General features: G+C 42.0%; 4 protein-coding genes across 5 annotated transcripts; 2 read left to right on the top strand and 2 right to left on the bottom strand.

Moving 5' to 3' along the window:
- The first annotated feature begins 55755 nt into the window (after nucleotides 1-55755).
- Nucleotides 55756-66213, top strand: zgc:174877 (uncharacterized protein LOC570025 homolog). The gene is made up of 8 exons (XM_039015662.1): nucleotides 55756-55870; nucleotides 56669-56880; nucleotides 56986-57151; nucleotides 59233-60339; nucleotides 60529-60594; nucleotides 61987-62079; nucleotides 62732-63627; nucleotides 63769-66213. The coding sequence occupies exons 2-8, from the start codon at nucleotides 56686-56688 to the stop codon at nucleotides 63853-63855; spliced, it is 2610 nt and encodes an 869-aa protein (XP_038871590.1). The 5' UTR covers nucleotides 55756-55870; nucleotides 56669-56685; the 3' UTR covers nucleotides 63856-66213.
- Nucleotides 66214-78298: 12085 nt separating this feature from the next.
- Nucleotides 78299-123293, top strand: LOC120065002 (apoptosis-stimulating of p53 protein 2-like). 2 transcript variants are annotated; one of them, XM_039015650.1, is made up of 18 exons: nucleotides 78299-78810; nucleotides 97550-97697; nucleotides 98241-98354; nucleotides 103917-103993; nucleotides 104094-104195; nucleotides 105134-105305; nucleotides 105892-106073; nucleotides 107572-107736; nucleotides 108372-108585; nucleotides 108819-108944; nucleotides 109341-109456; nucleotides 110125-110479; nucleotides 110744-111507; nucleotides 118015-118152; nucleotides 118660-118793; nucleotides 119190-119356; nucleotides 119585-119784; nucleotides 122686-123293. In XM_039015650.1, exons 1-18 carry the CDS (start codon nucleotides 78784-78786, stop codon nucleotides 122725-122727), a joined length of 3243 nt encoding a protein of 1080 aa, XP_038871578.1. In that variant the 5' UTR covers nucleotides 78299-78783; the 3' UTR covers nucleotides 122728-123293. The 2 variants fall into 2 exon arrangements, with proteins under 2 accessions (XP_038871578.1, XP_038871569.1); XM_039015641.1 differs by having other exon boundaries at nucleotides 108351-108585.
- A 1416-nt stretch (nucleotides 123294-124709) lies between these two features.
- On the bottom strand, nucleotides 124710-134225 carry gtpbp2b (GTP binding protein 2b). Its single transcript, XM_039015629.1, has 12 exons — nucleotides 133504-134225; nucleotides 132971-132997; nucleotides 132614-132798; nucleotides 132292-132403; nucleotides 131699-131896; nucleotides 131259-131433; nucleotides 130661-130880; nucleotides 129650-129785; nucleotides 129231-129289; nucleotides 128591-128762; nucleotides 127849-128013; nucleotides 124710-127054 (listed from the first exon to the last, which is right to left on the bottom strand). The coding sequence occupies exons 1-12, from the start codon at nucleotides 133717-133719 to the stop codon at nucleotides 126860-126862; spliced, it is 1860 nt and encodes a 619-aa protein (XP_038871557.1). The 5' UTR covers nucleotides 133720-134225; the 3' UTR covers nucleotides 124710-126859.
- A 6499-nt stretch (nucleotides 134226-140724) lies between these two features.
- Nucleotides 140725-142811, bottom strand: zgc:194981 (uncharacterized protein LOC561073 homolog). The gene is made up of 4 exons (XM_039015617.1): nucleotides 142463-142811; nucleotides 141688-141884; nucleotides 141343-141462; nucleotides 140725-141069 (listed from the first exon to the last, which is right to left on the bottom strand). Exons 2-4 carry the CDS (start codon nucleotides 141865-141867, stop codon nucleotides 140983-140985), a joined length of 387 nt encoding a protein of 128 aa, XP_038871545.1. The 5' UTR covers nucleotides 141868-141884; nucleotides 142463-142811; the 3' UTR covers nucleotides 140725-140982.
- Between the last annotated feature and the right edge of the window lie 1368 nt (nucleotides 142812-144179).

The raw sequence follows: 144179 nt of genomic DNA, 5'->3' as shown, positions 1-144179 counted from the left end.
CTGCCACACCCCCTTTGAATCAACTGTTTACTTGGGAGGAGAAAAGGAGGCACATATTTAAAAACGATATGCAACTTATCCCTTTATCTATAAAATGTCTAGGACAACTAGCTACATGTACTTTTTACTACTTTACACATTTCATTTGGGATTCCACCCCTGTAAACATAATTTGCATGATGACGTGCGAATGAAGAAGGATGGTCTCATTTCATACAAGTGCATTTGTTTCTACATTTCCTCTCCTCCCATCCTCTCCTCGGTTACTTTTTACTTTTTTCAAAAGGAGGCGAGGAGAGGATGGAGGAGTTGAGCAAACCAATAGAGAATCTCCCATAGTCTCCAAAAGGGGCTCCTGATACTGCCCCGGCTCGAGTCACAATGATATTTGCGTGAGGTACACATGATGTGTAAGTGGTCTTCATCCACCCCATGATTGACATGTCTATTTTTCACAAAAATTATTGCAGTGGTATAGTGTATATAACTCTTAGTTATGATAAGACAGATAGATGGCTGCATTGGGATCCATGTTATAGAATGATCTGCATTATTTTGTGTTTTTCACTCCGAACGAGAGGATGTATGAGCAGACGGACTGCAGAACCTCTCCAGGTCAATGTGAGAAACCATAAGACATCACAGTTGCCTGCAGAGATTACCCAGTCTATCCATGGAGCCCCGTGTTATACACACAATCAGCTACAATGCCCTTGTCTTTCTCAGGAGATCGTTCCCTTCGATCCAATGAATCCCAATCTGTCCCAAAAGTGCCCACACATGGGTCATGTTCATTAGAACACACAATTTTGAAACAAAATGTGTTTAGTCCAGGTAGTCCCTCCCTGTTTTAGTTCTTTCCGCTTGGTGCCTAATGAACACGAACCTGGCCATCTCACCAGATGTGGCCACTGATCGGATCACATGACGCATTTAAAAATACCTGGGTCGTGTTCAGTAGGAACACACTCCAAAGCGTAGTGAAACGTAAAGGTATTATCTGTACATGTCCAATAAAAACACTCATTTTAATTTACTGTCGTGAAACGTCTTAAAGCAGTGTGCCCCAATGAACACAACCCAGAATCTTATTAAAGGGTTACCCAAACCACATGTAGATCCCTCCAGTAACCACGAGCACAACCGTTCCTTGATTTTAACTGGCGGCTTTATTCTGTAGATTTAGTCAGAATTATCACCTTCCGTGAGAACTATAAAGTAAATGAAAAATACAGTTAAGCATACTCTTACAACCTTATCTTACGAGTGACTTATTAGCTTGGTATAACTCTGAAGTGCTTAGCCGGCGCTATAACAGTATTAGATTAAACACATGAATAAAGGAAAAATACCTCATTGGCTGCTTATTACAGAAGGGAGGAAATCAAACTTCACACTTATTATTCCTGGCATGAATTCACGCTTCATCCTTAATTATTATAACGTTACCATCCTAACATATACGCTTCAAACTTTATGAACTACACCCGATGACATGAAAACTTAGCTAACACAGCGCGGGATTGCCTTCCCTCCAAAAGTGTGTTGCTACAATAAGAATCCCCGTTACAACAGTTATTAGCTACGTAGTTCCGCTTGTCTTATCATTTCCCTGCACAGCGGACACGTAAACAATTCAAACACAAAACAACGACATAACCTGTAAGTCTAACTGTCAGTTACACAATTCAAACACAAAACAACGACATAACCTGTAAGTCTAACTGTCAGTTACACTCCCACCAATCACCGGTGATTTCTGTGAAAGGGGTCTGCAGGTTTCTTGATCGGCTTCCAGGACTGTCTTATGGATGGGCCTCTCCAGATAGGTGGGTTTGGTGATGCGTTTACCTCTCTCATCCAGGAGTCGCTGATCAGTAACTTGAATCTTCTCACCCGGCCATCCTGTCTCGGGTACACTTCTGTAACTTTTGCCAATTTCCACTGGTTGCGTGGTGCAGTATCATCTTGCAAGATGACAATGTCATTAATCCTTGCGTTTCTTCTGTCTTTATTCCATTTCTGTCTGTGTTGATTGTTCTGAGGTATGAGCACTCTCCATAACCTGAGGTACTAGCGTCGGAGAAGTGATGGAGCTCATAACTCTGCACCTCCTTGAAACTTGATGGCAAGTAGGCTCGTTGAATCCTTACTTCAGACAAGATTTGTAGACATTGGAGCCAGAATTCCCACTGGGAACGTAGGTCATCTGGAAGGGGGTCATCCCAGTCGATCTTGTCACGACACATCTGCTGCACGATCTGCTTCCCTGCCAGGACAAAGGGTGCCACAAACCCAAGCGGATCATATACAGAGGCTACTGTAGACAATACTCCTCTTCTTGTGAGTGGGCGTTCCTTGACAACTACTCTAAACTGGATCTCGTCTGATGCGACACACCACAGTACACCAAGCGCTCTCTCCATGTGTGGTTCACCCAGAGCCATATCCAGGTCTTTGGCACCCTCGGCACGTTCTTCCTTGGGAATTGTGGCTATAACTTCCTTGCTGTTAGAGATAAACTTGTGCAACCGGAGTTTGCCGATGCTGCAAAGCTCTCTTGCTTCTTTCACCAGCTGGGCCGCTTCAGCTTCAGACGATACGCTCGTCAACCCATCATCAACATAAAAGTTCCTTTCTATGAACTGGATATACTTCTCGCTGAAGCTTCCTCGTTCTTCGGCAGCAAGATGTTTGAGACCATGGTTGGCGCAACCAGGAGATGAAGCTGCGCCGAACAAATGGACCTTCATACGATACACTGAGGGTTGAGACTCTAGATCTCCGTTCTCCCACCAAAGGAACCGTAGATAATCTTGGTCTTCTGCTTTCACATGAAACTGGTGGAACATGCGCTCTACATCACACATGATTGCAACTGGACCCTTACGAAAACGACAAAGGACCCCCAGCAATGTGTTTGTCAACTCTGGACCGGTAAGGAGATGGTCATTCAAGGACGTCTCTCGAAACTTAGCTGAGCAGTCAAAGATGACTCGTATCTTCCCAGGCTTTTGTGGGTGATAAACCCCATGGTGCGGGATGTACCATGCTGGATGCTTGTTAATTTCCTCTTTGGAGACCTTCTCAGCATCTCCACAAGCTATGGTCTCTTCCATGAATGCTGTGTAGTCCTTGTAGTACTGCTTGTCTCTCCTTAGCCTCCTTTCCAGGCACTTGAGACGGTGAACTGCACATGTTTTATTGTTCGGCAGGTTGGGTCTTTCTTCCTTAAACGGCAGCGGCATCTCATAATGTCCATTGTCCTTGCGTCTGATTCCCGCTTTCATTTTTGTCAGGAACCGGATATCCTCTTGAGATATGAAGTCCTCTTCTGCAGTTCTCTCGTTGAAGTCGGATTCAAGCGTCTTGATAATGTCCAGTGCTTTGATTACCTCTCTTACGCGTGTTCTACTAACATAGTGTACTTGATTTGTGACGTTGGAAGAAGATTGAAGGCTTGGCATCACCTGTCTAACGATAACCCGATGACTCACTCCAATAGCATCGCCATGGTCGATACATGGGTTTCCATAGCCGACTATGCTCCAGCCAAGGTCTGTTCTCTGAGCAAAAGGCTGATTTTCCTTACCAGACACAATTTCTCTTGGAAGGAGAGCCTGGGAGCAGTTGTAGCCAATTAAGAGACCGACATCACAGCTCTGTTGAGGAGCAATCTCCTCTGCAATGTGTTCAAGATGAGACCATGCTCTTGCAGTCTCTGGAGTAGGAATATGATCTCTGTTTGCAGGAATAAACTCTCTCGAGTAAGTCGTTGGCAGAGGGATTTTCTTCTCCAAGTAAAACCCTCTAACCTGCAAACCAGACAGCTTCTGGCAGGGCACAATGGTATTCCTTGAAGCCATTGTAGAGAGTTTCAGTTGGACTGGCTCCTTCCTTGTATTGAGAGCGTTTGTTGTCTCTTCAAGGATAAAGGAGGTGTCGCTCTGGGTGTCAAGAAGTGCATACACAAGAACTTCACGATCTGGCTCGCTTGTGGTTGACACCCATACTGGAATGATTGTGGAGGTGTGAGTGTTGTTAATGTCCCTTACGACTCTGTTGGATATGGCCTCACTTGACGCTCTTGTCCCCTTATCTTGTGGGGGCTCTGTCTTCCTATCCCTTAACCTTTCTTTAGTACGATCTTCGTGCAGGCAGGATGGATGCCTCCTCTGACACGTGTCGCAGGTGTTCCTGTTATCACAATCTTTCGAGTGATGCCCAGGCCTTAAACAGCCAAAGCACAATTTATTCTCTTGAACAAACTTTTGTCGCTCTGTGGTGGGCTTATCCATGAACTTACAGCATTTGTGGAGACTGTGACCTGACTTCTCACAGAAGACACAACTAGTAACAGTATCTTTCTCATCAGAGTTAGTTGCTAACACCCTTGCTCCGGGGCTTTGAATCCTTGGTGTCTTAGGTTTTCCATCTTCGCTTGATTGCAAAGCATGAAGGGATGTTACAGGATTGCAAGCGATCTTTGCTTCTCTCGTGAGAAACTTCACAAACTGACTGAAGCTTGGAAAGGTCTCAGTTTCTTCTAAGATGTCTACGACCTTTCTATTCCATCTTGAAGTTAGCCAATCTGGAAGTTTAGCGAGGATCTTTTGGTTTTCATTACAGTCATTAAGCACCTCCAGGCCCTTATTCTGAGACATAGCAGCCTCACAGCTGCGAAGAAAGTCTACAAGGTCTCTAAGTTCAAGACTGTCCTTGGATCCTATCTTAGGCCATGCATTGAGCTTATCTCTGAAGGACTTGGCGATGAGGAATTTGTTTCCGTACCTTTCTTCAAGAATGGTCCACGCAGCATGGTAGGCTGACTCTGTTCCTAACATAAAGTAACTTTCGATGGCTTTCTTGGCAGGCCCACCGACATATTTTCTTAAGTAATATATCTTCTCAGTTGCTGGTATGTTCTTCCTGTCTATCAGAGTCTGAAAAGAGACCTTCCAGTCAGTGAACGAGAGTGGTTCTCCATTGAATGTTACTGGTTCTGGTATGGGGAGGCGGCTTTCACTGATTGATTCCGCTAGTAACCTGAACATGGTCTTGGTGCCATCTTCTTGTTGTGTGCTTGTCACAACATGTTGTGGTGAGAGACTGTGAAATGACCCACTTCTGTGCATGACTTCTTTCACAGATTTGCAGTTAGAGAGTAGTTCTCTCTTCTCGTCCTCTGAGTTTTCATCTTGCTCATACACTTGCATCCGCGCCTTGGCAGCATTTAGTTTCTTGAGCACTTCTAGGCGCTCTAACTCTCTACGCTTGTCTTCTAGCGTCCTTCGTCTGGCAGCATTTTCTACCTCTAACTTGACTCGCAGCCTAGCTTCTTCTAAGATGCGTTTCACAGCCTCAGCTTCTTGCTCCGCTGTCCTCTTCTTATCTTCATCTTCGAGTCTCTGAAGCTCTTCTAGTTGGCGTTCTTGCTTAACCATTACTTCTAAAGCTGCTTGGTTAGCAGCAACTTCCGCCGCAGCCTCTTGTCTCTTGACAGATGACACGCTTGAGCGTCTGGAGTTGAGCTTTGAGTTGCTTTGAGACTGGGAGGAAGCACTTGAGGGCTGATAGTTGAGACTTGACTTATGTGAGAGTTCGGACACGCACAAGGAATTGCTGTCCTTCCAGTTCAGTTCTATCTGGTTACTTTGACCTTCTTCCCTGCCTTTTAAATGACACCTTACAGTCTTGATAATAGACATTGTAACTGCTTCACAAGTATCAACTCTGCGTCTTATATCGTTGTCGGGAATGTCAATTTGACGCAAATTTACATAGACAAGGTTTAGTTCTGTAGAGGTATGACTGATCTTGTTTAAGAGGTCTTCTAGTAGGTCTTCAGAGCAACAGCCTGTCAGTAACAGTTTTGCTTCCTTTACCAGAGCCTTCCACTTCTCATAGCTGACCCTGAAACGATGTTCGAGCTGTCTCCACCTTTCGTCGCGCAGTTCTCTGCCCTTTTCAGTTAACCTGCGGACCCTCTCACCTTTTCGTGGCTCTTGTTGTGATATCTAATTAGCAGCCTCTGTATCGTCATTCGCTGGCAGAAGTGACTCCACACCAGTCTGGGCCTCTTCCTGCTGCTCTGTTTGTTCTGATGAAGGCTTGAAGTTTGCGAGGTGTTGCTGCAGCTGCTCAACTTGACCTACCCCATCTCTATCACCTTTAGTGAAACTACCTCTTTCTGACATTCTAAATCAAATCAATTCTAGGTAAGGTTTGGATAAGTGAGTAGGTAATTTATACTCTAATTCACTGTAATTTAAACCTTAGTACGTGGTATAAACATGTATAATGCTTGTAACAAAGGCTTGAACAAACACCTTACCAAACAATTACACTATTAACTTACAGGTGAAAATAGAATTAATAGGTGTACGCTGACCCTTAATGTTTTGTAACTATATATATATATATATATCCCTTTTTTTTAATATATATTTTTTTTAGTAAGTATCAAATAATATTTTTCCAGTAATACACATACCAGCGATACATTAATAAGATAGAAAGAACAAATGCATAATACCAGCCTCTTGAAATACACAACTATCTCCAGTCCTTACGAATTGTAATCTTAAAGTCTCTTATTAGCTGTTCACAAGGCTAGGACCACCTTCAAACACCTTGACTTGTACTTGCGTGTCTGACTTTCCTGTTAGTCTTGACCTTATGTTGCCTCACGATGCTTCCTTATGTGGAGATTTTCTTCTTAGGTTGCAGGTAGGTGCAAAACTCTTATCAGATGACAGGGCCTACCAGGATTTGGGAATCTTGTAGACGTTTTACAGCTGGGTAAGATTCTTCTTTCTCTCTTGCTCGTGAAGAGCATTGAGTTCTCACTGTAGATCCCTCCAGTAACCACGAGCACAACCGTTCCTTGATTTTAACTGGCGGCTTTATTCTGTAGATTTAGTCAGAATTATCACCTTCCGTGAGAACTATAAAGTAAATGAAAAATACAGTTAAGCATACTCTTACAACCTTATCTTACGAGTGACTTATTAGCTTGGTATAACTCTGAAGTGCTTACATACATAAACAGTTTAGCCGGCGCTATAACAGTATTAGATTAAACACATGAATAAAGGAAAAATACCTCATTGGCTGCTTATTACAGAAGGGAGGAAATCAAACTTCACACTTATTATTCCTGGCATGAATTCACGCTTCATCCTTAATTATTATAACGTTACCATCCTAACATATACGCTTCAAACTTTATGAACTACACCCGATGACATGAAAACTTAGCTAACACAGCGCGGGATTGCCTTCCCTCCAAAAGTGTGTTGCTACAATAAGAATCCCCGTTACAACAGTTATTAGCTACGTAGTTCCGCTTGTCTTATCATTTCCCTGCACAGCGGACACGTAAACAATTCAAACACAAAACAACGACATAACCTGTAAGTCTAACTGTCAGTTACACAATTCAAACACAAAACAACGACATAACCTGTAAGTCTAACTGTCAGTTACACCACAATACACAGTAACACCGAGCATGGAGATTCTATTGGCAGCGGTGATACTCTCTCTTTTGAAGCCAAGCAGGACTTAAAAGCCAATGATGGGCTGGCAGCTGAGTTGGAGGAGGACTACTATGGGCAGGTCTGTCCCTCGGGCGGGCATCAAACATATACATATGTAAACGGCCATAACAATAGAAGTGTGCCGTAAACAAACAGCAGTGAACCTAATCCGCTCACCCCTCAAACCATGAAGGATGGGGTCGGATGGAGGGGGGGGGGCGTTAAATCCTGCTTCCAGCTGGTGTGCAAAAAGGCGTCTCCCCACCGGTGCCAGCTGGCGCGTGCCCCCTGTACTTAGAAAGACCCCTCCAGGAGACCACTAACCCCCCCCAAAAAAACAGCCCTCACCTCCAGCCCTCACCCCAATCCATCCAGAAGGTTCATCCACCACCACTCGTTACCATAGCAAATGGGGGTCCCTCATTGTCAGAGAGCTCCGGGTCACCTTAAAAGTCACGGTCCCTGGCCTTTTGACACCTCCGGACCACTGCAACAAATTGAGAGGGATAGGGCAAAGGAAAGAGGGGGAATAGAGGAGTTGGGAAGAGAGAGAGACACACTTTCAGAGAATACATTCAACAGTAGCACATGGCAGTGTTCCTAAACCAGATCAGACTATTTGTCCTGGATCAGATGTTTGGTGATTTAGAACAAAATGTCAACCTAGAGCAGTACATTTGTTTGGAGATACTGAAAGATATTTCAGTTTGGTTTTAACTGTTGAATTGATTCATTTCCAACACCTAAAATGTGCCTCTACTGAAGTTAACTAAAATGATTCCAGTTTAACGTCAATTCAATAGCATTAAACTTTTCTCCTTTCTGGTTCATTGTTAATTGAACACTTTGTCCACTAAGTTTGTGGATGTCAGATACAACTAAAAAGATACAGTATAAGTACATAATTCCAGGAAGTTAAGGGGAAGGGATACTTGTTGAACTTTCTATAGGCACACATACTTTAATGAGTACAATATCTGTATATGCAGACATGACTAAAAATAGGAATCAGGCCAAATTGTCTAAAAAGTTTATAGAATAATTACTGTCTATTCACAACATGCTATCTGCATACTGTATAAAGTGTAATCAAACATGGTCTATTCTTTAAAATATAACTTACACACAATACAAGGCTATTCATTTTGGGAGTGATGACAGAGAATTGGGTCTTCTCAAGTAATAAAAGCATTGTTATTCACTCAATCGACTGAGTCTTTTTGACAGTCCTACCCTCGTAAGCTACAAGCCCCGCAGAGCACAGTAGGACTCACACGCTCGCCACCATCTGTCAGAACCATAGAGTTTGCCATAACAGTACCCCCCCCCCCCGCACACGCTTTAGTTCAAACAGTAAACATTACAACAAAAAGCATATGCACTCTTTAATGGCCTCGCTTGAACAGGATTGACTTTTCAAAACATTGACTATGACAGGTTTCAAAATCGATGGCAAATGTTTTCATCCCTATGTTTTTTGGTCATTGGAGACAAGATATAAATGTATTGAATGGATATGCATACATATTACATTTTGTAAAAAAAGGGGGAAAATAAGCTTTCAAGCGAGATAGATGCCTTACTTGAAGGGCACGTGTTTTGGTGTGTGCAGGGTATGAGGCGGATGTACATGCAAACGTTGAGCTACTGTTTGAGGAACATTTTGTTTATTAAAGTGAAGTTTCCCAGATGTGGTAGTTATCACAGTATACAGTAGTGGGTAATGTTACCATTTGTCACGTTGTATAACTGATTGGAGACAGGCGCAGCGATACATAATAGGCCGTTTTAATACTCCACCCAAAAATACAACATGCCATGAAAGGCACGGGGACGAAGCCTTAAACAAAGACATATACAAAAATACAGGATGTAACCCAAACAACAGAGCGAGGTTAAACCTCTAATAAATACATAGGACGAGACCCGTTATAACAAGACACAGGACCCGTAATAACAATATACGGGATGAGACCCGTAATAACAATACACTGGACGAGACCCGTAATAACAATACACTGGATGAGACCCGTAATAATAATACATGGGACGAGACCCGTAATAACAATACACTGGATGAGACCCGTAATAACAATACACTGGACGAGAACCGTTATAACAATACACGGGACGAGACCCGTTATAACAATACACTGGACGAGACCCGTAATAACAATACACTGGATGAGACCCGTAATGACAATACACGGGACGAGACCTGTAATAACAAGTGCACCACAATATATGGGACGAGACCCGTAATAATGAGTACTCAATACACGCAGCACGAAAGCCGAAACAAAGCACGGGTACTCACAAGACCAACGGACAGGGGAACAATAACCAACAATATATACAGTTGAAGTCGGAAGTTTACATATACCTTAGCCAAATACATTTAAACTCAGTTTCACAATTCCTGACATTTAATCCAAGTAAAAATTCCCTGTTTTAGGTCAGTTAGGATCACCACTTCATTTTAAGAATGTGAAATGTCAGAATAATAGTAGAGAGAATTATTTATTTCAGCTTTTATTTCTTTCATCACATTCCCAGTGGGTCAGAAGTTTACATACACTCAATTAGTATTTGGTAGCATTGCCTTTAAATTGGTTAACTTTCGGGTAGCCTTCCACAAGCTTTCCACAAAAGTAGGTTGAAATTTGGCCCATTCCTCCTGACAGAGCTGGTGTTATTGAGTCAGGTTTGTAGGCCTCCTTGCTCGTACACACTTTTTCTATGGGATTGAGGTCAGGGCTTTGTGATGGCCACTCCAATAACTTGACTTTGTTGTCCTTAAGCCATTTTGCCACAACTTTGGAAGTATGCTTGGGGTCATTGTCCATTTGGAAGACCCATTTGCGACCAAGCTTTAACTTCCTGACTGATGTCTTGAGATGTTGCTTCAATATATCCACATAATTTTCCATTCCTCATGATGCCATCTATTTTATGAAGTGCACCAGTCCCTCCTGCAGCAAAGCACCCCCAAAACATGATGCTGCCACCCCCGTGCTTCATGGTTGGGATGGTGTTCTTCAGCTTGCAAGCCTCCCCCTTTATCCTCCGAACATAACCATGGTCATTACAGCCAAAGAGTTCTATTTTGTTTCATCAGACCAGAGGACATTTCTCCAAAAATTACAATCTTTGTCCCCATGTGCAGTTGCAAACCCTAGTCTGGCTTTTTTTTATGGCGGTTTTGGAGTAGTGGCTTCTTCCTTGCTGAGCGGCCTTTCAGCTTATGCCAATATAGGACTTGTTTTACTGTGGATATAGATACTTTTGTACCTGTTTCCTCCAGCATCTTCACAAGGTCCTTTACGGTTGTTCTGAGATTGATTTGCACTTTTCTCACCAAAGTACGTTCATCTCTAGGAGACAGAACGCGTCTCCTTCCTGAGCGGTATGATGGCTGCGTGGTCCCATGGTGTTTATACTTGCGTACTATTGTTTGTACAGATGAACGTGGTACCTTCAGTCGTTTGGAAATTGCTCCCAAGGATGAACCAGACTTGTGAAGGTCTACAATTGGCTGATTTATTTTTATTTTCCCATGATGTCAAGCAAAGAGGCAATGAGTTTGAAGGTAGGCCTTGAAATACATCCACAGGTACACCTACAATTGACTCAAATGATGTCAATTAGCCTATCAGAAGCTTCTAAAGCCATGACATAATTTTCTGGAATTTTCCAAGCTGTTTAAAGGTAACTTAGTGAATGTAAACTTCTGACCCACTGGAATTGTGATACAGTGAATTATAAGTGAAATAATATGTCTGTAAACAATTGTTGGAAAAATTACTTGTGTCATGCACAAAGTAGATGTTCTAACCGACTTACCAAAACTATAGTTTGTTAACAAGAAATTTGTGGAGTGGTTGAAAAGCGAGTTTTAATGACTCCAACCTAAGTGTATGTAAACTTCCGACTTGAACTGTATACAATTACTAATCAGGGGAATTGGAATCAGGTGTGCGTAATGAGACAGTTCAGTGATGCCTAGAGGCCGGTGACGTAGACCTCCGGAACTGGTGCATGGAATGAGCAGCAGTACTGGGGGAATCCGTGACAGCCCCCCCCCACCCCGACGCGGTGCGGGTCGGTCAGGGCCAGTTGCAGCAGCCAAAGTTGCGTCAGCGTCGGACGGGCCAGTTACAGTTGCCGAATTTGCAGCAGCGTCGAACGGGCCAGTTGCAGTTGCCGAAGTTGCGGCGGCTTTGGACAGGCCAGTTGCAGCAGCATCGGACGGGCCAGTTGCAGCTGCCGAAGTTGCGGAAGCGACAGACGGACCAGATGCAGTGGCGTCGGGCGGGCCAGTTGCAGCTGCCGAAGTTGCGGCGGCGTCAAACGGGCCATTCCCGCTGTCTCCCTTTAGGTTGTCGATTATTCTGTCACGTTGTATAAATGATTGGAGACAGCCGCAGGAATACGTAATAGGGGGATTTTAATTCTCCACCCAAAAATACAACATGCCATGAAAGGCACGGGGACGAATCCCAAAACAAACAAGTATACAAAAACACAGGGATGTAAACCCAAACAAAAGAGGGAGGTTAAACCTCTAATTAAAACACGGAACGAGACCAGTAATAACAATACACGGGACGAGACCCGTAATAACAAGTGCACCACAATACACGGGACGAGACCTGTAATAATGAGTACACAATACACGCAGCATGAAAGCTGAAACAACAAAGCACAGGTACTCACAAGACCAACAGACAGGGGAACAATGACCAACAAGACAATGGTGAACAGAGGGCACATATATATAATTACTAATCAGGGGAATTGGAATCAGGTGTGTGTAATGATACAGTTCAGTGACGTCTAGAGGCCGGTGACGTAGACCTCCGGAATTGGTGCACGGAATGAGCAGCAGTACCAGGGGAAATCCGTGACACCATTGACATTTACTGATAAACTTTATTATGACATTAAAGAGGCTATACGAAACCTTTGCTCTAGGGGCTCTGTTTTAGCAAACGTAACACAATGGTAAATCTAGGTTCAGGGGTGTGTCAGAAATATTTGTGCTATTTTCACTATTACAATTATCTGCACACTTGCTGGTGTTGCCGGGATGGGTTTTTGATGAATAAACAAGTTGTGGGTGTGTCGAGGCTTGGCCCCTCACTGGCCAATCAGAAGGTGCTCCATGGCGAAATATGTGGTTGCTACAAGTTGTGTATTTACGGTCTTTTATGTATTGCCTTGGAATCAACTCCAATACCAAAGTTCGTCCGTTATAGTTTGTTAAATGACTTACAGAAATAAAATGACAAAATGTAGACCTATCTTTGCTAAATACATTAACTTCATTTGTAGTCCACATTGTTCTAAGTAATTGCATGGCTTCAATAGCATTTCCACTGATATAGGGGCTAGGCCTACTGTAAATTGCATTATGGCTGAGCATGGGCATGCCAAACATTGTCAATAAGCAGGATTAAATTCATTATTGATAATGCCTAAAAAGAGAACAAATAATTATAATCAAATTCTGAACAAAACGAAAACAACAACTTGTTTTAAAATAGGCTATGTCACACTTACAGGCACCATCATTTCTCCCCGTGGGCATACTATTAAAACAACGCAGACTACGGAGGGTTTTACTCACATCCAAACTTTTCACAGTAGCCGGATCCAATATAAAGAGAAAGGGAGAATGTCCACTCACTGTTATACTGCTCCCAAATATGTTTTATGAACATATTCAGAACCATCTTACAGATCAGATCATATTCACACATCTCCAGGAGTTGCATTGAATACTTGCCACAGTGTTGTCACCATAAAACCAGGAAGTTGAATCATTCTAATAAGTTTGGTTGTAATAAAATTAAACAATAAACAAAAATAAATAAATGTAAAATGTAATGATATCATAGAATCGCCGGGATAAAAAATACATACATTGCTGTTGAACCAGCCTTTCGTTATAGTAGGCCTAGGGTAAGGGAGGGCTTGGGTTTTAAACATATGAAACGGAAAACAAGCAATTGTCACAGGAAAATTACTTTTAAATACAAGGTTCACTGGTACCCATGTTCTCATCTCTCATTTCATGATGGGCATGGACACGTAGCCTAACGCTAAAACCAGATTTTGGTTTATCTGAAATATTCCTATCAGCTCTGTCTAAAATTAGCACTTTGGATCACGTTTTTAAGGACACACCTCAAATACTTCCACCCCGCCTATCTGAGTGCAAGGAACTCATATAAGACAGGTAAATTGCGAACCTGGTTTTAGGGCTGTAAAATGCCAGTGCGACAGTTTTTACATGACGAAATTGCTGACTAACGTGCGTTTAAGACTAGTGCCGCCTTAACGGCAGCCGAAAAAAGAGACCAACGCGTGCTATTGAAACAAAAAGGGGTCCACCAAATGGACAGTCAGAAATATTTTATGTGTATGAACCATACAGCCTCATTCAAGCCAAAACGTGTCGTAATTAACTAAACTTCCATAATAAATAAACTTTCATAGTGTATCTTTAACAAACATCTGCATAATGCATAATGCAGCAGCAAGAAACCCTTAGACAACGTATTGTCATCATTAATAAACACCTCAAATAATCCATTACATTTGCATTCAGTGGACTATGAAGACTTTGACGGCCAACCTTACTGGCACTTTCCATAATCGAACGGGGTAGTGCGATTGTTACAAGAAGAAAAGGAACTCTACCCATGCACTGTTTTGTGCCTCTGTATTTTCCCATACATTTTTTCAGTCACCCCCACTTTTCCCCCGTAAGAATAAGTTGTGTCGGTTGGTGGTCATTCTCAAAGGGCTACTGTACAATTGACCCTTCCATGTGAATTATGAGGCGATTCGGCGATGGACTTGCCTCCTGGAGAGGCTATTGTATCGTTCGGTTGGGGCCGTCGGTGGGGTAAGGAACTGAACTGGACCGGAGAGGTGTTGGAAGGGGACGGATACACACCCCTGGAGCACACCCCTTGCCCTCCTTACGCTCTTCAGGTCCCAAGACCTCGGGGCTGCGGGTTGCCCACAAACAATTGCAATCTGCATGAGCAGAGATGACATTCGTGATTTGTTCCAGGCCTGAGGTTCTGAGTCCTTTCTTGCCGTTAACAAGGGAAGACGATGGGAAGACAAAGCTAAATTGGAGCGGCTGGATTAGCAATGGATACCGAACTTGGCCCCCCTATGGTTCTGCATTGTCTTGTCACAAGAACTGAAAATAAAGACAATATGATTTGATTCTGCTACCGTGCACTCGAAAGGCCCTGAGACGTGACAATGAGGTCCCCCAAGAGTAAGGCGGTGCTCTAATCTTTTGAGAGCTTATTGTGTTCAACAGTATGCACTGTTCTGTCGTTGTATTACTTCTCATGGCGCATTTGGAACACATACTGTTAAAGACCAGTCATATTTCTTAGGAACACATATGGTCTTTCCAGTGAGTTTGCGCACTTACACGTAAAAGCTACAATTGACTTTCAAAACAAAGCAGGCTACTATTAAGGCTACAAATAGGCTACTATGCAAGACAAAATGTGTCTTCAGTTTGCATTCATGATCATTTTGTGTCCGCACAGACCCTAATATTTGACGGGATTTCTGTTAACATCGGACGTGGGTCAAATACATACGTGTCAAATACATTCAAATACTTATTGCACAATTGTTTTAAATGTTTATTCCATATTTTCGAATGGAAGTCATCAATTCACGTAAAGCCCTTTACAGGGAGTACATTGGCTCTTGTCCAAATGGAATGTGAACAGAAATATGTAATTTCTTTCAGCCTTTTCAACTATACACACAAATTAGAAAGACGATAGTAAAAATAGTAGGGTAAAGGATAAATCAGCTTGAGGTCCCAATTCATTATTTCTTTCAATACTGGATCGCAAGAACAAACACCAAATGCCATATTGAGCAAGACAGAGACGTATGTATAAGCATCAAATAGTTATAAATGAATAATGCTTAATACTGTAGATAGAGTACACTGCTGATACGCACCCAATTTACACTCCCATTACAATTTGAGTGTAATCTCTATGATCATGAAATCCAACCAAGTCTTCATTCATACCAAATAAACAGAATAGCCCTCAAATTGGAATTCAATATAATCTTTGCCGGGGAAAAAAATATTTTCTTACCTTAGCCCTTGCTACGAAAACACAGGTCTGTGATACCTTCACAGGAGCGGGCTTGCTCTGGCCCTGTTTCCCTCACACCTACTATGCTCAGTCTGGGAGTGCTTTTACCCCACGCTGCTCTTACTAGACCATGAGCCCACGAGTTCCCTCCCCGTTCCATCCACTCCAAGGCTGAACCCTCCCGTCAAGCCAAGCACTCCTCTTCCAATGGCCCCGCTGTATTGATCCAACACACACACACACTCGGTGCCTGATCTGAGCCATTTTCTCTTATTTAAAAACTGAAGTTTACTGGTTGTCTCGTACCAATGTAATAACACGTCTTTATGGGCCATTAAGCAGACTCTTTTGTCCAAAGTGACGTACAGTAGTGCATACACTTTGATATGCATACGCACATTGCTCTACAGAGGAGAAAGATTAATAGTAAGAGCTGTTTGCTTTTTTGCCTTTTGAGTGGGTTTGGAGGAATATCGTGTTTTTGTGTTAAGGGGGGAAAAGTCTAAAGGCCTATGGCCAGTTCAGGTGCACACAGCTCGTACCAAACATTTATGTAATATTTCGGAAGGGCCCATGTGTGATCTGTGCTTGATCAGTGCAACTTCTGTACCTGTGATCTCTGTTCAACACTATTCCAAGTCAGAATTGCCCCCATTATTATGCCACAGTGCTGCGATATATTACATTTCCTCCCCAAAAAATCTCTAAATGTGATATTTAGATCATGCTGGCTACTGAAAACATGCATTTTGTGTCTAGAGACAATATATAAATTTATATATATTAAAAATTTAAACTGAAATATCACATTTACATAAGTATTCAGACCCTTTACTCAGTACTTTGTTGAAGCACCTTTGGCAGCGATTACAGCATTGAGTCTTCTTGGGCATGACGCTACAAACTTGGTACACCTGTATTTGGGGAGTTTCTCCCATTCTTCTCTACATATCCTCTCAAGCTCTGTCAGGTTGGATGGGGAGCGTTGCACAGCTATTTTCAGGTCTTTCCAGAGATGTTCGATCGGGTTCAAATCCGGGCTCTGGCTGGGCCACTCAAGGACATTCAGAGACATGTCCCGAAACCACTCCTGCATCGTCTTGGCTGTGTGCTTAGGGTCGTTGTCCTGTTGGAAGGTGAACCTTTGGCACAGTCTGAGGTCTTGAGTGCTCTGGAGCAGGTTTTCATCAAGGATCTCTCTGTACTTTGCTCTGTTCATCTTTCCCTCAAACCTGATTAGTCTCACAGTCCCTGCCTCTGAAAAACATCCCCACTTCATGATGCTGCCACCACCATGCTTCACCATAAATCATGCTTTACCGTAAATCCGCAGGTGTTCTATAATTACAATATTAGTTTGTGTTTCTTAATTCTCCAAACAGCTAGTTTGTATTTTCTTAGCAAGTTAAGCTAAATCGTGTTAGCCACTAATGCTAATTGCTAGTTAGCTAATAAAAGTACTGAGTCAGAGCAAAAGTAGCTAGCTAATACAGCCTGATACCAGTACTGGTGGAGGCTTAAATCAGCATGTTGTTTGTGCCACAGTATCTTCTAAATCAAAGAAGAATAGGCGAAGCATGAATATGTTGGCTATATGAATAAAGATTTAATGTAGCCAAAGATTATAGGGTCCCCTAGGAAACACTGAACATCACTTTGGTTCCTACCCTGTCACATCTCGTCCATGGCATTTTCATCTGTTGTCATGTCAAACAACACTGTATTCAAAGTACCCACTATTATTTATATTCTAACTATAGAATTATAATAAACATTATATTTCCATTATTCCAAAAGTTCACCTAACTGTTTTGATCTAAATCGCAATTGCAACATTTGGTTAAAAATAAGGCCTAGTATTTTTGCCCATATCGTGGCAGAGGGGAAAGGATCTCAAATGAGGGTAGGAAATGCAGAAATTGATGGAAATGCAGGAAATTATTTTAGGTTGAAGTTGAATTGAACAATATAAAACAGTGGTCACCAACCTTTTCTGAGTCAAGATCACTTTCTGAGTCAAAATGCATGCCGAGATCTACCGCTCTGATTTTTTATTAACATGACTTAAAAAATGTAAGCCTATGCAACAATAACCAATTAAAAACAGTGCTATAGCAATGAGGTTTGTGCAGGAAGCTATAGGCCCAAATACATTATCACCGCATACTGGCTTTGCTTGAATTTACCTGCCAATGCATTGTTGATCGGATTTGTATTTATTTATTATATTTCAAAATTTGAGGTAGGCTATATGATCACACCGATAATCGATCCATTTGTTGTATTACTTGTGAGGCACAGCTGAGTGAGCATACATTTAAATTATTGTATTTTTTATTTTACTGGGCTGATGGTGCCTTCATCTGATTGTCAGTCTCAGCGGAGGGTGACAGCAGCAGACTGAGTGTCCGTCTCTCAACATCCGGCCGCTCGCCCTTTCCTCCACTGACACTGACCAAAAAGGGACACCGTCTTCCAGCTGATGGCAAAACTCGAGTCGCACCGCATTATTTCTGCCTCCTGCACAAATTCATGTTGTTACTTCTATGAACAGAGAAAGTGAAATATTCCTTGATATTAAAAGACTCAAGCCGCTAATAATAACAACAACGCAAACCTATAGATACACTTTCCTACTCATTCATTACTGCTGCACTGCTTGTTGTCGCGCTCAGTCGAAATAGGAAGAACGCGCATTTTATGGGTTATAAAAGTGTTGAATACAAAGTGTTGACATTGCTGAGTAAGAAAACAGGACCTCATAAAAACAGCAGCTCTTTGCTGTATTCGTTGACAGTCTCTCTCTAGTTAAGGTTTTAAACGTTTTGAAATCTCACAGTATCAATTTTGCGTAGCTTTCTTTTATGCCTGCTACGTTACTGCAGACTCGGTCATCTGAGCAATCTGATTGGCCAGCAGTGGCATAGTGCACTTGATTTCCTTTCCAGGCCCACCGGGAATGCAGAGTTTGTACCTTCAGACACATGAAATGGCAACAGTTTGCCTACCCGGCGCGCAGGACAGCTGAATTGGCTGCACCTACCACCAACAGCCCGAGACTAATAAAAAAAATAGGAACACATGTCATATGTCGTTGTTTTTTTTTTACAGAAATGTTTGGCGATTGACTAGAAATGCCTTTTATCGGGATCGACTGGTTGGTGACCACTGGTATAAAACAATCCGAATGGAGATAGACCCATTGAAATAATTTAGAATATATGTGTTGCCATCCTAGGGTCACGCACTACTCATAAAGCAAATTTTAGAACTTTTATTAATCAAAAACATAAAATACAGTCAAAAATTTGATATTATATTTTAGCCATATCGCCCAGCCCTACTGTCATGTGCCTTTTACTGAGGAGTGGCTTCCGTCTTGCCACTCTGCCATAAAGGCCTGATTGGCGGAGGAAGAGTATTGGGGGTGCTAAACTTCTTCCATTTGATGGAGGCCACTGTGTTCTTGGGGACCTTCAATGCTGCAGACATTTTTTTGTACCCTTCCCCAGATCTGTGCCTCGACACAATCCTGTCTCGGAGCTCTACGTACAATTCCTTCGACCTCATGGCTTGGTTTTTGCCCTGACATGCACTGTCAACTGTGGGACCTTATATAAAGAGGTGTGCCTTTGAATACTTTTGTAAATAAGGTATTTCTGTTTTTTATTTCTTAATACATTTGCAAACATTTAAAAAAAAATCTGTTTTCGCTTTGTCATTATGGGGTATTGTGTGTAGATTGCTGAGGATTTATTTTTTATTTAATCCCTTTTAGAATAAGGCTGTAATGTAACAAAATGTGGAAGAAGTGAACTAGTCTGAAAACTTTCTGAAGGCGGTTGGTGCCAATTAAGATGAGGGAGGACGATTCTTTTTTTTTTTTTTATAAGCATGGCCTTATTTCTATTACACCATATTGGATGACTGTCATTCATATTCCATTCACCCAGTTAAATGTAACATCGATAGGTTTAGGCTATTACATGATACTTGCATTTTCCTTATACCTATCATGAGGTTGCTACAACCCAGCCTATGAATGAAAGTTTACAACGTAGGTGCACACAGGTCAAGATAAAGATTTGAGGCGACAGACAGTGACACATTCAATACCACCTTGCGCACTCTTGCCTGAATCTAGCTGATCTTGGGTGTAATCATTAGTCCAACAGTTGCAAATGAGAGCTTCTATTGGACAAATTCAGGTATGTTTATCCCCCTTTCGCTCCGTTTGCTTCTGTTTAAGAAATGTTTGTTCAACAGAATAGGCCCGAATGAATGCACACCTGATCACATGCAAACAGTTCACTTTCACAGCAACATACAAACAAGTTGTTGTATTCCTTCCCGCATCTACGCTTTCTCTTACTCTCACCTTTTTCCTCTGCTTTTGAACTTCAATGCACAACACATCAGCTGTCTGTGACCAGGTGAAAAAACCTTTCCAAGCCGAACCTTCATATCATAACCGCTACACACAGCCTACATTGTTATCACCATATGAGCTAAAGTAACGTCATAGTCAACATAGAACTAACGCGTTAGTAAACCTGCTACAATCATGCAGTACAGTCAGTAAGCAGTTTAGCAGTTACACCAGCCTCCCTATGTTTTAGCCGGGTGTTTGAGTAGGCTAAACAAGCTAACTGGAATTGCCAGCTAAGTGAGTGAAAGTGAAAGTAAAAAAATAAAAATTATAAAAAAATTACAACAAAAAAAATAAAAATAAAAAATAAAAAAACAGGCCTCCCGGGTGGCGCAGTGGTCTAGGGCACTAACTACGCCACCAGAGTCTCTGGGTTCGCGCCCAGGCTCTGTCGCAGCCGGCCGCGACCGGGAGGTCCGTGGGGCGACGCACAATTGGCATAGCGTAGTCCGGGTTAGGGAGGGTTTGGCCGGTAGGGATATCCTTGTCTCATCGCGCTCCAGCGACTCCTGTGGCGGGCCGGGCGCAGTGCGCGCTAACCAAGGGGGCCAGGTACACGGTGTTTCCTCCGACACATTGGTGCGGCTGGCTTCCGGGTTGGAGGCGCGCTGTGTTAAGAAGCAGTGCGGCTTGGTTGGGTTGTGCTTCGGAGGACGCATGGCTTTCGACCTTCGTCTCTCCCGAGCCCGTACGGGAGTTGTAGCGATGAGACAAGATAGTAATTACTAGCGATTGGATACCACGAAAATTGGGGAGAAAATGGGATAAAAAATAATAATAATAATAAATAACAACAAAAAAAAGGACAAAATATTATTTGCTCTCTCTCTTGCGCCTCCATTTTTTAAGAAATACATTTGTTCAAAACTGTTCAACTATTGGCTTTCTCTCTCTTTGAGTCAGCTACTGACCACATTTGATGCACTGCAGTGCTAGCTAGCTACAGCTTATGCTTTCAGTACTAGATTCATTCTCTGATCCTTTGATTATTGGGTGGACAACATGTCAGTTCATGCTGCAAGAGCTCTGATAGGTTGAGGGATGTCCTCCGGAAGTTGTCATAATTATTCTGTAAGTCTATGGAACGGGCTGAAAACCATTAAGTTAATGTACCCAGAGGAGGACGGAAGCTAGCTGTCCTCCGGCTACATCATGGTGCTACCCTACAGAGTGCTGTTAAGGCTACTGGAGACCTTCATTGCAATCAATTATGTCGTGACGTAAATATATTTAGTATAGTTTTATCTAAAAAAGTACAACTTTTTAAATGTTTCACCTATTTTTATTATTATGAAATTCACTGAGGAGTATGGTCCTCTCTTTCCTCCTCTGAGGAGCCTCCACTGAGATAGATATATATACACTACATGACCAAAAGTATGTGGACACCTGCTCGTCGAACATCTCATTCCAAAATCTTGGGCATTAATATGGAGTTGGTCCCCCCTTTGCTGTTATAACATCCTCCACTCATCTGGGAAGGCTTTCCACTAAATGTTGGAACATTGCTGCGGAGACTTGCTTTCATTCAGCCACATGAGCATTAGTGAGGTCGGGCACTGATGTTGGGCGATTAGGTCTGGCTTGCAGTCGACGTTCCAAAGGTGTTTGATGGGGTTGAGGTCAGAGCTCTGTGCAGGCCAGTCAAGTTCTTCCACATCGATCTCAACAAACCATTTATGTATGGACCTCGCTTTGTGCACAGGGGCATTGTCATGCTGGAACAGGAAAAGGCCTTCCTGGAACGGTTGCCACAAAGTTGGAAGCACAGAATCATCTAGAATGTCATTGTATGCTGTAGCATTAAGATTTCCCTTCATTGGAACTAAGGAGCCTGAACTATTATTCCTCCTCCACCAAACTTTACAGTTGGCACTACGCATCTGGGCAGGTAGCATTCTCCTGGCATTCGCTAAATCCAGATTAGTAAATCAGACTGCCAGATGGTAGAGTGTGATTCATCACTCCAGAGAACGCATTTCCACTGCTCCAGAGTCCAATGGCGGCGAGCTTTACACCACTCCAGCCAATGCTTGGCATTGCGCATAGTGAACTTAGGCTTGTGTGCGGCTGCTCGGACATAAAAACCCATTTCATGAAGCTCCTAACGAACAGTTCTTGTGCGGACGTTGCTTCCAGATGCAGTTTGGAACTTAGTGAGAGAGTTGCAACCGAGGTCAGACGATTTTTAAGCGCTTCAGCACTCAGCGGCCCCGTTCTGTGAGCTTGTGTGGCTTACCACTTTGCGGACAAGCTGATGTTGCTCCTAGATGTTTCCACTTCACAATAACAGCCCTTACTGTTGACCGGGCAGCTCTAGCAGAGCAGAAATTTGACGAACTGACTTGTTGGAAGTTGGCATCCTATGATGATGCCACATTGAAAGTCACTGAGCTCTTCAGAACGGGCCAATCTACTGCCAATGGTTGTCTATGCCGATTGCATGGCTGTGTGCTCGATTTTATACCTCTGTCAGCAACGGGTGTTGCTGAAATAGCCGATTCCACTAACTTGAAGGGGTGTCCACCTACTTTTGGCCATGTAGAGTATATATAAAATGTATAGTTTGTCCCATACAACTGACTGAATGGCACTACGGCGCTGCATTGTAACAATGTAGTGTTCAAAAATAGTATCAAAAGGCTGGTCCACACACAGCATTATCACTGTAAGGATATGTTGTCAATCAAAATAACTAATTTGCTTCTGTATATGTGACGGAGTGGAAATACCGCCCCATCCAGGTCGTTAACTCACAGCCCTATGCACCGTAACAAAACATACTCAAGAAGCACCATCAATACCACTGATTCAAAGAAAGCAAAGTAATTTCTGGATCCAGGGCTACAGTACCTCAAGGTCTCAGTAAGGCAGGGCAATATACTTAGCCATCCGCTTCATATAGACCATGTATGGTAGACTGTGATGTCATTTTTGCCTCATTCCTGTAGACCAGTGCTCATTTATAGATGTAAATCTATCTATCTCAATTGTTATGCATATAAAGGCATATAAACCCATTTAATGTATGTAGTTCTGTCCTTGAGCTGTTCTTGTCTATTAATGTTCTGTATTATGTCATTCTGTATTATGTTTCATGTTTTGTGTGGACCCCAGGAAGAGTAGCTGCTGCTTTTACAACAGCTAATGGGGATCCTAATAAAATACCTAAAATACCAGATAAGATGTACGCCTGCAAAATAACTGAGTAAGGCAGGTAGCCTAGAGGTTAAGCGCTTTGGTCCAATAACCGAAAGGTGTCTGGTTTGAATCGCCGACCAGGTTAAAAAACTGTCGATGTGTCCTTGAGCAAGGCACTTAATCCTAATTGCTCCAGGGTCGCTGTCAATAATGGCTTATCCCTGGCCGTGACACCACTCTCAGGGGGAGAGTGGGATATGCAAAAAAACTATTTCTAATTCACATGCGTATAATACACCCTTGTACATGTGTGAAATAGGACAAATGTAAGCACTCACCTACTATAATGAAAAAAAGAAAAAACATACATGGATAGGATTTTTGTCAAACACCATTTATTTCCTTCGTCACTGATTAACGTTGGTTTGATCAAAGGGCGACAGAGTGTCTTGCTTTCTAAGTACAAACCCTTATCAGTGATGGCCATACAGCCGGCGACCTTCCCACACCTCGGCCTTTCAACTCAAACGGTTTGTCTCGTGTCTATCAGATACTGAGTTCTGTCCCCAAGTTCTGTCCCCTCCTCAAACACCTGGCATTATTCACGAGGCCCTACGTAGCACAACTCTGCTGAGATACAACTTACAACCCTTTCTATTCGCCATCTATCACATGCATATGGCAAATACGATACATAGGCAATTTTTGGGGCAATATTGTCAATCAATGACGTGAAAATAAATCTTCCATTGAAAATGAGAAACTTTAGATATCCATCTCCCAATGAAAATTGCTGTCACATGGCCCTCCTGCTTTATGCAATGGCTTGGTACTAATGTGAAGGGATGTACTAAATCGGTACATCCAGGTATCAGATACAAGCACAAGCAAGTTTGCACTTACATCATCCGATGTGCCACCTAGTCTACCGATCAGGAGTGCATTATTATAGGTGTCTAGTATTATCTGAGAGGCCACCGACTATTGCTGATCTTGTTTACTTTCTAGTATGAAAAACAGGCCACATCACAGCAAACTGCAGTAAGGAAGGAAGACAAGCCGCCATTTTTATGATTATGTTGACTAACACCACGCCTCCATGGCCTATTATTGGTGCTCAGAATAAAGAAACAAACAGTTTTTAACCTATGAGGTAAACGATTGTGTGGATGTTCAATATTTGTATTAATAAGCTTCCATTTAGTCTCAGGACCATTTGAATTAAAGCCGGCAATCGGCAGTAGAAACAATAAAGTGTACTCCCCGCCCCGGTAAAAAGCTGAGGGATGGGGCTAGAGAAATATAACCACTCAAATTCATAGATTCATAGACAGAGCTATGGATGACCATCCATGATATAAAAATTATAGTTTAACCATGTTTTGAGGCTATATAGTGTTTGTTTACATTTACTTTGTTAACAAACATTGGAGTAAATCAAGCTTATATTTTGGGTCCTGGTGGGTTACGACAGTTGAACTTAGCTCATGAGGCATTTATATGTTATATTCTTCAAGAATCCATGGGTACATATCATTAATTTAAGTTAAAACAATTGATGTAGCCGCTTTCACTTTTAAGGATACAAGATACCTGAGGTCATCCTATGGCAAAAGTGGCCATATGACAGAAAGCACAATGAGAACCGCATCGCACTTTCACGAACACTCAGTATGAAAGTATCATTTCATTGAGTAAGAAATGTTATCATAACGCTACAGAAACACAATCGCATCACCAATTAGGAATCGGTGGCAGCAGCACACGCGGGTTGTGTGATAAGGATTGATGGAGAAATGGAGGGCTGGATAGAATGATTGATTGAGGGACCCCCGCTCCAATCCTATTTTGGGTGACCTTGCCCTCTTGGGGGTTAAACTAATTAGCCTCTGCCTCTCCGTGACCCCTGGTGACCTTTGGCTTGAAAGGCAGTAGAATTGAAAGATGACCACAGGCCTGGTATCAGTGGCCTTCTGTTGACCAAACACACACACACACACACACACACACACACACACACACACACACACACACACACACACACACACACACACACACACACACACACACACACACACACACACACACACACACACTCCACAGCTATTAACTGGTCAATACAAGGAACTGGAGATAGGCGGACGACACCCAGGTGTTAGGGCACGATGTTTGAGCTGTTTGCTCTCCCTTTAATTGGTTGGTGAAGAAGTGTGCCGTGTAGTTTTTTTAATGTATGTTGAGATCGAGACTGTCAAGATCTCTTATAGAATATTGCTCTAAAACATTAACCTAAAATGAGTACTAGCACCTTTTTCATTTCACTTTAAGCACTGAATTCGACCATCACCTTCAGCCTGCTGAGTAGGGCCTGGGTTTTTCCTTTCCACTCTAGGTCATTGCAGGCACTGTCTCTTCCCACAAAACAAAGGCTTAAGCCATACTGATCAACACATTCCCGTCAGGTTAAAATAAAACATTGTGTGCCAAGAGATTGACTGCAATCCTATCCTCCGGTCCTGTTTGTGCCTCTGTATGCTTCACTGCACTGTAACTCACTTTAAATCAGTCTGTAACGCACTGTAACTCACTGTAAATCAGCCTGTAACTCACTGTAAATCAGCCTGTAACTGCCATAGCTCCTAGTGGAGCAAATGGCCCCTTAAACAACACAGCCGAACTACAAACCCTGGGCCAGATCTTGAAAAGCTGGTCCATTCTGTTGCTGTATTTCCTCCGAAATGGCTTCTGTGGTGCCAGTCATGGTAATTAGAAAGAGAAAGAGGCCTGCCTATATCACTATTTGAGGCACCAGGCATTAACCATAATAGATTCACTATCACTTCCAATTGAAACTATCAATTAAATTTTTTCAGTCGGCATTTCGAATTTTAAGTTTTACTCTGGTGCCCTCAATCTCAATGAGCTTGTATCCCCTCAATAGTCAACTTGTCTGCTCTGCTCAAGCAGGCAAGGTTTCTTGTGCCCAAGATACTGCATTTACTATGTGGTCCTGTGTGGCTCAGTTGGTAGAGCATGGCACTTTCAAAAACAGGACTGTTGGTTTGATTTCCACCAAGGCCTCCCATACTTAAACGTATGCACTACTGTAAGTCGCTTTGGATAAAAGCATCTGCATATATGTTATAATACTTTGATGAATGGCAGACAATAGGCATTTCCATCCTTTAGCACTCTATAACTGGAACAGCATCCATTTCTCTTACCTCAGTTCAAACTGGAATGGTAGGTTGGTGAAAAGAATTTCAAGTATTCCATTCTATCTGAACCTTTGTACTCTCTACTCTCGAAATAGGAACACTATAGCTTTAAAATTGGGGTGTGACGCCTGGCTTTTGTGATAGCTCTAGTTTAGACATTTTTTTTTTTACCCCACTGACACAATTAATACTTTTTTCATCAATGCTAATTTGGTAAATGTATGTTTATGCTGGTTGGAAAAGATAATAATTGACTTGTTCCATCTTTTTGAAGGACTACATCCATAACACCTCTCTCGTGCATTGTGCATATAATCATCCAATAATTTCAAAGCATATTAAACCAACCCATTGATTTATGTGAAATGAGGTACTGTAGCGAATTCAGGGGGTAGCCTGAACATCTTGACCACGTTGTAAATTGTTGTGCTAAGGTCGCTACAGTACCATCTGGCATACTTGTGCCAATTTAGCAGGAATGAGGTAGATACCACATTTATCAGTAAATAATGTATTGTATGACAAAGTCTGCTGTCAAATAAAATGCTATCTAGAAATGTCCTAAACATTTTACAGTGTCACATTTGAGACGGACCACTTTATGTTATATCAACGGGTTAATATTTTGTAAGTTGTTCGCTACTTTGATTTCGTATAGTATTACATCAGCAAGATTCAGTACATTTTCATTTGACCTAGTATTACAGTATATATTACATCCAATAGAAAACTGGAATTATCTTCACAGGTCAAATAATTGTAATATCAAGGCATGACTGCAATCAAGATTCAAATACGTGTCATTTTACAATTGTAACTAGCTGCAATTAGAAGTATTCATATTGATTTGAAAAAGAACCCATGCAAACCTAAAAAAAATACACAAATCAAATTGACACACTGATGAACTATATTGTTGGGGGATTATCAATTTAAAAGAGAATCACAACTACATCAGTTAACCTTTTGGCATGAGGTAAGCAAAACCACATGCCAGCCATTCATACAGTATGTCATTAAAAAGTTTCCATGAAATTAGCAAACATTTACGAGATGAAAGAAAGTGGGGAGAATAGAGATGGAAAGAGGGAGAGATGGAGGAGGGAAAAAATAGATAGAGAAAGAAAGGGGGTACCTCTTGCATGCATTGCAGTGGAGTGGTGTGGCAACAGCCCGGACAGGTGTATTGCTCCAGTACTCCATGGCAACACTGACTCGGACAACGAGAAAGAGATAGGGAGGGATAGAGAGAGAGAGAGAGGGGGAGGGGAGAGGGAGCGAGATGAAGGGAGGACGAGAGAGGACAAGATACACAGAGAAAAGAAGGGAGAAAACAAGAAGTCTTCCAGTCCTTGATGCTTCTTCTCGACTGGCAGCTTTAGCTGAGAGGGAGTGGTGGCCAGTACTGTAAGCTCCCCCCTCCTCCTCCGATATCCTCCATTGGCTGAAACCCCTTGCCTGTCTGTGTGTTATAGTGCACCAGCGACTGAGAGCAGCCTCCTCCTCTCATCTCCCTCCAACTCCTGAGAGGGTGAAATGGCAGGAGGGCTGGGAGGTAGTGACTAGTGACTACTGTCTGGGCAGTAAGCCTGCTAATATCAGCCCTGTCCCTTTCTCTCTTATTGGTGCTCTCTCATTAATATCTGTTCCTTGGCCACACTCTGAATAGACATAGTGTATCTAGTCAGTACAGTACTATGTATGTATGGAGGAATTTCGGTGTGCGTGTGCACGCACGTGTGCATGTGACTGTGAATGCCAGTTAGAAAAGAGGAAGAGATCATTTGTATCATTTGAAATGTCACTTCATGCAAGGTCTCCACTCCCTCTATTTTCTCCCTCTCTCTTTCTCTCTCCCTCCTTGCACCCAGGCCCAACTGATCTATCCTTACATGAATCTTTCTCCTGCTTTATTGGATACATGCTGCAGGATGGGTATTGATTCCCCCCCCCCCCCCCCCGCTTTCTTTTCATCTCTCCTCTTCTCTCTGAAGAGTCCATAGTGTGAGAGGGACAGTAGAAAAAAAATACATGATTACAAAATTACAGAATGGATGGGACGCAAGAGAGAAAACATTCATTTTTCTTCAAAGTACTGTAGATGAGTACAGTAACCATGGGGCACCTTAAAAAGCACTCCACTGGCATCATTATAAAAGATACCAGAATAGACAGCAGTCCTAACCTAAAGAGATACTGTAATTGAACTTAACCAAAGAAGACAAGCAATATTTGGAATTGTTGCAGAATGTAGTCATTTGAAACTGACCTGTACGTGAGTCGATAGGTAAAAAACATGGTCTCCCTAAAAAAATCTTTCACTAATATTATTGTATAAAATCAGTGATTTCCTCAAGGAATGGTTGTAGACGTGTCCCCAGAAATAAATCTTAACTGACATAACACACCCACGTCAAACCGCACCCCCAATAATTAATATCTTGTTTTTCATAATGAGTAGCAGAAAAGCCCAGGCAAAATCGGTCAGTTCAGCCCCCCTTTAAAGTATTCAAACAGGGCCCACCTGCAGGGCACAAACTGGTTGAATCAATGTTGTTTCAATGTCATTTGTCAAAATATTGTGACTCGGAATCTACGTAGAAAATACATTCGATTGGATAAAGTAATTATTGTAAACTGTTGTTTTGAGGGTGACATTTTCAACCACAGGATTATGTCATCATGGTAACCAAATGTCAACATAAACAAACCTATGTAGAATTTGTACCTTTAAAACAACATCAGATTTTCATCTTTATATCCACTAGCAGAAAAAAACTAAAGGCTGGGCAACAGCTCCTACTTGAGAATTGATCTATCTACAGCTACCCTTTGGTCTCCCATCCAAGGTTTTAAACAAGCCCTGCTCATCTGATATTTGTTACTGACTATTGCCGATGTGCTATCGTGAGAATGCTCGATGAGAGAGCTCCACTTAAACACTGAATAGATTCAAGGTTGCTATTGAAGTCATTCCAAAGGGTAGGTTTAACAGAGCAAATTAAATTTGCTTTATCAATCATCAAACTTTATTTAAAGGCCCAGTGCAGTCAAAACCGTGATTTTCTGTGCTTTGTATATATTTCCGCACTATGAGTTTGGAATAATACTGTGAAATTGTGAATATTATGATAATGCCCTTTTCGTGTAAGTGCTGTTTGAAAAGACTGTCTGAAATTTCAGCCTGTTTTGGTGGGATGGAGTGTTGGACTGCCTGGTGACATCACCAGCCGCTAAATTAGTTAATAGACCAATAAGAAAGAGAGTTCCAAACCTCTTTGCCACTATTAGCTAGTTTTCAGTTCTACTCCTCAATCAGACCACTCCCAGACTGTCCTAGCTAAATTTTTGTTTGAGAAATTGCTCTTTGCTAAAAAGCTATTTTTGTTTCTTTTAGACCATTTTAATTGAAAACAATCACAGTAAGGTACTTAAGTTTTACCCCTGACATTATTTGGTATTGAGATCAAAACAGCTACATTGTGTCACGATCGTTGTAATATGAATCGGACCAAAATGCAGCTTGGTATGGTTCCATCCTCTTTATTTGGAAGTGAAACACACAGAAAACAATAAAGCGCAAAACGATACGTGAAGTAAATGTAGTGCTCGCAGGCAACTAGACATAGACAAGATCCCACAAAGCACGTACTGGGCTGTGGAGGCGTACTGGAGACCTGGTGCATAGAACTGGCACAGATGGTGCCGGAACGATGACACACTCCGCACGGTGAGTTCGGGGAGCTAGCACAGGACGTACTGGGCTGTGGAGGCGCACTGGAGACCTGGTGCGTAGAACCGTCTCACATGGTACCGGACAAATGATACGCTCCTCAGGACGAGTATGGGGAGCTGGCACAGGTGGCATCGGACGGCTAACACGCTACTCAGGGCGAATGTCATGCATACTACGCCAAACCAATAGCTCTCTCGCTTCACTCTCCTCCAATTTGTCCAACAACTCCTCGAAGGTCTCTCACTCTCCCCTCCGTTCACTCTCCTCCAATTTGTCCAATAACTCCTCGACGGTCTCTGACTCACACCTCAACTTCGCCGACCACCCCGTGTGCTCCCCAAAAAATGTTTTTTGAGGCAGCTTCTTGGGCTTGCGTCATGGCCGCGAACCCCGGCGTTGTCGCTGTCCTTCCTTCACCGCTTGCGTCTGCTTCCATGGAAGGCTTTCGTCTCCTGCCATTATCTCCTCCCAAGTCCAGGATGTCTTTACCTGGATATCCTCCCAGGCCCAGGATACCCTCTCCTCCTGTGCACGCTACTTGGTCCGTGATTGTGGGATCTTCTGTCCTGATCGTTGTAATATGAATAGCATCAAAATGCAGCGTGGTATGGTTCCATCCTCTTTATTTGGAAGTGAAACACACAGAAAACAATAAAGCACGAAACATAACGCAAATGTAGTGCTCGCAGGCAACTAGACATAGACAAGATCCCACAAAGCACAATGGGGAAATGGCTGCCTAAATATGATCCACAATCAGAGACAACGATAAACAGCTGCCTCTGATTGGGAACCATACCAGGCCAACATAGATATATAATAACCTAGATAACCCACCCTAGTCACACCTCGACCTAACCAACATAGAGAATAAAAAGCTCTCTATGGTCAGGGCGTGACACATTGGACCTTTAAAGTGGATTTAAAGTTTGATTTGATTTAGTCCTATTCTTTAACTTTGAATTTTGGTTGAGATGGAGTGTCACGTTCTGACCTTAGTTCCTTTGTTTTGTCTTTTGTTTTAGTATGGTCAGGGCGTGAGTTGGGTGGGTTGTCTATGTTAGTTCTTCTATGATTTTCTATTTCTGTGTTTGGCCTGATATGGTTCTCAATCAGAGGCCGCTGTCAATCGTTGTCCCTGATTGGGAACCATATTTAGGTATCCTGTTTTCTGTTGGGTGTCGTGGGTGGTTGTTTTCAGTCTTTGTGTGTCTGCACCAGACAGAACTGTTTCGGTTTTCACTTTGTTGTTTTGTATTTGAAGTGTTCAGTTTTGGATTTATTAAATAAGATGAACACTAACCACGCTGCGCTTTGGTCCTCTCCTTCCACCGACGACAACCGTTACATGGAGACGTGAATTATTCATTTGTAAACAAACTGGAATTAAAGTCAGACTAAGTCAGTGGCACAGATAGAACTTATCCAAGCAAAATAAAGATATCCTTCAAATGTTGATATTTGGTTGCGTTGACAACCAAACACAATTCAATATCACTTTTGAAATACAATAAACAGCCTATTAACTTGTTAACAAATTATATGTTGGATTCACATCTCCAACTTCACCAAAAATAGAAGTTAAAGCAGTAGATACATATCCTTTAAATGTTGTCACCCAAACCCAATTGTCAACCAAACTCAATTCAATATTACTTTTGTAATAAAGCAAAGTAGCCTAAAGTTAAGGCTATCTTAATGTAACATTCAACCTTGAAATGAGCAACACATCCATGGCCACATTTTGAGGTTACTGTAACTATAAATGTCTCATGTAATCATATAAAGTGTGCATGTTCAATATAGCTTGCATAGGTCATCGCAGGTCTGTGATGATCTTCACAAATGCTGTAATAGTCTGTACAGAATCTCGACCTGCATTAATCACTTGCACCGTGTACTTTTAATGTAATCTCATCTGCAATCCAGGTAATTTCCCACTGGGCATTTCAACCCCCCAAAACTATGTGATGATGCTGAATCAACGTGGAAAACTGATTAGATTTGCTAAAAGTCATCAACGTAAGGGGATTTTGTATTTTTTTAAACAAACTTTTAACCTAAATTCAATAACAGGGTGACATTTTTTGTTGATTTCACATTGAATTCACGTTAGTTGAAAACTCAACCAAATGTTAATGAAAGCTAGACGTTGAACTGACGTCTGTGCCCAGTGGGTTGGTTCTACTATTAGATGAAGCACAATGATAACACACTAATCTGTTGTATAAATAATTCAAATATCTGACATTGTATTCCCATTTTAACTTCACTGTGCTTTTAAATGGTTGGAGTGATGGACATTTGGGTGACAACTAAACCAAAATCATTTTTGGAATTTGGTTATGCTTTTAGATGGTTGAAAGCACTATGATAACACATTGGAAATGCAACCATCTTTTTCAGTGGGTGGATATAGGTTGTAATATCATTGATCAACATCTCAACCAAATATTACACAATTATCCACGTTGAAATGATGTGCCCAGTGGGCAAATTTATCAAATGTGTTCCAGAGCCCATTTTGTCAAATCTGGCACCATCATCAGTGGTGTAGTGGAGGGTAAACGCACGTAAACTCTGTTTATGCACCTTTTTTTATTTTGTACAACCAATTTTTGTAACCACTACATCACTGACCACAACACGGTGTGGTCTGGCGAATCTGGCAATAGCATCAAATAACCAGTCCCCTTGCATGGTAATAGGATGTAAATGTAATCCACTTTGAGAAATGACCCCTTCACATTTTGGCCCTTCATCCTATCCTAACTCCCTCTCCCCCAGCTGAGGGTCCCAGTTGTCCGGTGACCCCCAGCGCTCTTGGCCCTGCCCCCAGGACCCAGGGGTCGTCCACTGAGAGGGCACGTGTGCCGGGGATCCCCAGGGATCCCACCCTGGGTCATATGGAAATCACCGCAGGGACCTCCAAGTCCCCTGGCTGTTACATAACAGTCGTGACAGTGCAAAACAAATGCTGCATTACGCCATTTTATTTTGGTCACCATGTTTGCTCTGTGTCGTATTTTGATGTATGGAGGAATCTAGTAATAGTGCCTCTGAAGTACAGGTGAAATGTTGTCATTTCAGGACATGATACTAACAATATTTGGAGTTACTGCAAACATTAATGCCATTTTGATGAAGGAAAAGTTATAGTGTGAGAGCACAATGATAATGGTTCCCCTTTTAAAGGTCCATAGTCTATATTGAGGACATGACATGGTGGTACCTGGCTGCATTTGTCCGGCTCATACATCCTATAAGGTGATGGTCACTGCTCTCGATATCATTTGAAAGGTAACCGTTGTCTTATATTTTGGCTTGGCATTTTAAGCGCTTTGTGTGTTTCTGTGCTCAGTTGGTATAGCCTAGTATTTTTCTTGGACAATCACCAACATTTGATTTGCAGCTTTTAGGAAAGCAAGCTGTATATCATTGCTTTGGCTATGTTGGGGATGTTCAGGTAAACTGGCAAAATATTTTGGGACACACATCAGGTAAATAGGTCTTTCCAGCCCCAAACCCAACAACTACTTCTGTTGCACCACAGAGCAACTGAAAAGTGCCAGCTACACAATCCCTTTCGGAGATTTTGGGATGACCCTCGGCATGAAATGTAAAACATGCCAATATCGGGTACATTGACTTCCAATCGTTTTTGGTTACAAAATGCTAAAGTTAGCAGTTGGTGACTGTCGCTAGGTAAACAAACTCAAGGTGATTGCGTTGTGTCCACATCTATATATATAGACTGCTTTCAGGGTGAGGAAACAAATAAGTAACTTTGTAAATTCAGTGAACTATTGCTTTAAAGTGAAACAAGGACAGAGAGGTTGAAGAACAGAACAGGGGGCCGCTGGTGCCGCCCGGAACGCATAAACGGCTTTCTCGATTCCCCCCTTGACAGGCGCATTAGGACACCTGACTGCACCTCTTTTTAGTAGCCCACGCAACAATGGCTACAGAGATAGAGGCAGGGTAGGGAAGGGGGTGTTGGCTGTTGTTGGAGGACCCCTGAGCGGGGCACGGTGAGGAGCACAAAAGAGAAGGGGGGGGGGAGGAGGAGGAGGAGGGTTACACGCTGCGCACACTCCACCATCTGCCGCCAAGCTGGTTGGGGATTGTGGGGTGGAAGGCTGGGTTGCGTGTGTGTGTGTGTTTATTGGGGTCGCTCTGCCCTGTACGTGTTAGCCCGGGCCAGCGACAATACCTTAGTCTCCTCCAAATTAGACAGGACCCCTCGTGGGGTAATCTGCGGGAGACAGCCAATTCGTTCTTATTTCCTTGTGTTTGCTTAGTGCCCTTTTGGTAATTAGTGAAATTACTTTGTCTGGGCGAGATTAGGCGGCACATGTAGCACGCTTCTTCTTCTCTGACTGTGACCTAAACGGAATCCTATTCCCTAGATAGTGTACTACTTTTCACCAGGGCCAGGGAATAGAGTGCAATTTGGGACTAACGACTCTGTTTCTCTAGTCTCTCCCTGAGGCTCATCATCCAGTTAGTCTGATTAAGATGCTTCATCAAGGGTTAACAACTGTTTTGCTAAAAATTCCTCTCTGTAATCTGTAAATTAGGGTCACTACCACCGGACTTGCAGGTTTTCCTTTGAAACAATAGACTTCAAATGGTTAAATCATCAATTGGACTTCTGTGTTTTTTACTCCAATATTGAACATAACAAGTTAGCGTTGGCATTGCTACAACGCCAATGGAAGGCAACACACCATCAAAACGTATTGAAAGAGAGAATTCCTGCCACTTTTGGACACTGTGTGAAGACAAGCAGCAGATAGTAATTGACTACCCACATTAAAATATACTATAGTTTACTATGATCTAAATAATGTAGTATTACTATATATATACAATATATTGTTTACTGTTTTTGCAGACATGGCTGTAGTATACTATGGTATTCACTGTAGTGTTTTAGCGGACATGACTGTAGTATACTGTAGTACTTACTGTGGTATTATTGTGGACATGACTGTAGTATACTATAGTATTCAATGTAGTGTTTTTGAGGACATGACTGTAGTCAGGGTTGGGGCATAAGGGAAGGGATATATTTTTTTTTTAACGTAACTGTAATCTGTTACATTACAAGCAAACATATTGTAATCGGATTACAGATACTTTTGAAAAACGAGATGATTACTTCAAGGATTACTTTTCAATTCAGAAAGAATGTTTGCAAAAAAAATCTTTGCCACTGTTTTCTCAATGACATTCAAATCAGCATTGAAAAAAGGCGCAAGTATAAGTTTGTTCCACCTGAGCGAGTGTGACCCCAAGTCAGAGATGATGACACACCAAATGTGTTTGATGGATCACGGGAAAAGAGCAGGAATAGGCTTTTGTAGGCTACAGTCCAAGCTATGTCTTCCAATGGTGTGACTGCTGTTGGCATCCAAAGATTATCCAACTTGACGTTTGGAGGTAAGGATGACAGCAGTGGTGTAGTCTACGGCGATACGGATATCCCTTATTATTGAGATCTACATAGCGCATTGATATGAATCACACTGCTGTTCTCTCATTTAGCTATTTGCGCCTTACAGATTGTGGTTGTTGTGGATGGCTGTTCACAAATCCTAAATGTACACTACCATTCAAAAGTTTGAGGTTACTTAGAAATGTCCTTGTTTTCCATGAAAACATGCATGAAATGAGTTGCAAAATGAATAGGAAATATAGTTAAGACATTGACAAGGTTATAAATAATGATTTTTAATTGAAATAATAATTGTGTCCTTCAAACTTTGCTTTTGTCAAAGAATCCTCCATTTGCAGCATTCTAGTTGTCAATTTGTTGAAGTAATCTGAAGAGATTTCACCCCATGCTCCCTGAAGCACCTCCCACAAGTTGGATTGGTTTGATGGGCACTTCTTACGTACCATACGGTTAAGCTGCTCCCACAACAGCTCAATAGGGTTGAGATCCGGTGACTGTGCTGGCCACTCCGTTATAGACAGAATACCAGTTGACTGCTTCTTCCCTAAATAGTTATTGCATAGTTTGGAGCTGTGCTTTGGGTCATTGTCCTGTTGTAGGAGGAAATTGGCTCCAATTAAACGCAGTCCACAGGGTATGGCATGGCGTTGCAAAATAGAGTGATAGCCTTCCTTCTTCAAGATCCCTTTTACCCTGTACAAGCCTCCCACTTTACCACCACCAAAGCACCCCCAGACCATCACATTGCCTCCACCATGCTTGACAAATGGCATCAAGCACTCCTCCAGCATCTTTTCATTTTTTCTGCGTCTTGCAAATGTTCTTCTTTGTGATCCGAACACCTCAAACTTCATCTGTCCATAATACTTTTTTCCAATCTTCCTCTGTTTAGTGTCTGTGTTCTTTTGCCCATCTTAATCTTTTATTTTTATTGGCCAGTCTGAGATATGGCTTTTTCTTTGCAACTCTGCCTAGAAGGCCAGCATCCCGGAGTCGTCTCTTCACTGTTGACATTGAGACTGGTGTTTTGTGGGTACTTTTTAATGAAGCTGTCAGTTGAGGACTTGTGAGGCATCTGTTTCTCAAACTAGACAATCTAACGTACTTGTCCTCTTGCTCAGTTGTGCACCGGGGCCTCCCACTCCTCTTTCTATTCTGATTAGAGACAGTTTACACTGTTCTGTGAAGGGAGTAGTACACAGCGTTGTACGAGATCTTCAGTTTCTTGGCAATTTCTCGCATGGAATATCCTTCATTTCTCAGGAGAAGAATAGACTACGAGTTTTAGAAGAAATATACATCCATAGGCCTAATGGTCACATGCTCAAACTTGTACACTTTTGATAGACTTAAAGGGGCAATCTGTAGTTGCTACATCCATTTTTGGACTTATAAATTATATATATTAATGTAAAGATATAACTTAATCGTATTATTATAGGTAGTAGAAAGCGATGGGTTAGAAGAAGCCTACATAAGCAACCCATAAAGTAAAATGTATCATCCATGTGTGGCCAGCTATGTAAATTTTAACAGTGACTTATCCTGCAATAGACGTAACATACATTTTTGTCTTCTTCTAATGCCTCCTAAGGGGAAAGTAATCTAAAAGTAACTGAATGTAATCAGATTACATTACTGAGTTTGGGTAATCCAAAAGTTTTGTTACTGATTACAATTTTGGACAGGTAACTAGTAACTGTAACGGATTACATTTAGAAACTAACCTATCCAACCCTGACTGTAGTATACTATAGTTTTCACTGTAGTGTTTTTGTGGACTTTACTGTAATATTTACTGTAGTGATTTTGTGGACATGACTGTAGTTAGTATACAAGGTTATTATAGTAAACTAAAACTAAAATTAAAACAAAAATTGGAAAAACAATTTAGTAACCTAAAAAAACATTTGAACAACTAAAATAATACTAAAACTATTATATTTGACTGCAAATCTAACTCAAATAAAATAAAAAATATAATAAATTATGTTCCGTTTTAAATCTAATGCGGTTTTCTAACTTTTTTTGTAATGGGGTTTTCGAGCTTCTGATTCTGGTGAGTAAATGCTGCCAGTTGATGGCAAATAGACCTAGTTTGTGCATCACTATCACTAGCTATCACCAGAGAGGAAGAGGCGAAGCAAGATTATTACCTGTGCCCAAAAATCTTTCCCCTTGAGATAAGCAGACCTTTTTGCATGGAGCCTAAGGCTTATTTGATCAAATAGAGGAAGGTTTAGCATGTTACAAACATACTGATATAAGTGATGAAGGATATGTGTCTGCACCAGGTACTCTCACTACTGGTGTCCCCCAGGGCTAGATTCTAGGCCTTCTCTTCTTCTCTCTATACATCAAGTCACTTGGCTCGGTCATATCCTCACATTGTCTCTCCTATCAATGCTATGCGATGACACTCTACTTTTCTCCTTCCCCCTTCTGACACCCAGGTGGCGACACGCATCTCTGCGTGCCTGGCAGATATCTCAGCTTAGATGTGGGCCCACCACCTCAAGCTCAATCTCGACAAGACGGAGCTGCTCTTCCTCCCGGGGAAGGCCTGCATGCACCATGACCTCTCCATCACTGTAACGTCCTGACCAGAGTTCTTATGTGTTGTGCTTGTTTTAGTGTTGGTCAGGACGTGAGCTGGGTGGGCATTCTATGTTGTGTGTCTAGTTTGTCTGTTTCTGTGTTCAGCCTAATATGGTTCTCAATCAGAGGCAGCTGTCAATCGTTGTCCCTGATTGAGAATCATATATAGGTGGCTTGTTTTGTGTTGGGATTTTGTGGGTGGTTGTCTCCTGTGTCAGTGTTTGTGCCACACGGGACTGTGACGGTTAGTACGTTTGTTGTTTTGTATTCTTGTCTAGTTTTCATGTCATTCAATTATGGAAACTTACCACGCTGCACATTGGTCCTCCGATCCTTCTCGCCTCTCCTCGTCTGAGGAGGAGGACGACTTAGACTGCCGTTACAATCACGGTTGACAACTCCACGGTGTTCCCCTCCCAGAGTGCAAAGAAACTTGGCGTGACCCTGGACAACACCCTGTCGTTCTCTGCAAACATCAAAGAAGTGACTTGATCCTGCAGGTTCATGCTCTACAACAGTGGTCACCAACCTTTTCTGAGTCGAGATCACTTTCTGAGTCAAAATGCAAACCAAGATCTATTGCTTAGATTTATTTTGTTTAACTTTAGCCTATGCAACATTAACCTATTAAAAACAGTTCTGTAGCAATAAAGTTTGTAGTAGGCTATATGCCCAATACATTATCACTGCATTTCTGCTATGCTTGAATTTCCCTGCCAGTGTTGTTCTTCTCAGACCATTTTGAAATTAGATTTTAAAAATGTAGGTAGCCTATATGATCATACTTGTAATAGATAATTAGTTGTATTACTTTTCAGGCACAGCTGAATAAGCATAATCATTTGCTATTTGTATTATTTTACTGGACTGATCTGACGGTCAGTTTGAGAGAAGGGAGAGAGCAGGGGTGAGGCTGAACCCGACTCACAGTCTCTTCGCTCTCCCTCCCTCCGCATAGAAAAAGGGGACACTGTCTTCCAGCTGATGGCGAAATTCACGTCGCACTGCATTATTTCTGCCTCATGCACCAATTCATGTTGTTAATCCGATGTCCAGATAAAGTGAAATATTACTCAATATAAAAGAGACAAGCACCTAATAATAACATTGCAATATCGAAACACTTTGCTATAGGCGACTCATTCATTGCAGCTGCAGTGCTGATTGTAGTGCATTTTATGGCTTACAAAAGTGTTGAACAACGTGTTGACAGTGCTGAAAAACAATTTACATGAACTTACTCATAAAAACAGCAGTGATTGCTGTATTCGTTCAGTCTCTCTCTAGTCATGGTTTTAAAACATTTGAAATCTCACATTATCGACTTTGCTGTGCGCTCAAGCCTTATTTTTAGAGTCTACGGCTCAAGGAAGCTGTGGATACATTGCGATCTGAGCTATCTGATTAGCTAGCGTTGGGCCTGTAGGTGCACTTGATTTGGTCTCGGAACCCGAGACCATCCTTCCCACTTCGTGCCTGGCTACGGCACTCAGCTGGGGAATAGGGAAGCAGGTCCCTGAGGCACAGCATTCCCAGCCGAACCCCGGGGGGGGGGGCCCTGATAACCGGATGTTCGTTCCTGACGCCGTCCGCTCCGCGGTCCTGGAGTGGGCCCACTCCTCCAGGCTTGCCTGTCACCCGGGCTCCCGTCGGACCCTGGCTCTTGTACGACATCGCTTTTGGTGGCCTACCATGGTCCCTGACGTGTCCGCATTCGTCGCCGGTTGCACGGTTTGTGCACAGAACAAGACTCCTCTGCAAGCTCCAGCTGATCTCCTCCAACCTCTACCTGTCCCTCAACGTCCCTGGTCTCACATCCCCCTGGACTTTGTCACGGGTCTTTCCCCATCTGATGGCAACACCGCCAACCTGATCGTGGTGGATAGGTTTTCCAAAGCCGCCCACTTCATTCCTCTCCCCAAACTAGCTTCTGCCAAAGAGACAGCCCAGCTTCTGGATCCATGGTATACCAGTAGATATGGTCTCCGTGTTCTGGGTGTTCTGCACCCTCATTGGTTCGTTGGCCAGCCTGTCCTCCGGATTCCACCGCCAGTCCAACGGCCAGTCGAAGCAAGCCAACCAGGAACTAGAGACTACTCGGCGCTGACTGGTCTCTGCCAACCCCACCACCTGGAGCCAGCAGCTTGTATGGGTCGAATACGCCCGCAACACCCTTCCCTGCTCTGCCACGGGCCTATCACCTTTTGAGTATTTCCTGGGATATAAGCCCCCGCTCTTCCCTGAGCAGGAAGAAGAGGTTGGCATACCTTCTGCCCAGATGTTTGTCGGCCGTTGTCGTCGTACTTGGAGGAGAGCCCGGTCAGCCCTCCTCAAGACCACCTGCAGGTATCGATGACAAGCAGATCGCCACCAGACCCTCGTTCCCCTGTATTGGCTATGGCAGAAGGTATGGCTGTCCACCCGGGATCTGCCCCTCCGGGTGGAATCCCGCAAACTCTCCGGACAGTTTATCTGCCCGTTTCCCATCTCCAAAGTCATTAGCCCCTCTGCTGTTCTTCTTCTGTTGCCCCATACCCTTCGTATACATCCTACCTTGAAATGTTCCGGATTGACTGACCTTCATGTTTAAAAGTCATGATGACTGTCGTTTCGAAAATCGAATCAAACTTTATTTGTCACATGCGCCGAATACAATAAGTGTAGACCTTACCGTGAAATGCTTACTTATAAACCCTTAACCAACAGCGCAGTTCAAGAAGATTTAAGAAAATATTTACCAAACTAAAGTAAAAAGTAATAAAAATGAACACAATAAAATAACAATAACAAGGCTATATACAGGTTAGTTGAGGTAATTTGTACATGTAGGTAGGCGTGAAGTGACTATGCATAGATAATAAACAGCGAGTAGCAGCAGTGTACAAAACAAATGGAGGGGGGGCAATGTATATAGTCTGGTGGCCATTTGATTAATCTATTTGCTTACTTGAGCTGTTCTTGCCATAATATAGACTTAGCCCTATTTGGTAAAATACCATCTTCTGTATACCACCCCTACCTTGTCACAACACAACTGATTGGCTTAAACGCATTAAGAAGGAAAGAAATTCCACAAATTAACTTTTAACAAGGCACACCTGTTAATTGAAATTCATTCCAGGTGACTACCTCATGAAGCTGGTTGAGAATGCCAAGAGTGTGCAGAGCTCATATCAAATCAATTTTTATTGGTCACATACACATGATTAGCAGACGTTTTTGCGAGTGTAGCTTGTGCTTCTAGTTCCGACAGTGCAGCAATATCAATAAGTAATCTAACAATTCCACAACAACTACCTAATACACACAAATCGAAGTAAAGGTGTAACGGCAGTCTAGCTCTTCCTCCTCCTCGGACGAGGAGAGGCGAGAAGGATCGGAGGACCAATGTGCAGCGTGGTAAGTTTCCATGATTTAATATACACGAAGACAAGACACTATACAAAATAACAAACGTACTAACCGTCACAGTCCCGTGTGGCACAAACACTGACACACGAAACAACCACCCACAAAATCCCAACACAAAACAAGCCACCTATATATGATTCTCAATCAGGGACAACGATTGACAGCTGCCTCTGATTGAGAACCATATTAGGGCGAACACAGAAACAGACAAACTAGACACACACAACATAGAATGCCCACCCAGCTCACGTCCTGACCAACACTAAAACAAGCAAAACACATAAGCACTATGGTCAGGACGTGACAAAAGGGATGGAATAAGAATATGCACATATAAATATATGGATGAGCAATGAGCGAGTGGCATAGGCAAGATGCAATAGATGGTATAAAATACAAAATATACATATGGGATGAGTAATGCAAGATATGTAAACATCATTATTAAAGTGGCATTAATAAAGTGACTAGTGATCCATTTGTTAGAGTGGCCAATGATTTAAACTCTGTATGTAGGCAGCATCCTCTCTGTGTTAGTGATGGCTGTTTAATAACAGTCTGATGGCCTTGAGATAGAACCTATTTTTCAGTCTCTCGGTCCCAGCTTTGATGCACCTGTACTGAACTCGCCTTCTGGAGGGTAGCGGGATGAACAGGCAGTGGCTCGGTTGGTTGTTGTCCTTGATGATCTTTTTGGCTTTCCTGTGACTGCTGTAGGTGTCCTGGAGGGCAGGTAGTTTGCCCCCGGTGATGCGTTGTGCAGACCGCACCACCCTCTGGAGAGCCCTGTGGTTGTGGGCGGTGCAGTTGCTGTACCAGGCTGTGATATAGCCCGACGGGATGCTCTCAATTGTGCATCTTTAAAAGTTTGTGAGGGTTTTATGTGACAAGTAAAATTTCTTCAGCCTCCTGAGGTTGAAGAGGCGCTGTTGCGCCTTCTTCACCACACTTTCTTTGTCGGTGGACCATTTCGGTGGACCACACTACGAGTGCACTCACCTCCTCACTATAGGTTGTCTCGTCGTTGTTGGTGATCAAGCCTACTACTGTTGTTTCGTCTGCAAACTTGGTGATCGAGTTGGAGGTGTGCATGGCCACGCAGTCATTGGTGAACAGGGAGTACAGGAGGGGTCTGAGCACACACCCTTGTGGGGCCCCAGTGTTGAGGATCAGCGAAGTGGAGATTTTGTTTCCTACCTTCACCACCTGGGGGAGGCCCGTCCGGAAATCCAGGACCCAATCGCACAGGGCGGGGTTGAGACCCAGGACCTCAAGCTTAATGATGAGCTTGGAGGGTACTATGGTGCTGAATGCTGAGCTGTAGTCAATGAACAGCATTCTTACATATGTATTCCTCTTGTCCAGATGGTATAGGGCAGTGTGCAGTGTGATGGCGATTGCGTCGTCTGTGGACCTATTGGGGCGGTATGCAAATTGCAGTGGGTCTAGGGTGACAGGTAAGGTGGAGGTGATATGATCCTTGACTAGTCTCTAAAAGCACTTTATGATGACAGGAATGAGTGCTATGGGGGCGATAGTCACTCAGTTCAGTTAGTTACCTTTGCCTTCTTGGGTACAGGAACAATGGTGGTCATCTTGAAGCATGTGGGGACAGCAGACTGGGATAGGGAGAGATTGAATATGTCAATAAACACGCCAGCCAGCTAGTCTGCTAGTCTGGGCCAGCAGCCTTGCGAGGGTTAACACGTTTAAATGTCTTACTCACGTCAGCCACGGAGAAGGAGAGCCCACAGTCCTTGGTAGCGGACACGTCGATGGCACTGTGTTATCCTCAAAGCGGGCAAAGAAGGTGTTTAGTTTGTCTGGAAGCAAGATGTCGGTGTCCGTGATGTGACTGATTTTCTTTTTGTAGTCCGTGATTGTCTGTATACCCTGTCCTATACGTCTTGTGTCTGGGCCGTTGAATTGTGACTCCACTTTGTCCCTATACTGACATTTCGCTTGTTTGATTGCCTTGCGGAGGGAATAACTACACTGTTTGTATTCGGCCATATTCCCGGTCATCTTTCCATGGTTAAATGCGGTGGTTCGCGCTTTAAGTTTTGCGCGAATGCAGCTATCTATCCACAGTTTCTGGTTAGGGTAGGTTTTAATAGTCACAGTGGGTACAACATCTCCTATGCACTTCTTTATAAACTCACCGGATCAGTGTATAAATGTATATTATTCTCTGAGGCTACGCAGAACATGTCCCAGTCTGCGTGATCAAAACAATCTTGAAGCGTGGATTCCGATTGGTCAGACCAGCGTTGAATGGTTATTGTCACGGGTACATCCTGTTTGAGTTTCTGCCTATAGGAGGGGAGAAGCAAAATGGAGTCGTGGTCAGATTTGCCGGACGGAGGGCGGGGGGGGCTTTGTATGCATCGCGTAAGTTAGAGTAGCAGTGATCCAGTGTTTTGCCAGCCCGGGTACTACAATCAATTTGCTTATAGAAGTTAGGTAGCTGTAACGGCTGATTTCCTCCTCTTCGTCTGAAGAGGAGGTGTAGGGATCGGACCAAGACGCAGAGTGGAAAGTGTCCATGATTTATTAACAATAAACTGAACACTACACAAAACAAAATAACAAAAGCTAATCAAACCGAAAGACAGTCCCGTGTGGCACGAACACTGACACGAAATACAAACACCCACAAAAACACACGTGAAACCCCGGCTGCCTAAGTATGATTCTCAATCAGGGACAACGATTGACAGCTGCCTCTGATTGAGAATCATACCAGGCCGAACACACAAAACCCCAACATAGAAAACAACACATAGACAACCCACCCAACTCACGCCCTGACCATACTAAATAAATACAAAAGAAGAGAAAACAGGTCAGGAACGTGACAGTAGCCTTGTTCTCAAATATGCTTTGTTAAAATCCCTAGCAACAATACATGCAGCCTCAGGATATATGGTTTCCAGTTTGCATAGAGTCCAGTGGAGTTCCTTGAGGGCCGTCGTGGTATTGGCTTGAGGGGGGATATACACGGCTGTGACAATAACCAATGAGAATTCTCTTGGGAGATTATAGGGTTGGCATTTGATTGTGAGGAATTTTAGGTCAGGTGAACAGAAGGACTTCAGTTCCTGTATGTTGTTACAATTACACCATGAGTCGTTAATCATGAAACATACACTCCCGCCCTTCTTCTTCCCGGAGAGATGTTTATTCCTGTTGGCGCGACACACAACGAATCCCGCTGGCTATACCGACTCCGACAGCATGTCCCCAGAGAGCCATGTTTGTGTGAAACAGAGTATGTTACAATCCCGGATGTCTTTTTGGAAAGCATCCCTTGCCCTAATTTCGTCTATCTTGTTATCTAGAGACTGGACATTAGCGGGTAATATACTCGGAAGCGGTGGGTGGTGTGAGCGCCTCCGAAGTCTGACCAGAAGGCTGCTCCGTCTACCTCTTCTGCGGCGACAATGTTTTGGGTCAGCCTCTGGAATCAGTTCGAATGCCTTGGTTGGTTCGAACAAAGGATCCATTTCGGGAAAGTCGTATTCCTGGTCGTAGAGCTGGTAAGCTGACGTCGCTCTGATATCCAATAGTTCTTCCCGGCTGTATGTAATAACACGTAAGATATTCTGGGCTAACAATGTAAGAAATAATACATAAAAAAAAATACTGCATAGTTTCCTAAGGACTAAAAGCGAGGTGACACTCTCTGTCGGCGCCATCTTGCTCTGTCATCAAGACAAAGGGTGGCTAAATATATTTTGATTTGTTTAACCCTTTTTTGTTTACTACATGATTCCATATGTGTTAATTCATAGTGTTGATGTCTTCACTATTATTCTACAATGTAGAAAATAGTATAAATAAAGAAAAACCCTGGAATGAGTAGGTGTGTCCAAACTTTTGACTGATACTGTACGTATTGCTCCACCTTCCTCAAACTCAAGTACCATACTTTTGTTGACCTTTTTAACAATGTCTATGGATTGTACAAGGATTGTAATATGGGACTTTGACTCATACTAAATCTAATTGCATCTCCTGTATTGTTCTGCCGTCTCTATAGATTATGCTGATGCCTGACTGTAAAAACTTGGAGATCTTCACTGGTTCTGAGGGAGGTGATGTGGCCACAAACAGTGCCTGGGACACATGCCAGCGCTACCACTGTCTAGAGAACAGCCAGAGGGTGGTCAAGACATCTGCCGCAACTTCATCTTTCGTGTGTCAGCTCTGCTGCACCTGGGAGCTAAAGGTATGGCACCGCACTCCCAACAGTCATGTATGCTTAAACATACTTGTATGCTAATTTATGTGTTTCTTAAAGTGACAATCAGCAGTTGAAACAATAATAAAGCGTTCTCCTCACCCCTGTTTCGTAAAAAGCTGGGGACAGGGCTGGAGAAATGTAACCACTCTCAAATTCATAGACAGAGCTATGGATACAAGGACTGACCATCACGCCTCCTCCTAAAACCCCATTGTAGGAGACGACCCAAGGTTCCTCGCCTAAGACCCCCTCCAATGGATTTTGTGAAGGATGCGACAGGAAGTGAGGAGTTGAGCAGAGATAATGATAATGGCGCTGGAGGGGATGGCTTTTTTGCATTGTTTGTAACTTATTTTGTACCTAATGTTGCTGCTACCGTCTCCTATGACCGAAAATAGCTTTTGGACATCAGAACAGTTATTACTCACCTCGAACTCACTTCGAACTGGACGAAGATGAGCAGAGATAATTATAATGTCCCTAGACCCACTGCAATTCACATACCGCCCCAACAGATCCACAGATGACACAATCTCAATCGCACTCCACATTGTCCTTTCCCACCTGGACAAAAGGAACACTTATGTGAGAATGCTGCTCATTGACTACAGCTCAGCATTCAACACCATAGTGCCCACAAAGCTCACCATTAAGCTAAGGATCATGGGACTAAACACCTCCCTCTGCAACTGGATCCTGAACTACCTGACAGGCCGCCCCAAGGTGGTAAGGGTAGGCAACAACACATCTGCCACACTGACCCTCAACACTGGGGCCCCTCAGGGAATGCGTGCTTAGTCGCCTCCTGTACACCCTGTTCACCCACAACTGCATGGCCAAACACGACTCCAACACCATCATTAAGTTTGCTGACGACACAACAGTGGTAGGCCTGATCAGCAACAGCAATGAGATTGACCTCCTCCCTATAGGCTGAGACCTAGCAGTGTGGTGCCAGGACAACAACCTGTCCCTCAATGTGGGCAAGACCAAGGAGCTGATCGTGGACTACAAGGCGGGCCGAATAATCTTAGGTTTCTAGACACGCAAACGCCTGTATGCCCACCATCTGCCTGAAATCCAAACCCAAAGGTTCTAAGACTTGAGAGAGAGCAATTTGAGAAATTGAGAGTTTGACAATGACAAGTGACTATTGCTGATGGACAATTTAATGTGTTCAAATTAGTTTTTTTTACAAGTTTGAATCATATTTCTTTGCTAACAGTTCTATATGTACTGTTTAAGACATTTTTATTTTGGATCTGTGACAATGGTCTTCTGCTCAATCAAAGCCACACTTGCAAGCTATCAAATGTAATTTGCGCTCTTGACTGAGACGGGACCAGTCCTCTGCTCGCTCAACTGTTTTCTTCTCTCTCGACTCAGTGTTTGCTCGCGCAATGATGTTTCATCTTGCTCGCGCGCGCCATCTAGTGCAAGTTCAACTTCTGGGTCGGATTTGACACCATAATGGAGCAGCAAGAAGAACTGCCCCTCCCTACCGTCAGGCTATGCTCAAACCCGACACACCAACCCGAGCACTCCGTTCTGCCACCCATGGTCTCTTGGCCCTAAATAAAAAATTCTATATAATAATTTTTAAAAAGTCTTTCATGAACGAACACTCCCACTTTTTACCCCCTTACTAGCTCTGACTTTTCTGAAAGCTACTTTATTGAGGAAAAATGTACTTACTATGACTGTGATATGTGGTTGTCTCACCTAGCTATTTTAAGATTAATGCACTAACTGTCGCTCTGGAGAAGAGCGTCTGCTAAATGACTAAAATGTAAATAAGTGGACACACGTGGCATTCTGCAACTTTGAGAAAAACAACTTAATTGTGCCTATTGTTCACACATATATCTGCCCTCTCATTGGCTAGAATGGTCCCACCTGATCATGTCTCCTCCCGCCTGCCTTGAGGACATGTACAGCATTTTCATTGTTCGATCGTCAATATAGTAGATCATCTTTGCGATCGCCAGCTAACATCAGGGAAGAAATCTGAGGCAGAGATAGTAGAGAAAGCGAGACACCTGCAAAAAAAATTGTGATCGGGGCGCGCCCACTCTGGTTTGCTTATTGCCCCCGCCCCGAGGAGGGGGTGCCCCAGTGCAAAACATCTCACTGGCTATTTTTTTCTGGTCGGTGCGGGGGCAATAAGCAGACCAGAAATCTAACTGAAACTAAACTGAATTTCAAACAAAAACCTAAAAATGAAGAGAAATAAAAACGAATAGAAAATTACAAAACGATAATAACCTTGGTAGTATATTGTAATATTTACTGTAGTGTTTTTGCAGACTTTACTGCAGTATTCACTGTAATATACTATAGTGTTCATTGCAGTGTTTCTGCAGACATGACTGTATTATACTATAGTATTCACTGGCACAACCTGTTCTAGTTGAGGTGTTCCCACTCATCTAACAGTAACTGGCGTAGTCGGGTAGTTGTGTCATTTTAGCTAACCCTAGTCTGTAGGTGTACAATATACTACAGTCATGACCGCAAAAACACTACAGTAAATACTACAGTATACTAGTCATGTCAGTAAAAACACTACAGTGAATACTATAATATATAAATATAGTAATACTACAGTATTTAAACCATAGTATACTAGAGTATTTTGTTTTTTTACTATAGTTCTCTACTGTAATGGACAGTCTCTCCACAGCAGCGGTGACCTCACCATTATTGTTACACTCAAACACACACACACACAATGGACTTAGGGTCAGGGGCTCTGAGAGTCACAGCATGATACCTCAGCCATGGGGAAGAGCGTAGTCTCTTGGGAGTGTATGTTTTTGAGCCCCCAGCGGCCCTGTCACGCAAGGGTGGGATTCGGCTCTTCTGATTTAGGATTAACAATTGAGGCAAGAAGGTCTAAAATAAACAACCTTTTTTACCATCACTGACTTGGTGCCAGATGGTTGTGGTATTTGTTCCAATACACCCCACAGAAACAAAAATGTTTTTATAATTAAAATTAAATTACTATTTTACTATGTAAAAAAAACATTTTTCAAATATTTATGAATGCCCGAAAAAATTGAATATCAAAATGTGTTTGAAAATACACTACATGACCAAAAGTATGTGCTCACCTGCTCACTCCAAAATCATGGGCATTAATATGGAGTTGGTCCCCCTTTGCTGCTATAACAGCCTCCACTCTTCTGGGAAGGCTTTCCACTAGATGTTGGAACATTGCTGCAGGGACTTGAGTGAGGTCGGGCACTGATGTTGGGCGATTATGCCTGGCTCACAGTCGGCGTTCCAATTCCTCCCAAAGGTGTTCGATGGGGTTGAGGTCAGAGCTCTGTGCAGGCCAGTCAAGTTCTTCCACACCGATCTCAACAAACGATTTCTGAATGGAGAATCGTCTAGAATGTCATTGTACGTTATAGCTTTAAGATTTCTCTTCACTGGAACTAAGGGGCCTAGCCCAAACCATAAAAAACAGCCCCAGACCATTATTCCTCCTCCACCAAACTGTACAGTTGGAACTATGCATTGAGACAGGTAGCGTTCTCAGATTCGTCTGTCGGACTGCCAGATGGTGAAGTGTGATTCATCACTCCAGAAAACGCGTTTCCACTGCTCCAGAGTCCAATGGCGGCGAGCTTTACACCACTCCAGCCGACACTTGGTATTGCGCATGGTAATCTTAGGCTCATGTGCAGCTGCTCGGCCATGGAAACCCATTTCATGAAACTCCCGACGAACAGTTGTTGTGCTGACGTTGCTTCCAGAGGCAGTTTGGAACTCGGTAGTGAGTGTTTCGATTCAGCACTCGGCAGTCCCGTTCTGTGAACTTGGCTCAGCAATTGTTACTCCTAGGCGTTTCCGCTTCACAATAACAGCACTTACAGTTGACTGGGGCATAGACATTTTACGACTGACTGTCACGTTCCTGACCTGTTTTCTGTTGTTTTGTATGTGTTTAGTTGGTCAGGACGTGAGCTGGGTGGGAATTCTATGTTGTGTGTCTAGTTTGTCTGTTTCTATGTCCAGCCTAATATGGTTCTCAATCAGAGGCAGATGGTAATCGTTGTCCCTGATTGAGAATCATATATAGGAGGCTTGTTTTGTGTTGGGATTTTGTGGGTGTTTGTTTCCTGTCTCTGTGTTTGTTCTGCACCAGATAGGACTGTCTCGGTTTTCACGGTTTGTTATTTTGTTTGTTGTTTGTAGTGTTCACTTGTTATTATATTAAACATGTTGAACACTAGCCGCGCTGCACTTTGGTCCTCTCCTTCACCTATGGAAGAAAGCCGTTACACTGACGTTGTAAAGGTTTATTTATTTTTACTGCTCTAATTACGAAGGTAACCAGTTTATAATAGCAATGAGGCACATCGGAGGGTTTTGATATACGGCCAATATACCACGGCTAAGGGCTGTGTCCAGGCACTCTGCGATACGTCGTTCATAAGAACAGCCCATGGTATATTGGCCATATACCACACCTCCTCGGGCCTTATTGCTTAAATATACACTACTATTCAAAAGTTTGGGGTCCTTGTTTTCCATGAAAACATACATGAAATGAGTTGCAAAATGAATAGGAAATATAGTCAAGACGTTGACAAGGTTATAAATAATGATTTTTAAATGTAAATAATAATTGTGTCCTTCAAACTTTGCATTCGTCAAAGAATCCTCCATTTGCAGCAATTACAGCCTAACAGACCTTTGGCATTCTAGTTGTAAATTTGTTGAGGTAATCTGAAGAGATTCACCCCATGCTTCCTGAAGCAACTCCCACAAGTTGGACTGGCTTGATGGGCACTTCTTACGGTCAAGCTGTTCCCACAACAGCTCAATAGGGTTGAGATCCGCTGACCGTGTTGGCCACTCCTCTGTCCAATGTCTGTTCTTTTGCCCATTTTCTTTTTATTGGCCAGTCTGAGATACAGATTTTTCTTTGCAACTCTGCCTAGAAGGCCAGCATCCCGGAGTCTCCTCTTCACTGTTGACGTTGAGACTGGTGTTTTGCGGGTACTATTTAATGAAGCTGCCAGTTGAGGACTTGTGATGCATCTGTTTCTCAAACTAGACACTCTAATGTACTTGTCTTCTTGCTCAGTTGTGCACCGGGGCCTCCCACTCCTCTTTATATTCTGGTTAGAGACAGTTTGCGCTGTTCTGTGAAGGGAGTAGTACACAGCTTTGTACGAGATCTTCAGTTTCTTGGCAATTTCTCGCATGGAATATCCTTCATTTCTCAGAACAAGAATAGACTACGAGTTTTAGAAGAAAGGTCTTTGTTTCTGGCTATTTTGAGCCTGCAATCGAACCCACAAATGCTGATGCTCCAGATACTCAACTAGTCTAAAGAAGGCCAGTTATATTGCTTCTTTAATCAGGACTACAGTTTTCAGCTGTGCTAACATAATTGCAAAAGGGTTTTCTAATGATCAATTAGCCTTTTAAAATGATAAACTTGGATTAGCAAACACAACGTGCCATTGGAACACAGAAGTGATGGTTGCTGATAAATGGGCCTCTGTACGCCTATGTAGATATTCAATAAAAAAAATCTGCCGTTTCCAGCAACAAAAGTCATTTACAACATTAACAATGTCTACACTGTATTTCTGATCAATTTGATGAGAAAAAAAGTGTTTTTCTTTCAAAAACAAGGACATTTCTAAGTGACCCCAAACTTTTGAACGGTAGTGTATATGTTAAACAAAAGGAATGACTGCAAAGTTAAACAATCCATATAACTCTATGCACAAGGACTACTTTTAACAATTTCTACTAAAAATATTGCAAAACATATTTATTTGAAGAACAGTACCAATGAAAAGATTGGTAACATAATAACTGTCTGTGCTGTTTGTGCTGTCTTTCTGTTACCAAACTTTGCATCTGCACAGTTCTTCAAGTAAATATGTTTTGCAATATTTTCAGTAAACATTTTCAGTGGAAATTGTTAAAAGTAGTCATTGTGCATAGAGTTGTATGGTTTGTTCAACTTTGCATTCATAGTTTTTTTGTATACATTTTAAAGAGAAAAATCTGAGTCTCAGTGACACTGTTATCTTTATCGAGTTTTACTCGATTCTTGTTTGTTTTTCACTTTTTCAAGCGCTTTTGAGATTATTTTTGCAATGAAAAGTGCTATAGAAGTTGAATAAATGATTAATATTATTATTTGGGTAAAAAAAACTTCTGCCCCCAACTGTGCCTAATACTGTAGGGACTTTTGACAATTGCCTTCTTTGCATCTGCACAGTTCAAGTAAATATGTTTTGCAATATTTTTCAGTAAGGCCGGAACCAGGCAAGCAGCAAGACACTGCCCTCTGCTGGACAGTTTAGGGATGGGCAACTTTCATGGGGGTGAGGGCCCCCGAAAAATCTGAATTCAACATGAGGGGCCGCAGTGGCTCACAGGTCTGCATGTCCACAACTATAGAGAGAAATAGTAATGGTGTCTTTTTGTAGGCACTCTCTCTGCCATGGTTAGTTGGACAAAGCCTATTGGGAAATTAATGGCATTATTGTAGGGTTTTTGGATAAACATTGGAAATAAGGTCTGTGGAAAATACAGGCGTAGGAGATCTTATACGTTTTGTCTTATGAGATAATCTTCATTAGCTAACGTCACTTTTTGTGAATTTTGAAGCATTTATGTAATTTTAAAAAGCACCTAAAGGCTTAATAATTATAATTCATAAAGGTGATGTTAACTGACTGATGTCAACTCACAGATCTCCTAAGCCTGTGTTAACCACAGACCCTATTTTTGGCGTTTATCCCAAAACCCTATTTTCCCCCCATTCCTTTTCCCCATATGAATAGCTGAACGAACCAGAGGTATATCAGAACTCAGGATAAGACCCAGATGCAGACAGCTAGAGTCACAGATGTTAATTGACCCAAACAGGATGCAGGCAAAAGACAGGTCAAAGGCAGGCATAGGTCCGTAATCCAGGGCAGAGTCAATAAGGTACAGAACAGCAGGTAGGCTCGGGGTCAGGACAGGCAGAGGTTCATAAACGGGTCAGAGTCAGACAGGTACAGAATGGCAGGCAGGCTCGGGGTCAGGGCAGGCAGAATGGTCAGAACCGGGGAAACTAGGGAACAGAAATAGAACACGACAGGCGCACAGGAAAACTGCTGGTAGGCTTGATGAAACAAAACGAACTGGCAACAGACAAACAGAGAATACAGGTATAAATACACTAGGGATAATGAGGAAGATGGGCGACACCTGGAGGGGGGTGGAGACAAGCACAAAGACAGGTGAAAGAGATCAGGGTGTGACAAGGTAACTCATTTCCGTTTTTTTAGGACTACAAGCTGACGAGCTCTATAACCACACATGCAGTCAGAGGATTTTGGGGGCCCTAAGTGTTTCTCAGTATTGTATTTTTCAGAAGAAAACTATTGACGTTTTAGAGTTAATTTCATGCAATTCTATACATTTTGTCATGGGGCATAGAGAAAATGTTGCAGTTTTAAAGTTTTACATGTTATGTAATTCACTCATATATACACTACCGGTCAAACGTTTTAGAACACCTATTTTTACTATTTTCTACATTGTAGAATAATAGTGAAGACATCAAAACTCTGAAATAACACATATGGAATCACGTAGTAACTAAAAAAGTGTTAAACAAATCAAAACATATTTTATATTTGAGATTCTGTAAATAGCTACCCTTTGCCTCTATGACAGCTTTACACCTGCCCTGAATGACGGGTCAACACTGTGGCCAATATACCACGGCTAAGGGCTGTTCTTTGTGGTATCTGGCCAATATACCACAGCTAAGGGCTATGTCCTAAGAACATACCTTTTGGGGGGGGGGGGGCTTACCTGTTTTGCATGTTATTTTGGCATTAATATGTGTCACATATACAATGTAAAAAAACGAACACTAAAGCCGCAAACAAACATGGTCTCTTTTTTTGCTTTCTTGAGTAAGGCAGCTCCAAAATGCAGGTGTTTCAGCCTAGCTCTGTGCTTTCTGTGGTGGTGGCGCTTTCTGTGGTGGTGCTCATCTGCCATTGGACATAAACATTACACAACAAGTTAGAAATTGCAAATTCAACAATCAGTGGTTTGGAAGGAATCATTGGCTAACTGCAAGAGTTGCAAAGCAATCACTAGGCTGCTATTCAGTGGGGTGGGTGTGTGATCCAAGTCTAGGTTTAAGGGTCTCTTTTCCAAGCTTAAAAGGATAAACACTCAACACCATGTGCCAGAGAAGGTTGAATACATTGGCCATGATGTCAATCCAGTGAAGGAAAAGCAGCCAGCAAGTGCTCAGCATATGTGGGAACTCCTTCAAGACTTTTGGAAAAGCATTCCAGGTGAAGCTGGTTGAGGGAATGCCAAGAGTGTGCAAAGCTGTCATCAAGGCAAAGGGTAGCTATAAAATATATTTTGATTTGTTTAACACTTTTGGTGCCAACGTGATTCCATATGTGTTATTTCATAGTTTTGATGTCTTCACTATTATTCTACAATGTAGAAAATAGTAAAAATAAAGAAAAATCCTTGAATGAGTGGGTGGTCTAAAACTTTTGACCGGTAGTGTATACTGTAGCTAAAAAAGTAATACTAAGTGTATCTTGTGTAGTAAGCTGTTAGTAGCCCATGTTTCTCACCCTAATAAGTTGGTCCCTTTCCCCCTCATACCTTAGCCTACTGTTCTGATTTGGTGGAGCACATGTAGCCTCTAGCCTGTTTTAGAGAAATGTAATCATCAAATATTGTAAGAGCTTTCATTGTTTGCTTGTATGGCCCCTTTATTAATCCTACGGTTCTGACTTGGTGTTCTGGGAGAACACTGTAAGAACGGTCCATGTTCTGAATTCTGTCACTGTACATTTCAAAAGTGCTGAAAAAATAGTTATATTGACTAAGCCGGTCCTAGCTCGCTCATTAATGTTTTAATCGAAATTACAGATTGCCTCTTATCCACTCGTTGTCCCGTTATGCCATAGTTGGTACATCTCAATTGTCAGTAGAAACCACATGTGTTTAAGCAAGTCAGCCATATCAGCTATACCTAGCAATGGTAAGGATTCATTCCATGGTGCTGAAAAGAAAGCTCTGCTGTTGGGGCAGTTTTATGTAGGCCCTAGCAGTGTTTGGGCACCGTTTGTCACTGTTATAGTGCAATTCATATATTGTCTTGTGTTGTTTAGTGGCTTTGCTGCCATGCATCAAAAAAAGGGGATTTTGCCCCACCGACATTTACATGCTAAAATCACCACTGTAATAGTGAGATGTGCTATTCCATTTTGTTTCCTTATTTGTTTTATTTAATTAAAATAAGAGACCTATACTTTAGATTTTAAGAGTTAATTACAAAAAATATATAAAATAGATTTCAACATACTAATCTATGGGGGGGGGGGGGGGGGGGGGTGTAAACTGTAGCTACTTATTTCCCTTCATAGTATGTTTGCCTAAACATTACCATCATCCACATGCCAATTATTATTATTTTTTACCAAAATGTGCTTTTTTGTGTCAGCAATTGGACATTGCTCTTTCGGGGGGCTAGTTACCCCATATTACTCTATATTACCCTATATTAATCTGACTATCCACAGTCACATGCACATATTATGGTTTGCATGTAACCGTGCTCACTGACAGTGTAGCACTGTAGCAGTAGCTTGTTAAAATGGCCAATGAAGAAAACGTATTGAATTTGAACAATTTCAGACAGCGGTCACTAATTAAAATATAATTGTAACTTTTATTCAAAGCAGCGCTTTTATTTTGAAGGCACAAAACCGGAAGTCATTGTTTTATTACTACCAGCAGCAGCAGCAGCAGGCAGTAAACGTTTAGAAAATTCGAATCATTTCAGCAAGAACAGTAGAGGGGCAAAGTCAACTCCGAGTTCTCTGAGCTAGTAACTAGCTCTATGTTCATTTCGAGACGGTAAGAAATATTGATTATGTTGCGTTTTATACATGTTCTAAAGGTTTTAGAAGAGCAGTAACGTTAAGACAGGCCGTGCTATATCAATAATATAGTCACAGGAAAATGGCGTCGGGACACCCATTTACCTGTGACTATATTCATCATATTGCATGGTCGTATGTGTACTACTATGAAACGTGTACAACATCTCGCTTAAAAATAACAATTTAAAAAAACGAATATTCTTTTTTATTATTAATCTGCCCACTGGAGAGCGCGTTTGCTAGACCTAGAACTGTTCAAAACAAAGACCTTGTTGCTATGCTACAAAAGCATGGGATGTTTTCACTAGGAACCAAACGGGAGTGGCCTACCTGAATTCGTCCAATAGAAACTCTAGTTTTTGTTGCAAAACGTTTCCCGTTGCAAAACGTTTTTTTCAGTTATGACTGCTGAATACACCCCAAATGTTGCTGGCTGCTAACAGTCTTCCTCATTTTTCGTTTGTTAGAATTTTTTTCCATTGTCTTTTATTAGGATATCCTATCCTAGGACCTATGTGATGTGTACCTTTGCCTGGTTCAGTTGGATGTCAGTGCTCTGCCCAGCTACCAAATAGCTTGCAGACTTGCTATCTAATTTGTAGTTTTATATTTGTCAGTTAGCTGACGTTACCCTGGACTGAAGTTAGAACCCCCTGCCCAGTTACTGTGTTGCCTTTTTACAGTATTTACCTGGCTTGTTAGCTAGATGGCTAACTATCTAGCTAATTGTGGTAGTTGGCATGGCTAAACTGCTTATCATTTCTCTCTTCAGATTTTAAAAGGGATGAAATGTCAGGATCACTGTGTATACAGTGTCAGACACAAACCACTGTGTTTAGTAAGACCTGCAACAGTTGTTTCTTTAACCATCCAAAAGAGAAGAAGTTGTTACAAGCAATGAAGAAGTATGATTACGAATGGGGACACAATGATTGCGCCCATTATAATAATAGCTCTCAGATATTGACTTCCGCAAAAGTATTGGTAAGTGTTCCGCCTCCCCATGTAACAATGTTAAACAATAATAATATTTTTTAAAGTCTAGGCTAGCTACTACTTTAAATCTGAATGTCTGATTCTGTGTTTCAGCTCTACAAATTACACACTCTAGGATTTGTTCCCCTTCTCCTGCTTGGAAAAAGGAGACCGGGAACAAAACATATCGATATGGATTCCTTTTGCCCTCACCCCCAAGTCATAAAAGAAACGGGCTCTATTGAAACATTGAGAAACATTTATTTAGGTCTTCTGAATGGTAAGTGTACCTCGTGTTCCATGTTTTTCCTTTTTTAAATATTTTCTTTTAGAAGGATTTTCTTTTACAATTTATTACTCAAACTCAGCTGCCAGACAAAGTAGAATATTGCATCAAGGAAAGATTCACCCATTTTGAATGTCATATTGTATTTGTGCATCTTTGAGTGACGTTTTGTCAATTCCCAGGGTCATTTCATGTTTTCATGTGTATTTGAGCTATGCAATATGACGATATAATGTTAGAAATCTGTGAATATTCTCTTTTAAGTGACGACAATCTGACAGTTACAACAACAATGACCGTTCATAATCTCTATCCAGAAACGGAAACTAAGTTTTGATTTGATTTATTAGGATCCCCCCAGTAGCCAAAGCCAATGGCGACAGCTAGTCTTACTGGGATCCGACACATAACGAAAAAAACATTACATACAAAATACTTTACAATTTACATACGTTTATTGGGAAGTCTGTTGGAGGAATAGTCTTGTAAAAACAAATATTTCCCATGTTTATGGTGTTAATAATTTTTGATATCCATCTCCGGAAGCAAGGGTGACTTGCGTTCTGTGAATTCTTTTGAGGGGGGCAGCCACCATACCAAACATCAGAGCCTGTTGTTCCTCCATGGGGATGATTTTAAAACAGTCTCTGAGCCGCCGAAGAGAGCAAGTTCTGGGTCAGGTTCAATGGCCCTCTCATATACTTTTTGAATACCACAAAAGTCATGAACCCTCTGAGGCTTTACATCTGTCACACAGTGGGAAGACCTGGGGGTAAATTCTATGTAGTTTTGTAAAGTATGCATTACTTTGTATCAATTGATATCTCATTGATGGAACAAGAGTGAAATTCTAGACAGGGCTTCTCCCCAGATATCGTTTGAGATCTCAATATTTAACTCTTTAGCTACCCTAGGTCTCCTTGGGGTGACTAGTAGAGGCTTCCGTATAGTTAGAGGAAAAAGGAGACAGACTGTGAGACGAGGTGTTTTGATTTGGGAGGGAACTTTAGCGGGGAATAAAATAAATGTTGTACAGGGAGGGGAGAGTTTCAAAATGTTTAATCTTCCCTTCGTGTTTTACGTGTAAATAGCATAAGAAATGGGAGAGTTCAAATGTGTTCTGTAACTGGTTGAATAATGCAAATTGCTTATCTATATGTTCTAATGTGACCACTCCCTTCTCCCCCCCACTCAACAAATACCTTATCAGACCTGGATGGAACAAAATAATAATTAAAACATATTGATGTGTATACAGAGGTATTAGGCACTATAAACACATTTCTCAAAAGAAAGGTATTGCCTGTCAGTTTGTTTAGGCACTCTGCGTTGCTCCCAAGTGGCGCAGCGGTCTAAGGCACTTCATCTTAGTGCTAGACGCGTCACTACAGCCCCTGGTTCGATTCTTGGTTCAATCCCGGGCTGTATCACAATTGGCCGTGATCGGGAGTACCATAGTGCGGCGCACAATTGGCCCAGCGTCGTCCGGGTTAAGGGAGGTGTTTGGATGGGGTAGGCCGGCGTTTTAAATAAGAATTTGTTCTTAACTGACTTGCCTAGTTAAATAAATAAAAATATTTTTTAAAAAAATGCATGGCTGGAAGAGAGGATTTTGTTGCGGTTTTGACTTCAATATTTAGCCACAGGGGGGCATTAGTGCCCAATTTATCAGCCCAGTATTAATGTTTTAAAGATTGGTAGGCCTAGGCCGACATTTTCCTTGGGCTTTTGTAAGTGAGCTTTACAAATACGATGGGGTTTGTTACCCCAGGCAAATTACATGAATGTGGAGTCCAATGTTTAAAATAAAAAAAATGAAGAGGTAAGAAAAGATTAAAGGAACCTGGGAAGAGAAACCATTTTTTATGGCATTAATGAACCCCATGTATAGTCAGTATTCTCCAGATCTCTATGTTTTGTTTAGTTTTTGTAACCAGCTCACTGTAGTTAAGCTTGAAGATGAGCTTTGGGTTTCTCGGTAGTGTACCTCATGTTTCTTTATTTGACATGGAAATAAAAGCTTCTGATGCTCATTGTAGTGATTATTTGAATAACTATCATTCTTTATAATGCAGTCACACTCGGCACCGAGTCCCAATGTCAGTGCTCCCCAGTGTCTCCAGAGCCAGACGGGACCCCCGCACCAGCTGAGGCAGAGGGAGCACCTACAACAGTCGATCCAGTGGGAACCTCTGCATCGACAGAGCTACACAGAATACCCATCTCCATCCAACTGAACGTAATACCCACACCAACAGAAACGGGCATACCCAACACACTAATCAATCCAATGGGAACCCCTACAACTATCAATCCAGTGGGAACCCCTACAACTATCAATCCAATGGGAACCCCTACAACTATCAATCCAATGGGAATCCCTACAACTATCAATCCAGTGGGAACCCCTACAACTATCAATCCAGTGGGAACCCCTACAACTATCAATCCAGTGGGAACCCCTACAACTATCAATCCAGTGGGAACCCCTACAACTATCAATCCAGTGGCAACCCCTACAACTATCAATCCAGTGGTATTCCCGGCACCAACCAAGCGAGACGGAATCCCCATATCTTTACAACTGAACCTAATCCCCACACCAACAGAGCCAGGCAAACCCTCCACACCAGCCAATCCAGTGGGAATCCCTACACCAGCCAATCTAGTGGGAACTCCTACAGCAATTGATCCATCAGGAACTCCTGCACCAACTATGCCAGACGGAATTCCCACATCCATCAGCCTGAACAAAATCACCACACTAACAGAGCCAGGCAAACACTCCACGTCAACCAAAACATTGGGAACCCCTTCACCAATGAATTCAGTGGGAACCCCTGCACCAGCCGAGCTAGACGGACTCCCCACACCAACAGACCCAGGCAAACCCTCCACACCAACCAAGCTAGATGGAATCCCCACATACATCTGCCTGAACGGAATCCCCACATCCATCTGCATGAACGGAACCCCCACACCAATACAGCCCAAAATCCCCAGACCAATACAGCCCAAAATCCCCAGACCAATACAGCCCAAAATCCCCTCACCAATACAGCCAGGCAAACCCTCCACACAAAACAATCCAGTGGGAACCCCTACACCAATGGATGAAACCTCTGACTCCTCTGAGCCCCAGGACCAAGAAATGCAAAGGTCAAAAAGAAAAATGTGGAGAGGTAAGCATTAGGAGCCGGTTTCCCTGACACAGAGTAATCCGGGCCTAAAAAGCATGCTCGATTGGGAATCTCTAATGAAAGTGCTTTTTAGTCCTGGATAAGGAAAGAGGCTTGATTTATTTTGAAGAAGAAAAAAAAATGTCACATTGTATATTAGCAGTTCTCACCCGTGTGCCATTTATCACACAGATGGAGATCTAATCGAAGCTGAAGACAGTGCAACCACTCAAGCACAAAAGAGAATAAAAACCACAGGTATAACTGATATATTTTAATTTATTTAGGCTTAAGGTTCTGTACTATCAAAATCTACATTTTTGTATTGTGCCACATTGTCATGGTGATGTAAAATGCATCATATGTTGCAAAACACATCATGATGATGTGGCACAAGACACTTTGCTATATCTTGACAACTTGATTGCTGACATGCAAAACATTTTGGAACTGTATCAAGTGCACCAATGAAGAAGAAAAAAAACACCTAAACATTTTTGAGTGGATTATTCAATTAATACTATAACTGGAGCTGAAACATAAAATAAGGATTGTATCAATAATTTGCTAAATAGCTTTGACATGTAGATTATAAAATTGACATTTTCATTTACAACAATATTAAATAGTTTTACGGTCCTGTGTTTTTAAGCTTTCAAATGATATTAAAAACAAACGTATTATCTTTATTAGTGACAGAGATATGGGTATTTCATGATAGACTGGGGGGTCCAAAATGGGCAAACTGAGCACCTCTATCCACTGTGGTTGGTCATTCAGGTCCAATATTCACATCCTCATCATTTCTACTATGAGCATGTATAGAAAGCTTGATTTCAATACAAAAAGGTGATTTTAAGTTAATATGGAATAACCTCAAGGCTACTTCATCACTTTCACTCTTAAAAAGTATCACCACAGACAAAATATACCAGATACGTCACTCACTGGTGGTATAAATCTGAAGCATCCGTTTAGAACTTCCACTCACCACCAATATGGTGAGAAGAATATGCAGTATCTTGAGCGCAGAATTTTTTTTGCACTCGCTGCAGACGGCTATATCACTCTGCTAATGCATGACTAGTAAAGGGCAGTGCACACTTATTTTTTAAACCTTTAATTTCGATTAAAATATTTTCTCTATTCAGATTTTTCAGGGGATGCTGTCTGACAGACTCCATGAATGGATGACAATTTAGTTTTTTTGCTATGGTTTCCTAGAAACAAGGGTGGCTCATATGATCGATTTGGCTCAACTTACCCCACTCTCCCCTGCACTAAATGTTGTAGACTTGATGCTTTGCCAAAGAAAAAAAAGAAAGTTGTTTAGAAGGAGTCCAAGGGCGAATTGAGTTCTTGCGCACACACACACTTCCCTAACAGAAATATGCAAATACATGACAAAATGCGCCAATAGTATCTTGCTAGCTCGTGCTTAGCTCTGCCCATCTCCTTGCTTGTTCTGCCCACTGTGCTTCATTTACTCTCATTGTAACCAACGCAGATGAAGACTTTTGGGTTAGTTAAAAGTATATTTGGTATCACTGTGCATTATTTACATTCTGTAACATTGTAACTAACATTGTAACGGCTACCCAATAGATGAATTTGCAAACATAACATTTGATTTATTTGATCTGTTTGTAGAAGAGTGGCTGAACATGGATACGGATAGGCCCACGGTGTCAAGACATGCAGAGGTAGACACTGAAGTATTAGATCAGCTAGAAAAACACAAAGGTAATTGATTTCACTCTAAAAGGTATCACTGTGTGCATTATTTACGTTCTGCAACATTGTAAAGGCGTCCGCATGCTTCCCAGCCAAAACAGTTCGGAAGAGTTTGTGACATTTTTGTTTGTTTTGGACTTCGGTGAGGGTTTTTTCAGCTGTTCGGGGGCTTTTTTTTTTTCTTACGGCAAGCCGCAGTTCGTAGCTGAAGTCTACGCCCCTTCGGTGATTGGTCAACAATAGGGATTCTTCAGTAAAGTATTTTTTAGTCATTCACCGAGAAACGACTCGTTTTGATGCAAATCTTTTCATTAAGAAATACTGCACCAAACGTCTTAGTTAGATGTAAAATTGTGAGACTAAGATCTCTGCAAAAACATCAAAATGAATGAGATTTCTTTTATCTATTTTAGATTCAGTCTGACTGTTTTGAGGAAGCGTATACTGGCTACGGCGTCTCAAAATGGACAAACAGTACTGTTGCCGTGTTTTCTCGTTTTTCAAGCAAAGGTCATTTTAAGGGAGTATGCGAGCACTCTAGTTCGGTTCGCCTAGCCACCAGCCGAACTGAAGCATGCTGATGCCTTAACAAAACATTGTCAGAGTTATCCCATGGATGAATTTGCGAACATAACATTTTATTAATTTGATCTGTTCATAGAAGAGTGTCTGAACATGGATACGGATAGGCCCACGGTGTCAAGACATGCAGAGGTAGACACTGAAGTATTAGATCAACTAGAAAAGAGCAGCATTGTACAAGCAACCAACAAGCAAACTTTGTGGGCTATAAACTGCTTCAAGGACTGGCTGGCAGAGAAACAGATGATAGTGGATTTTTCAACCATTGAAAAATCTGAAATGAATGTGCTCTTGCGAGATTTTTACTGTTCTGTTCGAAGGGGTAAAGGTGGGGAGTATTGTATCCCGAGCTATATCGGAATCCGGGCTGGCGTGAACAGATTCATTAACCTCCCTCCCCTTAGCAGAGCCTGGTGCTTGATGAAGGACAGTGAGTTTACCTCCTCTAATAATGTATTTATTGGAGTACTAAAGAAAATCAGACGAGAGGGCAGGGACAAAACTACCCATCCCAAGGTGATTAAAGCACAAGACCTTGAGATTCTTCAAAACTCTACTGTGCTAAGCCCGTACACACCCAGAGGACTAGTGAACAAAGTGTGGTTTGATATCCAGTTACACTTTGGCCCCAGAGGAAAGGAGGGCAATAGGCGGCTAACACCACAGTCGTTTGTAATAAAGCACGATGAAAACGGAGCAAAATATGCAACGATGACTTCCAACGAGGAAAGACAGAACCATAAAGATGCAGAAGAGCAGAACTGGCAGAATCGCTGTGGAATCATGTTCCAGAACCCTGGTAGTCACCTCTGTCCAGTCGCCTCCTTGGAGAAGTATCTGAGCAAGATCCCGTCAGATGCCACCGCCTTCTACCTCCATCCTAAGAAGATGGTCATCACCAGTGACAGCATATGGTATAGCCAGGAGCCAATGGGGTTCAATTACCTTTCATCAATGCTGCCCCGACTGTGCCAGGTTTGCTTTTTTTCTAGCAAATTTCGTAACATAATTACGTAACATTTTAATATTCGGTAAATAGCTAAGTTGTACTCCTAACTCAACCTGTTGTTGATAATTGGCTGACTTATCTATCACTCGCTTTCTTTTTCTCTCTAGGAGGCTGGTATATTGGAAAAGTACACAAACAACTGCTTACGATCTTTGCGCGAGATCATGTCTGTCAGCAGACTGATAGTTCCTTGAAAAGTTATTGAAAACCTTCAATGGACAACAGAAAGAGATATCAAATAGGCTCACTGTGAGTCAAGGCAGTGACGCACTTCAGTTTTACTTCCTACCAGTGACATCGTTTTGGTCTTCTACACAAATGGAGAGCTTGACAAGATATACAGTCCTCACCATTTCTATTTGGACTATGTATTTTGACACTGAGGCTAAGATTGACATTTTTTGCTCTATATTCCAGCATTTTGTATTTAAGATGAATGAGGCGACAGTCCAGAATTTAACCTTTTGAATTTAGATTATGTTTTAGGTATAGATTTTGTTTTGCGCTGAGACTTTACTTTTCAGAATTGTAAAGCCTTTTAAGCTTTCTTTTCACCAACAAGTTTTACTCTACTAGAAACTGTTTAACCATAATCATCCATTGAGGAAATCTAAAGTTTAGGGAAAAAATCGTAGCAATCGCAGGATAATAGGGGGAATAGATTTTTGTATGTATGAAATATAATTTTTTGGGGGTGACTGGAAGCAATTTGATGCTATACTTCCAAGATCTGTTTTTACACTGGTAGAAAAAAAACATGTCTACACCACTTTGTAGACCATCTGTTGTGGTAAATGGTCATACTTACAGCTGTTTAACAAATGTAATTGTACCCTTCACATAGAAGGGATATTTCCCTTATTTACTAGATCTATTGTTTAAAGGTTATGTACCAACTATCTAAAATTACCCGTATCCCCTTAAATTCAAGATTTTGAACTATGTATGCCTCTTTCTCAGAAAGATATTGAACTTTCAAAACAATTTTGCAAGCTATAATGATAGTGCAGCAGAACCTGTTAAGGTAGTAACAAGAAGCGTGGAAAACCAGATGAGCCAAACATTTGTTGCGGGAAGGGACAAAAGGCCCAAGAGAAGTTGTAAACCATAGGGAACCAGGAATAAGACGCATCGAGAGAACATACGGGATGAAACAACTTCATCTGAGGGCTGAGAGCATTTTGATGTCGAATGAGTAATAACAAGTACATGTATCCTAAGTCTGTAGGCATAGTGAACGTGATTACATTATAATGTTGGCCAACATGCATAATTGTAGGCCACTTTTCCTTCCCGGCACTAGGGCTGCTGAATCAAGTGCACCTACCGCTAACAGCGCGAAACACATAAAATAAATAGGAACGCAAGGCTTTATCAGAGTTTCTAAACCAAACTGTACTGTCTTGGGCTTTATCGTTGTTGTTTTTTACAGAAATGCTTGGAGATCACGATAGACCTGTTGGTAGCCACTGTTGTAGCCTTTTATTTGCGAGGCACATAGGAGCATAAATTGAAATAACTTGCCCCGATATAGATTTACTGTTTCTCAGTAAGGTAGGGCAAAGGCCTGCAAACTACTAAACCTGATTATCGGCCAAAAGTACAATGATTAGAAGAATCCATAGTAAAACCTGGACTCAAGAGGATAAACTGTCTAACAAAATGAATAATTAGACATTCGAAACCACCTGTAACCATGAACAAAATTGTTGGAATGACCACACAAACTGAAATTATCATTAATGGGCTACAGGCAACCATAAGTTGAAAACCACAAATCAGAATTTATATATTCCAGTTGCTACTAGGAAGAGAATATAACCATTACGCGTTGAACACACCGACAGTGTAATTGCATTTTGGTACACCAGAATTACATTCATTTCCAATGAAATGCTGCGTTGCAGTGCAGTTTTGTTTGAGAATAAATGAAATACCTAGAGTGATGAGTTAGGGAGTCAGGTCTACTGAGCTCATAAAGCATGGATGAAAACTTTTCTTTCATCACTGAAGAATCCTTTAATAAAATGGCAGTGCTATTGCAAAGTAGGCTACAATTATGCATGTAGGCTAACATTAGAATGTAAAATATGAATGGCTATGTCTGCGGACAGGATACATGTTTTACTGATTGCTATACCATACTGATCCATGCTTGCCGGCGATGGAGTGTCAGGAAATGTAGAAACGGAAGATCCAAGTTCAAGTGTAATTATCCATCCGGCTAGCTTAAGGCTTTTGCACTCAACATGGAAATATAATTGTTATGATTTGAAGTTGTATTGAAGAATTTATTCATGTAACACACCGACAGTGTTATATTACGATGAACTATAATATAATCACTAAGCCTATGCTTTGCATGCAGACTGTTAAAGAATGTGACAATGAGTAACTATGAATGTCGTCAGATCGATATAAGCATTAATTAATTACCTAAAGATTTGGATGTATCTCTGTGCACTTCCTGCAAAAGAAAGTTTGACACTAGACAACATTTTGTTTTACTTTTTATTATATAATTGAATATTAAAACATATAATCGACTTGCAGTGAAGCCGCTCAACATTTTACATTACATTCAGTCATCTAACAGACTCCCATCCAGAGCGACCCACAGAAGCAGCCTGGGTCAACGCCCTGCTCATGGTCAAAAACGGGGACCCGAACCAGTGACCTATCAGCCACCGGCCCAAGCTCCCAACTGCCAGCCCTCCAAGATCCCCCACAGTTCCCCCGAAGGCTGCTCCTCAACCATCTGAACCCCCCCCCCCCCCGTATTTACATGTGTGTGTGTGGGTTTGAATCCAAGTGTGTGTATATGCATGTGTACACACGTACAAAACCTGCGTGACATCAGCCTCAGGCAACCAGGCATTACATGTAACAACGTTGCCCCTCATTGTCATTCAAGCATCCTTTTTTTTGTCTTTTTTCGTTAATCTTTGACTGTCATTCTATCCCCCGCCCAGCAACTCTACTCCCACTTGTCTCCAATTTCACATCCCAACCCTCGGCTTCCCTCAGCCCATCCCACCTATTTCTGCTGGTCAACCTCTTCTGATTTCTACGCGCCATATGTCTTTCAACTATGCTGTGATGTTTAACATACGATTTGAATCTATGTAATCGAATAGAATCCACAGATTGCGCGTTGAAGATAAATACTTTTACTAATTGTATTAGTAATTGACTGATCAGGTCTCTCCAGATCTCCCAAAATGATATTTCTAGAGCCAATTTTAGATTGTTATGCTTTTTCGGCCGTTCCTGAGACCAGAAACAGGCTACTTGAGGACAATACCAAAACAAATGGTCTATTGATTCTGTATCCTCACAAACAAAATCTGCGGTGCTGCGATGATTGTATGCGCCAAATATTCAATGTTTTGTTGGTGGCAAGAATTATATATAATAATTGTAACTGAAAAGCACGACGTCTCGAATCTTGTAGTTTTATGTATCAACTCATAAAACCATAAACCATAAATATCTTCCCAGCTATTTTTCTGTCTGTATGGCACAGCTGTCAACATCCTGGTCCTCAAATGAAACTGGTATACTTTCCTATTTATGATATTTGTATTCCTCTGCCAGTTTTGATGAATTTATTGAGCAGACAGACCATTTCCCTACCTCCTCCCGCTGCCACCTGCCGCCTCATTTTTTTGGGGAAATGCTGTAATCAATTGGTTGTAATCTTGGATTGAGCAGACCTTCCCATATAATTCTGATAAACTCCATGAAAGACATTACACTACCATTCCAATTTACAATATAATTTAAAAACAAAATAACCTTTTCCATAAATACAGGTATTTTATCAACCAAAACAATTGAGTTCAGCCATAATATTTGTTGTGAGAACAACTACCTTTTCAGGGGGGTGAAATTGTAACCAGCTCTGCAATGCTTGTTTGAAAAAGAGAGATACTTTGAAAAGGATGGCATTTTCAATTAATCAAAAATGAGACATGGCAATCTGCACATAAGGCCTTTTTTAAACTATGGATGAGCTTTTCATAGTAATCTACTTGAGAACTATTTAGGGTTCAAGTAAAACTTTTGTGTAAGTGAAGCTTTTAGATTGTGGTTTAGTGCTTTTATATTTAATCATCTCAACCCACCCAGTTCATATTTATTATATAGATAGGCACGCTTTATCTTGTCTGGTTTAGCATCTCAGATAAAGCAAAATATTTTTTTGCTTAAATGATTTGAATTTGTTGTACACTTAACCTTTCTGGACTTAAACTTATCTAGATCTTCAATGAGTCATTGCAGGGATCTAGCTTGCGGACTTAATATAAAACTTGAGTCATCGGCATACAAGGACACTTGTTTTTAATTCTGATTTTAAATGCTAGCATTTTAAATGGCCATAACGAATAAATATGGTGACAGCGGACACCCTAGTTTAACTCCTCTTGACAATTCAAAACTTTCTGAGAAGTAGCTGCTATTTACTATTTTACACCTAGGGTTGCTATACACTACTTTTACCCATTTATAAGAGACTCGCCTGAATTTAAAAAATCCAGGCATTTATAAATACAATCCAGTCTTACTTTATCAAAGGCCTTTTCAAAATCCGCTATAAATACCTTGCCTGGCTTCTTAGATGTTTCATGTTCTATTATTTCTAGTAGGTGTTGTATATTATCTCCAATGTATCGTCAATGTAAAAAAAAACTGCCTGATCAGCATGAACAATACCTGCTAAAACCTTTTTTAAATTCTGAGTGCTATACATTTCGCTAGTATTTTTGCATCACAACATTGATGTGTAAGAGGCCTCCAGTTTTTAGATGGACTGGATCTTTATATTTGCCACCTGGGTTTTGCTTTAATAATAGTGAAATCAGACCTTCCTGCTGAGTACCTGACAGACTACCATTTCTATAGGAATAGTTAAAACAAGCTAATAATAGAGCTTTGAGTGTGTTTGTATATATGTGTATATAACTCAGCAAAAAAAGAAAAGTTCCTTTTCAGGACCCTGTCTTCCAAATAACTTCACATATCTTCATTGTAAGGGGTTTAAACACTGTTTCCCATGCTTGTTCAATGAACCATAAACAATTAATGAACATGCACCTGTGGAACGGTCGTTAAGACACTAACAGCTTACAGATGGTAGGCAATTATGGTCACAGTTATGAAAACTTAGGATATTAAAGAGGCCTTTCTACTGACTCTGAAAAACACCAAAGGAAAGATGCCCAGGGTCCCTGCTCATCTATGTGAACGTGCCTTAGGCATGCTGCAAGGAGGCATGAGGACTGCAGATGTGGCCAGGGCAATAAATTGCAATGTCTGTACTGTGAGACGCCTAAGACAGCGCTACAGGGAGACAGGACGGACAGCTGATCATCCTTGCAGTGGCAGACCACGTGTAACACCACCTGCACAGGATCGGTACATCTGAACATCACACCTGTGGGACAGGTACAGGATGGCAACAACAACTGCCCGAGTTACACCAGGAACGCACAATCCCTCCATCAGTGCTCATACTGTCCGCAATAGGCTGAGAGAGGCTGGACTGAGGGCTTGTAGGCCTGTTATAAGGCAGGTCCTCACCAGACATAACCGGCAACAACGTCGCCTATGGGCACAAACCCGCCATCGCAGGAACAGACAGGACTGGCAAAAAGTGCTCTTCACTGACGAGTCGCGGTTTTTCGTTGAAGAAATGAGCGTTACCCCGAGGCCTGTACTCTGGAGCGGAATCGATTTTGGAGGTGGAGGGTCCATCATGGTCTGGGGTGGTGTGCCACAGCATCATCGGACTGTGCCTGCAATGACAACAAGCTATCTCAACGCTGTGTGTTACAGGGAAGACATCGTCCTCACTCGTGGTACCCTTCCTGCAGGCTCATCCTGACATGACCCTCCAGCATGACAATGCCACCCGCCATACTGCTCGTTCTGTGCGTGATTTCCTGCAAGACAGGAATGTCATTGTTCTGCCATGGCCAGCGAAGAGCCTGGATCTCAATCCCATTGAGCACGTCTGGGACCTGTTGGATCGGAGGGTGAGGGCTAGGGCTATTCCCCCCAGAAATGTCCGGGAACTTGCAGGTGCCTTGGTGGAAGAGTGGGGTAACATCTCAGAACAATAACTGGCAAATCTGGTGCAGTCCATGAGGAGATGTACTGCAGTACTTAATGCAACTGGTGGCCACAGCAGATACTGACTGTTACTTTTGATTTTGAACCCCCCCCCTTTGTTCAGGGACACATTATTCCATTTCTGTTAGTCACATGTCTGTGGAACTTGTTCAGTTTGTCTCAGTTGTTGAATCTTGTTATGTTCATACAAATATTTACACATGTTAAGTTTGCTGAAAATAAACCCAGTTGACAGTGAGAGGAAGTTGCTTTTTTTTGCTGAGTTTATATACAGTTGAAGTCGGAAGTTTACATACACCTTAGCCAAATACATTTAAACTCAGTTTTTCACAATTCATGACATTTAATCCTAGTAATAATTCCCTATTTTAGGTCAGTTAGGATCACCACTTTATTTTAAGAATGTGAAATGTCAGTAATAGTAGAGAGAATAATTTTTACATACACTCAATTCGTTTTTGGTAGCATTGCCTTTAAATTGTTTAACTTGGGTCAAATGTTTCGGGTAGCCTTCCACAAGCTTCCCACAATAAGTTGGGTGAATTTTGGCCCATTCCTCCTGACAGAGCTGGTGTAACTGAGTCAGGTTTGTAGTCCTCCTTGCTCACACACACTTTTTCAGTTCAGCCCACAAATGTTCTATGGGATTGAAGTCAGGGCTTTGTGATGGCCACTCCAATACCTTGACTTTGTTGTCCTTAAGCCATTTTGCCACAACTTTGGAAGTATGCTTGGGGTCATTGTCCATTTGGAAGACCAATTTGCGACCAAGCTTTAACTTCCTGACTGATGTCTTGAGATGTTGCTTCAATATATCCACATAATTTTCCTTTCCTCGTGATGCCATCTATTTTGTGAAGTGCACCAGTCCCTCCTGCAGCAAAGCACCCCCACAACATGATGCTGCCACCCCGTGCTTCACGGTTGGGATGGTGTTCTTTGGCTTGCAAGCATCCCTCTTTTTCCTCCAAACATAACGATGGTCATTATGGCCAAACAGTTCTATTTTTCTTTCATCAGACCAGAGGACATTTTTCCAAAACTTACGATCTTTGTCCCCATGTGTAGTTGCAAACCGTAGTCTGTTTTTTTTTATGGCGGTTTTGGAGCAGTGGCTTCTTTCTTGCTGAGCGGCCATTCAGGTTATGTCGATATAGGACTTGTTTTACTGTGGATATAGATACTTTTGTACCGGTTTCCTCCAGCATCTTCACAGGGACCTTTGCTGTTGTTCTGGGATTGATTTGCACTTTTCGCACCAAAGTACGTTCATCTCTAGGAGACTGAACGCGTCTCCTTCCTGAGCGGTATGACGGCTGCCTGGTCCCATGGTGTTTATACTTGCGTACTATTGTTTGTACAGATGAACGTGGTACCTTCAGGCGTTTGGAAATTGTTACAAAGAATGAACCGGACTTGTGGAGGCCTACAATTTTTTTTTCTGAGGTCTTGGCTGATTTCTTTTGATTTTTTCCACCCATGATGTCAAGCAAAGAGGCACTGAGTTTGAAGGTAGGCCTTGAAATACATCCACAGGTACACCTCCAATTGACTCAAATGATGTCAATTAGCCTATCAGAAGCTTCTAAAGCCATGACATAATTTTCCAAGGTGTTTAAAGGCACAGTTAACTTAGTATATGTAAACTTTTGACGACCCACTGGAATTGTGATACAGTGAAATAATCTGTCTGTAAACAATTGTTGGAAAGATTACTTGTGTCATGCACAAAGTAGATGTCCTAACCGACTTGCCAAAACTATAGTTTGTTAACAAGAAATTTGTGGAGTGGTTGAAAAACAATTTTAATGACTCCAACCTACGTGTATGTAAACTTCTGACTTCAACTGTATGGGCTTCATATACCTGTACCGGTATGCCATCAAGCTCTGGGGTTTTTCCAGACTGAAAGGATTTAATAGCCTCAAAGTTTTTCCTCTGTAATTTGGCCTTCACACTGATCTTGTACATTTTGTTAATTTTCCATTTTTGTTTTATTATTTGAAAACAATTCCTTACAGTAATTGTCATTCAGAGGGTGAGGATGAGATAGAAAATAAAACTGCTTAAAATATTTAGCTTCCTCTTTTGAAATATAATTCAGAGAATCATAGATGACTCAGTCTTTAGTAACCAGTTTCTGCAAATTATTTTCGGTAGTGTTCCTGTGTTGGAGATTCAGGAAGAATGTGGTTAATTTTTATCCATATTCCTTCCAGTTTACTTTATTTTTGTAATAGATTACATTAGATTGTTCTTGAATAATAATTCTTATTTAAAAAAAATACATATATATATAACCTTTTATTTAACTAGGTAAGTCAGTTAAGAACAAATTTTTATTTACAATGATGGCCTACCCCGGCCAAACCCGGAAGACGCTGGGCCACTTGTGCACCGCCCTATGGGACTCCCAATCACGTCCGGATAAGTTCCTCCAGTTCTTTTTTTCCCCTCTAACTTATTTTGTATCTCCTGTAGTATCATTTTTATTGCTATCTACATTACCTGTACTATTAGTTAATGTATTTCCCTTGATAGTCTTGTCTCTTTAGACAGAAACTGCTTTTTTATTATTGATGAATATTGAATGGAATGACCTCCTGGAGGTACATTTTAAAGGTATCCCAAACAATAAGTGGATTTGCTGAACCTCTACTGTACTGGGAAAAATTCAGTTAGAAATTATTTTGTCTTAGTTAAGAACAACTTGTCCTCCAGTAGACTTTGATTCAATTTCCAATATCCCAGTCCACGTGGAAATTATGTAAGAGTTATGTGAAGGCCAATTAGATGATGATCCAATTGCATTCTGTCTCCTATCAATACTAATTTAACGTTCGATGCAAAATCGAAAGAGTCAAGAACTTAGTCAAGATGACTAGCTTGATTAAGTCTCCTCCATGTGTATCTCATTAGGTAAGTAAGGGTTTCTTATTTTCCAAATATCCCCTATTTCTAATGTGTCCATAATATTTGTGATTTCCTTGAGGGTACGGTGATGATAGTTTGTACAGTGATTTCCTTTACGGTTCATTATGGTACTTAACACTGTGTTATAGTCTCCCACCATAATGATTTGATTGTTTGTTGCCTGTAAGTTCAATAAATTGGTATAAATATTTTCAAAGAAGTATAGATCATCCTCATTTGGACCATATAGATTAATGAGCCAAATCTGTTTTTCATCCACTTTAATTTTCTAAAGGATCCAGCTTCCTTGCGAATCATTCCTGACGATTTGCACATTCGGATCGACATTTTTGTTCATTAATATCACACCTTATGAGCTCCTTTGTCCATGACAGACAATTTTCACCACCCCATTCCTTTTTCCACGCAACTTCAGTTTCCTGTAAACAGTATGTTATATTCCTTTTCTTTTAGCCACGTAAAGACTGATCTTTTTTTATTTTGTGCTAAGCCGTTACAATTATAACTGGCTATACTTATTTCACCCCTTACCATAACTAGATACTATTCTCAGTCTACATTTAGCATAATTAGTGCTTGTAAAGTTACTGCCATTAGACGTATGATATTTCAAATGTCTGATGTTTAGAATTCAAGAAACAGGTTCTAGCTATATATATTTTTTTTATTCCCTTGCCTGTGAGCCAATGCCACAGATGTTAGAAAATTAAGTCAAGATATTATGTGTGTAGTAGATCTGAGTAGGTTGATGTGATATTGGATGTGATTTAGTGAGAGTGTGTGTGAATTCTGGATAAGAGTAAGACTATATAATGTGTGATGTCTGAATAAATAATAACCCAGCCAATTTCCGTGGCTGAGTGTATGTGTGTGAGTATAGCCTTAATATTCAGGATAATAATTGTAATCTATATCGTATCACCAGCATAGTTGCATCATTACATTAAACATAATTTTCATAGAAAAACACATCCCAGCATTTCCATAGCAATTGACGTTTCACATGATTATGAGAGACCTTTGCTTTGCTATAGAGACGGCTTCACTACATTACAAATGCATTTCACTGTAAGGTCTACACCTGTTGTATTCGGTGCATGTGACAAATAAAATTTGATTTGAACTCATCTTTGAAGTTGTTGCGTTTTATATTTTTGTTCAGTGTACTGTAAATGAACGAGACGATGTGGATGAGTTGTCAGTAACTTTTGCTGTAACACAGCAAGTAAGATAACGTAGGTAAGCTTGTTATCAAGGCAAAGGGTGGCTACTTTGAAGAATCTCAAATATAAAATGTTGATTTAAAAAAAAAAAATGGTTTTGTTTACTACATGATTCCATATGTGTTATTTCATAGTTTTGATGTTTTCACTATTATTCTACAATGTAGAAAATAGTAAAAATAAAGAGAACCCATGGAATGAGTAGGTGTGTCCAAACTTTTGACTGGTACTGTATATACGTGCCGTGTTCAACCAGTTTGTATGTCGAAAATGTCAGAGTTTCTTAGTTCCAACTAGCACGTGAATGCCGCATGACATTAAGCGAGAGGAGAGATATGACACCATAGAGTACCACAGCGTGAGTCATATCCATAAAAGTCACCTTGTCTGAGAGAGATTTCCATTGTTATCAAAACGACACGCCAGGGTAAGCCTACACGAAACACAGCACTTATTTTAAGTGTTTCTAAAATCCCTTATGGAACAAATGAATGGTGGAACCATTTCCCTGTTTCACCTCTAGCTTTTGTGTGTATTATGACACCACTGTGGGGCTCTATGCTGATGATAACGTTTGTAACCTCTAACATATACATTCCCACTATGCATATAGAATAGGAAACAATGTAAATTATATTGTGCTAACTGTATTAAGTTAAAGCAAGCATTCAGACCAGCCTTTCTGATTGAACTTCCTTAAACTACATTACATTGTACCTGGATTTCGATGCTACTGTGGACATCCCTCTTTTCAACATGCTGTCAGGGGTTGGTAGAAGCCACATCCCAGCATGGTGAAACAAGGAGGAGTTTATTGTTGCCAGGTGGGATTAAGCTGCGGTCACAACTAAGTAAATTGGTATTTAACATATGATTGGATGAATCCATTTGAACGGCTCTCCAACTGGTAATTACTGGGAAAGTCGTTTATCATCGCTAATGGGTTGGTGGATGCTTATGCCTCTCACATGCTAGTCGGAACTAGGAAACGCTGAAATTTACGATTTGCTAACTGGTTGTAGTTATACATATGCTGCTTTCAACGAATCAGCAACTCGGAAATGTCCGTGTTTTCTAGTTCCGACTAACATGTGAACGCGGCATAATCACCCACTTCTATCACATGCCTAGTTAAATAAAAAATAAAATAAACATGCTCAACTCTGATGTTGTTGACAAAGGAAAAGGACCTCTATAACCAACCTGCACTCAGGGGTAGACGTAACATAGTAAATATAAATCCGGAACATTTCAATTATTATATGTTACGTTTAGTATGTAATCTATTAATTTGTGGTCCATCATCCATTTCGTATGATATCTTACAAATTACAATTCATATGATATGTTACGTTTCATAAAACATATATGTTAAGAATTCTGATTTGTTGTTGCTAAAGTTCGCTAGGTGGCCGGTGTGGCTAATGCTAACAGTAGCTAGGTGGCTAACGTTAGCTAGGCTAGAGGTTAAAAGGTTACGGGTTAGGGGAAGGGTTAACTGATGTAGCGGATGTGAAATGGCTAGCTAGTTAGCGGTGGTGCGAGCTAGCAGCCTTTCAGTCGGTTACGTCACTTGCTCTGAAACCTAGAAGTAGTGGTTCCCCTTGCTCTGCTTTTGTGGAGCGATGGGTAACGATGCTTCGTGGGTGACTGTTGTTGATGTGTGCAGAGGGTCCTTGGTTCGCGCCCGAGGTCGGGGCGAGGGGACGTACTAAAGTTATACTGTTACACTGACATGCTAAGTAGCAAAAAAGTAGTAAGTAGTTGCAAAGTTGCTAATTAGTTCAAATGCTAAAGTTTTCCGTGATGAGTTGTGAGACTTTCATGGTGTACGCCTACCCACCCATCCACCCTACTTTACTTTTTGCCTTAAAGGTGCAATATGCAGAAATCGCTCCATCTTTACCTGGATGCTAAAATTCTAATAGTTCTTCTAATTTCAGTTTGTGACAAAACAAGCAATGTAGAGATTCATTTTAACATCTAACCACTGTGAAATATCTTTTCAAAAACCCTAAATATTGTATTTTCAGCTTTTTGAAGCTGGTGTATAAAACTGAAAGTAAATGATACAAACAATTATGAACGGGAAGCATCAAAATAGCGCACTTAAAACAGATCTACCTCTTCTTAGACTTGCTTTCAATGAGAATGACAGATCTATAACTCATATTACGTGGATGTGTACTCAGAGCATGTGTTGACCAAAAATGCCATCACTGACATTTTCAACCTGTCCCTGACCCAGTCTGTAATACCTACATGTTTCAAGCAGACCACCATAGTCCCTGTGCCCAAGAACACCAAGGTAACCTGCCCAAATGACTACCAACCTGTTGCACTTTGAAAGGCTGGTCATGGATCACATCAATGCCATCATCACAGAAACCCTAGACCCACTCCAATTTGCATACCGCCCCAACAGATCCACAGATGACGCAATCTCTACTGCACTCCACACTGCCCTTTCCCACTTGAAAAAAAGGAACACCTATGTGAAAATGCTGTTCACTGACCACAGCTCAGCGTTCACCACCATAGTGCCCTCAAAGCTCATCACTAAGCTAAGGACCCTGAGACTAAACACCTCCCACTGCAACTGGATCCTGGACTTCCTGACGGGCCGTCCCAGGTGGTAAGGGTAGGCAACAACACATCTGCCATGCTGATCCTCAACACGGGCCCCTCAGGAGTACGTGCTTAGTCCCCTCCTGTACTCCCTGTTCACCCACGACTGCGTAGCCAAGCACGACACGAACACCATCCTTACGGTTTCTGACAACACAACGGTGGTAGGCCTGATCACCGACAACGATTAGACAGCCTATAAGGAGGAGGTCAGAGACCTGGCAGTGTGGTGCCAGGACAACAATCTCTTCAACGTGATCAAGACAAAGGAGATGACTATGGACTACAGGAAAAGGAGGGCCGAGCACGCCCCCATTCTCATCGATGGGGCTGTAGTGGAGCAAGGTCGAGAGCTTCAAGTTACTTGGTGTCCACATCATCAACAAACTATCATGGTCCAAACACACCAAGACAGTCATGAAGAGGGCACGACAACGCCTATTCCCCCTCAGGAGACTGAAAAGATCTGGCATGGGTCCTCAGATCCTCAAAAAGCTTTACATCGGCACCATCAAGAACATCCTGACTGGTTGCATCACAGTCTGGTATGCCAACTGCTTGGCATCAGACCGCTAGGTGCTACAGAGGGTAGTGCGTACGAACCAGTACATCACTGGGGCCAAGCTTCCTGCCATCCAGGACCTGTATACAAGGCGGTGTCAGAAGAAGGCCCTAATAATTGCCAATGACTCCAGCCCCCCTAGTCATAGACTGTTCTCTCTGCTACCGCACGGCAAGCGGTACCGGAGCGCGAAGTCTAGGTCCAAAAGGCTCTTTAGAAGCTTCTACTCCCAAGCCATAATACTCCTGAACAGCTAATCAAATGGCTACCCAGACTATTTGCATTGACACCCCTTTTTCTTTTTACGCTGCTGCTACTCGCTGTTTATTATCTATGCATAGTCACCCCCGCACATTGCCTCGGTATCGGTACCCGCTGTATATATCGCCTCGTTATTGTTATTTTATTGTGTTACTTTAAAATAAAATAAAATTTTGTCAATATTTACTTAACCAACAATGCAGTTTTAAGAAAAATAAGAGTTAAGGGCTTGTAAATAAACATTTCACGGTAAGGTCTACTACACCTGTTGTATTCGCCACGTGAAAAATCTAATAACATTTTATTTGTCACATTTGTCACCTTACCGTGAAATGCTTACTTACAAGCCCTTAACCAACAATGCATTTTTAAGAAAAAAAGAGAGTTAAGAAAAATATTTACTAAATAAACTAAAGTTAAAAATAAAAGAACATTAAAAGAACAATAAATAACATTTGATTTGTATTTGGTTTGGTCGCCCAAAAAGTCTTACATAACCATATATACCAAACGTAACATATCATACTCATTTGACTATAGGTTTGACTATAAGTTTACTATGGTAAGGATAGTTTTATTAGACAGGGCTACTATAATAGCATTTTCGGCAGTTACATGCAACAACAAAACAGTATTCATAAAAACGAATCTATTAATATATTTTTTGTAGTCAATTTGTTTATGTGCATGATAGCTCTACTTTTAAATGATGGTTGACGCAGCTTGTTTGCCATTAGCCAATCAGCGTTTCTCAACGAGTTGAAAGCATGTGAACGCACACAACTCCTATATATCGCACAACTGATGATTACCACCTTCCCGCTTGGTTATGAACGCAGCATTATTATATTCGCAGATCGCGTCACTCGATTTTGGGTTGGGTTGCAGTCGTTTGTTAATTCAACTGATAGCTTTCCTAGTGGGCAAATGCCCGTAAAGATACACATTCGTCTAAAAATGTTAGTCTTTAATAGATAGATTAAATATGGATTGAAAATTGGATTTAACAGTGAACGTACAGTAGGCTATTTCTGCCGTTCTATTATTCATGGCTGCACATTTGTACAAAACCTTTGTTGGGCCAAATGGCCATGTCGATTAGGTGTCCACCGGACTAATCCTGGGAAATTATTTCAAGGTATAGATCGTTGTCATTGAGAAGGGCATTGTTACAATACCACTGCAACAGGTCTCCAGTAAAGACAACATCAATAATTGTGGTTTAGGAGAATGTAAATTAGAGAGGCGCTCGTGCGTATAATACACGGGGGCGACAGAAAAAAGGAATAAACTTGATCCGATGTCACTGCTCTGTTGGGTTATCGAATACGTGAGGGATTTGATATCCTCGAATCGAAGATAGCAGTAGCCAACGTTGCATGCGATACGGAGCCAATATGATGCCGGTGAGTTATTGTAACAGACTACATGTTCCTTTGATGTGCGTGTTATGATTAAGATTTTGATTAGACAAGTCAGAATTGTTTAGAATGTGCCCTCACTCCTTAGGCTATGTTTTATGTAGTTCCTCAGCCTATAGCATCTAGTTCTCTATTATATTGAGACAAAGGCAGGATCTCCACGCAAAATCGGAGTAGGTTTTTAGCACACTGACAATCAACATGTTGCTGGCAACAGTGGCATACAGTGTAAACAATAGCAGGTTCTGTAAATACTGTATATTTTTGTCATTTAGCAGACTTATGGGAGCAATTAGGGTTAAGTACCAAGGCAATGTCGACAGATTTTAGACCTAGTCATGTCAGGATTCGAACCAGCAACGTTTCGGCCACTGTCCCAACGCGCTTAACCGCTAAACTACCTGCCGCGCGTGTAGCCTTCAATTAATCACTGGCTGCATTAATGACTTTCAGTAAACCCAGTCTTCCAATCCAGGGTAATAATACAGGACATGATTGTTTGTAACCTTACGTTTGAATACCCCACATCTTGGCCAATTATGGGCTTCCTTGACCAGGGTGTTGTATACAACATTAGCGTGATTGACAATAGTGGAATCGGAGGTTTGCCTTCAAAATAAAAGTCCCCCATTGAAACGGATGAAAACCGATAAACATTGTGGAATCATGCCACAATTGTACTAGATACTGCTAAACAAAGATGGAGTGTTATATAAATTCAACAAAATACAATAACTAGTTAATTTGACACAAGTAAAAATCTGTTGAAATTACACTGCGGATGTATAGACTTCAGAATTGCACTGGGGGCATACATATATTTTTTTATTTAACCAGGCAAGTCAGTTAAGAACAAATTCTTATTTACAATAACGGCCTAGGAACAGTGGGTTAACCGCCTTGTTCAGGGGAAGAAAGACAGATTTTTACCTTGTCAGCTCAGGGATTCGATCTAGCAACCTTTCGGTTACTGGTCCAATGCACTAACCACTAGGCTACTTGCTGTAATGTTTGGATTCCAAAGCTATACGATACTACAGATAGCAAGTTAATTATCTCACATCTCGGAAAAGATGTGTAATGTTGTACTTATTGTTGACGAAATTCGTGCTAATGTTAAGTTTTTGAGTTTTTACCGCCCAATAGACTCTCATTCATTCCTTGACAGAGCGCTTCTTGTCCCAGAATCGCCCAGAATGCACCTCACGGCCCATTGATGTAGCATGGGCAACGTTTCCCATCTCAAAGTATATCTGCCGTTGCGAATGTCAAACTCCACTTTGTGAGGCACATCGATCTGCAGGTTAAGATTGTAGACTCCTAAATTGATAGTGCAGTTTGTTTAGGCAATTTTTACAGCAAACTAGCATCTTTATATGCTGATATTTCTTTGGTATTATTGTGTGTAGCTACGTTTGCTAGTTAGCTATCTAGCCAGACAGCCAGACCAATAGAGAGCATTGCATTATGGATTTTGTAAATGACTTGAGATGCAACAGATTTCCACAACGATTTTCATTATTGCTACCAACCTTATTATAATGCCAAAATTAGAAAGTTGTTCACAAAAATATTGTTCTCACATATTTGTTTATTTAACACTGTAAATGTAAAGGAATGAGTGGTTTGGAGTGGATTTTTCCTTCCAATCTCACCAGTCAACCTACTGTATGTGTATTGAACATGTACAGCCTTACCTATGGATCCTGGGTTCATGAAATGGGGTTCCAGCCTACTCTGTGACACCCATAGATTACAATTCTAAAGAGTTTGCACAAATGTTAGTGTCGTAGCTTTTAGTGTTGGACTTTATTTTCTCTTGTTTCATCTGTTTGCGTCAGTTTCAGTGGCAGACTTTTATTTTGAAGGCGAACCACCGATTCCACTATTGTTGCTAATGTAGTTCAGAAATTCCGTGTGTTCTCTGAATGTCTAGCTATCAGGTTCTGCTTTCCTTAAATCATATCTCATGACATTTCAGAAATTTAAAGAATGGTTTAAAATCATGCATATGAGGTTAACTGCCAGTTAGGCTACTACACCTTATTTAGCCAGAAAAACTTCAATGGACCACACACAAGTAAAATCACAATTTAAAGGTTTGTGGTTGTCTAACACAAACTAAGTGTATTCTGTCCATACACAACATTGTTGGATGACATGATGATAATGTTATTGACCATTGCCTTTTTGTGTATGGACAGAATAAAAAAAATAAAAAAACAACAGCCTCCCGAGTGGCGCCGTGGTCTAAGACCGTGCTTGAGGGGTCACTACAGCCCCGGGCTGTGTCACAACCGGCCGTGACTGGGAGTCCCACAGGGTGGCGCACAATTGGCCCAGGTTAGGGGAGGATTTGGCTGGCCAGGATTTCCTTGTCCCATCGCGCTCTAGTGACTCCTTGTGGCGGGCCAGCGCCTGCAAGCTGACTTTGGTCTCCTGTTGGACGGTGTTTCCTCCAACACACTGGTGCGGCTGGCTTCTGGTTAAGTTAGCAGTGCGGCTTGGCAGGGTCATGTTTTGGAGGAAGCATGGCTCTCGACCATAGCCTCTCCCGACTCTGTAGGGGAGTTGCAGCGATGTGACAAGACTGTAACTACCAATTGGGGATTAAAAAAAGCACCAAAAAATGTAACTGTTTGTGCCCATTGGGAATAGCCTATTTCACTTATGGAAAGTCATAATTCATCATTACATGCTGACCACACCGCTCGCGTTGCAAAATAAATGTACACATGTTATTCAATCAATGCACCCACACTGCTCGCGCGTGCCAACGAGCGTCTGCGTTGGCAAGCGCTAAAATAGAAGTCAGTTCTATTTGTGACGCTGAACGCGGTGCAAGTCCTGTCTCTCCCATCTCCTCATTGGTTTATAGAAGCAGATACCCACGTGCCATCTCCTCATTGGTTATACCCACGTGGGTGATTTAAAGACAAACTGAGGTCGGTCGTCGTCGTGGTTATACTATGGAAGTTAGATGCCAATCGCCATATAAAGTCCAAAGAAGAAAAATCCTGGAAGGAGGAGAGATGACTAGAAACGATTCGGCTGACCTTTTTATGAGTGGATTAATTGTCGGAGTAGAGGACTTTGTGCATTTCAGGTAAAATAACAACTCAATGTTTATATCCCAGAACAAATTATCTAGCAACAGCAAGCTAGCTAAATAGGACAAATTAGCTAGCAACTGCAATCAAGCTAGCTAAATTGCCATAAATGTTTAATGCTTTTCGACCTGTTCCCAAATTAATATAATTGGTTCAGAGCTTGTTTTGATACTTCAACCTGCGTGTCGTGATCGGGTTTGGTGTGGGGGGACAAAATCAATTTGTGCACGATGGCGGACGTGCTCGCCTGGTTTGGGTATGGTGTTAGGCTTTGGTAATTACATTTGCAATGGCAAAATAGGGAATAACCTCCACAATCCTAAAGTTTAGCACAATCTGTCAGATTTTCTTCTGTTCAATTCTTATTCAATTAAAAAAATCGGCATTTTTAGATAATTTATGTTAAAGCTACAATCCTTAGATGCTACATAATTTTTAAAAACTTATATACCCATTGATTCTTGAAGAATATAACTTATAAATTATTAGTACAACTGTTGTACCCCATCAATCATATAAGATTGTTTTACTCCAATGTTTGTAAAACACAAATGTAAACAAACACTGGATAGCCTCAACATGGTTAAAACTATCATTTTGATATCATGGGTAGTCAGTCCTTGAATCCATATCTCTGTCTATCATTTCTCCATGCCCATCTGTTAGCCTTTCACCGAAACAGAGACAGGGTGTCCGCTTTGTTATTGTTTCAACTACCGATTCTAGTTTTAAATGTAACATATTTTTTTTTTTTTTTTTTTAATGTAACAATAGTTTGACAAATCGTTAAGCTTTCAAATGATATCAAACTCAATTGTTGATATTTTTCAGTGTTGAAGATCTGGATGTCTCATGGTAAAGTATGCAAAATGGGTCAATTTTGAGCGCCTCTCTCCTGAATGTTTTGTCATTCATGTCCAAAAAGTCACTTTTTGACCACTTCTACCGTGGGAAAACGTGAATGGAAGGTTTCGTTCAAATCAAAAGGAGTGCTGTCAAAAAGTGATTGAATTCATATAGAACATCCCAGCTTACAAAATGTAACCCTTATTGGTTTTTTTTATACAACGGGTGGATCTAATCTTGAATGGTTATTGGTTAAAACCGCATTCCAGCCGGTGTCTATTTCACAAGTTACCACTGGCTAAATTATATGATATTAAAATGCCTATTTAGTCTGTTCCATCTGACTGCGCAATCCACTGTCTCATCTGCCCAGTCAGGCAATTTATTAACTTGATCTCACTTGGCATTGATACAGGAAAACTTGCCATTGACTCCAGGTAAATGCACATTGGAGTGCAAACTGTTTAGGTACAGAAGTGCAGATAATGCATACTTTGGTTGAGTGCACCCATTCATAGCAGTCTCAGGCCCTTACATCGGGAGTAGAATGTATACCATGCATAGTCATATGAGAGGTAGTGTGAGCCTCAAATCTTACCCCACACCCAGAGCGCGACTGCTGTAACCAGTAAATAAGAATGTGTTCTTAACCGACTTGCCTAGTTAAATAAAGGTAAAATAAATAAAAATACAACCACTCTTGGGTAAGAGACTTACAAGATCCTCTTTGTGTGCAGCAAGAAAGTGTGACAGTAGTTTTATAAACAAATTCAATGTGAAACAAAACACAAACTAATCTTCTTACAAATTTGAACAGGCTTTCCTGCATTGCACTAATCTGTGTCAGTCGTAACCTGGATAGGGTTCTATGTTTAGATTATCCATGAGGTGGGTGCAGGCTTCCACACACAATGGGCACAATGGTATTCTATTATTAGCTGGTCTGCAGAACGGGAAATCAAGATATTATCTAAGCTCTTGAGTGTGTCACTTGTTTGGCTCTCTTGAGGTCCGGTGTTTCCAAGTGAGGATTTACTGTCCTTATAGACCTTGGACATGGTAGAGTACCTGATTATTACTGTGTAACAATATACCCTAGTGATGATGTGTAACTTAGAGCCAACATGTCATCCTCAACAACATCTAAACGTTTTCCCTTTTCTTGTTCAACCAGACACTGATCTTTAAAAACAATCTTGACTAATGAGTGGATGGCATATCTTGACGACAGTTGAACCTAGTGAAGAAGAAGATCGTTGCCTTATCAGTTGTGTAATTTTGCTTGTTAAACATGGGTTGGAAAGTGGACACAAAACAAGAAGTACAGCTATTTGAAGAACAATGACCCTGCGTTGTTAAACTGTAATGATGGTGAGAAAAATATAATTCAGCATGTCTGTTTGTTCCTCTTGGGAGCCCTATAGTGTTGGCCCAACATCTTGTTTCTTTATATAGGTTGAGATCCTGGAAAATTAGTGTTAGCCCTGGTGGAACTCATAAATGTGGTGCTTAGGCTAAATCTATTTCAGGCTGTTCCATCATGTGGTTATGTGAACGGAGAATAGATGTTTACTCAACTTGCAAGGACCTCCTATCTACAAGTGATTATTTAGCATGGTCAGGGGTGATGCAGATAGGGGTAAATAATAGATTAGTTTATAGGCTAGACCTAACTTTGTTTTCTGGTTCCAAATATCATTGATTACCATTGTTAAACTCATCTCACGCCTGAGCTTACAGAGTGCCTTTGCAACTGTTACCACTGTGACCAGTAGCAACCACACAGACACACACACACACACACACACACACACACAATCTTTCTGCTGCTACATTTAGGCTATTCATAAATTCATTAGGCGATTATTCAAAAGTACTGCTCCAAGGCTGTGGTGGAGATTTACAATTACATTTCCCATTGTCCCAAATGCCTATGTCAAAATGTAAACATTTGAGCGACTGGGTTGTGTTTGCTTTCACCCAGTACTGTTTTTCTGCTCCCAGAGTAACGCTCAGCACAGTGGGGGTTGGGAACGGGGGAGGGTTGCTACTGCTACGCTGATTCAATAGTAAAGTCACGTGAGCCTGGCCATATGGCCTGGGTCCAGGCCGCAGCTTAAAAACATTGGGAGCTGACCGGCGGTGGCGGCTCGCAAGCCTATCCCAATCTGTCAACATTTATTAAAGATCCACACAACCACAAGTCAAGGGTTAGTGCTAATATCTTTTTAAAAACATGGAATGGAGAAAATGATACCGCTTTAACTGAAAAGGTCCCTGTTTCAAGAGGGAACACAACAGTTCTTTGAAGTTGGACTCCGTAGGATGACTTTGCCCCGATGATGCATGTATCGACAGATGCTCATTTGTTGGATGCTGTTATTGGCATGAATAATTAATGACTCCAGTGGGTTGGATTACTCCTGTAGCTTGTAACTGCCATCACAGCAAACTTAACTCTCTATTTCCAATTAATTAGCTTTCAATTTGTGTCCGTCATGGTATATCGACATTTCACTCAACCTGTTTAACCAAATGTAATGGTCAGTTGGTCCTATAACAACTTGTGTGTGTCATTTCAACTTGTTCTCTTCCCATGCCTAGCATTTTTAGCACCACGGCACAATAATTCACCAAGAATGAATGTCACAAAAAAGGTTATTTTGATTTCCTCAAGGCGTCTCATGCAATGTTGTTTTTTGGGAAGAAATTTGCAGGCGCAAGAAGGGCTTTGTCAGTAATTAGATTTTGGATTAAGACCACCATCCACGATTCATTTAGTCTATCCCTATCAACAGTGATTTATTCATGATTACATGATAAAATACACAACCTTTTAGGTGAAATTTGTTAAGAGAATGTCTTATAGATTCTCTAGTCCGAGTCATCGTGGTCAAATGCCCGAAGCCTATGTTTATGTCACCTAATATATATAATCATAGCACTTAGCTCATCACCTTATCCTCCACCATCCTCCTTATCCTCCACCAATTAGAATCCCTATTGCTAATGAGGTTTGTTCTCAGTCACACTGATGCGCAGTTAATGAGAAGCTTAGCCTAACCGATCTCATTAGATGCACCACACTGTGAAACATTATTATTTATTTATTTTACCACAGACTAGACCTCGCAGGCCAATGTCTGATCGGAGTAGGGCTAAGTTGCCCCAGACACTCATCATGGGTCAGTTTTGCATTTTTAGGATTGGGGGAGGGGATGCTGATCCTAGATATGTACTTAGGGGAAACTTCACCCCCAAGCTGTCTGATCTGTCTGAATAGAAGGGCGATGTTGTGTTATTAGGGCTGCTCCCACACGCGACGTCAAAGTGCTCTGCCTTTCCCCTGTGTGAATCAGGGGAATTGTATTCAATCAAGCCGCCTGCCATACGTGTTAATATAGAATCTATCCATAGAATTAGAATGGATTGTTTTCAATTCTATCGTGGCTTTATTGATACAACTACTGCCTTATTCTGAAAACTGGAATTATCTGTATGTGGGGGCTACCTGGAATACAGTGTAACCTATAGGACAAATTCTCTCACAGGAAGTAAAGTATTCTATTCTACTTCTGGTTCTCCAAGATATACAGTGGGGTCTAAAATTATTGACACCCTTGATACAGTTTAGCAATAATGACTGTATAAAATAATTCGTACTAATACAATTGCTTAGAGAAAGAGATTTTGTTTAACAAGTCATATACTATTTTTAGGTAGGGGTCAAGTTTATTGACACCCCTAAAGATTCTTATAAATAAAAGTAGTCAAAAGTGTAGTATTTGGTCCCATATTCCTAGCACGCAATGACTACATCAAGCTCGTGACTACAAACATGTTGGATGCATTTGCAGTTTGTTTTGGTTGTGTTTCAGATTTAGTTTGTGCCCAATAAATGAATGGTAAATCATGTATTGTCACTTTTATTATAAATAAGAATAGAATATGTTTCTAAACAATTCTGCATTAATGTGGATGCTACCATGATTATGGATAATCCTGAATAAATCATGAATAATGAGTGAGAAAATTAGAGGGGCTGGAGGCTGCATTTATTGTAGCTGGGAATTTTAACAAAGCAAATTTGAGATCAATGTTACCTAAATGTTATCTGCATATTGATTGCATGACACAAAAGGCTAATACTCTCAACCACTACCACTCTAACTTCCGCGATGCATACAAAGCCCTCCCCTGCCCTCCCTTCGGTAAATCCGACCACGACGCCATCTTGCTAGTTCCGGCTTATAGGTAGAAACTCAAACAGGATGTACCAGTGACGAGATCCATTCAATGCTGGTCTGACCAATCGTAAGCCACGCTCCAAGATTGTTTTGATCACGCGGACTGGAATATGTTCCAGTCAGCCTCAGAGAACAACATTGATCTATACACTATAAATAAGTGCATTGGTGATGTCGTACCCACTGTGACTGTTAAAACCTACCCTAACCAGAAACTGTGGATGGATGGCGGCATTCGCGAAAAACTGAAAGCGCGATCCACCGCATTTAACCATGGAAAGAGGGCTGGGGATATGGCTGAATATAAACAGTGTAGTTATTCCCTTTGTAAGGCAATCAAACAAGCGAAATGCCGGTACAGGGTCAAGGTGGAGTCGCAATTCAACGACTCAGTTACGAGACGTATGTGGCAGGGTCTACACAAAATCACGAACTACAAAAACAAAAACAGCCACGTCACGGATACCGACGTCACGTTTTCAGACAAACTAAACACCTTCTTTGCCCGCTTTGAGGATAATACAGTGCCACTGACGTGGCTTGCTTACAAAGGCTGCCCCCCCCATCTCTCTTTCTCAGTGGCTGACATGAGAAAGACATTTAAACGTGTTAACCCTCGCAAGGCTGCTGGCCCAGACGGCACCCCTAGCCGCGTCCTCAGAGCATGCGCAGACCAGCTGGCTGGTGTGTTTACGGACATATTTAATCGCTCCCTATCCCAGTCTGTTGTCTCCATATGTTTCAAGATGGCTACTATTGTTCCTGTACCCAAGAAGGCAAACATAACTCAACTAAATGACTACTGCCCCGAAGCTCTCAGTTCTGTCATCATGAAGTGCTTTGAGAGGCTAGTCAAGGATCATATCACCGGCACCTTACCAGCTACCCCAGACCCACTTCAGTGGACTTTCTGATGGGCCGCCCCCAGGTGGTGAAGGTAGGAAACAACATCTCCACACTGACCCTCAACACTGGGGCCCCGCAAGGGTGTGTGCTCAACCCTCTCCTGTACTCCCTGTTCTCCCACAACTGCGTGGCCATGCACGCCTCTAACTCAATCATCAAGTTTGCAGACGACACAACAGTAGTGGACTTGATCACCAACAACGACGAGACAGCCTACAGGGAGGAGGTGGGGGCACTCGGAGTGTGGTTTCAGCAAAACACCCTCTCACTCAAGTCAACAAAACAAAGGAGATGATCATGGACTTCAGGAAACAGCAGAGGGAGCACCGCCCTATCCACATCGAAGGGTCAGTAGTGGAGAAGGTGGAAAGTTTTATGTTCCTGGGCGTACATATTACAGGCAAACTGAAATGGTCCACCCACACAGACAGTGTGGTGAAGGCACGACAATGCCTCTTCAACCTCAGGAGGCTGAAAAATTTGGCTTGTCACCCAAAACACTGACAAATTTTTACAGATGCACAATCGAGAGCATTCTGTCGGGCTGTAGCACAGCCTGGTACGGCAACTGCACCGCCCTCAACCGCAAGGCTCTCCAGAGGGTGGTGCTGTCTGCACAACGCATCACTGGGGGCAAACTACCTGCCCTCCATGACATCTACAGCACCCGATGTCACAGGAAGGCCAAAAAGATCATCAAGGACAACAACCACCCGAGCCACTGCATGTTCACACCGCTATCATCCAGAAGGCGAGGTCAGTACAGCTGCATCAAAGCTGGGACAGAGAGATTGAGAAACAGCTTCTATCTCAAGGCCATCTGACTGCTAAACAGCAATCACTAACTCAGAGAGGCTGCTGCCCATATTGTGACCCAATCACCGGACACGTTAACAAATGGATCACTAGTTACTTTAAACAATGCCACTTTAAATAATGCCGCTTTAATAATGTTTCATATCTTACATTACTCATATCACATGTATATACTGTATTTTATACCATCTACTGCACCTAGATTTGTGTGTATTACAGTAGAAGTCGGAAGTTTACATACACTTAGGTTGGAGTCATTAACTCGTTTTTCAACCACTCCACAAATTTCTTGTTAACAAACTATAGTTTTGGGAAGTCAGTTAGGACATCTACTTTGTGCATGACCCAAGTAATTTTTCCAACAATTGTTTACAGACAGATTATTTCACTGTATCACAATTCCAGTGGGTCAGAAGTTTACATACACTAAGTTGATTGTGCCTTTAAACAGCTTGGAAAATTCCAGAAAATGATGTCATGCCATTAGAAGCTTCTGATAGGCTAATTGACATCATTTGAGTCAATTGGAGCTGTACCTGTGTATGTATTTCAAGGCATATCTTCAAATTCAGTGCCTCTTTGCTTGACATCATTGGGAAATCAAAAGAAATCAGCCAAAACCTCAGACTTTTTTTTTGTAGACCTCCACAAGTCTGGTTCATCCTTGGGAGAAATTTCCAAATGCCTGAAGGTACCACGTTCATCTGTACAAACAATAGTACGCAAGTATAAACACCATGGGACCAGGCACCCGTCATACCGCTCAGGAAGGAGACGCGTTCTGTCTCCTAGACATGAAGGTACTTTGGTGCGAAAAGTGCAAATCTATCCCAGAACAACAGCAAAGGACCTTGTGAAGATGCTGGAGGAAACGGGTACAAAAGTATCTATATCCACAGTAAAACGAGTCCTATATTGACATAACCTGAAAAGCCGCTCAGCAAGGAAGAAGCCACTGCTCCAAAACCGCCATAAAAATGCCAGACTACGGTTTGCAACTGCACATGGGGGACAAATATCATACTTTTTGGAGAAATGTCCTCTGTTTTGATGAAACAAAAATAGAACTGTTTGGCCATAATTACCATCGTTATGTTTGGAGGAGAAAGGGGAGGCTTGCAAGCCAAAGAACACCATCCCAACCGTGAAGCACGGGTGTGGCAGCATCATGTTGTGGGGGTGCTTTGCTGCAGGAGGGACTGGTGCACTTCACAAAATGGATGGCATCATGAGGAAAGGAAAATTATGTGGATATATTGAAGCAACATCTCAAGACATCAGTCAGGAAGTTAAAGCTTGGTTGTAAATGGGTCTTCCAAATGGACAATGACCCCAAGCATCTTCCAAAGTTGTTGCAAAATGGCTTAAGGACAACAAAGTCAAGGTATTGGAGTGGCCATCACAAAGCCCTGACCTCAATCCTATAGAAGCTTTGTGGGCATAACTGAAAAAGCAAGGATCCCACAAACCTGACTCCGTTACACCAGCTCTGTCAGGAGGAATAGGCCAAAATTCACCCATCTTATTGTGGGAAGATTGTGGAAGGCTACCCGAAATGTTTGACCCAAGTTAAACAATTTAAAGGCAATGATACCAAATACTAATTGAGTGTATGTAAACTTCTGACCCACTGGGAATGTGATGAAAGAAATTAAAGCTGAAATAAATCATTCTCTCCACTATTATTCTGACATTTCACATTTTTAAATAAAGTGGTGATCCTAACTAACCTAAGACAGGGAATTTTTACTAGGATTAAATGTCAGGTATTGTGAGAAACTGAGTTTAAATGTATTTGGCTAAGGTGTATGTAAACTTCCCACTTCAACTGTCGGTAGTTGTTGGGAATTGTTTGATTATTTGTTAGATATTACTGCACCGTTGGAACTAGAAGCACAAGCATTTCACTACACTCGTGTTAACATCTGCTAACAATGTGTATGTGACCAATAAGATTTTATTTTGATTTGATTATTCAGAATCTTGGTAGCATCCACGCTAATGTAAAAGTGTTTAGAAACATATTATATTGTTATTTACAATAAAAGTGACTCTAAAATGACACAATACATTTATGACTATGTTTTGTTTCGCTTTTTTTCTCTCAATTTCATTACGATCTTGTCTCATCGCTGCAACTCCCCAACGGGCTTGGTAGAGGTGAAGGTCGAGTCAGGCGTCCTCCGAAACATGATCCGCCAAACCACGCTCCTTAACACACGCCCGCTCAACCTGGAAGCCAGCTGCACCAATGTTTCGGAGGAAACACAGCTCTACTGACAACCGAAGTCAGCCTGCAGGCGCCCGGCCTGCCACAAGAAGTCGCTAGAGCGCGATGAGCCAAGTAATGCCCCCCCCCCCCCCGGCCAAACCCTCCCCTAACCCAGACGACGCTGGGCCAATTGTGCGCTGCCCTATGTGACTCCCAGTCACGGCTGGTTGTGACACAGCCTGGGATCGAAGCCGGGTCTGTAGTGACGCCTCAAGCACTGCGATGCAGTGCCTTAGACCGCTGTGCCACTTGGGAGGCCCCACCATTCATTTCTATTGGCCACAAAATAATCTGAAACACAACCAAAACGAACTGCAAATGCATCCAACAACTTTGAAGAGTCACAAGCTTGATGTAGTCATAACTTGCTAGGTATATGGGACCAAGTACTACACTTCTGACTACTTTATTTCTAAAAAATCTTTAGGGGTGTCAATCATTTTAACCCCTACCTTTTTGAGACTTTTTAAAAATATGACTTGTTATACAAAATCTCTTTCTTTAAGCAAATTTATATAATTTCGCAAAAAAATATTTTGTTGCACACAATATAGCTCAGTATTTGAATTATTTATTTTATACAGTCATTATTGCTCATCTTTATCAAGGGTGTTAATCATTTCAGACCCCACTGTACATACAATATGAGATCAATTGAACGTCTACCATGGGGGATAGCACAAGGGCTGTCATTGGCGCTCATTCAACAAACAAAAAAAGAAGCCACATTTCCATAATGGCTGAATATTCTCTGAGAGGAAAAGAACATTCCCCTATTCTGTTAAAGGCTTGGTCATCCACTGCAAGGATGCATCCAAAATGGTAACCTTTTCCCTACATAGTGCACTACTTTTGACCCGATCCCGATGGGTCCTGGTCAAAATTATTGCCCTACATAGGGAATAGGGTGCAATTTCGGGTGCAGGCCAAGAGCCAGCAATGATAGCTCCCCTATACATTTGTGTATGGAAATACAAGTGTGCTACTTTGCATGTAATTTGATATTCGGTCGATTTGTATTCGACAAGTCTTACAAAAGCCATGCATTCAGTGAGTGGTGCCAAGCAAACAGGGACATGCCAAGGAATTAGCGTAAGGCCCCAATGTTCGCGGCCCCTTTTTTTCAGAATTGTAGTTGTAAATAACATAGAATTATATTTTGCTCATTATTTAATGAGGCTATATTTGGGCATTTTTAGGCCTTTTAGACATCAACTTTTATATGAGCCTTACCAAGTAGGGTGTAGTTCATCTCTGATTGTCCTAGATGGCCTCAAGGCTCACTCAGATCTCCCAATGTACCTACTGCTTCCCAAAGCCCTTGCCCTATGTGATAAAATGAAGGCCCAGTGCAGTGAAATAGAAAATGACAGCCTACTTCTCTTCACTTGATCAACCTCTGACACCATGCCCCACTTCTGTACTGGTTGAAGCATGGGCCTCCTTAAGAAATTTTATTTAGTCCAACGTTTTCCTATTACCATTCAATAAATGAATACATTAGCGTAAGTGTGGTTTGGTTGATGAACAGCGTTAGTTTAAATACATTTGCTGTTGAGAAGTGTGCTGTATACAGAGAAACAAGATGGGGTCCACATTTATTTTCAAGCAGCTTTACAAGATACAAATAGGATTCAAATCAGCTATATACTGTAAGAGTGACTGCCTTTAAAAAGCAACGAATCCCCTTGAAAATCCCCTATGTGGCATTGATAGGAGTCAGAAACAGTTATTCTAGTGTTAAAATTGACTACAAAATGTAAATAGGCAAATTTTGGTCATAAAGTCAGTCTCGTCTAAAACTGAGTTTGGAACATCTGTGCGTCACAATGGGTAAATGAAGGTTGGGTTTTGATTTGACGATGTGCATTTGCCCACTAACATGGGGTGAACAGCTGCAGTGATTGCTCTCTATCCAATAGCATAGACGGTGAGAGAGACTGACCAGCAGCCCGACTTTGTTTACGTAAGACAACACGTCACACATTTTTTGACTTTTTGCTTTAGTTTCAACCTCTTTTTTTTTCACCAAACAACATAGCTAGATGTAAAACATCCTCAGCAGAAACGTAAAAATGAAAAATGAAGGAGTGAAATGGGGGACAAACATTAACCAAACGTAGAAGTGGTCAGGAAACACACATCCAAGATGAAATCCCGTTTTTCTGATGAGCAACAGAAAAACACACGTGTTCAATGGCTCTTTAAAGACAGACCCTTCAGAGAAACTGGAAAAGTCAGCTGTTCAGAGAGGTATACAGGTCTCACCTAGGCTAAGTGTCAGCAGAACATTGAATAAAACAAACAAAAAATGGCAATGGTGAAATGGCAAATAGTTTAGCTTTACCCCTGGAATTGTAGGTAAACATTTATTCATCTGAAGTTCCTTCCTCACCATAAGTTTTAGGAGAGAAATGCATTTAAAGTGTTGTAGGTAGACTTAGAAAAATTACATTGTCATGCAAGTGGGGTGACTTCCTGTTTTAAAGAAACCAACAACAACAAACTCAGAATTAGCCTCTTTGCCACTCCCCAATGTGTGCATGTCTGAAGGGAGGCCGAAAGTTGGGAAGTAGTAGTCTTTTTGCGGATGTTAATTATCTTTTTTCTGCAAACAGGAAGTCGCCTGGCTTTGCATGATGATGTCATATGGCGGAGTCTACCTTTAAAAGGGCACATGGCCATGATGTTATCCAAACTCTAATTGCCAGTCTGTGGATTTCTTGTACTCGTTGCGTGACTAGGACAGAAAGGCAGTCAGTCATATCCCCAGCTGTAGTCAGATCCAGTGCCCAGATTGAGAGCATATTTTAAGAGGACAAAAAAAAAGCCTATTTTTAAACCTTTAGTGCACAGCTGCTTCAAACCGGATACTTGAATTGGTGCGTGTAGTGTCAGCTGGCAAGCTTGTGCCACGGTTTCACAAATGTAGGATCAGTCGGCATTATGAGTGGTTTAGCATTGTTACGTGTCTCTCAGCCACTTCTGTTAAATGCCAGATGTTTGTGGCGGATGTGGAAGGCTTTATTATGTTATACTGTTGCCTCGACATAATTATGTTTCTCTCCATAATCCAACTGTGCTTGACATCATAGATTTATCATGAATGGGTTCAGGCTTGAACACCTTCGACAAATTTCAGGAAATTGGTAGACAGCTCAGTTTGACAAAGAATTTGAAAACCAATCAGATCGATAGTTTAGTAAGTTCTAAGTCTCCTGATTTTATATGGATTATCTCAAAATTATAACTGGTTTTAGACAGAGGTTTCTGGAATGGTAGGTTCTGTAGGTTGTTAGTGGGAACGTAGTGCTGCAGTTGTGGCAGAGTCTACAGGACAGCTTCCATGTTACTCTCAGGATGTGTCCCAAATGGCACCTCATGGGCCCTGGTCAAAAGTAATGCACTAGGGAAAAGGGTGCCCTTTTGGGATGCATCTTCAGTCTAAAGCCCATCTGTTACCTCAGTGGTATAGACCTTTCAGGCCCCATGCCAGTCCGCCACTACGAAGCAACAAGTCAATGATCGCTTCTTGCATCCTCTATACCTTTGGGCAGCGGAGTGTGTTTGGCTTGGCCTGCTATTTATGGTGCGAAGAAATTGCTGACTTGCACTTGGCTCTATAACCCTTTATTGTCCCCCATATACAGTTGTCACAGTGGCTGGCTGCAGCGTTTGCGCATTTGAAATGAAACCATTGACCTATGTAGAATCTTGTGAAAGGTCAAATTCACAGAGCCTGCCCCCTTTTCTCGAGGACCAGTGTCCTTGATAGTGTTGCCTCTTCATCATGTTTTCATTTTCAGAGATTGGAGCTGGGCTCTATTGGAATTTGAGACCCAGTTTTTTTTTCTTTGAAAAAATGTTCAGAACTGCATTCGCCCCTTTATAATTCCAGAGGGGGTTCTGGAGTAGTTCCCAGACTGTCCCCATTCTGTCTTTGGGCTGGCTCACTCCAGATGTTGAAGCAACGCCATTATTATTCGTGGAATTCCCTGTGGTAATTTCTAAGTTAAAGGACCCATAAGCACAACATGTGAAGTTCATAGGACCATGTCAAATTGGGAGACAAATGAAAGCCACGAGTCTATATTTTTGAGAAATTAAGGCATATATGCGTTTCAACCATTTTCCATTCTCAAAATTAGGAATAAACAAATTGTCAAACAGATGGAAAAGGGATCTTAGAAAACATCCACCAGAAAGTCTTAAAAGGTATTAGAAATGCATCAAAACACAATAATGTTGAATTAGACCTCTGCCAACTGATATCAACACAAAAATATAAATGCAACCGGAAACAATTTTAATGATTTTCTGAGTTACAGTTCATAAAAGGAAATCAGTCAATTGAAATACATTTCTTAGGCCCTAATCTATGGATTTCACATGACTGGGCAGGGGCACAGCCATGGGTGGGCCTGGGAGGGCATAGGCTTTATTACAGACAGAAATACCTGTTGTTTAACCTGTACATTTTAGAGTGGCCTTTTATTGTCTCCAGCACAAGGTGCACCTGTGTAATGATTATGCTGTTTAATCAGCTTGTTGATATGCCATACCTGTCAGGTGGATGGATTATATTGGCAAATTAGAAATGCTCACTAACAGGAATGTAAACAAATTTTTACACACAATTTGAGAGGACAACATATTTTTGTGCATATGTTACATTTCTGGGATCTTTTATTTCTGCTCATGAAACATAGGACCAACACTTTACATGTTGTGTTTATTTTTGTTCAGTGTAGTTTAGGATAACCTTTTCTGTCTTCTGTAAATTTAAGAAACATTGCCATGTGCTTTAAAATCCCGTTACCAAAAACCCACATGTCTTTAAGATATTTTCTAATTTCTCTCCCTCATGAGCAGGGACAGATTAAGAAATCATAGGCTTTGTTTTTTATATAGTTAATTAGTGTTTTTACTGATATCAATTTTGTTTCATGAATTATTAAGGGAATGAAACTCAATTCTGTTACCAAATCGGTAACATAATTTCAGAAAAATTGGTAACGTAATGTCTGCATTTGAAATGGCTACAATGGGAAATCATAGTAGGCACAAACAACAGTTGCTACTGTTCTCCCTTTTGCTGGCGTACTATTATGTTCAGCTGATAAATGTTTTCCATTCTCCTTCTGTCGTCTGGTTGTCAGAGAAAGAGGGTGAAAAGTCGGGACAACCTCTCTTCTCTCTATTCTCTATCTCTAATTAACGTAACCTCTCCCGGCTCTTACTGACACCTACCCATGAGCCCCCTCTCTTTAAATTCTTTATTTGGTCAGTCCGCCCTGACGTTCACAGACGTCATTTCTTGGTCCGGACCAGCCTTGATTTCAACTTCCACAGACGTCTGGACCGGCCCAAACATAGATGTTCAGATTTGGTACCGACACCTATGTTTCATAAATTTGGACACCACAGTACAGTAACCAAAAGTAGACAATAATTCAGCATAGTACAGTAAGTAGAATATAGTTCAGTAGAGAATAATTCAGCATAGTACAGTAAGTAAAAGTAGAATATAGTTCAGTAGAGTAAGTTACATTACACTATAATGTACTATACTCTACTGAACTATATTTACTGTTCTGTGCGATACTGTACTGTGCTGTACTTTGATGTCCAAACGTGTGAAAAATAGACGTCTTTGATTGGTTCAGATTTGTTCCGGACCAACCACATTTGGTCTTGTTTGGTGGTGGAGCTCAATAAAATTGAGTGTGTAGTGTGTAGAATAATACCTCCATATGCAAACGAGGATATTGCACCTTCGTATACGTATTTAGGATGAATGACATTCATATCCAAAATTATGCATTTCTGTGTAGTATAGATCAAGAACCCATGATGAAATTCTGTTACCGGGTGTAAATCCACTTCACTTACTGTAGATCGATAACCAAAATAGATTTTGTCATAGCTGACACCCCATTCTTTCTGCAGACATCTCTGAATCTTAATTCGGTGCAGATTTTTAAGTGTTTGGAAATGTGGTCACATCAACTGAGGGAGATTTAACTGAAATTCTGTTACCAAACTTTGCATCTGCACAATTCTTTCAGTAAATGTATTATTTTTTTTAATGTTCATTGTAAATTGTTAAAAGTAGTCCTTGTGCATAGAGTTGTATGGTTTGTAAACTTTTAAATCAATGTTTTTTGTTTGGCATACATTTTAAGTAAAAAATATGAGTCTCAGCACAATTCCGTTACCGTGGAATTGACCCTATTAGAAAAAAGTCCACACTGACAAATGACCCCCTGTAAGATTTTTGGAACCAAAATAGACATTGACCATCTGTTTGTTTTCGAATAGAACAGGTACCTAATTTGCTACTTATTCTGTTCTCACTATTTTTGCAAGTGCCCCACTGCGATGGATTTTTCTGTATTGGCTCAGTCTTTGTCTGGGGTTGGACCCAGATGTTCTATAACAGGGTTTCTCATTCTATCATATTGTACACAGCACCAATGTCTAGTAACACTGTTCTAATGGTCTATTTTTCACTGTCTGTGTCTTAGATGTTCCTCACCGTGTACCTCAGCAACAACGACCAGCATTTCACAGAGGTGCCCGTTACCCCGGAAACCCTGTGTCGTGATGTGGTGGAGCTGTGCAAGGAGCCCGGAGAGGGAGAATGCTACCTAGCTGAAATGTGGCGAGGCTCAGGTGAGTTTCAGAACGGTTCTCACTCGGTCTTCTCAATTGTATACCTTTTAAACCTGATGTAAATTGCAAACTACTTAAGGATCAAGTTTATTGGACAGTAAAAAGAGACAGTAAAGTAAGTAGGAGAGGTGTGCTAGAAGGGCACGGGCCCTTCACCGTAGTCATGTGTGAGACTGGTATTACTGCCAGACCAGCCAGGACACTTCCTGGTTAACTTTTAACGGCAGTGTTTACTCTAGGTTTATGTTATGGAGGGCTGCCCTCATCAAAGTGTTGAACTGAATGAAACCAATCGTAGGCAAAAGTTTTCAGTGGTGGGTAGGAGGAACCAAAAAAAAAAACTGTTCCATTTCACTCCCTAGCCCCTACAGCTTCGGTGTTCACTAATCTTAAAAGTGACGTAATAGGTGAAAGCAGTACCACTATCCCATCAGATGTGAACACCTGAAGGGTAAAGGTTGGGGTAAGAGGCAAGGGACCAAAATGGAACCGTGCCTTGGACTCAAGAACTGCTCACTCAGGCATCTTTCTTCGTCACACCAGAGCGTGCCATTAGTGACGGAGAGCGAATGCTGGACGTGCTCCAGCGTTGGGGACAGCAGAGGGGGGAGGTTCGCTTCCTCCTGCGCCACGAACGGGCACCCTGCAGAGAGTCAGGTGAGAGCCACAAACACACATTTATCAATGCCCATCCCCCACCAGTACCCTGGATGGTAAATAGTGTGGTAACTGAATGTGTCAAGTGTAGCCTGAAAAATGGGGAAGCCTGGGTAGGCAGGTGTGTTTACTGGCTGTTATGTGTGTGGTGTACACAATGTTCTATTCGTCCTATGTTCCGTTACAGTTGAGCCAAAGTTCATACTTATTCTAATTGGCAGACACATTTCATTGTCCCCATTGTTGGGATGATGAATTTCAATACAATTGTTACCATATTAGAGTTGCACTATGTCACATGTGAAGTAAAAACTCAAAATGATCAAGAATAAATGTGTGATAAGATTGTAGATTTTCCTGTTATTTGGTGAGGCATGCGGTTTTGACCATGGCATAATGCCAAGCATTCCAAACATTGCTGAGGTAATTAAAATCTCTGTGATGTCTTGCGGCTGCTGGGAACATAGTTATTTAACAGGGTACACTCTCATTTTATGTCTTGCCTGCATTCTCTCAGGCCCAAAAGTCACCCAGGATTTTTCTGACTGTGACTACGTCCCACATGGCCTATGCGCCCTGGCCAATGTAGTGCACTATAAGGAATAGAATGCTATTCATGATGCAGCTTGTGTGTGTGTGATGATGATATGCCACGGGCACTGTCTGTGACGAACCTAAGCAATGCCATGCCACCCTGTGTGCCACATGGCCCACACATACTAAGACTTAAATCTTTCTGCCAGGCATTTACTTTTCAGCCATCCTTAATCCTTTGTTTGCTACTTTTGCGTTTTCTTCTATATTTTGTATATTTTACCATAACCCAGTGGCACTATTGTCACAGCATCCGTTGTGGTTGTTGGTTGTAAAAACACAATCCAGTTTTTGAACACACCCCCATATGATGTAGAATATAGAACACTTTAACACACTTTAAAGGTGCTGCACATAGGATTTGTATTTTATTTTTGCATTGTAATTTCAGAAAATGTCCATAATATATCTGCAGTAATAATGTAATGATAGTGTTTCGCAGTATTACTGACCCGCCAGTGTTGTGATTGACTGTGATTAGGGTTGCACATTTTGGGGAATATTCAGAGGTGTAAACTTTCTGTGGGAATTAATGGGAATATATGGGAATTAACGGAAATGTATGCAATTTAATACTAATACCATTTTAAATGTAGATGTTTTTTTGCATTGGATATATTTACCATATCATATGGAGACAAACATAAACCTTTTACCTTATCATAAGTAGACATAATTGCAAATGATTCAATCCTTCCAATAGAAATAAAAAACAAACAATTTAGTTACGAATTGAACTTTAATTAAATGAGTAGACTCTTCACATGGGATGATTTCACTGAACAACAAAAGAAAGGGAATATTGAATGATCCCCAATGATCCATCACATCTCCCATAACGTTTTCAACATACATCTGTATGTTTTGGTTGTCTTCCCCTCAGGCTTCCATGTCTTCTCCCTGGACCTCCTCAATGTCCGCCTCTTGAACATCAGACACTGAGGCCTCATCTTCACTGTCACGTTCCAACCTTGTTGTGGATGGCTCGTTGTCAGGCTCAAAAAGCCTCAAATTTGCCCGGATGGCCACCAATTTTTCAACCCTTGTATTGGTCAGCCTGTTGCGTGCTTTGGTGTGTGTGTTCTCAAACAAGGACCAGTTGTGCTCTGAGGCGGCTGATGTTGGTGGGATTTGGAGGATGATGGAGGCAACAGGGGAAAGAGTCTCAGATCTACAAAGTCCCTTCCTCCAGGTGGCTGATGAGATATGTGGCACGACTGCCATATTGCATCTCCATCCCAAAGCCCTTTCTTGGAAGTGTACTTCGCCAGACTGCCAATAACCTTGCACTCATCCAGGCCAAGGTGGCGAGACACGGTAGTGATGACACCATAGGCCTTGTTGATCTCTGCACCAGACAGGATGCTCTTGCAAGCATACTTGGGGTCCAACATGTACGCTGCAGCATGTATGGGCTTCAGGCAGAATGCTTCATGCTTTTTTTATGTATTTCAGAACTGCAGTTTCCTCTGCTTGGAGCAACAGTGAAGTGGGCAGGGTAGTACGGATTTCTTCTCTTACATCTGCAAGCAGAGTCTGAACATCAGACAGGATGGCATTGTCTCCCTCAATCTGTGCAATTGCTATAGGTTTCAGGAGTTTCAGGCTGCTTACCACTCTCTCCCAAAATACATCATCCAGGAGGATCCTCTTGATGGGCCTGTACATATCGGCAGACTGTGATATGGCCATTTCTTGGAGAGACTCCTTCCCCTCCAGGAGACTGTCAAACATGATGACAACACCACCCCAATGGGTGTTGCTGGGCAGCTTCAATGTGGTGCTCTTATTCTTCTCACTTTGCTTGGTGAGGTAGATTGCTGCTATATGATATATATATATATATATATATATATATATATATATATAGATTTTTATGATATATGATGACCCTTCACATACCTAACCATTTCATTGGCTCTCTTGTAGAGTATATCCATTGTTTTCAGTGCCATGATGTCCCTGAGGAGCAGATTAAATGAGTGAGCAGCAAAGACAATGGGTGTAATGTGAGGGTAGGACTCCTCCACTTTAGAACAAGCAGCCTTCATGTTCGCAGCATTGTCTGTCACCAGTGCAAATACCTTCTGTGGTCCAAGGTCATTGATGACTGCCCTCAGCTCATCTGCAATGTAGAGACTGGAGTGTCTGTTGTGTCTGTGCTCTTGTAGAATACTGGTTGAGGGGTGGAGATTATGTAGTTAATTATTCCTTGCCCATGAACATTCAACCACCCATCAGAGATGATTGCAATACAGTCTGCTTTCTCTATGATTTGCTTGACCTTCACTTGAACTCTGTTGAACTCTGCATCCAGCAAATGAGTAGATAAAGCATGTCTGGTTGGAGGGGTGTATGCTGGGCGAAGAACATTCAGAAATCTCTTCGAATACACATTGCCTGTGAGCATCAGAGGTGAACCAGTTGCATAAACAGCATTTCTCTGACTACGTTCCTCCATTTAGTCTTAAAAACTTTTTATATCGAGAAGGTGTCTGATTCATCATTTTCACCTCGAATAGAAGTAGAGGGACTTTTGTCAGAGGTTGCTTTTTGTGAGCGCTGAGGGAATTTTATGCACTTGGCCAGATGATTCTGCATCTTTGTTGCATTCTTCACATATGATTTGGCACAGTACACTGCTCTTCCTTCTACATTAGCTGCAGTGAAATTTCTCCACACATCAGATAGTGCCCGTGGAATTTTCTGGGAAAGATTAGGAATAAATTGTAAAAAAAAAAATATATATAATTCCATGTACAGATATGTAGTTAAGCAGTTAGATTAAACAACTCCTTTGTAAGATAAATCTTTTAAAATTAAACATTTATGGAAAAAGGTGAATTAATACTCCTCAGTTAAAACCCACATGGTAGCAAAAACTAACTAGCAGAAATTGTTAACATGTTAGAAATTATTTAAACACTCTTTGCTGTAGGCAACTATTTACTAGTTAACAAAAAATCATGTATGTCATAAAATATATTCACCCTACCCAGTATTGTAATCAAAACTTACCAGAAAGCAAGTATTCCTTGGCTCAGACAGTGTAGTAGTGCGGGCTCAATAGCATCTCATTAGTGTGCAAGATCTTGAGAATCAGCTGTACATTTGATTGAAGAGTGCACTGTGCATGCAGAGGGTTGCAATTCCATTGACTTGGGGATAGTTTAACTAAAATATGCCACAAACCAAAATATGCCACAAGACCTAGAATTGCCTTATGTGTATCCCACAAAAAAGGTTCACTGTTATAAGCAAGCTTTTTGATGAATTTAAGCAAAATTGCCAAAATTTACCGGAAGGTTTCCGACCCTTTGCAACCCTAACTGTGATATTCGCTTATTGATTTCTCCTGACAGGGTGGCATCTGTTGACAAAATGGGAAAGCTGTTTTGATTTTGTGGCTGTGTTTAGGGGAAATCAGGTCAAGCGGCCAATGTAGAAATTGCTCTGTCATTTCCTGGGTGCTAAAATTCTACACTGTTCACTCAATTTCAGTTTATGTGAGAAAACAAGCACTGAATAGTGTAGGGAATCACTGTACCATCTATATCGCTGTGAAATATATTTCATAACAAAAAATAAATTTCATAACAAAAAATCTAGTTTTTACAGCAGTTTGAAGCTGGTGGACCACGACCGAAAGTAAAAGGCTCAAGCGCGAGTCTCCACCATGTTACGGGGGAGGGGGGATATTTGTTTTGAATACAGCCTAGTGCTGTTGCAATTCACCTAGCTTCCACATGTGGAAGCACCTTTTTAACAACTGCACCTTGTAGTCTTAGGTAGCATGCTAACCGTTAACCGCCCTCTCAGCTGGGGTGTATTCATTGTGGATACCATTTAAGAACCATACGGAAGCAAACAGAGTAAAAACATATTTTTATTGGACAAATTCAGGTAGGTCCCTCCCCGTTTTTGTTCCGTTTGCTTCCATTTAAGAACCGCTTTGCAACAGAATTGGTGTCATGAACACGCCCATGCTCATGGTTAAAGTGAGCCCATAGGGAACAGTACACTTTACTTTCATTGCTGTGATTTAGGTTTTGTGCTTGTTATTTTTTTCTGCGAATATCTGTGTTGCGTTTTCATGAGACGATTAGCCATGGTCATGTTATTTTCAATGGTACCACTATGTGATGCCCCCTCAGTCCTTTATGTTACTTGAAAACAACAGAAAGCCCTTTCTTTCTTAACCCAAGGCTCTCTGTTCATTTGAGAACCTTTGTGTAGGTCCATGAGTTTGGGTTTCTAGTTGCTTGGAATGACGGGCCCCCTACGCAGGACTAAGCCGTATTACGCAACAGAGCAGTGCAAGGGATATCACAGCACAAAGGCTTTATAATTTGTTCTCGGGACACGATTGTAGTCAATTACAACCAGTCTGGCTCGGCTCCCTGTTTTGCTTGTGCTGTTATTACCATATAAGGTGTAGGATTTGGGTTGTATAAACTAATAAGCCTGAGTTGTGGCCCCCCAAAGAGTTTATTAAAGGGATCAGCCTTGTTGTTCGGCCTTTTTTGGTTACCCATATAAGCTGTTCGCAAAACAGCATTGCGTAACCGTCAGACACTGGCACGGGAAGAGCAACTGTGTGGACGAGGCTTGGTTCTTTGGCTGCTCCACCAGTTATTACATAATGAGCAGTTCTACAACTCATGCTTGTCCTTTTCATCCCGTATCTTCAGAGTATGACCCCTATTCATGGTGCCGTGCTCGGGTCTTGTGTCGGTTTTCCGGGTCATGTTTGTTCCGTCTTTGATCATAAACAGACTGTAGTACACAAACAAATTGGAGCTCCCTTTTTAACAGTGATTCCTCCGGATGCGGAATTTTCCCCAAATAGCAATTAGCTTCTCACCTCTTTATGCTTCCCATGATCAGTTGTGAAGCAAATGCATGTCCCTCTCCAACAGTTAGATACAAACACACACTCACAAGACCGCTGTATTTTGTCTTGTATAGGCGGATCAAGGGTTTCCGATCACTCAGCCAAAAGGAACATGGTCATGGTCCCTGTGGACCGATGCATGGAAAATGGGGTGAGTGGAAAAAATTGTACTACCTTAAAATGAAGGAAGGTGGAAGCCGATGGTTTAATGGTGTGGTGTGACACGTTCTTTGTCATTATTGACCCCCCAGGTGGCACCGCCTCGCATGGACATCACCCTCTCGGAGCTGCAGGAGATGGCGTCACGGCAACAGCAGCAGATCAATTCGCAGCAGCAGCTCCTGGCCTCAAAGGTAGGGCAAGACATTGGCCATGTTGGAGAGTATGATACGTTGTGGGTAAATTGTGACTGACCGACTTGGCTATAAATAATAATCAGTAGTTATTTATGAATCAAGGGGATTTGTAGATCAGTGCAGTCGATGTCAAACAAGCCCATTGACTCGTTTGGCAGAGGAGTACAGCCACTAAATAAGGTCAAGACATGTCATTCTTCACCTTGTCTCATGCCGAGGCCAGCGTGAGGCAGATAGGCCTGTATGGCAGGGCTCTAGATGAGACAATGTCTAATAAAAAAAGTTGTTTCTTTCCCTTTCTTACCAATGCTTATTAGCTTGACATAGGCTTCCAGTTGAATAGGCCCGTTCTAGCGTCTGGTTCCTCTCAAGGTTTCTTCCTAGACAGTTCTTCTTCACACTGTCCCCTCTGCCTTCTCTTGATTAAGCTCTATTAATAAAGGCAAGTCTTTTTCTTTAAAGACATGGGAAGGTCTGTGTGACCTACACCGAGTTAGAAGTTTACAAAGGCTACAATAGAGAATGCTAACCTCTCGCCATTACTGGTAACAGTGAAGGTTAGCATTTTACATGTACATTTGAGTCATTAAGCTGACGCTCTTATCCAGAGCGAGTGGGGTATGTATCATCTTTGTGCTTCTCCATATGAATGTATAAGTGTTCAGAAACATCTTCTATTCTCACATGCACTAAAAGTGACTCCAAAATGACAATACATTATTCCGTATTTAGTTACTATTGGGCAAGACATGACACAAAAGACACCCCAAAACAACTGCAAATGCTGAGTTTGTATATAGTCACAAACATGATGTAGTCATTGTGTGCCAGGGATATGGGACCAAATACTACTACTTTGACTACTTTAATACACAGTGGGTATTATTAAAAACTTTAATCTGAACTTGAAAGTGTTTTCTTGTTTGGTCGGCTAGGAGCAGCGTCTGCTCTACCTGAGGCTGCAAGAGCAGCGGCAGCAGCAGGCGTCAGAGCAGGAGAGACTCCGTCAACTCCGTGAGAATGCCGAGAACCAGGAGACCAAGCTGCGGCGGGTGCGGGCCCTCAAGGGTCAAGTGGAGCAGAAACGCCAAAGCAACAGCAAACTGGGTCAGTGCCAAGGGGAGAGGGAGGAGTCGAGGACAATCGATGAAGAGGGGTTTGGGGAAGGAGCTGAGTAGGGCTTTCTGGGTGGCATGTTTTTTCCCCCAACTTGACACACTCGACATTGCTTCGCACGAAATGCCACTGTTTTAGCTGGTTGGCTTAGGCCTACATCGTACACCCAGCGAACTACTTTTGGTTCAAAAGGAGATTCCAGGTTTTAGTTTCCAAAATATTATTTTGTCCAGTATTCTGAGAATGTACACCTGACAGTTATGGGAACGTTGTGTATTAAGGTTATTTATTTGGACATCAAAAAACTATTGAACCCGAAGGTGCAATTTGGGGGAATGTTAGCTAAAACATTTCTCAATAATTAAAAACAAAATCTGCCATACCAGATGTTCACAGAACATGTTTAGGTTTAAGATAAAATCTTGACGTTAACGGAACATTTAGATTTTGGTTTGAACTAACACATCATTAGCATTCTCTAAATGTTACTTTTCAAATTTGACTAACAATCGTGTGTGTGTGTGTGCGTGCTTGCATGTGTTTGTTGATTTGCGCGTGTGTGTGCCTGACCGTATAGTGGAGGAGATAGAGCAGATGAACGGGCTGTTTCAGAGTAAGCAGCGCGAGCTCCTGGTGGCCGTCTCCAGAGTGGAGGAGCTGAGCAGGCAGCTGGAGACCCTGAAAAGCGTCAAGATGGAGTCCTCTCGTGACGGCCCGAGCTCCGCCGGCGAGCTGGAGCGTCTTTACAAGGAGCTGCAGGTAAGAAAAGATCAGATTTGTCTGCTTCCACAGAAGTTTAATTTTGCAGCATTTACAGGTAGACTCTGCAAAATAACATCATGAACACAGCGGGACAACAAACATACACTATATGACCAAAAGTATGTGGACACCTGCTTGTCGAACATCTCATTCCAAAATCATGGTCATTAATATGGAGTTGGTCCCCCCTTTGCTGCTATAACAGCCTCCACTCTTCTGTGAAGGCTTTCCACTAGATGTTGGAAGATTGCTGTGGGGACTTGCTTCCATTCAGCCACAAGAGTTCAGGCACTGATTCAACATTAGTGAGGTCAGGCACTGATGTTGGGCGATTAGGCCTGGCTCGCAGTCGGCATTCCAATTCCCAAAGGTGTTCGATGGAGTTGAGGTCAGGGCTCTGTGCAGGCCAGTCAAGTTCTTCCACACCAATCTCGACAAACCATTTCTGTATGGTCCTTGCATTGTTCATGGGGGCATTGTCTGTTGCCACAAAGTTGGAAGCACAGAATCGTCTAGAATGTCATTGTATGCTGTAGCGTTAAGATTTCCCTTCACTGGAACTAAGGGGCCTAGCCCAAACCATGAAAAAGAGCCCCAGACCATTATTCCTCCTCCACCAAACTTTACAGTTGGCACTATGCATGGTAGCGTTCTCCTGGCATCTGGGTAGCGTTCTCCTGGCATCTGCCAAACCCAGATTCGTTGATCGGACTGCCAGATGGTGAAGCGTGATTCATCACTCCAGAGAATGCCTTTCCACTGCTCCAGATACCAATGGCAGCGAGCATTATACTACTCCAGCCGACGCTTGGCATTGCGCATGGTGATCTTAAGCTTGTGTGCGACTGCTTGGCCATGGAAACCCATTTCTTGAAGCTCCCAACGAGCAGTTCTTGTGCTGACGTTGCTTCCAGAGGAAGTTTGGAACTTGGTAGTGAGTGTTGCAACCAAGGATGGTTGATTTTTACGCACTACGCGCTTCAGCACTCGGTGGTCCCGTTCTGTGAGCTTGTGTGGCCTACCACTTCGAAGCTGAGCCGTTGTTGCTCCTAGACATTTCCACTTTGCAGTAACAGCACTTACAGTTGACCAGGGCAGCTCTAGCAGTGCAGAAATTTGACAAAATCACTTTTTGGAAAGGTGGCATCCTATTGCGGTGCCACGTTGAAAGTCACTGAGCTCTTCAGTAAGGCCATTCTACTGCCAATGTTTGTCTATGGAGATTGCATGGCTGTGTGCTCGGTTTTATATACCTGTCAGCAATGGGTGTGGCTGAAATGGCCGGATCCACTAATTTGAACGGATGTCCACATACTTTTGTATATATAGTGTATACCCCAGAATAAAACTGCTGTCTGACGTTTTCTTAGAGCTTTTCTTAGAACTCAGTAGAGCTTGGTTTGCCTCGGCTTGGTTCAGCTCAGTAGTGGGAAAAGCTCTATACACACACAACGCTGACTCTAGCTCTTTCTCACTTCTCCTCCCGATTTTTAAGGTGAGGAATAAGCTGAACCAGGACCAGAATGCCAAGCTGCAACAGCAGCGTGAGAGCCTGAGCAAGCGCAACCTGGAGGTGGCCACCATGGACAAGCGAGTGGCCGAACTCCGCGAACGCCTGTGGAAGAAGAAGGCAGCGCTGCAGCAGAAGGAGAACCTGCCTGTGAGTCAAGACGAGGTTCAAAGTTAAAAAGCTTTGTTGTTCCCTTAAGGCAGTGTTCATCAGACCCCATCAGCCCCACGTTTATTGGAACTAAGCTGAGGAGTGGGGCCAGGGAAATGTATCACCAATTTCTAGACAGAGCAGTCCATGAGATCAATGTGATGTGTGCAGGAGTAATCTTTTACTCCTGTGTCCCTACATCAGGGATTGGCACCTTTGATGGGGGTGGGGGCCACAGAAAATCCGAACTTATCACGAGGGTCCACAGTGGCTTAAGTGTCTGAGTACCCAAATCCATACTTTTGGGGGCACTTAAGTGACATTTTGTTGCCCCCCCCCTCACCATGCAAGTAAAAAGTTTTAGCAGCCCCCTTGACAGCAGAGAACATTTTTTTAAACTCTCAGCAGTAAGTTGAGACCCCAACTGAGTTCCTAAAAACGTTGTTTATGATATTATTATTAATATTTTTTTTTATGGAAAATGATCCGCGGGCCTACAAAACCGCTGGCCACCCATCCCTGGCCTACATAGCGTGACATTACATAAGACTCATAATAAGATATTATTAAGGCTCATACTAATAAAGCATCATACCTGCTAACTTTAGATAAAGTGTTACCCAAACATTCTCCAGGTCCCCACAAAGAGCCAGGCCCTGCAGCCGTGTGGCCCATCCAGGGTGGCGGCCGTGGGCCCTTACATCCTGTCCTCCACCGCGGCCCCAGGGCCTCCGGTGCCCAGCCGACAGGAGCTCCTGATCAAGCCTGCCTACCCCGACGGCACCACCACCTTACCAATGCCAGACTCCTCCATGAAGGCCCCTCCTAGACCGCTTAAACCCTACTCAGGTAAAAATGTTGTTTCGTTATGGATGATTTTACTTTGTGTGTGTGTGTGTGTGTGTGTGTTCAATTGCGATTGTGTGTGTGTGTGCGCACACTTGTGTTTGTGCAAGTGAATGCGTTGGCCGTGTGTTACTGTGCATGTGTGTAACTGTGCAGTAGTAGATTGTGTACATCTATTTGCCTTTTGCAATTCAAGTGCTCTTTCCATGTGTTAACACTTCTCCACGCTCTGACAGGTTTCCAGTCATCCAAGATGTCCAAGCTGTCCGACTGGTCCAGCTCCAGTGCGGAGTCCAGCGGCAGTCATCATGGCATGTCCTCTACTCTGCCTCGCATGTCCAGCCTCTCCTCACAGGGCTCAGGTATCTTCTTTCGACTTGGCTAGGAACCAGGGTTGGGGTCGGTTCCACTGCATGAATCCTAATAGAAAAGAATGGGCAATTTTGAATTAAAGAAGGGAATTCTTCCTTAGGCCATATTATTTCGAAATTAATGTCAGGCCACCCCCTGAGATATAGCATAGTGTTTTATTAGACTGATGCTGGGAATATTTTCAAAATTAAGACTGGCTCCAGGTTACACTGATTTTGATGTGTTTATGATTCGGACCATCTTGGTAATGTTCGGTTAACGTTCTTATGTGGATGTCATATGGTTTGGATAATGTTCTAATATGACATGGATGTTATATGGTTTTGATCATGTAAATGTCATATGGTTCAGATAATGTTCTGATGTGGTTTCCTCTGTGGTTGCAGGAGATGCCGAGACCCTCAAGGACCAAAAGGGGCGTCACATTTCTATGTTTGACACCCCGCCTCCCGTCGCCTCACGGAACTATCAGAGCAGCGAGGACCTCTTGAGGGATGCCCAGGTACTGCACTGATTTTCAGAAGCATTTTAGGAACCTTTCATTTTTTTTATTTTATATAACTAGGCAAGTCAGTTAAGAACAAATTCTTATTTACAATGATGGCCTACCCCGGCCAAACCCCAGACAACGTTGTGTCAGTTGTGCGCCACCCTATTGGACTCCCAATCACGGCCGGATGTGATACAGCCTGGAACCAGGGACTGTAGTGATGCCTCTTGCACTGAGATGCAGTGCCTTAGACCGCTGCGCCACTCGGGAGCCCATACAGTATCCACAGAGGCTCGAGGGTCATGCAGTATACTTAAAGGATGCTCCCTTGCTATGTTTCTCCCTACCGGACTTCCTTTCTTGCTAGAAATGATCACAGACCCACAGAGAATGTGGACAGAGAGATATAGGTTATTCCACTCTCCATTGTTTAGCTTTTTCCAAAAATAACTGATTAGTCAATGAAGCAGCTTCAATGTATTTTTGATATACAGGGTTGCATTGTTTTTTAGTTGGAGATTTGATTCCTTCATGGCCCACATATTTAATACTGGATATGTGTGTGAACTGTCAGTTGCATTGGATAAAACCAGCTGTTAACTGACATTTTGTTGCAGTGATATTACTATGCATTTCATTTTCATCATACTATGTATGTTACGGTCTTCTTGACTCAATAGGCTGGTGGTAAGGCTCTCGGCAAGGTGCCACCTCCTATCCCTACCAAGCCCCCGACCTTCGGCAAACCGCCCTACAGCACGGGCACCTTCCCGGGCAAGGCAAAACCGTCCGCCTCCCTCCATTTGTGTGCACCTCCGCCCATCCCCATCCACAGCCACACCCTGCCTCTGCCCCCCAAGCAGGAGGCTCCTCCGGCGGCCACGGTGCGCCCCTTCACCCCCGATCCTCCAGAGTCCACAGTGGCAGTGCCTGTCCTCCAGAAGCCACAGACGGTGGCGGCCTCCTCCATCTACTCCATGTACACCCAACAGCCCAGGACAGGCGGGGGCACTCTGACACGCACGCAGCCCAGAGGTGAGAGAAGGCGCCATTGGCTACTGTAGTGTCTCTGTGACTCCTGGATCTTTACTCTGTTACTAAACTGAGTAATTTGTTAAAATCATTCTGGATTTTCTATTGTTTTGCAATATACCTGCCTTAAATGTCCCTACTTACAGCCTTAGACTCTTTTAAAAGATGTAATGGGGATTGTGTTAGCGTGCTAGATTGTTTTATTGCTATGAAGCAGCTTGCTTGATCCCATTCACACGCATTGACCATTCACTCCTTCTCTGATAGTGTATGGAAAGCCAGTCATCCCAGGCAGTGGGGGGCAGCAGTCGCTCCTTCAGGACTCCATCTATTCGGTGGCCGGCGATTTCGAAGTGGACCAGGGGGGTCCCGGTCTGGCGCCTCCGGCCCCCGAGAACCAGGGGGGCCAGGAGACAGAGCGGGCCCCTCGTCCCCTCAGCCCCACCAAGCTCCTCCCCTTCATCTCGCACCCCCACCGGCACCCTAGCGACGCCGACCTGGAGGCCCTGCGCCGCCGGCTGCACCATGCCCCGCGGCCCCTCAAGAAGCGCAGCTCCATTACAGAGCCTGAGGGCCCCGCGGGGCCCAACATCCAGAAGCTGCTCTACCAGAAGACCACACTGGCCGCCATGGAGACTGTTGTGGCGTCTCCCTACGAGGGTGAAGGTGGAGGAACATGGAAGGAGGGCACCAGTGCCGTTGGCGCCCCAGACCGCACTGGTACGTCCCAAGTTTTTGCCGCCGCAGCGTCCCTCACTGGGACAGAGGAAGACGCACAAGTGCCTCTACCTCAGCCTTCCCGCTCGCCCATCCCAGAGCCCTCTTCCTCCTCCAGCCACACACTGCCCCAGTCGCTGGAGGAAGAAGAGCCAGAGCCCTACCCCCCGCCCCCCCATCACACAGAAGCATACCTGGAGGAGTACCCGCCCTACCCGCCCCCTCCATACCCCAGCTCGGGGGAGCAGGACCTGGGGGAGGACACCCTCAGCATGCAGGCTCCGGAGGTCACGGGACAAGTCACTCTGCCACCGGTATGTAGCCACACCCACACTTTATGTCCAAATACCCCATACTAGCATACTACATAGTATGAATTCATGTTTTAGCCAAACATACTAAACTGGTGTGCTGGTGTGGATATTGGGGTACGTGGATGGTGAGATATTTGGTATTGGGAAACCATTTCGATTGATGTATTGTTTGTGTGACATATATATAATATACAGTTGAAGTCGGAAGTTTAAATACACTTAGATTGGAGTCATTAAAACTCGTTTTTCAACCACTCCACAGATTTCTTGTTAACAAACTATAGTTTTGGCAAGTTGGTTAGGACATCTACTTTGTGCATGACACAAGTAATTTTTCCAACAATTGTTTACAGACAGATTATTTCACTTATAATTCACTGTATGACAATTCCAGTGGGTCAGAAGTTTACATTCACTAAGTTGACTGTGCCTTTAAACAGCTTGGAAAATTTCAGAAAATGATGTCATGGAATTAGAAGCTTCTGATAGGCTAATTGACATCATTTGAGTCAATTGGAGGTGTACCTGTTGATGTATTTCAACGCCTACCTTCAAACTCAGTGCCTCTTTGCTTGACATCATGGGGAAATCAAAAGAAATCAGCCAAGACCTCAGAAAAAAAATTGTAGGCCTCCACAAGTCTGGTTCATCCTTGGGAGCAATTTCCAAACGCCTGAAGGTACCACGTTCATCTGTACAAACAATAGTACGCAAGCATAAACACCATGGGACCATGCAGCCATCATACCGCTCAGGAAGGAGACGCGTTCTGTCTCCTAGAGATGAACGTACTTAGGTGCGAAAAGTGCAAATATATCCCAGAACAACAGCAAAGGACCTTGTGAAAATGCTGGAGGAAACAGGTACAAAGGTATCTATATCCACAGTAAAACGAGTCCTATATCGACATAACCTGAACGGCCGCTCAGCAAGGAAGAAGCCACTGCTCCAAAACCGCCATAAAAAAGCCAGACTACGGTTTGCAACTGCACATGATCGTACTTTTTGGAGAAATGTCCTCTGGTCTGATGAAACAAAAATAGAACTGTTTGGCCATAATGACCATTGTTATGTTTGGAGGAAAAAGGGGATGCTTGCAAGCCAAAGAACACCATCCCAAAAAGGGGGTGGCAGCATCATGTTGTGGGGGTGCTTTGCTGCAGAAGGGACTGGTGCACTTCACAAAATAGATGGCATCATGAGGTGGAAAATTATGTGGATATATTGAAGCAACATCTCAAGACATCAGTCAGGAAGTTAAAGCTTGATCGCAAATGGGTCTTCCAAATGGACAATGACCCCAAGTATACTTCCAAAGTTGTTGCAAAATGGCTTAAGGACAACAAAGTCAAGGTATTGGAGTGGTCATCACAAAGCCCTGACCTCAATCCTATAGAAAATTTGTGGGCAGAACTGAAAAAGTGTGTGTGAGCAAGAAGGCCTACAAACCTGACTAAGTTACACCAGCTCTGTCAGGAGGAATGGGCCAAAATTCACCCAACTTATTGTGGGAAGCTTGTGGAAGGCTACCTTAAACAATTGACCCAAGTTAAACAATTTAAAGGCAATGCTACCAAATACTAATTGAGTGTATGTAAACTTCTGACCCACTGGGAATGTGATGAAAGAAATGAAAGATTCTCTCTACTATTATTCTGACATTTCACATTCCTCAAATAAAGTGGTGATCGTAACTGACCTAAGACAGGGAATCTTTACTAGGATTAAATGTCAGGAATTGTGGAAAGCTGAGTTTAATTGGTTTTGGCTAAGGTGTATGTAAACTTCCGACTTCAACTGTATACGCCCACCTGAGGATCTGTCTTTTTCAGCCATCTGTTTGAAGGGTGTAAAATCCACATGTCACTAGGGCTGTTGCGGTGACCATATTACCTCCACACCGGCAGTCATGAGTCATGACGGCAGTAAAATTCCATGTGACCGTTGAGTCACGGTAATCTCCTCTTATGCACTCTGGACATGCGTTGGTAGTACCCAACTCACTAACGACCATCAAGTCCTAATGGCCTGGTACTCAGCGCTCTGTTGTTCCTCTAACCACTCTGACATCAATGGAAAATCACATCAAAACAGTATCATGCTTTTAAAACTCACCTCACTGTGATGATCAATTTGAAGAAGTTCAACAACAGGTCAAATTGACTGGAAAACATGGTCATTCTGGATATCGTTTCAAAGCCTAACACAACAAAATTGACAGTGCTTTCTGAGGTGATGATTAATTCAAACCCCCCGTACGCATATTAGAGCTTATGTACAGTTGAAGTCGGAAGTATAATACAGTGAAATAATCTGTCTGTAAACAATTGTTGAAATGAAAAAATTACTTGTCATGCACAAAGTAAATGTCCTAACCGACTTGCCAAAACTATAGTTTGTTAACAAGAAATTTGTGGAGTGGTTGAAAAACGAGTTTTAATGACTCCAATCTAAGTGTATTTAAACTTCTGACTTCGACTGTATACGCATAACCTTTATATGAACCCAAGCCCCCCCCCCCCCAAAATGAATTTAAATAATGGTTGTGTCATTCTGTAATACATAGCCTACCGCATATTACACATGGCACAAAAACCTTTAAATGTTTTATTTATTTATTTAAGCTGTCTTTGGTACATAATTGGTCTAGCTAGCCTATACTACAAAATTAAACATATTCAAGTAATCCCCTTTGAGTGTGGACTGTATTATTATGCATACTGGAAGGACTGGTTACCTTTATTCCAAACTCCAAATGTTCTATCCATGAGTCTGGGAGAGAACGTATAGGCCTAGACGATGCTATTGGTTCATAGATTGAGCTGTGCAGCTTAGAGTTAACCTACTCTTATAGAGAATTTGTATTTGATTTTGAATAGCCTAGTAATAGTGCATTTTTTAATAGGACATAATTAAAAGGCTGACACATTAACTTTAGCTACAGAATATCTCACCACTGTGCGTTTCCATCTCCCCTCACTCCTTTCTCAAGCGTGCAGAGAGGCGCTGTCAACAGAAATGTGTTTAGTGTGAAAACATGTTACTATCTATGTTCCTGAACATGTTTCCCAAATGAAGGCACAGGGTTGGAGAGCTCATGGCATACAGAGTTTGGGTGGAATATTACCTGTTGCGCAGCGAGAGGCTGCATGCTCCTCAAATAGTGGTTGATGCGTGGATTGAAATGAGTGTTGTTATGAGCCCAGACTTTTCTATATGCAGTCCCGTGTGAAAGCAGAGTTTTGGTGGTTGCCACTAAAAATAGGAGGTTCCCAGCTGCTACTATATTTATTTTCAGCTGCTCATATTAAGCACATGCTCCACCATAAATCCAGAGTAGCCTACCCGCCCGCCATAGCAGGAAAGCGGCCTACATTCATTATTCGAGTGCAAATGTTTTTTCCCCCTGCCTCTGTACCTGGCCATTTGGGGTCATTCTAAATCTAAACTCATTTTACATACAGTACCAGTCAAAAGTTTGGACACCTACTCACCTATTCATTCCAGGGTTTCTCTTTATTTTCTACATTGTAGAATAATAGTGAAGACATCAAAACGATGAAATCATGCAGTAACCAAAAAAGTGTTAATCAATTTGAAATTTTCCTCATTGACTGACCTTCATGAACTTTCAAAGTTCTTGAAATTTAAAGTAATGATTTCTCTTTGCTTATTTGAGCTGTTCTTGCATAAATATGGACTTGGTTTTTCATCAAATAGGGCTATCTTCTGTATACCACCCTTACATGTCACAACACAACTGATTGACTCTGTTAGTGTTCGTAGAGTTTCTTAATTAGAACCTATGAAAGCATAACCAAGTTTAATTCTTCCAAGAGGATCAATAAAGCTGCATTAGACAAAACATGTTTCCACCAACACAAGTGTGTGTGTGTGTGTATATATATATATATATATATTACTCCAATTTAGATGCACTCCTCCTTCTCTCCAACCCTTACATCTGTTATGGTTCGACAGGAAGACAAAGTGATGGGGTAATAAACCGCTCCTCCTCCCTTAAGGTGACCTGACTTCAATCCCCTTGATGCCTAATCCAAAGCTCTCCACCTGTATCACCTATAGCACTCCCGTGACTGCCTCCCCTCTACCCAGCACATTCCAAAGCCATCTGGGTCCTACAGATAACCATTAACTTCTGATGTAAAAACCAGTCTCTATCACTCCTCAGATACTATAGTATTACTCCTGATGTATCATGTCTCTAGTATAACAATGTTCCAAGTTTAACCCAGAATCTAACAGCTCATACGCATTAAGGAGGAAAGAGATAGATACCACAAATTAACTTTTAATAAGGCACACCTGTTAATTGAAATGCATTCCAGGTGACTACCTCATGAAGCTGGTTGAGAGAATGAGTGCAAAGCTGTCATCAAGGCAAAGGGTGACTACTTTGAAGAATCTCAAACACTTTTTTGGTTACTACATGATTCCATATGTGTTATTTCATAGTTTTGATGTCTTCACTATTATTCTACAATGTAGAAAATAGTAAACATAAAGAAAAGCCCTGGAATGAGTAGGTGTGTCTAAACTTTTGTGACTGGTACTGTATTAGTAAAGACGAGATTAAATTGAGAATAGTCTGGTGGGTGAAAATATGATCACTTGATGACAGAACAGCATGTGCAGTCTGAGGCAAGGAACAGAGTGCAAGCATTATTTGCAACTTTTCAAATCATCAATAGCCTATCATGCAGCCCATCTATGTTTTGGTTGCTAAGACATTCTAAGGTTTGTATCATTCACAACTAAAGTGACCAAAAAACTCAATCTAGTGCATAGGACCTGTTTCAAATTCACTTCTACGCTCAACATAGCCACTTCATATGCGTGGAATAGGAAAAATATCATTTCTATTTGATTTATTTTGTTAAGTTACAGCCTTATTCTAAAATGTATTTCTCTTTTTTTTCAATCTACACGCAGTACCCCATAATGACAATGCAAAAACAGTTTTTTTAGACATTTCTGCTAAAAAAATTATAATAATTTAAAAAAAATATTCCACAGAATTTGGAAAAAGTCAAGGGGTCTGAATACTTTCCGAAGGCACTGTAAGTTAAATTATATTCTTCTTACTATAAAAACATGTAATACTGTGTAAAATAATAGCACGGGAATTATAAGCATATCTTGTTTTCTAAATGACAGCCTATGGCGCATAGCCAGATAACATACATAGACCAACTCATTCTGTTCTTCTGAAATACATTTTCTTCATAATCATGTTTCTTTAGGCCTGCCTAAAATAAATAATGGATTTATTGTGATGGTGTGTATTAAATGGATTTATTCGACTTTTTAAAAATGTAGACGTTCCAAAAGCGCGCATCAGCGGCTTGTATGCAGCTGTATGCTTGGAGACCTGGAGATGCTGAACTTGTTTGTTAATTAACTATCAATTACCGTGAGACCTGCAGACTTTTGCATGACAATAACTGGCTCACAACATTTCGTGACCGCCACAGCCCTACTTGTCACTTAAATCTCATTGGATTGATTGATTTCATTTTACTCCTGCAACTCCTTCATACTCTTGCTTGTGCCTGTAGTTTTTTCTTGTTAACATTACAACCGTGGAAATGTTTGTAATGACCTGTCAAACACACCCCGGTAATGGCTGAAATGGGCTCAATGGAATACATTGGCTTTCTGTTGACTCTATAAGAACACTAAAGCTTCGTCTGGGATTTAACACACCGTCTCAACACTTACATCACAATAAAGAGAAGAAATATAACTTTATTTTGAAGGGTGTTCATTTTTTTGTGGAATTAAAGTAATCATTTAATGCAGTTGGGGGGTAAAAATAAAGTTCAAATGAAAGCAAATAAGATGCACTGAAATTAAAGCAACTTCTGAAAATGAACATTTGGATTCTAGTGATATTATGTTCGATCTCGCAAGCAATGGAAAGAATGTTTAGATAGGTGCATTCTAAAGCCAAGCGTGTTGATTTTTTTTATACCTGCTATTGACACACTTGTTGAACTATGCAAGAGTGCGTGACAACCGTAATTAATGAAGCAGTCTAGACAGTGCAGGTAGGCTAGACTGAGCAAGTGTTTGGTGGTTTCAGCCCTGTTCCACCCCTTTATGTTAATGTTACATATTTGCAAGTACACCCAGTGTATTTATGCAAATGATGCACATCATATAATTTTCTAACATATCCCCCAAAAAATACCTGATACAATAACAATGTATATTGGACAAATTGAATAACTGAACTGCATTCATTATTTGTCCAAGCCAGTAAAATGTTTTATGTGCTTTAATTCAGTCAATATCTGATGGATAATACAAATTCAACAAAGTTTAGAGGATCTTCATCCATTGTCCAACTGTTACATTTATTAGAATTAATTTTAAAACCTTTTAGCAATTTCGATGACCATAGCTAACAGATGTCACTGCATTATGTTGTAATTGTGAAACACCTACAGCCCTCACTCCTCTCCTCCTACTCCCCTCCTGCAGGGCAAGAGGACCAACCTGCGGAAGGTCGACTCGGAGCGCATCGACCACGGCATGCGGGTCAAGTTCAACCCCCTGGCCCTGCTGCTGGACTCATCTCTGGAGGGCGAGTATGATCTGGTGCAGAGGGTCATCTATGACGTGAGTAGTCCCACTCCTTTTAATTGAAGAGATAGTGTTGGGAAGATAAGTAGGGTGGGGAGTCAAAGGGCTGTTGGCCGGATTCGAACTCAGTGATGTGAGGTTTACATCATTAGCCCTGCTAATTTCAATGTCAATACCACAGACGACTCTTCCAAGCAGACGTCCCATAAGCAAAGGCTTTGCAATGCCGCTGCAAGTAGCACTCTTAAGCAACTACAAATGCTGGTCTACGTCCGTCAAAACGCTTAGAAGTTGCCCTTAAGCACAGTTATAGGACCTGCTAAAACCTACCCAAATCCTAACCTCAACCATGTTGCACTTAGGCACAGATCAAAGATCAGGTAAACCCTCCCCAAATCCTAACCTCAACCATGTTGCACTTAGGCACAGATCAAAGATCAGCTAATCCCTCCCCAAATCCTAACATCAACCGTAAGGGGTAAAGACGGATAACTGACCTTGTCTAGGAAATGTCTTGAAGCCTATTAACTTTGTGCCTTATAGGTGGATGACCCCAGCCTGCCCAATGACGAGGGCATCACAGCCCTGCACAACGCCGTCTGCGCCGGCCACACCGAGATCGTCAAGTTCCTGGTGCAGTTTGGCGTGAACGCCAACGCCGCCGACAGCGATGGCTGGTGAGCCATTGTCACTTTACAGTGGCCATTGTCACGTTACAGTTGCCGTTGTCCCTTTACAGTAACTTTACAGTGGTTGTTGTTACTTTATTGTAGCCAATGTGACTTTACAGTACCTTTATCAAAGCTGTTGCCACCCCCAGCAACCAGTAGCACGTCACATCCAATGTGTTCATGTGGCTGATGTTATCCAGTCGCCCACTATTACTAAAGAGTTATTCTCTTTTTATTTCTCCCTTCCTTCACTCCCCCACTCTCCCTCACCCATCATCTTGCTCTCCCACCTTGTTCCCTCTCTTATCTCTTTCTCCTCTGCCCTCCTCTCTACCTCCCTCCCTTCCTTTCTTCCGTCCCTACCTCACTCTACCTCTCCGTGTCTGTCTGTCTCTCTCCCAGGACTCCACTGCACTGCGCGGCCTCCTGTAACAACGTGCAGGTGTGTAAGTTCCTGGTGGAGTCCGGGGCTGCTGTGTTCGCCACCACCTACAGTGACATGCAGACAGCGGCAGACAAGTGCGAGGAGATGGAGGAGGGCTACGCACAGTGCTCCCAGTTCCTCTACGGTGAGACCTAGTGTACTCTGACTGGAGACAAAACACAAACCATTATTTGCTCAAAACACTGTGTGCCTATTTTTCTTTTTCCATTTTGCACTCGACGCCGCTTCTTTACAAAATGTAGCTACCCTCACCTACTCTAACTAACGTTCGGCCTTCCATAACATGTTTTAGCGGAAATAGATTATAACAGCTTGTTCCTGACGAGGTGGGTGTGACTTTGTGTTGATGCAGGTGTACAGGAGAAGATAGGCATCATGAACCGTGGGGTGGTGTACGCCCTGTGGGACTACGAGGCCGAGGAAGACGACGAGCTGGCCTTCCAGGAAGGCGACTGTATGACGGTGCTGCGGCGCGAGGACAAGGACGAGATAGAGTGGTGGTGGGCCCGCTGCGGAGACAGAGAGGGCTACATTCCAAGGAACCTGCTAGGGGTGAGCAGGAGAGAGGGGAGGAACACTAGCCTGGCCACACACATGCTCCACCCCTAGTTCCTAAGCCCTAGGCACTCCTGTAGATCTGAAATGATGGGATCGGTGTAAGAAATGTGGCAAAAATCATAGGCAGGGTGAAGAGCAGTCAATTTGGAATTCAGCAGTAGTGTCTGTCTGGGGGCTGCAGCTCCATATTGTATTCAGAGCAGTGGTATAGTATAGGAAAAGTGGACATACACATATCCATTGGTTTTGACCAGGGGCCATTTCCACAAAGTGTCTAAAAGGAGGAATGCTGATCTAGGATCTGTCCATATACCGTAAAACTTCCATTAAACGCAGAGCCTCCAACAAACGCCTGTCTCTTCTAATGGCCGAGCATCGCTAAATAAATGCCAGTCTCTATTAAATGTAGGGTCAAAACAGGGTAATTACCAGTAGGTTATGCATGCACGCATTTTCTCGCACTGCTCCACTGGAATTTCACAGCATCTTTACCAAAGAGTTCAGAATTGTTTTTCAAACCCCTTGTGCTGGATGATTGATCCCAACCTGCCAAAATGCAATAATTCTGTCTGTTAGCCAGCAAAAAAAACTGACCACCGTGTTTTTTTAGTTTAACCTTTATTTAACTAGGCAAGTCAGTTAAGAACAAATTCTTATTTAGAATGACGGCCTACATAGAGGTTGGATATTCGACAGACATTCGGCTCTATGGGGCTAGCAAGAGATATACAGTACCAGTCAAAAGTTTGGACACACCTACTCGTTCAAGGGTTTTTCTTTATTTTTGTAGAACATTGTAGAATAATAGTGAAGACATCAAAACTATGAAATAACACATATAAAATAAACTTTTTGGGTTACTACATGATTCCATATTAGAGATTCTTCAAAGTAGCCACCATTTGACTTGATGACAGCTTTGCAGTCTTGGCATTCTCTCAACCAGCTTCACCTGGAATGTTTTTCCAACGGTCTTGAAGGATTTCCCAGCCCTCCATAACTCTCCTTGGTCAAATAGCCCTTACACAGCCTGGGGGTGTGTTGGGTCATTGTCCTGTTGTAAAACACATGATAGTCCCACTAAGCGCAAACCAGATGGGATGGCGTATCGCTGCAGAATGCTGTGGTAGCCATGCTGGTTAAGTGTGCCTTGAATTCTAAATAAATCACAGACAGTGTCACCATCACACCTCCTCCCTCATGCTTCACGGTGGGAACCACACGTGGAGATCATCCGTTCACCTACTCTGCGTCTCACAAAGACACGGCGGTTGGAACCAAAAATCTCACATTTGGACTCATCAAACCAAAGGACAGTTTTCCGCCGGTCTAATGTCCATTGCTTGTGTTTCTTGGACCAAGCAAGTCTCTTCTTATTATTGCTGACCTTTAGTAGTGGTTTCTTTGCAGCAATTCGACCATGAAGGCCTGATTCACACAGTCTCCTCTGAACAGTTGATGTTGAGATGTGTCTGTTACTTGAACTCTGTGAAGCATTTATTTGGGCTGCAATTTCGGAGGCTGGTAACTCTAATGAACTTATCCTCTGCAGCAGAGGTAACTCTGGGTCTTCCTTTCCTGTGGCGGTCCTCTTGAGAGCCAGTTTCATCATAGTGCTTGATGGGTTTTGCGACTGCACTTGAAGAAACTTTCAAAGTTCTTGAAATTTAAAGTAATGATGGACTGTCTTTTCTGTTTGCTTATTTGAGCTGTTCTTGCCATAATATGGCCTTGTCTTTTACCAAATAAGGCTATCTTCTGTATACCACCACACCCTTGTCACAACACAGCTGATTGGCTCAAATGCATTAAGAAGAAAATAAATTCCTCAACTTCACTTTTAACAAGGCACACCTGTTAATTTAAATGCATTCCAGGTGACTAACTCATGAAGCTGGTTGAGACAATGCCAAGAGTGTGCAAAGCTGTCATCAAGGCAAAGGGTGGCTACTTTGAAGAATCTCAAACACTTTTTTGGTTACTACATGATTCCATATGTGTCATTTCATAGTTTTGTCGTCTTCACTGTTATTCTACAATGTAGAAAATAGTAAAAATAAAGAAAAACCCTGGAATGAGAAGGTGTCCAAACTTTTGACTGGTACTGTATATCCAACTTCCAACCTCAAACTAACTGTACCACAATCCACTTTGCTGCTTTTGTAGCCTAACATTTGCAGTGTGTTTTAATTAGCAAACAGGACTGTCAGAACTTATTAATGACAGTAGCTTTTTTTATCAACTTGTAGAGCTGGAAACCTGATTATAACAGTGTGAGCTCTGTGTTTTAAGCAAATAAACGCCTGGGCGCTTAAAGTTATCCATTATGGCAAATTAAATATCAAAAGTCCTACTCTGAGATGTTGTGAATACTGGCCCCGGTGCTAGAGGTCAAAGAATATGTTCAGTGAAAACTCGGGGCGCAACTTAAACTGAGCGGTCCTGTAGGCTATTTGGAGTGTTTATCCGATTGGGGGAAAAAAATATATAATAATAATTATGTCACCCCCAATTCTAAAACCGAAGTTGTTCCCCTGGGGAAAAGTATAAAAGTGCAACTTTCAATCTATTTGGGGAAGAAATTACCCTTGAGGGTCTACTTCTCTGATTAGAAGACTGGTGAAGGCCTAACATTTCTTAGTCACGCATGCCTTGTAAAGACCTACCAGCTCCTTGCGTAACCACCTTGACAAAAACTTTTCTGCCATTTCACATATGGAGATAATCCCTTATCTGGCAAGGATTAATAGATTTCTTTAACTAGTGGGGGAAATCCTGTCACTTAAGAATATTATGTAATAATGCTGAATCTAAATTGAGACCATCTAAATGAGAATCTCAGCCCCCTGCTTACCATAGTTTATGATCTTTAAAATGGTATTTTCTTCTTCTTAGCTGTATCTGAGGATCAAGCCACGGCAGAGGAGCTTGGCTTAAATTATATCGGCTCACGTTCCACCCTACTCGCTGAAAACTACTCCGACTTGAAGAAGTTGAAGACCAAGAAGTTACTTTAGAAAGGCGAATGAAGAACTTAAAAAGTCCAGCACTACATTTCACGCTTTCTGGTCTTTTGGATGTCAAAGTCAAGCATTACACTTCAATCTTTTGGTCTTTTGAACCTGTCTGTGAATGACCATATCATGCTAAATGGTTTTCAACCTATGTATGGATAATATACACATGGTCATGCTGTTTCCTTTTCACTGCAGGAATGTATACACCGTGCAACACGTGTCATGGAGACTTCTGAACAGTGTTTTTTGTAGACGTGTGATTTTCTGAGCAGAATCAATTTGTAAGGGTTTGTAACTGTGGCAGTTGAAAATGTAAAGCTTTTTCTACGTCATGGCATTTTCCATAATCTTACTATCAGGTTATCACAAACGATCTTGCTGTGGGTATACAGTGCCTTCAGAAAGTATTCGTACCCCTTGACTTATTCCACATTTTGTGTTACAGCCTGAATTCAAAATTGATTACATTTGTTTATTTCTCACCCATCTACAAACAATACCCCATAATGACAAAGTGAGAACTTATTTGAAAATGAAATACAGAAATATCAAATTAACATAAGTATTCACACCACTGAGTCAATACATGAAAGAATCACCTTTTGCAGCGATTACAGCTGAGTCTTTCTGGGTAAGTCTCTAAGAGCTTTGCACACCTGGGTTGTACAATATTTGCACATTATTATTTTAAAAATTCTTCAAGTTCTGTCTAATTGGTTGATCATTTGTAGACAGCCATTATCAATTCTTGCCATAGATTTTGAATCCGATTTCTGTCAACTGTAACTAGGCCACTCAGGAACATTTGATGTTGTCTTCGTAACCAACTCCAGTGTATATTTGGCCTTGTATTTTAGGTTTTTGTCATGTTAAAAGGTCAATTTGTCTCCCAGCGTCTGTTGGAAAGCAGACTCAACCAGGGTTTCCTCTAGGATTTTGCCTGTGCTTAGCTCTATTCTGTTTATTTTTCACTTCCTAGTCTTTGCCGATGACAAGCATACCTATAACATGACGCAGCCACCACCATGCTTGAAAATATGAAGTGGTACTCAGTGATGTTGGATTTTCCCCAAACCTAACGATTTGTATTCAGTACATAAAGTTCATTTCTTTGCCACACAAAAAAAAATCTACTTATTTAGGCTTGCATACTTATTGACTCACGACATTTCAGCTTTTCATTTAATTTGTAAATAAAAAAAAAACACTTTGACATTATGGGGTTTTGTGTGTGTGTGCGCTAGTGACACAATCTGTTTCAATCCATTTTAAATTCAAGCTGTAACACAACAATGTGGATAAAGTCAAGGGGTGTGATCACTTTCTAAAGGCACTGTAGTTCCACCTAGATTTGAAGCTCTAATGTTGTGGCTGAGTTACTTTGTTTTCCTATGAATGTCTATTTTTCAATGTTTTTGTAGAACATTTTGTGTGTAAGTACTGTATGTAGCCTGGCATGCTGTGCTAGTAATGAATGTTGAATAGCACAAGCTTCAAGGGTCTCGCTCAACATCACCTCCTTATCCAATCCTTCATATCATAAAGGGCTGCTCAACGTTATTTCTGGAGAGGTACTGTCCTGTATGTTTTCGCTCCAACCATAATCTAGCCCATCCTATTTATAACAATTAGGTGGTTGATAAGCTGAATCAGGTTAGCCACAACTGCGGTTGGAGCGAAAACATAAATGAGGGTAGCTCTCCAGGAACAGGGTTGGTCAGCCCTGCACCAGACAGAATATGACCAGCATTTTTTGGTTACACGTTATAACTTTCATGATTAAGCCATTATAATCCTTTATAAATGCCTAATACTTTCAATGTAAATAGTCATATTAATAGTATGTAGACCCTTTAACTATTTATACATGTTTAGCCTATTCATGAAAGTCATTTATAAAAGTGTAAACACATTTTATTAATGGAATTGAGTAATTTAAACCAGTGACATTTCAAAACTTTGCTTTTAGCTAAGCTGCAAAATCCACATTAAAATGTGTTCTGTGAACAATCTGTGTTGACCATCAAGCCAAATAAGTTCAGCTTTTAAAAAGTCAATAAAAATATGCAAAAATATTTGTCTTTTGATGTTTTTATGGGGAAAGAAAGTGTCACGATAAAACATGTTTAATATTATTTACACAACCTTGATGCAATTCATACACATTACTGCAAACTTGCCACGTGTCTCAACCAAAGAAGCTAATAATACCTGTAATATATTTAATATATAATCTAAAAGAAAAGTGCTCTGCATGCTTTCTGTACTAAATTGGTATATTTCTTATGACAGTAAACATATAAGATACTGTAAAGATCAGCTGACACTTGAATAAGCAGCATACATCAGTGGTCACTAAGACCATGATAAATTGAATCCCATGTTTCACTACCTCACACCTTAAAGCTCTCCCGGACTAGATTCGGTAACCTCTGGCGCACACAAACATGCAGAAGCTATTCCAAAAATACAAAGTGCAAAACTCTCACAAAAATGTTTGTTCTTCAAAATGGTATTTAGAAGTGGATGTACATTACATTCAATGCTTTAGTTATAATTGCACACAACCTCGTAAAGGGTGAGGGATAAAGTCTAGATTTCAATAAATATTTGTCATTTAGGAGTCCCTTTAGTCTGATTTTAGATTTTCACAAGTCCCTATTAAGCATGCAGACTCCAAATGGGTATCTAGCTGCACAAAGCTACCTTGTACACAGACGAGCCTGAAGCTATGACATATACACAGCATTGGGTTCAATGGGTTGACGTAACAGGGTAACAAAAGCGGCGTCTCTACTATGAAAAACATCACATCACTTAATACTTGCCCCTTAATTTCTTTCAGAACGGGTTTGCAATGACTTGACTACGCCAAGCATCTTGACTCGGCTCATTCTCAACCCTCACACATTATTGCTGCCCTACACAGACTTAGTTGAATTTAACATTTAGAAAATTAGCATGGCAGCATTTACGGTTGCCACTTATTTGCGTCACCAAAATGGGCAGCACGTAGTCTACTTTTCCTTAATACTAATCAAGACGAATGAAGTGCAGAGAGTAAACCACAATATTTTAGAAAAAGTATGGAAGGAAACTTGCATTCAAAAGCAAGGTAAAAGAGCTCTTCCTTTTGCAGACAGGACCACCACTGGTCGACTTCCCTGCTTTCCACATGCTTTCGAAAGCAATGCTAACTGATACAACCTGTTTACACTAGCATTGCTACATGCTCCAAAAATGCTAGCCATTCTGCACATTGCTAAATAACAAGCTAACAAACGTAAAAACGACAACACCTTAGGTCAGGGTTTCCCAAACTCCCCCCACGGGTGTACGCTTTGTATTTTGCCCTAACACTACACAGCTGATTCAAATAATCAAAGCTTGATGATGAGTTGTTTAATTGAATCAGCTGTGTATTGCTAGGGAAAAAACCTTCGCGTGCACCCCGTGGAGGGGTGGGGAGGACCGAGTTTGGGAAACCCTGCCTTAGGTAAGTCGACAATGAGCTAAAACTTTTAAAAAGCCAACTATCCCTTTAAACCTCCAAAGGATGGGTATGCTGAGTATGTTCCACATCGTCTAGTCCAAGTAAAACAGGGAGAGCATGCATTTGATCTATTGTATCTGGTGTTTGGAGCCAGAGAGGGATGGGAATGGTTCCTTCAAGCAATCCACAGCAGATTAGATGAAAGTTTAGCCTGCCTTCGAAGAGGTAACCCAGCTTTGACTAAAGACGCTGACCTTTGCCTGAACCCACACTCATTAAAGCGTTGCCCCAGAATCCACCACTGAGAAGGATCAAGGGTTTCAATAGGGCTTTACATCTCTACATGGCACGAAGGGCAGATGAGGAAAGTACAGTACAGACACACTTAGATACAAACAAATGGTGATTACAATACCAGTGTGTGGTTCAATACCAATCTACTGGGATGACGTCCGGTGCCGGCAGTTCACACAAACTTACTCAGAGAGAGGGGAGGGGGAGGGGGGGCATGTTCACGAGAGCTTATCATTTCCTCTCCTTCCCTCCTTTCTCCTCCTCTCTATTTCTCTATCTCCCTCTGGTTCTGGTCGTGGATCTGGTTTTGGTCATGCGAGTCGGGCAGGAGGCTGGTGACGTGGCCGATGCCCTTGGTCACGCCCTCCCTGAAGAGCAGCTTGGCGCCCATGCGGAGGTACTCGGGGTGTTTGATGAAGCGGAAGCCGACCACGGCCCTCTCTCCTGTGCGCAGCTCCTCCTGGTGGTGAAAACAGGGAAGGGCACACAAAACGGTTCGTGTTGACTCGTAAAGCAGCAGGCCACAATCAGTAGGTAGACGTTGTGGAATGTCGTGGATAGAGCTGACCTGATTCCTCTTCCTCTACATGGCAGAGTGGCATGTTTGTTCTATATAATAAAATCTCTATCTGAACATTGCACAAGGTTTCATTTCTGGTATAAAAAATAATAATGACCTTGTACAAATTTGTCTAAATACTACAATGTATGAAGGATGCTGTATAAAAGAAAAAGGAGTGTATACTTAAGCAATAAGGCCCGAGGGGGTGTGGTATATGGCCAGTATATCACGGCTAAGGGCTGTTGTACGACGCAACACAGAGTGCCTGGATACAGCCCTTAACTGTGGTATATTGTCCATATAACACAAACCCCTGAGGTGCCTTACTGTTATTATAAATAGTTTACCGAGGTAATTAGAACAGTAAACAAGGAGTTTTGCGTCATACCAGTGGTATATTTAAACAAGGCCCAAGGGGGTGTGGTATATGGCCAATATACCACGGCTAAATGCAGTTCTTACGCATGACGCAATGCGTAGTGCCTGGATACAGCACTTAGCCGTGGTATATTGGCCATATACCACAAACCCCTGAGGTGCCTTATTGCTATTATATATTGGTTACCAACGTAATTAGAGCAATTAAAATAAATGTTTTGTCATACCCGTGGTATACGGTCTGATATACCATGGCTGTCAGCCAATCAGTCAATCAGGACTACCCAGTTTATAACTATTATTACTAAACTAACCTTTCCATGCAGGCACTCCACGGTGGCCGTCTGTCTTACGTTCCCCACGTGCACGGTCACTTGGAAGCCCCGACGGAATGTTTTGGCGTGGAAGAGAAGGACGATGGCCGCCTCAAACTGCCAGCAGATGGTGGGGTTCATCTTCGGGCTGACCATCACCATACCCTATTCAACACACACACATGCACCAATAAGTACTTTGGGAGATGGGAAAGGAACAACCATTGTGGAAGTGATTTAAAACAACAGTAACACTGCATTCTGACTACATATGATTTGTGAGTTGTTTGTGCGTGTATGTGTGTATTATATTGTGTTGTGAGTGTGCATGGGCATTGTGTCAGATTGTTCCAAGGACCAAAATGTGTTTTTCACTGATAGCTATCAATTTTTTTAAATAACTTTATTTATAGAAGAGATGTATTTTTCCCATGAGGGAAGTTCTTGTCTGGAGTGCTTCAAAAAGAAACTAACAAAAACATAGTTGGCTACACAGACCTCCTACCTATACTTGAGATTTCACACGTAACACACAAAACAGAGGACAGATGACAGTATAACAATGAGCAGTTTGTGCATTCGTCCTGTTTCCAAATGTGACCCTGCAATGTTCAGTCATATTAAGGGATGTGATTGGCAGAACATAGAAAATGGGAGGGGAAACTACAAGTATCTTATAGATAAAAGTCATGAAAATTCACATCTGGGCACATGTGGTTGTGTTGTGGCTGAACCCTCTGACCTTGCGGAGCAGCGAGCGGTCAAAGTTGCCGAGGGCCAGTGTGGCGGCTTGGCCGGCTCTCAGCACCCTGCAGGCCGAGCGGTTCCTATGGATACTGCCCACCTTCAGCCTCAGGAAACGGCCCTCGTCCGTAGGGCCAACCACCAGCCTCTCCCCCTCGCGACACACCCCACTGTCCGCGGGACAACGGGAGGAAAAACATTATGATATGTCAAAGTGGAACTCTCCAGGGCAAATCATTTTTAGCAGCACTTCAGGGTTACACCGTTTGCAGTACATTGACTTCTATTGGTTTTTGATTAGCTAAAAGCTTAATTGAGCAAATCCTCTAAAAGTATCTTCAAAAAAAGCTCAACAAAGTCACCTATCGATGTGAACATGATGCGCGAAAATTGATAATAATCGGTACCATGACATGAATGGGATTTGTTCCACAAATGCTAAACCGTTAGCACTTGGAAACAGTGCCAGGGAAACTAAACCAAAGCAGGATTGCTGTCAGACATTGTCCATAGACAGCTTACAGGGTAAGGAGACCAATATGTCATTTTGTAATTTGGGTGAACAATCCCTAGAACAGCGCTAAATAAATCCATTATCATTCATTCATGAGTATCAATATGACTTATGGCCAACTGACCTGTAGAGAGTTCCTCCCACCACTGTCCCCACATCTGGCACGGTATAGATCTCATCTACCTATATTCACAAGCAGAGGAATTAGGAAGTCTATTTTGCAAGCGTTGACGCAGAATAAGGGTGCGAATCTGAATGTGTGAAAGTGCACGTTCACATCTCGTATGTATGCAATGTATGTGTGGGTGTATGTTTTGTTATGCGTGTGCATGAATGTATGTATGCGTTTGGATGGGTTTGTAAAGAGTGTGTGTAGGTGGGTAATATATTAGTTGTTTGCGCACAAACGCGTGTGCATGTGTATTATTGTGTTAGCGGTGAGTGTGCGTGGACACACACAATGTCCATGCACACACATCATTCACGCAATAATTGTATCCGTTAATGTGTCTGGGTGCGTGTGTGCATACGCAGGTGTAGTACCTGGAACTCAGTGAGTTGCTGCATGAGCTCCTCCTGCTCCTTGCTGTTGCTGAGAGGAGGCAGGATGTTGAAGAAGACCTTAAGCAGGTCCAGACTCTCTCCAGACACGCTGGACAGGGTGAAGATAGGTGTGATGCTACGGCATAAAGAGTGGGCATGAGGTGACTTTTACAACCAGTATATAACCTAAGCATAACGTCAGAAAAGGCGTCGTAATGGTGTCATTTAGGGTAAAGAAATTGGCTTGGGTGATCGTAACGTCATTCTCTGGATGTCAACTGGTTTTCTGGTTGAGGAGACATCAGATAACCAGATAACCAGATTACAACCAGGTAAAGACTAGTTTTTCATAGCTACATCAAGTCATAAAGATGTCATCTTTTGGACGTTATCTGGTCAGATAACCAAATAACAACCAGATAGACATATTTTAATGGTTGCTCAAAAGATGTCTAAAAAACTGCTCACCTGGTTATCTGACTTCCATAAAATGAGTTTACACTTGGGGAAATTGCGTCATTATGATGTACCATGCCAAATTCTGCCCACTAAGATAGTTAGTCCCTTGATTTTTAAATGGGTGTATACAACCAACTAGGGCTGGAAATTGCCAGGGACCTCACAATATGATATTATCATGATACTTTGGTGCCGATACAATATGTTTTGCGATTCTCACAATTCTATATGTATTGCGATTTGATGTTCCAAACATATTGCTCACCATATGTCTGCTGCAGAGGGATAAGCGAGAGCCATGAGAAAACAAGTTTTGATCAATCATGGAAATAAAAGTGCTGAAAACAAATTGTCTCCCTATTTAAAAAGAAGATGGTGAACAAAAAAGGAAAAATACTGGAGTTTTGGTGCAGCTATCGCAAAAAATAATATTGAGATAGTCAAAACAATACGATATATCGTCAAAAAGGCCTAAGGCCTATGTGGTGTATATTGGGTTCTGAATCTCAATTCTAGTTCCCTTCTAGATCTTCTCTCCTTTTCAGCAGCTACCTGGAGGATTGAGCGAACTGCTGGGCGGCTGTGACGGCGTCATCCGGGCTGGCCACCACCATCGGCACTTTGTTACAGCCAGGCAGCTTGAGGACATGCTCCAGCTGGCGTACTGTGCGCTCCACCGTGCCCTTGGCGCACAGGTCCACCTTGCTGACCACGATAAAGATGGGTACCTTTAGTGCCATGGCCAGGCCCAGGTGCTCCCGGGTGGTGCCAGCTAAGGGGGAGAAAATAGTATCTGGTTGGGTCAGTGGTAGGGTTGCAAAACTCCCAGTAATTTACCAAAGTTACCAGACTTCAGAAATGTTGGTAACTTTGGTAATTTATACTTAAGTAGAATTTTTTTTTGTCCATGTTGTCCATGAGTTTCTAGTAAATAGACCATATGGTTCAGGAGAAGATTTATGGAAAAACATCTAGTCAACAATGACCTCATTTGCAATTAACGCCCTCTTTGTAACACTAAGTACTCACATACTGTAAGTAGTCAAACACACATCACTTTTCATAGCTTGCTGGGCCAAACAAATCTTGTAGAAGTTTAAAAAGGCCGGCACAATCTACACTGTTATTATAGCTATATGATCGGGCTTACCTATGCCTGTGTTGGCGCTGACCACAAGCATGGCGAAGTCTGGGCAGTAGCTGGTGAGGCCAAAGATGGTGGTTTTCAGGTACTTGTGGTGGCCGGCCAGGTCAATGAAGGTGATCATCTTAGAAGAGCTCTCACAAATCTCCTCGGCTGTACGGGAGTCACTGTAGTTCACCACCTTCAAAAGCCACATGAGAGGAAGTTCGATTAACTTGTGTGTTGTTACACTGTTTTTATGGGTTCGTAACAAATGGAAGGTGTTCAAAACATTTGTGTGCTGTTACACAGTTTTTTGTGTTTTTACACTTTTTTGTTATATCAGTGTAGTTTTTGAGGAATAAGTTGTTTTTGTTTTTTAATAGTCTTTGCTCAAAGGAAGGGAAAACTCATGCGTGTTTATCCTTCCTTCTTTATCTTGTCACCTATAAGACGCTGTTACCCACCTCCCCTTTGCTATTGAAGCCCAAAATCTCAAAGCTGATGCTTGATGTCCTGCCCGTTTGGATCTCATGAAGGTGCCTGAAGAGGTTGAGGCGTGCCCGGCCTCGCCCGTTGTCCAGCTCGCCTTGCGTCAGCACGCCCAACAGTGTGGACTTCCCTGAGTCCACGTTTCCCAGTACCGCCACACGCAGGTCCAAGAACTGCTCTCATACACACACAAGAGACACTGCAGTGAAATTACAGCAGATTGACGTGGCAGAAATCCTTCATTGTATGTACAGCTTACCATTGACCATTGATTGAGTGCAAAACAAGAGAGTCACTCGCCTTTTGCATTTGAATGCTTAATTGACAAACAGAAAATAAACAATGGGAGATAGGTGAGGAGACAGTGAGAAGTGAATTGAACCACAGACTCCAGTGGGGAGTTGCATATGTGCAAGGAGCCAGGAGTGTTACAACTGGACCACGTCTCAGCACACAGTCAGCCCTTCTACTCTACTTCACTCTGTAGTCCATAGGCTAGCCTTACTTTTGAGATTTGTAATTTGGGTGAATTGTCTCTTAAATAAGTCAAGGTGCTGTTTAATCTCACCTGTTGGTCGTCTGGAACTTTTCGGACAAGAACCTCTGCGATTTTCCGGCAGTTTCTGTCCGAGTCGTAATCCACCTCTCTTTCTCGTAGAAGTGTGATGTCAGCACCAACCCTGGTGAGGCAGAGATAGCACATTTATAACCAACACCTACCAAACTGAGGGGCAAATGTTAAATACAGTAACAATGACAAACTGTCAAATTAGACATTTATAAACTAGTTTCTTCAAGAATCAATGGGTATAATTGAAATGACCATGGAGCTGAAGAAAGTATCCCAGATTGTGCCTTTGGTGATGTTTGCAAACAAGGTAGTGACATACTTCTCTGCCATCCTCCGTAGGGTCTTCAGCGAGGCTCTCATGTCTCCCTCTGACAGTCCGACAAGCAGGCCATTGTCTTCCACCCCAATCTGATACACCGCCTCGCCCCGTCCCTCTTGAAGACGCCATTTTAACTGGGTGGCCAGGTGCTCAAAGCGGTATTGTGTGGGGTTCACCAGCTTCAGCTGCAGTGAAGGTAGAGCACGGGACAGCACTTCACCACCAAGAAGTGTCCAACAGGTGAACCTCGTGTTTGAGAGCATGCATTCATATACATGGATGTGTTTTGACTTTTGATTACTAGCTACAGGTGAAAGGGAAGACGACATGCAAAAAGAAAGAAATGTATACCAGTACCTTATATTCAATGTTTCCCTCTTCAGCCTGAGAAACAGAGGGAAGGACATGTTTTGAAAAGGTGTGCCCGTACTGTGTTTTGACAGACAAGCACACACCCCTGTTGACTAATGTACTTCTGAATAAAAACTACCCACACCACAGCAAGCTATCACTACAGTATTTTACATCTATGCACCACCAGGGAAACAATTTATCTTGCTACATCATGGAGCTGCCAAGCAGCTCTCTTGCAGCTAGTCACAACATTGTTATGTGCGAACGCCAGCTGTTGTTGTCAACAAACAAACAAATGTCCATTCCCTGCTTATAACAACGTTACATATGGCCAAAAAGTTTCTTACCATGGAAAAAGCTCAGACGACAGCATCTGCCAAATGCTAGCTAAAATGATGTCAGAATTTGTAAATAGCTAGGCTCTGGCTAGTCTAGCATTGGATAATATCGCTAGCTAGCTAACTAACATGAACTTGATAGCAAGCTCCAGCTAGCAGTAGCTGTACATCTGCTACAGTAGTAGCTAGCCAACTTACCTCCGGTGGTAAATATGGTGGGGTTTTGTTGGTCTTTGTCTTTTTATTCCTTCGTCTCTTTCTTCTTTTCCCTTTTTTTGAACGCGTTTTTTTGGACGTCATCCTTCTCCCATTACCTGAACTGGGACCTTGCAAATTTGATCTAACGTTAGGCAAATTTGATCTAACGTTAGCAATTGTACCAACGCCGGTCCCGCCTGATATTCGCGCATCCATCACGGGAATGAACTAGCTAACGCGAATCCACACTGTTTTTGTCAGTAAGAATATAACGGACTTAAAGTTGTACGTCTGCAAATGAATCAATACAAATGCATATGGGCTCAGAGTGGGTAGCTAACGCAATCGGTCCAACTGAGGCTGGCCTTCTCTCCATCACTTGCCTTCTACTAGTCCAGGGTTCCCCAACTGGCGGCCCGCGGCCCGATTTATATTATTTATGTTACAAATGTTATATTATTATTATTTGTTCAAATTGTTGGACATACAATACTTAAAACATCAGGAAATCAGTTTGAAATTATCCTTTTTTTTTGTCAAATATGATAGATTCTTGGGCTTCTTGCAGTCAATTTGCAGTCTACAAATTATATTCTGGTCACCGACTATCAACAAAAATCGTCCCGCTGCTAAATCTTGCGGACCGTTAAAATAGGTTGACGATGCTGCCTCAAGCGAGCCTCCACCACTAGTATCCGTGTGATCTGGGGTTTTCTGTCAGGGTTTGCTAAAGTTACCAGAATCACAAAGTCCAAATTGGCTATATAGTAAAAAATTATGACCCTTTTTTTATGTGGTTTTCGGTCTTCATTTAAGATTAGGCATAAGGTTAGCAGTGTCGTTAAGGTTAGGTTTAAAATGCAATTTTAAGAAGATAAATTGTAGAAATAGGCGGGGTTTATGATTTTGTGGCTGTGGTAACTAATGACGACCAGAAGGGAGGACCTCACGGATCGCTTCCTGAACCAACGGGTCAGGTCAGAGATACTTTTGAGGAGATGGGAAACTCCATTGAAATCGAATTAACCCCATTGTGTACGTTTCCCGTGCTAAGTCAATGGGTCATAAGGTGCATTCTGGGCGATTCAAGGGATAATAAGAGCTCTCCTCCAAGGAGTGAATGGGAGTCAATTGGGAGCTCAAAAACCCAACATTAGCATGAATTTCGTCAACAAGAAGTACACCATTAGAAATATTTTCCAAGATGTGAGATAATTAACTTACTATCTGTAATATTGTATAGCTTTGGAATCGTGACATTAGGTACTTTCGAGGAAAATAGGCACGTTTCTCGACTCTTAAATTTTTTTATATATTTTTTTTATTAACAACAAATCAATACAGAAAGTACAAGGGAACACAAGTGTATATAGATTACATATAATGGACAGTCGAGCTAGGGGGTACAATATCACATTACAATTACACAAGGACCTTAAGGGACATACATACACTTACAATTCTAACAGCTTTTTTGTTAGTAGAGTATTTAACTGTCTTAAAATACAGTTCAATTTCTTTTTGTAGGGTAAGAAGCACGTTTCTCGACTCATACCCTGGAGAAGGGATTGCGTGACGATTAGTTTAGCAACCGCGTGACGCATCATGATAACGTGAACGCGATTGGGCGACAGTCTGTTGGGTGGGGTGTTTGCACCTACAGTTTTGCTTCTGTACTGCAGTTTGACTGACGTCCGGTCCAGAAAGACAATTTCTATAGACTGCCAGGGTCCGATTTGAAAATTCCTAATAAGACATTTCAGTCACCACCTTTGTGCACAAAACATCCATTGAATTATTCAAATAATTGTCGCTGAGGCAGAATTTTTCTCCATCACTCACTGCCGAAGATATTAACATTTTAAATTCATCCAATGCCTGCCATGTTGCGTTGCTCCCTGTGCGCTAGTGCGCATGTATGTGATGTTTGCACTGCCGGCCCGCTTGTTAGGCAGCCGCCATAGGGCAGATTGACGAGGGCGCCATTTTCTGAGCTAAACTGACCAAGACGCTCCTGACGCCGCCCTTTGATAAACAGTGCACACCGTGTCAAAGACAAGGGACAAAATATTTTACTTGTCCATTCCCAGCGCGCCTCTCCAGGGTGCTGTTGAAGAGACGCATCTCTGCAGCGCTCCACCAACGTTCCGTCCCAAATTTTTGTATCTGACTTAAATCATGTAGCACATATAGGATATGGTAAAGAGAGTATGTGGCCTTTTCTGTAGCCTACAGGCTGGATATTAAATGTATGACAATGTCATGAGAGGGACAATATTAACAAACAACATATCCTAAAAACAGGACAAGTCAAAGTAAAATGGACAATATAGAATGGACAATCACAACAGTTGTCCAGGAGTTTCACCCCAATGTCATGATCAGGTTTCAAATTTGTATCCATACATTTTTGAAGAACCGATCATAGCGAAAAATAAAATACTTCTGCATTTCCCTGCTGAGTAAACACATTGTAAATAGGCTGACGATAACTCCTGATAAAGTTGGGTAGCTGATATTCAGAGCTTAAATAGCCAAATTGATTATTCACAGGAATCAGGACTAATAAATGCAATGCAATGGCCTGTTTTACAAAGGGTGGGCCATGGTAGGTTACACCCCAGTAAGCATGAGCTGACTTCTGTCTTTTTTTTGTGTTTTACAAATGGTAGGTTTTCCACATAGATGGGCATTCATAAAATTTAATTTCAGACAACACTGTAGGCAACACCTCAGTATGCACTGACCGACGCTGACGCCTTTTGGACATCTTTTTTTGGTGCAGTTCAGGACTGGCCTTGATTTCCACATCCACGGACATTGGTTTTTGGTTCGGTCTAGACCAAATCTGAACCAATCGTCGTCTATGATTGGTTCAGATTTGGTGCGGGTTCAGACTGGCTTTGATTTGGGCCAAGGATTAAATTACTTATTTTCAACTTTCATTCAGAACCAAAATTGAGCCTGATTTCAACATCCGGGGATCTCGCCTATGGTGGCAGAATGGCAAGGATCGGCCGTGGATGTTTGTCTGTGTAAACCGGATGTTACTTAGACGGTCCATGAATCTGCTTATACTAACGTGAGTAGATCACCAACATCGGTCAGACATGTTGGATGCAGTCTCCAGTTCTTTATACCTCAGTGTGTGGACCCAGCACTGGAAGTCAGGTTGGAAGAGCCTCCAGCTAATTGAACTGGGTCATGTGCATGATGGCACACAAAGGAAAACATTTATAAAACTTTGCAATGGAAAACAAAAGTGTGTTTCTTATTGACAAGTCCAGGTAGTTGCCCTCCCTGTGTCAGTCACTTTGCCTCTATTTGATGCCAAATGAACACAACCCTCCTTGATAACAATGGTCGCCTGAGCCAGGCACTGCACAAATTCATTCATTTGTTTTCATAATAAGCAAGAGTTAATGCCCAGCTGTTAGATAGTTGAGATTATTTATAGATTACAGTTAAATCAATTGTGTAAGATTTTTATCATAAAACAGAAATATTTGGTGCAAGGTATAATACAAAATCTTTGTCCACAGGCACCTTGGTCATGATATATTGGAAAACCTGGCCACCCACGGCGAATTCGCTGAAATGTGAGATAAATTCGCTCTGAAGAAAGAGCGAGAATCCCTGAGGGAGGTCATCAGCAACCTCAACGCAATGGCTGACCAGTGACACGAGCCTACCAGACGAGCTAAATGCCTTTTATGCTCGCTTCGAGGCAAGCAACACTGAAGCATGCACGAGAGCACCAGCTGTTCTGGATGACTGTGTGATAACACTCTCTGTAGTTGTGAGCAAGACCTTTAAACAGGTCAACATTCACAAAGCCCCGTGCCAGATGGATTACCAGGACGTGTACTCAAAGCATGCGCGGACAAACTGGCAAGTGTCTTCACTGACAGTTTCAACCTCTCCCTGACTGAGTCTGTAATACCTACATGTTTCAAGCAGACCACCATAGTCCCTGTGCCCAAGGAAGCAAAGGTAACCTGCCTAAATGATTACTGCCCAGTAGCACTCACGCCGGTAGCTATGAAGTGCTTTGAAAGGCTGGTCATGGCTCACATCAACAGCCTCCTCCCGGGTAACCTAGACCCACTCCAATTTGCATACCACCCCAACAGATTCACAGATGACGCAATCTCAATCGCACTCCACACTGCCCTTTCCCACCTGGGCAAAAGTAACACCTATGTGAGAATGCTATTCATGGACTAAAGTTCAGCATTCAACACCATAGTGCCCACAAAGTTCAGCACTAAGCTAAGGACACTGGGACTAAACACCTCCCTCTGCAACTGGATCCTGGTCTTTCTTACGGGCCACCCCCAGGTGGTAAGGGTAGGAAACAATACGTCTGCCAGGCTGATCCTTAACACTGGGGCCCCTCAGAGGTGTGTACTTAGTCCCCTCCTGTACTCCCTGTTCACCCACGACTGCGTGACCAAACACGACTCCAACACCATCATTAAGTTTGCTGACGACACAACAGTGGTAGTGCCATACCGCCTGGTAGGGCAACTGCTCGGCATCTGACCATAAGGCGCTACAGAGGGTAGTGTGTACGGCCCAGTACATCACTGGGGCCAAGCTTCCTGCAATCCAGGACCTATATAATAGGCGTGTCAGAGGAAAGCCCATAAAATTGTCAGACTCCAGTCACCCAAGTCATAGACTGTTTTCTCTGCTACCGCACGACAAGCGGTACCGGAGCGCCAAGTCTAGGACCAAAAGGCTCCTTAACAGCTTCTACCCCTAGCCATAAGACCGCTGAACAACTAATCAAATGGCCACCGGTGTAACGGTTTTCTTCGTCCTCCTCTGACGAGGAGTAAGAAATGTCGGACCAATGCGCAGCGTGGTATGTGTCCATAATATATTTTAATGATACAAACGAACACAGAAACAAAACAATAAACGATACGTGAAATACAAACCGAAACAGTTCCGTGTGGGACAAACACTGACACGGAAAATAACCACCCACGAAACCCAGGTGGAAAAAGGCTACCTAAGTATGATTCTCAATCAGAGACAACTAACGACACCTGCCTCTGATTGAGAATCATACCAGGCCAAACGAAAAAACCAACATAGAAAAACCAACATAGATAACCCACCCAACTCACGCCCTGACCATACTAAAACAAAGAAATAACAAAAGAACTAAGGTCAGAACGTGACAACCGGACTATTACATTGACCCCCCCATTTGTTTTGTACACTGTTGCTACTCGCTGTTTATTATCTTTGCATAGTCACTTCACCCCTACCTACATGTACAAATTACCTCTAACCTGTACCCCTAAACATTGACTCGGGACCGGTACCCCCTGTATATAGCCTCATTATTGTTTTATTATTTTTTACTTTAGTTTATTTGTTAAATATTTTCTTAACTCTTCTTGAACTGCACTGTTGGTTAACCGCTTGTAAGTAAGCATTTCACGGTAAGCTCTACACTTGTTGTATTCGGCGTTTGTGACAAATAAAGTTTGATTACATTTTTTATTTGACCCCTTAAAACAACACATTTCACTGTACCTATCCAGTGGTGGGAAATACTTAAATAAAAATACTTCAAAGTACTACTTAAGTAGTTTTGGTGGGTAACTGTACTTTACTATTAATATGTTTGACAACTTTTAATTTTACTTCACTACATTCCTAAAGAAAATAATGTACTTTTTACTCCATACATTTCCCCTGACACCCAAAAGTACTTGTTACATTTTGAATGCTTAGCAGGACAGGAAAAAGGTCCAATTCACACACTTATCAAGAGAATATTCCTGGTCATCTCTACTGCTTCTGATCTGGCGGACTCACTAAACACAAATGCTTCATTTGTAATTTATATCTGAGTGTTGGAATGTGTCCCTGGCTATCCGCAAAAAAAAAACATGAACATTGTGTCATCTGGTTTGTTTAATATACATTTTTTAAATGATTTATACTTTTACTTTTACTCTTGATACTTAAGTATATTTAAAACCAAATACTTTTCAACTTTTACTCAAATAGTATTTTACTGGGTGACTTTCACTTTTACTTGAGTCATTTTCTATTAAGGTATCTTTACTTTTACAGAAGTATGACAATTGGGTACCTTTTCCACCACTGTATCTGGTGGGAAAAAATGTACCTTCTCTCCAGATTAGTGGGTGAAGTAGGCCTACATCAAATTAGCATTTTCCAAACTTTACTATAGCAATACCCTTTTCACTTCCAAAAGCCTGAGCAAAATTCCTAATATTTTCAGAACACAGCATCAAGGGTGTTGACTCACTACGAATTTGACCAAATCATCTTTGCGTCTTTAAGCTTCACTGACTCCTTGTCCAAGTCCTGAATTCCCAATAAGGCAATATGAACCACATTCAAAGCACTAAATGACCTTGCCCCAAAGTTCCTGTCTGATCTACCAGCCCAACAGTGATCTACTGAAATTGTACTCATCAACTCAGGGGGGCGCTCAGATCATCAAGCATTGAACCTCTTGCACCCTGCTATCGCCACCTTCCCTGTGACACTGTTGAGTAATGTAATTATCTCTGAACCCTCCACTCTCTCCCTGAGCCCATGTCCCAGACAGACCAGCAACACCAGCAGAGCTACAGCACCCCTCATTCTAAAAGAACACCTCTACTGAAATGATGTAGTCTAGGGCTCAGTGCCCTTTCTTATACATACACAACTTGGGTAATGACTGCATGAGAATTGAACACGTCTGTGACAGAAAGAACACTCTGAGAGAACATTGCCGAAGATGACCTCATGTCTCTTATATCTGATGTTCCTTACAGCGGTGGAAGAAGTGCACCTGTGTTTGGTCTCTCCCCTTCCTGCGCTGACCTGTGTGGCAGGCTGGCAGCCTTTATGGCTTAGTCATCCAAAGTAAACAAAGGGAAGCAAGACAATGTTCAAACACATTGACAAGTGTTGCTTCCAGTGCTCATAAAGGTAGACTTACATGGTAATGAAGAATGGCTTTTCTGTATATAGGGCATGCAAGCTATGTGTATTGTGTAATCGTGTAGTATGTGTAATAGTTTCTTTGCCATTCTAAATGTAAACATTTATAGGCCTACATCAAAGGCACTTTTTAAAACCATGGGGAAATAAAGTATACCAATGTGTTCCTACTACTAAGAAATATGACAAATTAAAAATAAATTAAATCAAGTAAAAAACAACACCAAAACTCCCTTTTTAAAGTAATGTATTAACCTCTTAATTAATCAGTAGAACTTGACTGTGGTGGCCAAGGGATTATTGGAGATGTATAACAGGTAAAACGTACTAAAGGAGTTCAAAGACTGTGAATCAAAGTTTAAATGTCAAGCTTCAAATATTGTGTTTGTGTTGACAATAAAATGCTTTTAAAGAATTGTAGATGTGTGATGGTGATGCAGCATCAGGGTTAGTTCATTCCAGAATGCTTTGACAAACTTAAATTCAAAGTCCATGTCAATTACACTGGTCCACCAGAAGGTAGCTTGGAGTTGGAAAGGCAGAATGTGGGACCTCAAGCACGACAAAATGGCAGATCATAGTCTGAAAAGAGAGAGACAGACATCATCAGATACTTGAATATTTTAGGGCCAGTTTCCTTGGCCCGGATGAGCTTATTCCTGGACCAAAAAGCATGCTCAAAGTAGAATCTCCACTGAAAGTGCTTTTTAGTCCAGGACTAGGTTTAATCTTGGTCTGGGAAACTGGCGAATACTGTGTATATGATCAGAGCTCAGGTAATCGTATTAATATATACTGTAGGCTAACTATTTACTTCAAGGTGAATGGTGATTTAGCAGGTAAATTATACATTACCTTGAGATCCAGAGAATTCTGCAGGCTGCAATCAGCCAAGTTTACATTGGCTTCGTTCTTACACACAGTCTCTCCCACTTTGACAGTCATGGTGTACTTCACCCGAGCAGGAGGGTAAATCTAAAAGTCAACAGAAATATTTACGTAAGGTGAATACTTTAATCTACGTTTGTACTTTAAATATTCTCATTCAAGTCTAGTGCCAAATCCGAGGACATAATTACAATTTTAGTTCAATTAGTGATTAAGTATTTTTTCAGTTCAGTTAGTTCTGAAGAACTTATAACTATTATAAAACAAATAATATTTTACTGCAAGTGGTGTGCAAGTGTGCAGTCTACAGACCTGTGGCGTGGCAGATAGAATGTCGACGACCTTGTAAGCAAAAGCATATTTGTCCATGCGATTATGGAAGTCAATGGCAAAGTTGGCTGCCTCTGAGGCATAGGAGTACTGTCCGGAATTGTCCCCCAACTCACAAGAGATCATGGTGAGTGCCGCAAGAATTGTGCACAAAGCATTCATCTCTGTACCATTCAAGTCTGTGGAGGAAAGAGAGCATATCTTTTACATATTTTGCCATTAGAGATTTGTTCTATTTTTCATTCTTTAAGATAGCATAAAAGGCCAACTAAGCATATTAGAGGCATCAGGACTAGCTACCCTTCAGGTTTTGAAACAGCACGTATTGAACAATAGAGCGGGTTGAGAACAGAGCGGGTTGAGAACTTCAATATATGAATATCGTCTGAGAGTTCAGCATATTTTATGATAAAACGACATTGTAAAAATGTGTGCAGTACGTTGAGCACTATAATCAACAAAATACTCAGCCCGGATTAGACATCCCTGAATTATGAGGCACATGATTGCAGGTGGTAAGGTTGTTGGATATAATGCCAGTCAAAACCAGACCTAGGCATTGTACAAACAAGCTGGCATTTAGAAACTGGCATGACATATCCTATATTTGCTGTGTAATATATTTTCTGTGTCAAATAATAACATTGTTTAGAAATGTCCTAACAGAAACCATATGCTACTGTACATCTAGATACATTAAGCTGACACATTTGCCTTGAGAAGAAGAGAGACTTTAAAACAGGAAAAACATGCTCACCTGCAAGCTGCCTGAATGCTGAGTCATCTTCTAGCAGCTATTCTAGTTTGCCCTGGAGAGGATATGCTGTCCTCCTCTTTGCTCAATGCGAAACATAGCATCAGTGACTCCCTTCCACTTTCACATCTATTGTGTTCAAGCTGGCCCTGAATTCCAATGATTAATCATTTCCACAGAGGTGATTCACCGCTACTGCTGCAGCTTCAGCAGACTGCAACTTGTTTCTGTCTGCTTCCCTTGACCAGTTTGCATCGAGAGAGAGAAAGCAGAACAACACATTTCTTGCTGGATGATGCCTCAGGAGTCATTTATTTACTGTATAACCCAACGCAATTACTTTCTGTCCTCATGGTTAGGTTTCACAAAACCAGGAAGTGACCTTTGACAGTATACAGGTGAGCTCAGTGAGCTCAGTGGAAGCCACTCCTACTCCTCAGAACAAACAGTTATAACTTATACTGACACTCCGCTGCTCAGACTGTGAGTTTGTGTATCAACATGGCAGAGGCCATAGACTTGATCTGCTTTTCAATCTATCTGGATCTACTGGGGTGGCAGGTTAGAGCTCTAGAGCGTTGGGCCAGTAACCAAAAGGTTGCTGGATCGAATCCCAGGCTGACAAGGTAAAAATCTGTCTTTCTGCCCCTGAACAAGGCAGTTAACCCACTGTTCCCCGGTAGCCCGTCATTGTAAATAAGAATTTGTTCTTAACTGACTTGCCTAGCTAAATAAAGGTTCAATTAAACAATGTAAAAATACTGAAGGATCCAGTGACCATTCCCTGTGGATACAGCTTACTTGAAGGGTCGGTCCACTTAGATAATTGAAGTAGAAATTCTGCACCAATATTTAGCTTTTAAAAGCCCACATGGAAAACTCAGAAAATCTGCATTTTGACATGTCCCTCCTCATTTTTTTTTCTTCTCACAGACAGCGTCATTGAGTTTGAGTTTATTTTTACAGGGACAGTGCACAGTAATCAAAGTTTCAGTAAAAGTGCCGGTTTTAGCCAGCCGGCTAATTTTCAACCGCAGTCCCTGGGCAGGTTATTAAAAACAATTACACGTTTTGGTAGTGGCGCAATGAATAATTATAGCTAGTTGGCTAAGCTTTGATCAGCATGGGTATCCGAAAATAGCTGGGCACTGCCAAGAGCAAAAAAAAACTGAGGAACACCATGTCGAGACCGATGCTGAGCTCACCTAGCAGCCTGCTAGCCCGACCACAGAGATTGAGGAGCCTAGCAGCCAATGCAATACCCACCCTTCCCCACGTGTTGCCTGCTGACCAACAAGATCAAGAAGAGCCATGGCCTAGCACCAGCAGCACGAGAGTATGATCACAACAAGCACCTGCACCTCTGTTACCCCAGCCACTAGCACCTCACTACCTCGGTGATGATGAGCCAGTACAGGTTTGTTTTGACACTTACTCAAGACTTTTTCAATGAGTGTAGCTCCCAGTACAATTTCTTTAGGAAACCCACGATAGCTGCACAATACACTGAGAAAGAATGTAAAAGACTTCTTGATCAGAGATAGACTGGCCACGGTGTCAGTCATTTTGAAATCAAGTGACAATATCACAGAGACGCTGGGTGAAATCAAATCTACTCGCGCATATGGCACAGATGTGAGACTTGAGGCCACAGGCTTATTGAAAGCAGTGACAGAGCCGAGTTTTTTAAGTTGACTCACAAAATTCTGGGGCTCCTCGA

Source organism: Salvelinus namaycush, chromosome 2, assembly GCF_016432855.1.
Source record: "Salvelinus namaycush isolate Seneca chromosome 2, SaNama_1.0, whole genome shotgun sequence".
Classification (NCBI taxonomy): Eukaryota; Metazoa; Chordata; class Actinopteri; order Salmoniformes; family Salmonidae; genus Salvelinus; species Salvelinus namaycush.
Note: the sequence above shows the minus strand (reverse complement) of the source record. Positions and strands in the feature narration are given on the sequence as shown.

Bases quoted from the DNA above. Each gene is read 5' to 3' on its own strand.
- zgc:174877 (XM_039015662.1), top strand. From the start codon at position 56,686: ATGTCAGGATCACTGTGTATACAGTGTCAGACACAAACCACTGTGTTT. The intron at 56,881-56,985 runs GTAAGTGTTCCG...TCTGTGTTTCAG, and splicing joins TGACTTCCGCAAAAGTATTG to CTCTACAAATTACACACTCT. The intron at 63,628-63,768 runs GTTTGCTTTTTT...TTTTCTCTCTAG, and splicing joins TGCTGCCCCGACTGTGCCAG to GAGGCTGGTATATTGGAAAA.
- LOC120065002 (XM_039015641.1), top strand. From the start codon at position 78,784: ATGCGATACGGAGCCAATATGATGCCG. The intron at 78,811-97,549 runs GTGAGTTATTGT...TCTGTGTCTTAG, and splicing joins ACGGAGCCAATATGATGCCG to ATGTTCCTCACCGTGTACCT. The intron at 105,306-105,891 runs GTCAGTGCCAAG...CTGACCGTATAG, and splicing joins CCAAAGCAACAGCAAACTGG to TGGAGGAGATAGAGCAGATG.
- gtpbp2b (XM_039015629.1), bottom strand. From the start codon at position 133,719: ATGGATGCGCGAATATCAGGCGGGACCGGCGTTGGTACAATTGCTAAC. The intron at 128,763-129,230 runs GTCAGTTGGCCA...TCCCGCGGACAG, and splicing joins GTGGGAGGAACTCTCTACAG to TGGGGTGTGTCGCGAGGGGG. The intron at 128,014-128,590 runs GTCAGAGGGTTC...TGTGTTGAATAG, and splicing joins ACCGCTCGCTGCTCCGCAAG to GGTATGGTGATGGTCAGCCC.
- zgc:194981 (XM_039015617.1), bottom strand. From the start codon at position 141,867: ATGAATGCTTTGTGCACAATTCTTGCGGCACTCACCATGATCTCTTGT. The intron at 141,463-141,687 runs GTCTGTAGACTG...GTTGACTTTTAG, and splicing joins TTCTATCTGCCACGCCACAG to ATTTACCCTCCTGCTCGGGT. The intron at 141,070-141,342 runs GTAATGTATAAT...CTCTCTTTTCAG, and splicing joins AGAATTCTCTGGATCTCAAG to ACTATGATCTGCCATTTTGT.